This window comes from Saccopteryx leptura, chromosome 1, assembly GCF_036850995.1.
Source record: "Saccopteryx leptura isolate mSacLep1 chromosome 1, mSacLep1_pri_phased_curated, whole genome shotgun sequence".
In the NCBI taxonomy this organism is placed as follows: Eukaryota; Metazoa; Chordata; class Mammalia; order Chiroptera; family Emballonuridae; genus Saccopteryx; species Saccopteryx leptura.
In genome coordinates this window covers 260,301,992-260,420,926 of record NC_089503.1, presented here as the reverse complement: position 1 = coordinate 260,420,926, position 118,935 = coordinate 260,301,992, and the positions used below count along the sequence as shown (strand labels likewise).

The following is a 118,935-nucleotide window of genomic DNA, read 5'->3' as shown; positions in this document are numbered from 1 at the left end:
AATGAAAGAGGTGCCCCTTCCGGAAGTACTGTGAGGGACCCCGGATAAATTACCTCAGGGGGCTGCATGTGGCCCGCGGGCCGTAGTTTGGGGACCCCTGAGATAGAGCATTGGACTGGGATGCTGAGGACCCAGGTTTGAACCCCGAGATCTTGGCTTGAGCGCGGGGTTTCTGGCTTGATCACGGGATCATAGACATGAACCCAAGGTCGCTGGCTTCAGCAAGGGGTCACTTGCTCTGCTGGAGCCCCCCGGTGAAGGCACAAATGAGAAAGCAATCAATCACTGAACAACTAAGGTGCTGCAATAAAGAATTGATGCTTTTCATCTCTCCCTTCCTGTTTGTCCCTGTCTCTGTCACACAAAAAAGATGGAATGAAGAATAAATGAACTATTAGTCACTTCTTTAATATTTATAAAGTTCTACGTGGATAAGGGTTGACTTTGTTCATCACAGGGTCTTCCCCATGCAGAGAAGAATAACCACACACAGTAAAAGGTTGTCCAAGTTCAGCCACTGGTTTGAGCCTGAATCTCCTTAAATTCCAAGGTTCAGCTTCCTTTTTTGTAGAGTGTCTTGGAGAACCCCCTCACTTCCTTTCTGTCCCAAGATTCTGGGGCTCTACATACTTGAAGTCAGCTCACAGGGCTGGTTTGTTCCTGATCCTGCATGGTTCCTATTTTCCAGTATTCTTATCAGGACATGATAAGAGTTTCTTTTTTCTTCACAGCTTTTCTAGACTCTTGTGCACTGAAATGTTGGGATATGGAAAATAAATAATTAGGTCTGCCCTCTCCAGGAAGACACAGTTTAAAGGGGAATCCCAACAAGCCAACAGATGATTTCAATAAAATCAAAAGCCCACCTATCTAATCAGCCCAGGTGCCTCAGGAAGCAGACACAAAATGTGATCTGGACCACATTACCCCCAGACCCCAATAACATGGTAGCCAGGGTTTCAGACTCATTACTTAGCCCTTCTTTCACTATCATCCCCAAACCTTTCTCTCTCTTCTTCAGATGAAACCATCTTCATAGACTGCGTTGATTGTAACTAGGATTAAATTATTGTGTGATAATTTGTCTAATGGACACCATTTTTTTTTTTTTTTTTTGTAAAGGATGCTATGGGTGTCCTGCCCAGAACATTTTTCCTGGCTGGTGCACCCCTACCCCAGCTACTGCAAGTGTTGGCTACTAACAGCTCACAGCCACCCTTTGTGAATTGCTCTCTACCAATTACCTCATCAGGGAGGTTCTGCCCCACCCCCAAAAAAACACACCCCTAAGGAAGTCCATACCAAGGACTGAAAGGTATGGGGCACAAGAGGCCAGAACCCTTGCATCAAAATGGGACCACTCTAGTGGTTGTCAAGCTCCAGGGCTCCTCCCTTACCCAGATCAGAATGAGATATGACTCTACCTGAGCCCACTTCCTTGCTTGTCCTTCCCTAACTTGTCCAGTGTCCCTTACTCCCTCATACATTTTCCCCCAAATCACATGACCCTGAATCTAATCTCAGGCTCTGCTTCTAGAGAACTTAATTCAAGCCAAGGTAGAGAAGCTAGCTCTCTGAGGACAAGGACTCAGTCAGCTCAGCTTTGTTTGCTGTTGTATGCCCATGGACTGGCACAACAGGGAGCACACAGTAGGTGCTCAACAAATATTTTAAGGGCCGAATCATGAGCCCTTGTCACTACTTGGGAAAAACAAGAAAGAGTCCTATTGCTTATGTTTATTGGTTGAATGGATGACTAAAAGGATCATCACATTTTGTCAAAATCTCCCATTCCCAATCACCTCTGGCACATTTCTCCCATGACCCCTCCCAGATATGGTTATTATGACAAAGACTGACATTATTACATGCATATTACATTATTACAGGCAAGAACAGGAAGGAACCAGAACTCTTGCCCAAACTGCTGGATATGCAAACCAGTGCAGACACTTGGAAAGGCAGTTTGACAGTTTCTTCAAAAGTTCAATGTGGACCTCACCATGGGAGCCAGCCTTTCCCCTTTTTGGTGTTTCCCAGAGAAAAATGAAAGCAGACTTTGTATACAAATGCTCACAACAGCTTTATCTGTGATCCTCTCTAACTGGAAACAACCAGAACGTCCATCATCAGGAGAATGGATGAACACACAACAAAATACTTCTCATCAATGAAAAGCTGTGAACTACCAACACTTGCAACAACATGGATGTCCCTCCAAGGCATCACACTGACTGAAAGAAGCCAGACCCAAAAGGTTACATACTGTAAAATTCCATTTATAAGCTATTCCAGAAAGTGTAAACTATTGAATGTAAATGGACAAAATAACAGGTCAGAGGCTGTCTGGGGAGGGGCATGAGGCAAGGATGACAAGGGTAGGAGGGAGCATTTGGGGTAATGGCTGTGTTCACTATCTTGATAAAGGTGATGGTCTCACAGGTGTAGCTGTATGTCAAACACATTGAATTGTACATGTTAAATACATATGTGCAATTTTGAGTATGTTAATCACAACTCAATAACACAAATCCTTGTACACACATGTGCACAGCACTAGTCACAGTGGCCAGAAGGTGGAAACAATCCAGGTCCATCAGCTTGGATAATCTGGATATGGTCCATCCACACAATGGAATATTATTTAGTCATGAAAAGAGTTGATCACTGACACATACTTCAATATGGATGAACCTTGAAAACATGCTGAGTGAGAGAAGCCAGACACTAAAAACCACAGAGTGAGTGATTCCATTCATATAAAATATCCAGAACAGGCAAATCCATAGCAACCAAAAACAGATCAGAGGTTGCCAGGGGCTGGCAGAGGAGGAACCAATGGATACAAGGTTTCTGTTTGGGGCAATGAGAAACTTTGGAAGTAGATAATGGTGATGATTGCACATTTGGTGAATGTACTTAATGCCACTACATTTTACAGTTAAAATGGCAAATTTTGTTATATGTTACCAAAATTAGAGTTTAAAAAATAAAATTCAAATAAAGAGAAAAATGTAACTCATGGCTGTGTCCTAACCACATAGGATAGACTGTTGCTAGTTTGGCTTAACTAAAGCAGCAATTTTCAAATGCTGGTCTGTGGAAAACCCTGAACTAGAGCAGGACTAGATTCGTATCCTCACCCTGCCATCGGTTTGCTGTGTGACCTGTCTCAAATGTCTTGGCTTCTCTGTGCCATACCTATGAAATGGGATTCTATTTTTTTTTTATTTTTTTTTTAATTTATTCATTTTAGAGAGGAGAGGGAGAGACAGAGAGAGAGAGAGAGGAGAGAGAGCGAGAGAGAGAGAGAGAAGGGGGAGGAGCTGGAAGCATCAACTCCCATATGTGCCTTGACCAGGCAAGCCCAGGTTACGAACCCGGCAACCTCAGCATTTCCAAGTTGACGCTTTATCCACTGCGCCACCACAGGTCAGGCTCTGAAATGGGATTCTAATGGTCCCAACTATAACTCCATAGTGTGTTATATGAAGAGGTTAGTGCAGCACCTGGCCACTAGCCATCAAATGTCAGCTCTTTGAGAATGTTCAGTTTTCTTTGCTTTGTCTACATTTTAACCTTTCATTATTGAAATTTAAAAAAAAAACTAAACTAAAAAAAAATTTCAGACCACACAAAGTCCCTTCAGGCCTCTCAGGTGTATGTTTCTCTCAGTCCAGGTATAGCTCAACCAGTCCTAGGCCCATCCCACCTGGTGACTTAAGCCAGCTTAAATTCACCCACCAGTCCTGAATTCACCACCGTGCCCCATGAGCTGGCCCAGCCTCTCCTCAAGTTCCAGGCCAGCCTCCAAGTCCAGGAAAGTGTGCTACCACAGGGAAATTCCAGGACTTTAGGAAAAGGACATTTAGGATACTGCAGCTGCTTCCCCTCATCCAGCCACCAGCCTCTTTGAAACCCTCTCTGTCAGGATCTCAGCTCCTACAGATGTGGCCCTGTGACCCCGCCCTCGCTAAGAGGTAGCCAACCCTGCCAGACGGTGGACTAAACCCTGTCTGGGGCCCTCCCAGGAACAGTGAGCACTTGTGGGTTTCTGTGGGCCCCCCTTCTTCTGCCCCATTCTTGCTTCAAAGGAGCCCCTTGTGGGACATGGATATGTGGCCAAGGCCCTGGCGATGCTGGTGGGAAAAGAAAAACAGTCATGTTGTGTGTATTTTATTACCTCCTCTGCTCTCTGAATGGTCTTTTTGAAGGTGATGATGGGTTCACAGCAGGCCTTGGGTGGGGGATAGTGGGCAGCCAACTTGCTTCTAATTCAAGCACAGGTTGCTTTTTGGGAGGATGTGCTGAGGTGTCTGGAGAAATGGGTTATGGCCTGGCTTCAAAGCTCCAGCTCCCACAGAGACTCAAAGATGCTATTGAGGATGGTGAGGCCATCCAGGGTCTCCCGGAGGAAGATAGCCCCTGGGGACCCCCTTCATTCCTGTAACAGGCTGCATGCTAGCATATATTTTGGGTGGAATTTCACTGTGGCTATTTTAGAAGATGTTGGGATGGGAAACTAACTAACACCTCCCTGTGGGCCTAACCCCATATCTCTGTCCCCATTTTGCAGATAACTGTGTGGACTCTTATAGCAGGAAGATGGACAATAAGCAAAGTCATCAGAACTAGTAATTGGTGTAGTGTGTTCGAAGGTGATAAAGGGTCAAATGGAAAATGGACCACATCACACCCACTAGGATGGCCGTAATCCAAAATGGAAAATAACAAGTGTTGTCAAGAATATGGAGAAATCGAAACCCTTGTGCATTGCCAGTGGGAATGTAAAATGGTGCAGGCCGTTGTGGGGAAAAGTCTAGCAGTTCCTCAAAAAGTTAAATAGAGTGACCATGTGACCCAGAAATTCCACTTCTGACTATATATCCCAAAGAATTGAAAGCAGGCATTCAAAGAGATACTGTACATGCATATTCGTAGCAGCATTATTCATGATCATCAAAAGAAGCAAACAATTCAAATGCCCATCAACAAGTGAATGGATAAACAGAACATGGATAGGTTCTTCTATTTTCAATATTCTAAGGAACCTCTATATTATTTTCCATAGTGTCTGCCCCATTTTACAGTCCTACCAACAGTGCACAGGGTTCTTTTTTTTTTTTTTTTTACAGGGACAGAGAGAGAGTCAGACAGAGGGATAGATAGGGACAGACAGACAGGAACGAAGAGAGATGAGAAGCATCAATCATCAGTTTTTCATTGCGACACCCTAGTTGTTCATTGATTGCCTTCTCATATGCGCCTTGACTGAGCAACCCTCCCCCCCCCCTTGAGTCCACCACCTTGAGTCCAAGCTGGTGAGCTTTGCTCAAACCAGATGAGCCCGCACTCAAGCTGGTGCCCACGGGGTCTTGAACCTGGGCCCTTCCGCATCCCAGTCCGACGCTCTATCCACTGCGCCGCCACTTGGTCAGGCGCACAGGGTTCTAATAGCTCCACATTCTCATTAGCATTTGTTACTTTCTGTGGGGTTTTTTTTTTGTTTTTTGTTTTGTATTTTTCCGAAGCTGGAAACGGGGAGGCAGTCAGAGAGACTCCCGCATGTGCCCAACTGGGATCCACCCAGCACGCCCACCGGGGGCAATACTCTGCCCATCTGGGGCGTCGCTTTGTTGCAACCAGAGCCATTCTAGTGCCTGAGGCAGAGGCCACAGAGCCATCCTCAGCGCCTAGGCCAACCCTGCTCCAATGGAGCCCTGGCTGCAGGAGGGGAAGAGAGAGACAGCGAGGAGGGAGAGGGGGAGGGGTGGAGAAGCAGACAGGTGCTTCTCCTGTGTGCCCTGGCCGGGAATCGAACCCGGGACTCCTGCATGCCAGGCCAACGCTCCACCACTGAGCCAACCGGCCAGGGTCTTTCTGTGGTTTTTTTATAGTAGCCATCCTAATGGGTGTGAGATGATATCTCATTGTGGTTTTGATTTGCATTTTCCTGATGACTAGTCAAGTGGAGCAGCAAATAAAATTTTAGGATAAGCATATCTCAAGCATTATTTTAAATATACTTACCCTGAAAAATTATTTGTTGATTATTTGAATTCAAGTTCAGCTGTGTATCTTGTATTTTTGTTGATTTGTTTTTCTGTGTTGTTGTTGTTTTTACAGAGACAGAGAGTGAGTCAGAGAGAGGGACAGATACGGACATACAGGAAGGGAGAGAGGAGAAGTATCAATTCTTCATTATGGCACCTTAGTTTTTCATTGATTGCTTTCTCATATATGCCTTGGCCGGGGGTGAGGGACTTCAGCCAAGCTAGTGACTCCTTTCTCCAGCCAGCAAACTTGGGCTTCAAGCCAGCAACCTTGGGCTTCAAGCCAGCGACAATGGGGTCATATCTATGATCCCATGCTCAAGCCATTGACCCCGCGCTCAAGCTGGTGAGCCTGCGTTCAAGCCGGATGAGCCCGTGCTCAAGCCAGCAACCTTGGAGTTTCAAACCTGCGTCCCAGTTAATGCTCTATCCACTGTGCCACCACCTGGTCAGGCTGTTTTTACATTATGGTAAAATATACTAACAAAATATACCATTTTTAGGCCCTGGCCAGTTGGCTCAGTGGTAGAGCATCGGCCCCAGGGTATGGATATCCCAGGTTTGATTCCCAGTCAAGGCACACAGGAGAAGTGACCATCTGCTTCTCTACTCCTTCTCCCCCATCTCTCTCTCTCTTCTTCTCCCACAGCCATGGATCGATTGGTTCGAGCACATCAGCCCTGGGCATTGAGGATGGCTCCCTGGAGCCTAGACCTCAGACACTAAAAATAGCTTGGTGTGAGCATGGCCCCAGATGGGCAGAGCATCAGTCCTAGACTGGGATTGCCTGGCAGATCCCGGTCAGGGTGCATTCAGGAGTCTGTCTGTCTATCTGTCCTCCTCTCACTTGGAAAAGTAGAAAAAGAATTTACTATAGTAACCATTTTTAAGTGTACAAATTCATTGGTATCTTGTATATTCACAATGTTGTGCTACCACCACCTCTATCTAATTCCAGAACTTTTCCATCAGCCCCCCCAAAGAAAATAAGCATCTGTATTTTATCTGGTGATCTTAGCACTGTGGCAAAATGGTAAATTTATCTTCTTGTCCATCTCATGCAAACGTAAACTGTTTCTGATCCTTCTTTCTAATCAAAATAGAAAAGGATGCAGGAGCTAAACCAATGGCAACGTGCAACATCCCTGAGGTCTCAGTAACATGCTCTGGCCAGGCCTCCCTGTTCATCCACTAGCTGGATGGGGCATCCACTCCATCAAGCCTGCCACAGTCCATAATCATTCTCCAGGGCCCATCTGGTGTCTGCTTGGCTGATTAGAGAATTAAACAGAGAAGGCAGGGACCCCCTCCCTGCATCCTCTAGGTCTTTGATGGTGGCCTAGTCTCTGGAGATGGGATATTATTTCTGTTTTACTGCTTGGACTGGGGGTGAGGACAGTTTCAGAGGATTACTACGGACTTTCCCACTCTATGTTCCCCAGGCCAGTGACTCAATGGTGGGAGGAAGTTTCTCTGACTTCTAGGCATATTCATTTTCATCAGCTCCAATCTCACACTGCGGTTGGATGAGCTTCTCTACCATGAGCGGGACTTCCTCCAAGACTCCATTTACTACCTGACTCAGTACTCATCTGCAGGCAGCCATGATGACTCCTTGGTCTGCAGATATTGATGTCAGCCTATCCCATGTCTGTTAGTCCTTGAAATATATAGGCATCCACTTTGGTGGTGGACAGTCACTCAAACAAAAAACTGCAGGTCACTGTGGGGAGGGTCTGTCACAGTACAAACTCACCTGTTTTATTCCTCAGGCCTTTCAGCTGATTGGTGAGGTCTACCCTGATTACTTAGAATTACCTGGTTGTGTATGTTACCATGGCACTGTCTAAAATTCACCATCATGCTGTCTTATGATAATTGAAGGCTCTGGCTCTTTTTTTTTTTTTTTTTTTTTTTTTTTTTTTTTTTTTTTTACAGAGGCAGAGATAGACAAGGACAGACAGACAGGAACAGAGAGAGATGAGAAACATCAATCGTTAGTTTCTCGTTGTGCATTGCGACTTCTTAGTTCTTCGTTGATTGCTTTCTCATATGTGCCTTGACCGTGAGCCTTCAGCAGACCGAGTAACCCCTTGCTGGAGCCAGCGACCTTGGGTCCAAGCCAGTGAGCTTTTTGCTCAAACCTGCGCTCAAGCTGGCGACCTTGGGGTCTCAAACCTGGATCCTTCCGCATCCCAGTCCGACACTCTATCTACTGCACCACCGCCTGGTCAGGTGAAGGCTCTGGCTCTTGATGGTGAAGTGCCCACCCAGCCTCTAGTACTTAGGGCATCATGAACATTGATGAGCCCAGCTCTGTGACAGCCTACAAAGGAGGCCACTACTCTGCTTCCTCTTGGTGCTGGCACCTCTCTCTGAACACCTTGGGAAATGGTGTGTCCACTGGGACCTCCCATGGGACACGATTTTAGGAAAATTTTCACATTCACTCCATCATGTTTCTTACAGAATAGCTCACTTGGGCATTTTCACTTTGCTCAGTCTGGGCTAGGCTTCTAATTAGCTGCACTATCATTCCCTTAGGTCCTTGCCCAGATGTTAAATCACATGTTCTAAGAAAGTACTCCCCAATAGCTAAAACATAGAGCAATGTGGTAAGTGTTCATTGACAGATGAATGGATAACAAAATGTAGCATAAGCATACAATGAAATATTATTCATCCATAAAAAGTAAGGAAATTCTGCCTGACCAGGCAGTGGCGTAGTGGATAGAGCGTCGGACTGGGATGCGGAGGACCCAGGTTCGAGACCCTGAGGTTGCCAACTTAAGTGCGGGCTCATCTGGTTTGAGCAAAAGCTCACCAGCTTGGACCTAAGGTCGCTGGCTCGAGCAAGGGGTTACTCAGTCTGCTGAAGGCCCACGGTCAAAGCACATACGAGAAAGCAATCAATGAACAACTAAGGTGTTGCAACGTGCAACGAAAAACTAATAATTGATGCTTCTCATCTCTCCGTTCCTGTCTGTCTATCCCTCTCTCTGACTCTCTCTCTGTCTCTGTAAAAAAAAAAAAAAAAAAAAAAGGAAGGAAATTCTGACACATGCTACAGCATAGATGAACCTTAAGATCATTATACTAAGTGAACTGAGCCAAATACAATGGGACAAATACTGTGTGATTCCACTTGTATGAGTCAGCTAGAGCCATCAAATTCATAGAGACAGAAAGTAGAATTATGGTTGTCAAGGACTGGGGAAGGGGGATTGGAGTTAGTGCTTAATAGGGACAGAGTTTCAGTTTTGCAAGATGAAGGAGTTCTATAGATGGATGATGATGATGGCTGCACAACAGTGGAAATGTAATTAATACCACTGAACTGGACAGTTAGAAATGGTTAAGATGGTAAATTTTATGTTGTTTAACCACAATTTTTAATTCTTTCCATTGATTTGAGAGAGATTTGAGAAAGAGAGAGAGAAACATGGGAGAGAGAGAGAGAAGCATCAATTAATCATTCCTCTTAGTTGTTCCATGTAGTTGTTCATTCACTGATTGCTTCTTGTACATGCCCTAACCAGGGATTGAACCTGTGACCTCGGTGTGTTGGGTCAACACTTTATTCACTGAGCCACCCTGCCAGGGTTACCACAGTTTTTTTTTTAAGTGAAAGGAGGGGAGATAGTGAGATAGACTCCCGCATGTGCCCCAATCAGGATCTACCCGGCAATCTCCTCTGGGGCTGATGCTGGAATCAACCGAGCTATCCTCAGTGCCTGGGGCCGACGCTTGAGCCACTGGCTGTGAGAGGAGAAGAGAGAAGGTGGAGAAGGAGCGGAAAAGAAGCAGATGGTCACTTCTCATGTGTGCCCTTACCAGGGATCAAACTGAGGATGTCTGCATGCTGGACCAATGCTTTATCCACTAAGCCACTGGCTAGTGCCAATTTTTTAAAAAGAGCATAAAGGAAAACATAAAGCACATGACCACCAAATGGAGACTTCATTTAGAACCTGATTCTAAGACACCAACATGATAACTTTTGAAACAGCTGGGGAAATTATAGAATATGGATAACACATCATGGTTACATATGAAAATCCCTGTGGTTTTGGAGCTGTGTAAGTAGCAAAGAAATAGAGAAATGATTTGAGACCTTGGATTGCTTTAAAATATTTCAGCAAGTAAAGTAAAAAAATAAAAATAAACATTATGTTCAGTGAATGAAGCTAGACAGAACAGGCACATTCATAGGGACAGAAAGCAGATCAGTGGTTATTAGGGGATGAGGAGGGGAGATGGGAAGTGACTGCTAATGGGAACAGGATCTCCTTATGGGGTAATGGAAATGTTCTGGAACTAAATAGAGGTGCTGGTTGAACACCTTGGCAAATGTGCTACATGCCACTAAATGGTTTACTTTAAAGTGGTGAATTTCACCTCTGTTAAAAAAAAGAAAACCCACTTTGGAACTGTTCTTTGCCCCTGCACCTTCTTGGGCAAACTGTTGCCCTCCCTGGCCTCCATTTTCAGCCCTATGACACAGGGTAATGCAGAACCCCCACCCACCTAATATGAACCCCCACCTGAGGACAGGACTGGCCTCACTTATTCCCGCTATGTCCCCAGCACCTGGTACAGAGACCAGAGCATGGTGAGAGTTTAGCAGGTGTTTGTTGAGTGAATAAATGGTAAAAAATTCATTACCTCTAAGCTGTAGTCTGAGTCTCCATTTTTCCAGGAAATTTCTCTCCAGTCCGGAAATGGGGGTGAGGGGGACTTTGCTCAGCTAGAAAATCCCTGTTGAACTTGGGCCTCCAGGGAGGGCAGGCCAGAACCACACAGCTCTGCAGGAAGAACAGAGGTGTGGCAAGGCCTTTCCACTCTGCAGTCAGAATCCCGGCCCCAAACGTCTTAAAACAGCTCTGCTCAGACTGGAAACATTTTCCTTTATATGTTCCTGGAGACATTGGCAGAGCCTTTAAGGAAAATTCTAGGGGACTAAGGAGAGAGATCATTGGCATACGTTGAGGGCTGACAGGGGGTAGCCAGACCCCAAGGTTGGGGGTACCCTGCCATTCTGGGGGAGGCTAAGAGGCCCTGATAGGGTTAGGTGACCATCGGCAAATTATCTGGGTCTGGGAGCCTCCTGCAGATGGCAGATCTCCCTGAGCCCTGGAGTGGCAGGGATGGTGGATGGCCTTACTGTCTACTCCACAGGAATTTGTATAAAAGCTGTTTCAAGATATTCGCAGCCAGCATGAGCATGTTGACCCCACTGGCTGCTGAGGTCTGGGGGAGAGAGCCTCCTGGTGCCTGGCACAGGGCAATGGGGTATGGGTCTAATGTGCCCTCTGCTCACACACATATTATGGCTTCCCATTACCCTGGGATGGAGTCCAGACTTGATTGCCCTGTCTCCCACCACCTCCAGTTCCAGGAATGCTGCCTTGTTCTCCGTCACTTCCAGGCCTTTGCCCATGCTGATACCCCCATCTTGACCACCCTTTGTGGTCTCTGACCCAGCTGATTTTTATCCCTCCTTTAGTTAGAATTTAGAGGTTCTTCCTCCTGGCCCCCCATAACTGCCTGTGAGCCTCCCATCACAGCTCCAACTACCCTGTCATGTATTAAGGGCAAAGTTCTTGGTTATAAATCCTGGAGTGTTGCTGAGGGCACTCAGGGGACCTAGGAATAGATACATGTTTCTCAAATTTTGGCATTAGAGCTGGTATGTCCCCTGTCCCTGAGAAGAGACAACCCCACTTAGTATGTGCTGGGCATGATGGTATTCACGCAGGGATTAAAATACAATTTGCATGTGTATGAAAACACAAAGAAGATAATTTCAAAGCATAAAGAGTGTTTTTTGTTTGTTTGTTGAAAGAGAGAGACAGGAAGAAAGAGGGATGAGAAGCAGCAACTCATAGTTGCATCACTTTTTTTTTTTACAGAGACAGAGAGAGAGTCAGAAAGAGGAATAGACAGGGACAGATAGGAACGGAGAGATGAGAAGCATCAATCATTACTTTTTCATTGCGCATTGCAACACCTTAATTGTTCATTGATTGCCTTCTCATATGTGCCTTGACTGTGGGCCTTCAGCAGACCGAGTAACTCCTTGCTGGAGCCAGCAACCTTGGGCTCAAGCTGGTGAGCTTTTGCTCAAACCAGATGAGCCCTTGCTCAAGCTGGCGACCTTGGGGGTCTCGAACCTGGGTCCTCCGCATCCCAGTCCGACGCTCTATCCACTGCGCCACCGCCCGGTCAGGCTGCATCACTTTTTTTTTTTTTTTTAGTTCATTGATTGCTTCTCATATGTGCCTTGACCCGGAGCCTCAAGCTGAGCCAGTAACCTTTTACTCAAGCCAGCAACCTTGGGCTCAAGCCAGAGACCATGGGATCAGGTCGATTATCCCATGCTCAAACCAGCAACCCATGCTCAAGCGGGTGAGCATGTGCTCAAATTTGACGAGCCCGTGCTCAAGCTGGTGACCTTGGGGCTTTGAACCTGGGATCTCCCAGGTCAACATTCTATTCACTGCACCACCACCCAGTCAGGCAACATGAAGAGTGCTTGGAAGAAAGTTGGGTGAAGGCATTTTTGCTTAGGAGTTGGGGGAGGCCTCCTGAGTTGGTGTGATCTTTAAGCCAAGATCCAAGGGAAGTATCATGTAAATATGGGGGATGCACATTACATACGGAAAGGATGGTTCATGCAAAGGCCCTGGGGTAGGGAAAGGGTTTGGCTGTTGGAGGAGTAGTGAGGAGGCCAATATGGCTGGAGCAGAGTGAGTGAAGGAGGAAGAGACAGGCTGGGAAATAGGCTGACATCAGATCATATGGGGCTTTGCAGGTCATGAGAAAGAGATGGGTTTTATTTTTAAAGTAATAGGGAACAACATAGGATGTGTGAGCTGGAGAGTGAGCAATCTAATTTATAATTCTGAGTCTCCTATGGTTCTCATGGGGAATAGGCCAAGGCAGGGTCCAGGCTGGAGTAAGCAGGGCTAAGACCAGGGCAGGGAGCTGTTTGCACTTGTATATTTTGGAGGCTGAGGGAACAAGAGCCGCTAATGTACTCCCTGGTGGGCAGGAAGGAGTCTCAGATGCTATCCAATTCACAGGCCCAGCCCTGAGTGTATGGTGGACCGATTGCCTAAGACCGGAAGGCTTGGGGAGGTGACATCGGGGACCAAGAGCCTCACCTTGGCCGTGCACTAGTGTCTGGTTGGACCCATATGTCTGGGTCAGAATTTTTGTGCTTCAGATGGTACCATGGCCTTGGTGACAAGGAGTGGCCTTTGATGACCAGGCCTGGACAGTTTCCACCTGGGAGAGGCAGGCAGAGGGCATGGGCTACACCCTTGACCTCCAACCTTTGTACAAGCAGGCGGGGCCCACATTTTCCCCATAACAGGCCCTTTCACTTAGGCTGGAAACCAAGACCAAGTCTTAAAGTCCAGATGTGCAATTGGATGCAGCCCTGTGACCATGCGGTTTGGGGAGGCCCAGCATCCAGTGGGTCAGGCCTCTGGGGAGCCTTGCTGGCCAGGCCTGGTGGAGGGGGTGGGGAGGACAGCTTCAGCTTTGAGTCTCTGACTGCAAAGGTTAAAAAAATAACCACCAGTACTGAGGCCTCACCCTTCCCAGCATCAACCCCAGCACTGGGCACAAAAACAGGCCCTGGGATCCCAGCCAGTCCACAGCCTGTTCAGGAACAGGGGCAGGGGTCTGTAGTTGGATTCCAACATCTCTCTGGACTTAAGAGGTGACTCAGTTTCTCACCTGGAAAATGTGGCGTGGATCTGAAATTAAACACCCCAACTTGGAGCACCAGGAACAAGACTCCAGTGGTCCCAAATATTCCAGGCCAAGGGGTCAGGTCAACTGTCAAAATCAGGTAGGTTAAATTACTTTTAAATCTTCTGATCCCAGTTGCTAAGAAGAAGTAGTTCAAGTGTGGATTGAGAAGATGGAGACTGGAGCCAGGGACTGGCGGTGGGGTAAAGGGGGTTATTTAATGAGGATGGAGTCTCAGTTTTTTGAGATAAAGAGTTCTAGGGATGGGTGGTGGTGATGGTTGCACAATGTGAATGCACTTAATGCCACAGAACCACACACTTAAAAATTACTAAGATGGGCCCTGGCTGGTTGGCTCAGCGGTAGAGCGTCGGCCTGGCGTGCGGGGGACCCAGGTTCGATTCCCGGCCAGGGCACACAGGAGAAGCGCCCATTTGCTTCTCCACCCTCACCCCCTCCTTCCTCTCTGTCTCTCTCTTCCCCTCCCACAGCCAAGGCTCCATTGGAGCAAGGATGGCCCGGGCGCTAGGGATGGCTCCTTGGCCTCTGCCCCAGGCGCTAGAGTGGCTCTGGTCGCGGCAGAGCGACACCCCGGAGGGGCAGAGCATCGCCCAGCATCGCCCCCTGGTGGGCAGAGCGTCGCCCCTGGTGGGTGTGCCGGGTGGATCCCGGTCGGGCGCATGCGGGAGTCTGTCTGACTGTCTCTCCCCATTTCCAGCTTCAGAAAAATACAAAAAAAAAAAAAAAAAGTTACTAAGATGTTATATGTCTTCAACACAATAAAATATCATTTTAAAAAAGAGAGAAAAAGGTGGACATTGGAATCAGCTCTGTCCCTCATTTACTATGTGGCCCTGAGCAAATGTCTTGCTCTCTCTGGGCTTCTGTTTTCTCCCTGACTCCTTCCGACTCTCCTTCCCAGTTCTGGGTCATGGTTGTTGCTCTGATCTTGATGATTCATGCCACTCTGCATTTTCCTATTTCAACCCTTTGGGGCCTGAAGCAGGGCTGGGAGTAGCTTTGGAAGTAGTGATGGAGTGGGGAGTCCCCTCCCATTGGCTCCTCCTCTGCTACCCGCCAGCCATTTGGAAATAACAGGCTGGTGGCAGCAGCCGTTCCAGACCAAGCCTGTCTTCTTGGGATGTTCAAGGTTGCCTGATACCCTGGGAAGGTCAAGAGGCCAGCAAAGTAGGGAAGGGCCTCAGCTGGCTCTGTAGCTACCTTCAGCAGCTGTCTTCCAGGGAGACCTGTGCTGGAGCTAAGGCTGCCATCCTGCCCAAGAGCAGAGGGCAGCAAGAGGGGCCTCAAATGTAGCACTTGGAGATGGGGGCAGAGGATGGAGACTTGGCCCATTACCAGGGTCACCCCCATTAAAGCAGGTCAGACTCAAAATCCTCTGATCCAGAAAGCCCTTGAGACAGGAGTCTGTGATAAGGAACCTAAGTTTCACCATGTTTAGCATCTGGTGCTATCCAAGAGGGGCTGACCCTTCCTCCCTCAGGAAAGGCTGACTTAGCTTTGAGTCTCTGACTGCAAAGGTTAAAATATGATCATAATGCCCCTAGCCTGACCAATCAAAACCCCCCATTCCCACAGTGATTGGTTCTGGGAGGGTCATGGTTCCCTGAGCTGGACTAAAGAGAGTCAGCCTTGAGATCTCTATTAGGCCTATCAGGGGAAAGATGCTCTGTTTTCATTGGACCACGGGACTGGAGAAATGTAAGACTGGCCCATTTTTGCACCCCAAGTGGCAGGAAGAGAGCTGACAGGGAGATGCAGATCAGAACCAACAGGAGATACCACTTTATACCCACTAGGATGGCCATAATAAAAAACCTAAAAAACAAGTGTTGTGAAAGATATGAAGAAACTAGAACCCTGTGCACTGCTAGTTTGGGTGTCCAGCGGTGCAGTTGCTGTAGAAAAGTGTGGCATTCCTCAGAAAGTTAAAAATAGAGTTATATGATACAGCAACGTCACTTGCAGGTATAGAACCAAGAAAACTGAAAACAGTTGTTTAAACAAAAACTTGCACATGCATGTTAACAGCATTCATTATTCACAATAGCTAAAAGGCAGAAATAATTCAAGTGACCCTCAACTGGAATGGATAAACAAGATGTGGTCTATGCATACAATACAATGGAACACTATTCTGGCATAAAAAGAAATGAAGCACTGGTACACATTGCAACATGGATGAACCTTGAAGACATACTCAGTGAGAGAAGCTAGACGCAAAGGGATGCATGTTGTATGATTAAGTTTATATGAAACGTCCAGAAGAGGCAAATCAATAGAAACAGAAGTAGACTGGTGATTGCGGCTGGGTGAAGGTAGGGAATGGGGAGTAACTACTAATGGGAATGGGATTCCCTTTTGGAATATGAAAATATTCTGGAAAAAAAATATTCTGGAACTAGATAGAGGTTGCATGATCTCATGAATGTACTAAAAACTACTGAATTGTACACTTTAAAATTATTGAAGTGATAAATGTTACATCATGTGTATGTTACCACTTTTTTTTATTTTAAAGGAAGAAGACAATTGAGGGAATGACAGATCTTAAAGGAATCATTTGGATTTCGGAACCCAGCCATGCCTAAATGCAGCCCTGCCACGGGTAAGGCAGTGAGGGATGGGTTTCTCACCCTGTAACTTGGTTTCAGAGATCAGCCACATTTGTTCACTCCCATGTCCCCATCAGGATAAGAACAGTCCTCACTAAAGGTGCCAGGGCCTTGGAAGGATGAGAACACCATTCCCAGGCCCTCTGCTTTCCCATTTGTAAGATGGGAAGAGGGCAAGGTCCTTCCATGCCACCAATACCAGGTCCCAGTGTGTACTCACTATGATCATGTTTTGCTCCCAGAGCAGCCCAGTGAACAAGATGTTCTGAGTTCAGTGGAGGGAAGACAAGGCTGAGTCTCATGCCCTGGCATCCTTGCTGTGCCACGTCTGGAAGCAGATGGCTTGGGCTTCAGGAGGAGGAGGCTGAGGTCCCAAGAGGCAGCCTGGCTGGGTGCTGATGAGCTCATGCTTACCATCCAACAGACCGAGGTTTGAGTGCTGGCTCCAGCCCTCTGTGATCCTGGGCCAATGGCCTCTTCCTCTGGGCCTCAGTTTCTCCTTTCCAAAACAGACTGATTGTTTTGGACATCAGGTGTGGGGTCTTCTGGGAGACATTGCTGTCCCAGGAGAGCTCATTGATACATGGATGTGTCTGATGGAATCTGAGCTGGCCTGTGACTCCTGGTATGGGCAGAGGTGGGAGCTAAGCTGGTGTGAGGGCAGCTCTGTAGTCTACCCCTGCCCAGAGGGGATGTGCCAGGGTACAGTTTCCCCTCCATGCCATGTTGCTGTTGGCTTTTAAAGAAACATGGATGTAGAAGTAACTTGTTGATTCTTTTTCCATTTGTTGCTGAGCACTTGGTGTCCCGGCACGCCCGGTTGGAGCTTGGCATTGTTTCCCGGCACCCGGACAGCCTCACTTGGCACAAGGATTCACTGAGTAGTGGTTGGCTGGCTGCAGGAGTCAGTGATGGCATAGTCCTTCTCTCCCACAGTTTCCCCAGAGATGTGGAAGAAAGTGCTTTATAGCTCCTGTGGCCCTTTGGACAGCCAACAGGTGAGAATGTGGCTGAGAGAATGGTTCTGTTGAGGTCAGTTCTGAGACTCCATCCTGTGGCATCTCAAATGTGGGATGCCCCAGTGCCTTATCTCAGCCCTCCTGGTTCCTGTGGTTACCATCCTATAGTTCTGTGCTTCTGCTGACTGGCGGCCACATCACTCTGGGCCCAAGGCTCTCATAATGCCATACTTCATACTTCTTCTTCTTTTTTTTTTTTTTTGTAGCGAGAGAGACAGAGAGAGGGAGAGACACAAAGAGAAACAGATACAGAGAGGAAGAGAGAGAGATGAGAGGATCAATTCTTTGTTGCAGCACCTTAGTTGTTCATTGATTGCTTTCTCATATGTGCCTTGACCAGGGGCTCCAGCCAAGTCAGTGACCCCTTGCTCAAGCCAGCAACCTTTGGACTCAAGTCAGCAACCATGGGGTCACGTCTGTGATCCCATGCTCAAGCCAGCGACCCCGCGCTCAAGCTGGTGAGCCTGTGCTCAAGCCAGATGAACCTGTGCTCAAGTCAGAGACCTTGAGGTTTGAAACCTGGGTCCTCTGCATCCTAGGCTGATGCTCTATCCACTGTACCACTGCTTGGTCCGCCCCATCCTCCATCTTAATGGCTCTAGGATCCAACAATTCTGTGGCTTTAGCACTCTGTGGTCCTGCAGTCCTAGGATCCCACAGTTCTGTGGCTTTGGAACTCTGTGGTCCCATGGCTCCATAAACCCTTGATGTTATGACTGTCATTTCTTAGTTCTGTGGCTCCTTGTTTTGTGGTCTCATGGCTCTTGAATTCTGTGGAACCTTGGCTCTAGTAATTATTCATCCCAGTAAGAAACAGAGTCAGGAAGACTCAACAGTTGGATGCTTACCATGTGCTTCACTTTTATTCTTTTGTTGACTCCTCACAGTGACTTCTGGATGGGGTTGCCACATAGCCAGAGAGGCTCCTGTGGAGAGCCCACCTACCCATTTATCCACCAACCCTCCTATCCACTCACCCGTCCATTCATTAGCTCACCCATCGGTATGTCCATCCTTCCACCCACCCAGCCATTCCATCTATCCATCTGTCCATTCACCCATCCATCCATCCATTTGTCCATCCACTCATGTACCCACCCACCTATCCACTCATTCATCTATCCATCCACTCACACATCCATCTATTCACCCACTATCTAACCATTTTCACCCACTTGTATAATACATCCACCCATTATCCTTTCACTTATCTATCCATTTTTCCCCTGACCCATCCATCCATTTATCATCCATCCTTCCATACAATCATCCATCCATCACTCATTTATTCCATCATGTGTGCACGATGCTAGAGATATTGGGGAACAAGATGGTAGGGCTCATTTGACATAACCACATACCCTAAGTAACCCAGCAGTGCCACACAGTGCAGTCTAGCTGTGATGGAGGATGCTGAAAGCACTTTGGAGATCAGAAGAAAGCCACTAACCCAGCTGGAACGAGAAATAAGTCATGTTAAAGAGGATCGTGCACCAGGGAGCAGTCACAGCCCAAGTAAAGGGTCTGGAAGGCAGAAAGAGATGGGGCTAGAGAGGACTGTGGAGTCCAAACATGACTCACAGCTCACAGTTCTGTCCCTACACAGGGCTCCCATCCCTCCACCCTTCCCTGTGGTCCTACCTCCTTCCCCTCCAGTGCCCCTCTACTCCAGTTGCACCTGCCTCCTCATTGAACACATCAGGCACATCCCACCATGGGTTTTGCTTCTGCTGTACCTTCTGCTTGGTGTGCTCCTAGTTAGCCAGAACCATTCATCTGTTTGGGCCCTGGCATCAACATCCCCCCAGCAAAGGGGCTTCCTGTACCACTGGGCTTATTCCTCCAGCCCAGTCAGCCCTTCTTCTGTGTGGTGAGTGCAGCATGCAGCTAGTATGCACTTGCCAGCCTTTGAGACCACTCACCATAGAGCCGAGAGGCCAAGATCTCCTCCACCCTGCTCACTATGTGGGAAGGGGTCAATGTCCATCCAGTGAATGAAGTTATTTAATTTCATCCCACTGATCAATAATCACTTATTTGGGCCTGACCAGTGGTGGAGCAGTGGATAGAGTGTCAACCCGGGACAGTGAGGACCCAAGTTTCAAACCCCGAGGTCACTGGCTTGAATGTGGAATCATAGACATGACCCCATGGTCACTGGCTTGAGCTCAAGGTTGCTGGCTTGAGCAAGGAGTCACTGGTTTGGCAATCAATGAACAACTAAAGTGATGCAACTACAAGTTGATGTGTCTCATCTCTCTCCCTTCCTGCTGGTCTGTCTCTCATTCTGTCTTTCTCTGTTGCTATCTCTCTTGCTTAAAAAAATTACTTATTTGGTACCTATTGTGTGCCAGTCTTCCTAATTTGGGGTTGGGGCTCCTCCTCGCCTGGTAGCTCCCTCTTTTTTTTTTTTTTTTTTTTTGCATTTTTCTGAAGCTGGAAACAGGGAGAGACAGTCAGACTCCCGCATGCGCCCGACCGGGATCCACCCGGCACGCCCACCATGGGGCGATGCTCTGCCCACCAGGGGGCGATGCTCTGCCCATCCTGGGCATCGCCATGTTGCGACCAGAGCCACTCTAGCGCCTGAGGCAGAGGCCACAGAGCCATCCCCAGCGCCCGGGCCATTTTTGCTCCAATGGAGCCTTGGCTGCGGGAGGGGAAGAGAGAGACAGAGAGGAAGGCGCGGCGGAGGGGTGGAGAAGCAAATGGGCGCTTCTCCTGTGTGCCCTGGCCGGGAATCAAACCCGGGTCCTCCGCACGCTAGGCCGACGCTTTACCGCTGAGCCAACCGGCCAGGGCAGTAGCTCCCTCTTTGATGGGCCCATCTCCCAGCCACAACCCTTCCCACCAGGCAACTGATGGGTAAACACACTCCACCTTCAGCCTCCATCCATCCATCACTGAGCTGAACAAGGGCCTCCTGTTAATGTTAATGAGGGATTGGGGACGAAGAGAAGCTGGAGGAGGGGCATGAGGAGGAAGGTTCTGTATACCTATGCACCATCCCCAGAAAGATCCCCAGAAACCTGGGTGGGGGACTCTCTTCCTGCGCTCAGGCTACGTGCCCTCACGAGGAAGAGAGGGCGTGTGAGACTTATCTCTCTGAGCATCCAGTGCTCAAAGAGACAGAACAGACCTGTCTTGCTGAGCTTCAGTTAACCAGAACTGAGAGTGGGTATGTTACCAACTGAAGGCTCGTCACTTTCCACGGACTAATTCATTCAGCTCTCATGATGACCATAAGAAATGGGGCTCTTATGGCCTCCATGTTCACCTTGGTTTTGACTGCTACTGTTACTGTGCAAAAACCTTTAGGCATTTCCATTTTTCACTTCATCAGACAGGGAGAGGAACTGAGGGAGAGAACAGCAGTTCTGCAGTTAGCTCCGCAGATGGTCTCTCCCTGTAACACAGGCAGAGAGTTCTTTTATGAAAATTCTTATTAAATATAAGAGGAAAGGAGGGAATAGCAGGGTGGTCCTTTGTCCTGCCACATTTATCCCTGGAAAACCATGAAAATAACAGCTATGAAAAATTGTTCTTAGAAGTCAGTACCCATTGAAAGCTGCGTATTAAATTCCAGTGAAGTTCTTTTTCTCCTGAAGCAACTTTGCTTGCTTACCTTGAGAAATAAAAGTTTAGATTATAATAAACTTTTGAAAGTGGTCCTCCCCATCACCAAAAGAAAGAGAGAGAGAGAGAAATAGACAGAAAGAGAGAAAGAGGGCAAAATGAAGAAACTGAGACACAGAGAAGTTAAGCAACTTGCCTCAGGTCCCACAGCAGAGCTGGGATATAAAACTCAGGGCCTGAATGCCAGAAACCAAGATCTTCATGGTTGTTCCCTACTGCCTCCTACGATGACTAGTTCCTGTTCTCCTGGGGCTTCAAAAGGTAGGAGTGAGGAAGATAGAAAGGGAAAACCCACAAAAGTATTAATAGTTGGCAAGCTTTTGAGTGTTTGGTACTTACTAAATGAAATTGTTGCTACTATATTTATTGTTCTCTTCTTTATCATCACCTTTCAGGAAGCCTGGGATGGGATGGGGAGAGCTGGGGCAAATGAAGGGTGGGAGAGAAGGCAGGGCTTGCCGAAGGTCACAGAGTAAGACAGGGTGGGTCTATCAGGCTCCAATGCCCAAATGGTACTATATCCCCCTGCTCCCTGCCACTCGGTCCTTCTGGAGAGATGAATGCTTGTTCAGAGACAAGCTGGGTCAGGATTCTCCACTATGGCCTCCCTCTTAGCCCTGATGAATTTCCCAGACCCTGGGCCTGTGGCTGGGCCCGCCTAGGGCAGGGCTGCTGCCTTCCAGACATATTTTCCCTCTAGATTCACCAGGGGAGGAAGCTGGGCTAGCTGGGGGCACCCACATGTCTCCTGGATCAACAGGCTTCTGCCAGGAGAGGCCCTGGGGGCCCCATAACGCAGGCCCCAGCCTGGCCAAGATCCCGGAACTGCTGGTGTGGTGGGAAGGGGAGCTGGCTGGGGCACTGGCCAAAGGCTCAGGCCAGGAGGCCTCAGGCAGTGGAGGCTTCATAGCTAAAAAGGGGCCTGGGCCATCATTTCTTGTCTGGATTCTGTGGCCAAAGGCAGGGAGGGGTGTGTGAAGGCCTTAGGGGTCCTACTGTCCCCAGTTCTAATCCTGGCTGTGTGACCTTAAACTGTTTCATCTTCTTTCCCAGAAAAACGTGAATAAAATCTCTTTAAGGTGTAAATGACATACTGGTAATTCCTTTATTGTATAGGGAGACTGACACCAGAGCCACATGCTGCACAGAGGTTTGCTCATTCAATCCACTCAACAAGGATCAGCCTCATTTTACAGGTGAGGAAACTGAGGCACAGACCAGTCAAGCAACTTGGCTAGATCATATAGCAAGGCTATGCCCAGCTGAAGTTCCAACCTAGGCTGTGTGGTCCCCAAACAATGTCCTAAAGTACAAGGCTAGCAAGGGTTACTATTACCAAGAGCAATGATGTTGCATTATTTATAATGAACTATAACTGCTACATTAATGATAACAGGTGCTGTCACAGATCCCCAAACTCTCCAGCCTCTCTCTATACAGCTATTGGCCCTAGAGGAGCCTCCAGGCTGGGAGCTACAGAACTAAACACAATCCCCAAGGTCAGACTATTCCAATCTTCTCTGCCAGGAATATTCTGCTGCAGGTCCCAGGGGACCGTCACACAAGCAGCAGCCCCTGATCCCTGCCCCAAAAAAGAGCAGGGAGGGCTTCCTGAAGAAGGGACATCAGAGCCAGAACCAAAAGGACAGAGGAAAGTATGTGAATGGCAAGTTAACAGCAGGTACAAAGGTCTGGAAAGACAACCAGAATGAGAAGGAAGGAAACACTGCCTAGAAAGTGAATTTCTTGCCAGGAGGCAAGAGCAGGAAACCAGATGCCTATCTCAGGTCCTCTTTGTCTACAAACTGGAACATCCTCAGGGAAGCCTTGTTGTTCCCTCTGCCTGCAGTGCCCTTCCCCACTTCTCCCCATGGCCCAAACAAGGCCATGTGTGTCCAAGCCCCAGCCCCGTGCCAAGCCTGTGGCAGAGGCCTGGCTTCCATCTTCCATGTGCCTTTGTCCCAGCTGCATGAGGCATACGCATACCTGCTGGCCCTGCTGGAGCCATGGTTTTCCCAAGAAATTTAGCACTAGCCGGGAGTGGCCCCCAGGTGTGCCAGATGCCAAAGAAAACAGGAGGTGAGCTCATGGGCAGCAGACAAGGCGGGTGCTTCACTAGAAATGCCCGGGCTGGGGCCAGCTATTCCCATCCAGCCTCCCCTCCAAGCCCACCCCTCCTCGCTCACCCTCTGTGACTCCCCATTGCCCTCAGAAGACAGCCCAAGCCCCAAACCACTGGTATTGCTTCTCCTGAGCCCCAAGACCTTTCCACCCTGAGATCAGTCTGTCCATCAGGCTCATTTCTACCTCAGGCTTGGCATATGATGTTCCTCTATCTGGAATGCTTTTCTATAATCTCTTTGCCTAGTCATGTCCTCTTCATTTTCCTGCTCCTAGTTCACCATTCCCTTCTCCTCTGGGGAGCAAGCCCAGATTCCCCCTACCACAGGCTGGATCAGATACCTCTTTGGAGTTTCCCTATCACAGTCCTGGCCCCTTTGGATGATTATGTAGCTGCCTCTCACCAAACCTGGGCTCCCTGTGAGGGAGAGGCCAGGTCTGGCTTTTTCACCCTGTGTCCTTTGCATCTAGCACAGGACATGACACATAATAGGGGCTCAATGCAAACTTGTGGGACAAATGAATGTGCCGGAATTTCCCCACTTACAAGTTCCACATGCTTCCCTCTGTCAAAATAGTCTTTACCTTTTCCCTTTGCTGACCCAAGTCCTCCCTTTCCTTTAGGTTTCCTTGCCATCTCCTCTAGGAAGCCCTCGTTGATTTCTCTGCAGCCTCTTAGGAGAACGGATCTGGCTATGACTCTACCTGGATTAATCCCTCCCCTTGAAGTGGCCTTAGGCTAGCCACTTCTACAGTTTAGGCCTCAGTTTCCCAACTTTAGAATAGAGGCCATAAGTGTCTGGAGCATAGGGATAAGGATAGGGAGGGAGAGGGTTAACTCCTGAAAACTTAGCTGTTTTGTAGCTCAAGAGTGCGCCTGGGTTGAGAGGGATAATTTTCCTGATTAGCAGTAATTTTTATTTTTATTACAGGCTGTTTCCACAGCAGCTGGGACAGAGCTTGGAAGGTATGGTAAAGTCTCTACAAACAGAAGTTGGAGCTTTTAATTTGTGAACCTGTCTCCCCACCCCCAAGGAAATAAACACATGAACAGTCCATTGCAAAGACTAGGAAACTAGCCTGGGGGCCACTCCCGGCTAGTGCTAAATTTCTTGGGAAAACCATGGCTCCAGCAGGACCAGCAGGTATGCGTATGCCTCATGCAGCTGGACAAAGTATGCCTCCTGCAACTAAGGTGTCCCCACAAGCACTCACTGGTCAGAGAACCTCAGAGAGAGGAGACTAGAATTGATGGGGGGTGTTACCTACAATTCTCTTGGGTGGGGGGCCAGGAACATGCCTTCATGAACCTGGGTAGGTTCATGAAGAGACTGAGGTTCCCTGCTCTCATCTGAACCATCATTTTCCTATAATAACCATCTTCATTAATAATGATACTACCACCATTGTGCCAGGAAGACAGGCACAGACAGACCTCACTTGCTCCTTTTGAAGCAAGTGAGGAGGAAGTGGAGGGTCAGTCAGCCTGACCTACCGCAGGAAGGGAGGTGGAGGTGTGTGCTAACCTTTAGCTACTCTTTTTTTCCCCCCATTGATTTGAGAGAGAGAGAAGGGCAGGGGGAAGGGGAGGGAGAGAGAGAGAGAGAGAGAGAGAGAGAGAAGCATCAACTCATTTCACTTAGTTGTTCCATTTAGTTCTGTACTCATTGATTGCTTCTCCTATATGCTCTCACCTGGAGTGGAACCCGAGACTTCTGGCACGTTAGGTAGATGCTTTAACTACTGAACCACCCGGCCAGGACCTTTTTAGCCATTCTTGACTCTGTTTCCCCAAGTGTGAGTTGAAAGGAATGCCATGAAGATTACTGCATTCCCAGGCATGCTCCAAGCTTGGCATACAGCAAGCACTCAATAAATAAGTGAATGAGAGGGCTGGAAGGTGGTCCCACCTGACTCACTGCCCGAACAACCTCTGCACTGGCCCCCTGTAACTCAGTTTCTCCACCAAGTCCCGGTTCAACCATACTGGGTGGGGCCTTGAACGCAGAGGCCAGAGTCGGCTGTTTACCTTGCTGCTGGACGCTGGGCAGGGCAGTGGTGGGCAGTCCCTGTGGTTGGCTGTGCCGCCAAGATAAATAGGCCCCACCGGCCTCGTAGGCGGCAGAGAGGAACCCTCAGTCCAGCTCCTGATCACTGCCATGGCCATGGTTCTTTCGGCCGCCTGCGTTCTCCTGCTCTCCCTGGCTGCCCTTGGCGCGTCGGGTCAGGGCCAGATACAGCTGGGTAAGCAGCGCTCTTCCCCACGCTGTGCCCCGGATCCGCAAACTGGCAGGAGAACCTGCGGCTCCCTAGGGATCGGGACGGTTCGCCTGGGCGTGCAGGGTGGAGAAAGCAGGCAGCTAGTTGGAAGTTCAAGGAATCGGGTGGGTGTCCGGGTCCCTGCCGCTGCCGCGGCTTGAGGGAGTTCCATGCCCCATACCCCCACCAGCGCCCCCTATTGGCGCAGGTGCAAACCTGGGCCCACAGATGCTGCGAGAACTGCAGGAGACCAACGCGGCGCTGCGGGAAGTGCGGGAGCTGTTGCGGCAGCAGGTGCGGACCCGAGTGAAGGATACAGGGGTGCGGGGAAGAGGAAAGAGACCTGGAAGAGGGGGTTGTCCAGGAGGTAGGAGCTGAGTGGTGGTGGGGACGGGAGAAGGGGGTCCAGATAGTGGTGAACAGGGTCCTGGGTACGAGGATCAGGGAGGAGTTATGGAAAAGGAAGCGGGAAAGAGGAGATCCCAGGGATAGGGGGTTCTGCGGGAGAAGATAGGGGTCCGCGAGGGGGTAAGGGAGTCCCAAGGAAGGAGAGGGGCTGAGAGTGTAGAGAGTCCTGGGGGAGGGGATGGGGGGTGTGGAGAAGGGAAACCCAGGAAAGGAAAAGGATGGAGTCCTGCTGACCACACACCGTGCCCCCTGCACCGCAGGTCAAGGAGATCACGCTCCTGAAAAACACGGTGATGGAGTGTGACGCGTGCGGTGAGCGGACCTAAGGAGGCAGAGACCGGGCGGCGGGAGAGCAAGAAGGGTGGGAAGACAGAGACAGAAACCGAAAGCGAAGAAGAGACGGGGAGGAAAAGAGACGAGGAAGAGAATGAGGCTGACAGAGATGGAAAGATTGGATGAGGGGTGGGGAGAGACAAACAAGGAGGGGAGACAGAGAAGATGAGGACACACAAAAAAGAAGCAGAAGCCGTACGGGAATTACAGGGAGGTGGAGAGACAAGGAGGGAAAAACTGAAAACGCGACAGCATGGAGAGCAGAAGACTGGAGGACCTGCGTGCAGCGAGAGTGATCCGGGGTGGGGTCTTGGGTCTTGGTGGGCTCAGCTCCCTGCAGGGGCAGGGTGCCGGTAAGCTCCGCGGCTAGGCTTGGTGCTGACTGCCCAGCCCCTCCCCGCCCCGCCCCGCAGGGATGCAGCCTGTGCACACCCTCGGCGTCAGCGTGCGGCCCCTACCCCAGTGCGCGCCCAACTACTGCTTCCCAGGCGTGGCCTGTACCATGACCGCGAGCGGCGCGCGCTGCGGACCCTGCCCTGCAGGCTTCACAGGCAACGGCTCGCAGTGCATCGACATCAACGAGGTGTGCCCGCCCCCAACCACCCCAATGATACCCCAACTCTCCTCTGCCCCCACGACCTCCTCTTCAGCCGGTGGTGCTATCCCGGAGGATCCCCTCACCAGCTGGGGGCGGACGGCCAGACGACCTCCGCACCGCTGGGGGTCACCCACTCCAACCACGCCCATCACAACCAGGGACACCCACCCTAACAACCGCTTCCATTGCCAGTGACGCCTGCCCCGACGACTCCCCTACCGTCGGGAGTGGTCCGCCCCAACGACACACCTCACTTCCTTCCAAGGCTCGGCAGCCCCAACGACCTTTCCACCACCGTAGGGAGCCCTCCCCGGAGACCGCCCCCCAACGACGGCACGCACGCTTCTATGACCACTTCCCCCCTCCGCTCGGGACGCGCGCCCTCATAATTCTGTCCCACCTCCATGACCACCTAGCCCACCACGTCCCAAGAACAGTCCTTTCCAGGCGCGCCCCTCTCCTCGCCTAGTCCTACCTCGGTCCCCCTTAAGGCAAAGCCGTTTTGGCCCCTGGGATGATGGCCTCGCCCCTCGTGGCGCACACCCCTCCAAGTGCTCGCTGATAGCCCTTGGATTTTCTAACTTCAAGTCTAAGGAACCATAAGAAGCTGCTGTGGGGTGGGGTGAAGGCGTTCGGGGAGAAGAGCTCCACGCCCTCTCACACTTCATGGCCCTTTTCCTCCCAGTGTAACGCCCATCCCTGCTTCCCCCGGGTCCGCTGCATCAACACCAGCCCCGGCTTCCGCTGTGAAGCCTGCCCACCAGGGTACAGCGGCCCCACTCACGAGGGCGTGGGGTTGGCTTTAGCCAAGGCCAACAAGCAGGTGAGGACCTTGAGAAATGGCGCCAGAAATCGGGGGTGGGGGGGAGCGCATTTTGTTCAGTAAACTGGTTCTCCAGCCTGTGGCCTTTTCCCTGTCTTGCTCCGAGAGGTGGTGGGGACTGGGGTCTGGAGGGAATCACTGGGGAAGGGTGAGAGCATCAGGGATGGTCGGGGTTTGGGGTGGGACAGTGGGAGAGGTAGCATGCAGAAAAGACTGAGAATCAGGTCTGGGGGTGTCTGTGTGGGGGCGGTGACCTCTGCGCTCCCTTCCACCCAGGTTTGCACGGACATTAATGAGTGTGAGACTGGGCAGCATGATTGCGTCCCCAACTCCGTGTGCATCAACACCCGGGTAAGGCCCAGGAAGAGAGGAGAAGGATGGAGAGGAAGGGCTAGCAGTGAGGTGGGGTGTGAAGTGGCAGCGGCCGGGTGGCTGACCTCCCTGGGCCCGCATGCAGGGCTCCTTCCAGTGTGGCCAGTGCCAGCCGGGCTTCGTGGGCGACCAAGCTTCTGGCTGCCGTCAGCGCACACAGTCCTTCTGTCCCGATGGCACGCCCAGCACATGCCACGAGAAAGCCGACTGCGTTCTGGAGCGCGATGGCTCCCGGTCTTGTGTGGTGAGTGCAGATGCACGGGGAGGGGTATGGGGTAGGGAGGCGGAGATCCGTGACGCTGGAACATCCATTCACCCCGAACCCACAGTGTGCCATTGGCTGGGCTGGCAATGGGCTTTTTTGCGGCCAAGACACGGACCTGGACGGCTTCCCGGATGAGAAGCTGCGCTGCTCAGAGCGCCACTGCCGCAAGGTGTGTGGGGCCAAGGGACGTGGTCTAGTGAGGGGTGAGCCTTAGTGTACAGCTACTTGGCCAACCCCCCTCATGCCTGTCCTGCCCGCTCCTAGGACAACTGCGTGACTGTGCCCAACTCAGGGCAGGAGGATGTGGATCGTGATGGCATCGGAGACGCCTGTGACCCTGATGCAGACGGGGACAGGATCCTCAACGAAGAGGTAGGGCCAAGGCGCTGTCTAAGTGACCTGGGCTTTGATAAAGGGTGTGGCCTCAGAAGCTGAACTTCTGGATCTAGAAAGAACAAGGGGCTCCCTGCGGAGGAGGCGGGGCCTCAAAGTTGCACCCCTCTCCTTAACCAGTCCTGTCCCCTAGGACAACTGCCCACTAGTACGGAACCCAGACCAGCGCAATTCAGACGACGACAAGTGGGGAGACGCGTGCGATAACTGCCCAACCCAGAAGAACGAAGACCAAAAGGACACAGACCAGGATGGCCAAGGCGACGCCTGCGATGACGACATCGACCATGATCGTGAGTGCGGGAGAGGGACATATTGTGGTAGGCATCAAGGGTTGGGGTTTGGCCTGGGACTGGGCTGGGGAGCCGAGGGTTTGAGTTTACCTGGGGTGCCTGGGACTATGGACTGGACCACGCTTGGGGGAGCAGAAAAACATCTGCTTTGTCGGATGCTGCAGGGAAGAAAAGCAGAACAGAGCCTGGGGTTTAGGGCCCTGGAGGTGCCCTTTTTACACCTGAGATATAGAAGATCAGGGAGGTGCATTCACAGGTGAGGGGGAGCAGCTAAGCTGCCCCCTAGTGAGGGCCAGTCCCCTCTCTGACCATTCATGAAGTCTCTATGAGGCTGGGTCTGGGGCTTGAGTACTTGGTTTGACTTTGTAGTAACTGGAAGCTAGGGGAGGGTAGGACTCTGCCCCAGGCTTGCATTTGCTCTGCTGAAGTCTGGCCCTGCCTGATCTTGGGGTCCTGTCTTGTTTCTCTGCTTCCCATAGGGATAAAAAACACTGTGGACAACTGCCCCAGGATGTCCAACTCGGACCAGAAGGACAGTGATGGCGATGGTGTAGGGGATGTCTGTGATAACTGTCCCCAGAAGAGCAACCCAGACCAGGTAGGGCAGGTCAGACCCCAGCTGGGTTAGACCCATGGTGCGAACCCCAGCAGTGTTAACAAGACTGCTGTACATTCAAAGAAGTTGGAGGGGTGTTCCTTGGGATAAGGAGGACCTTTGCTCTGGACCTGGTGATGGGTTGGAGACTTCTGAGTTCCTTTGCACTGATTGTGGACCCCTGACTGCCCCCCCAGAGGGATGTGGACCACGACTTTGTGGGAGACGCTTGTGACAGTGACCAAGACCAGTAAGGAAGCTTTCTGCGGTGGGGTGAACTTAGGGTGGACAGACCCTAACCCACCCAGTGGGGATCTCATTGTCTCTCCATCAACCCATACACTTTAGGGATGGAGATGGGCACCAGGACTCACGGGACAACTGCCCCACAGTGCCCAACAGCACCCAGCAAGACTCAGACCGCGATGGACAGGGTGATGACTGTGACGAGGATGATGACGGCGACGGGGTCCCTGACATTAGGGACAACTGCCGCTTGGTGCCCAACCCAGGCCAGGAAGATTCAGATCGTAAGGCAGGGGGCAGAACCTGTGGTGGTGACAGGGCTTGTGGAGCCGCTGGGGTATGTTTTCCAGTGGGCTGGTGGGGCCAGTGGAAGGTGTGGGCGCTGCGGTAGCTGGGGTGGGTGAGGTTAGGAGGGCACCTGGCGCTAACCTCACTGCCCAAGGGTCTCTCACATCCTCTCAGGGGATGGTGTAGGTGACGTGTGCCAGGGCGACTTCGATGCTGACAAGGTGGTGGACAAGATAGATGTGTGTCCGGAGAATGCCGAGGTCACCCTCACTGATTTTCGGGCCTTCCAGACGGTGGTACTGGACCCAGAGGGCGATGCACAAATAGACCCCAACTGGGTGGTACTCAACCAGGTGGGGATAGGGACCAAGAGGAAAGTGGGGGTAGCTCAGGACCCCCACTAAGGGTCCTAACCTAGGGGCCAAAAGCTGAGGATCCTTCTTCCTTTGACCCCATTAGGGGATGGAGATCGTGCAAACAATGAACAGCGACCCTGGTCTGGCTGTGGGTGAGACATGAGGAGGGGAAAGGCTCTGCGGGGAGCTGCTCAGGGGCAGGGCCAGAGCGAGTCGGCTGAAGCAGGGTGGCTGAGGCAGGTTGAGGGCTCAGGGGGTATAGCTGTGTCTGGATTTAGGGATGGGGATGGGTGGGTCTACTGTGGGGGGTGGAATCTGGGCCCAGGGGTAAGCTGTATTCTGGAGGGAGTGTTTTAGGGACACTCAGGACCCCACTGGTCTCCTACCTCTCCAGGTTACACAGCTTTCAATGGCGTGGACTTTGAAGGCACATTCCATGTGAACACTGTCACAGACGATGACTATGCTGGCTTCATCTTTGGCTACCAGGACAGTTCGAGTTTCTATGTGGTCATGTGGAAGCAGATGGAGCAGACCTATTGGCAGGCCAACCCCTTCCGCGCAGTGGCTGAACCTGGTATCCAGCTAAAGGTGTGTGGAGGTGGGAGGTGGGTGATCTGACTTCTTGTTTCATGCCCTTTAGGAGGCCTTATACCCTTCCACAGACCCCCAAAGCCTTCACAGTCCCCCAGCATCATTCTATGGACCTCCGTCTTCCTACCCATTTCCAGCTGTCCTCTGGACTCCCACAGGCCCTCAAATCCTCACCCAGCACAATCATCTTGTGGGCCCTGAAACACTCTCACAGAGCCCTAAGCTTTCCCTCAGGTTCCAAATCCTCCTACAGATTCTCTAGACTGTGTTTCAGAAATTTCCCAAATTTAAACCCAGTTTATCCCATAGACACCCAAAAGTTTCTATAGGTCATTAAATCCTCCTGTAGAACCCCAAATCTTCCCAGACTCCAAACCCATCTACAGGCCACCAAACACTCTCATGAGACCCCAGATCACTGCTGCCCAGAGGGCGATGCACAAATAGACCCCAACTGGGTGGTCCTCACCCACCATGATCCACCTGTTAATCTCTACGTGGTGCCCCCAAAAGCTTCCTTTTGGTTTTCCCATCCAGGCTCCCCAGGGTCTCCATCATTCCTCCATGACCTGTAGCAACCTCCAGGCAGGGTTCTGAAGGCCTCCAGTGACCTGTGCATTCTCTGACCCTGTATCCCTGTCTCTGGGCATGTCAGGCCGTGAAGTCCTCCACAGGCCCAGGGGAGCAGCTGCGGAATGCGCTGTGGCACACGGGGGACACAGCGTCACAGGTGCGGCTGCTGTGGAAGGACCCCCGCAATGTGGGCTGGAAGGACAAGACGTCTTACCGCTGGTTCCTGCAGCACCGGCCCCAAGTGGGCTACATCAGGTGGGGACCCTGCTCCTACCAAGGGATTGAGTCCCTGCTCCACCTTGGCTCCTGGAAGGAGAGATATTTGGGGGCCTCAGTCCCCTTGTTTGTAAAGCAGGAACAATACAGGCAGCTAGAATTAATTGTGACTGGCCCTAGGGCAAGACACCCCTCCTAGGACCCAGCACACAGCAGGGCCTCAGCTAGAAGGTAGGGTTTCACCCATTCCCCATTTCTAAATCCCTGTTCTGTGCTGGAAGTCTAGGCACTCTTAGTTAGCACCTACTGTGCACAGGACCCCGGATATCCATTCTCTTGCACAGGGAAACTGAGGCACAGGTCAGGAACCCCCACCTGCTGAGTATGGGTGAGACAGGGGACCCATAGCCTCCACTTCGAGAGGGGAGGCCCATAGTCCAGGGCAGGATGCTGAAGCTCTGAGGGGCTTCACGGTCTCCTGCCTTACTGCCCCCTGCAGAGTGCGGTTCTACGAGGGCCCTAAGCTGGTGGCTGACAGCAATGTGGTCTTGGACACAACCATGCGGGGTGGCCGCCTGGGTGTCTTTTGCTTCTCCCAGGAGAACATCATCTGGGCCAACCTGCGCTACCGCTGCAATGGTGAGAGGGAGTAGGGGGAGGGGATGAGGAGGGCCTGCTGGGGAGTCTGCCCTGCTGGCTTCACCCTTTCTCACCCACTTGCCCTCTCTCCATCTGCAGACACCATCCCAGAAGACTATGAGACACAGCGGCTGCTGCAGGCCTAGGGACAGGTGGGCACCTGCTGTTGGATGACGGCCACCCTCAGGGCAGGGGCAGCCAGCCTGGGGGGGAGGGAAGAGGTCAGAGAGAACAAAATAAAAATCAAGTGTGTTTGGCAGGATGGTGGCTGTGGTCTGTGCCTTGGGACCTGGCCTTAGAGTGATACCTGTGGCTAATCCCTCACAACTGACCAGGAGTGCCCAGCCTTGACTCAGATCCCCCAGGCCCACTGTTGCAGCCTGCCCGCCCCTGGAATGTCTGTACCAGGAGCCTGGAAGATGAGCTGCTTCCCTTCCAGCACACAGGTCTAAGTAGCTGGCCAGGAGGGGGAGGTGGTAAGGAGTACACTTCTGCAGGTCCATATTCGTGTGTGTGTGTGTGTGTGTGTGTGTGTGTGTGTGTGTGTGTCCTGCCAGGTATAGATGTGACACTCATGTTTCATCCTTGGGGTGGAGAAAGGGGACAGGAAAAAAGGAGAGGAGACAGAGACGAAAACATTGGGTTTTTATTAGGTTTCATTACAAAGGATGCAAAGGTACAAAGACAAAAGCGTCCACTCCAGAGGACAGGCAGGGGCCGGCTGAATGCGCCCTGAGCCGCCCGCCCCAGCCCGCCATGGGTACCCACACGCACAGCCCATGGTATGTCCACAGCAGAGTGTACATGCTGGGGGGCAGAGCCAGCCTGGGGACAGAGGGGTATAGGTAGGGCAGGGCTCAGACTTATGGGTTTGCATATATTTTAAGTGCTGCCCAGCCCCTTGGGGGCAGTTCCCAGGGAAGGGTTACACATAGGGTGGGCAATGGACTTCAGTTGCCAAAGCCCTCTGTCCCAGGGCCTGGTGGGGAAGCCATGGCAGTATCCCCTTGTCCCAGTGAGCAAAAGGTCAGAAGTGACAGGCTAGGATGGGCTGAGCATCATTTGCCCCCAAATTCCAGAATCCTGTGAGACGGGCTGTTGGGGACAGGCCAGGAGGGTGAAAGGCAGAGGGAGCCATCTGCAGCCAGCATCATCCTGACATCCAACCCCTGCCCCTCACTCTGATTGGGAGGGGCCCTGAGGGTCACAAAGGTCTTGTTTCTCTCCCCATGCCCTCAGGAGTACCCACGCACCCGGCTGGGTGAAGGTCACCTTACCTCCCTCTCCTAGAGAGTGGCCAGTTGCCTGTGGCATGAGAAGGGTAATAGGAGGCCTGAGCCCCACTCAGCCAGCACCCCCTAAAGGAATGTCACAAGGGCCCCTAGTCACATACATACTGTGAGAAGCCCAAGAGGTAGGGGCCTGGGGTCCAAAGAGAACAGAGGCAGAAACAGACCCAGCTGGCCACTTACTCCAGGCAAGCCCCCAGGGTAGGCAAGGCACTGAGTCTTCCCCCAGCTCTGCAGGCCATGTGGGGAAGGCTCAGGTGGCCACAGGCCTCTCATCTGGAATGACACCTGCAGGAGTGATGTGCCAGGACCAGGGTGTCCAGTATCCTTGACCTTGTGGCTCCCATACCCCAGTCCTACACTGGGCCCCACAGCTTCATCAGAACCTAGGGGCTGCTTTGTCAGCTTCCTCAATGCCTCCAGACCTCACACACCCAGCCCATATGGAGGTGGGGTACTTCCTGTGGAAATACAGAAAGCTAAATCCGGTGGAAGGGGCCTTGGAAGGATGTTTGATTATGAACCAGTTCAGGAATCCTGGGGCCCTTTAGCAAAAGTCACTCATGGGCACTCATTAGGCCCAGGATGCCTAACAGATGGCGAGCCCGCATATTGGACACCTGCCCCTGCAGGAAGCATGAATGGACGTGAGATCCCTTGCCCTCCACGCAGGGTCTCATTTGACAGAGCCGACCTCACCCACTCCACTGTGACGCACAGGCCTCACAACGCACCACCCTACTCCGTGTCCTTCTAGGAGTTTGGCCAATGAAAATCAGGTCAAACACACTAACCATTCAGAACCTTCCTTTGCCCTGAAAACCAATGAACAGATAACAGCACAGAGAGGCAAAAAAGCCCAGCCCATGCAAAGGGGCGGGGGAGTGTGTTGCTGGGGAAAGGTCCAGAAGGACACACCCCTGCCCTCGATGGCTGGTCCCAAGGAGCCCTGTGAACCACAGTGGCAGGGCTGGACCCACTGCAATTAGGGCCCCTTCTGCTGTCGCTTGTTCCCATAAAGGAGCCTAGCCAGTTTTGGGATGCTGCTGGCTGTGGGTCCCCAAATTTTGCTGAGGGGTTGACCTGCCCCCTAAACTTTCTACTGAGGGTCCCAGGGCCCCCTGCCCCAAGAAGCTGGCACTCACCCTTCCTGCCCAGAAGTATCAAGGGGAGGGGGCTGCAGGACGCTCCAAACAGCACTGCCTGTCTTCCCCCTGTAAGGGCATGGAGGGGGGAGGTCAGCGTGGGCACCTGTGACAGGGGATGTGATCCTAACAAGACCCTGTCTTCTCCTCCAGTCAGCCCTGAGAACAACCCTCTTTTCTAGAGGACAGAGAAGTGCTGACCCTGGGCTCCACTCTCAGCCCACGAGCCACATGGGAGAACAAACTCATTACCCTGGGACTTGGAGGGCAAAGAGTAAACTGAGGCAGGTGGGAATAGGCTGGGCAGCTTGAGTTCCTGGGGTATAAAGATTTTGCACAGCTGAGGGGACTCAGCTAAAGCCAGGAATAGCGGGAGACAGGGGAACAGCCTGGCTGGCCTCTGAGCCCACATGGGCTCAGTATCTAGGCTTGAAGTCCAGGCTTGCCCCAAACTCGTGAGGAAAACATGGGTGGCAGGTCTATATACACAATACAGACCAAAGCCCGCGCCTCATGGCGCAGCTTGCCTGAAATCACAGTATTTTCACATCATATTTTCACATCACAAGTTAAAGAACTGATTCCCTTAGGCTGTCTTGCCTCAGAAAGCTTGGCAACTGAAGAATATTTAGTAGAGAAGTGATATTTAAGAAAAAAACAAAATTCCCTGTTACAGACCCTGGGAAGCCTCCCAAGACCCAGGAATACATGGGGATACATGGCCCCTGGCTCCTGGTGGGGCCCTTTCCAGGATGGCCTGCACCTACGCCTCTCACAGGCCAGGCCGTGTGTCAACAGTGTCACCTGTGCTCCAGGTCACGAGCCTTTTCTGTCTGGACAGATGGGAAGCGCAGGCTAACAAGGTTCCCTCGCTGGATCCCCAATGCCTTGTTTGAAAATTGCATCCAGGAGGGTTGCTTGTAATTTTATTAAGGCCATTTTTTAAAAAAGTTCTACATACAAGTCTAGTGGTAACCAAACTCTTCTATGTACATGTAGGTGTTTTTTTTAAGTCCCCCTCTCTGTCCCCTGTCCCTGCCATGGTAAAAGGACAGGCCCTGGACCTGGACAGATTGACACTGTGCTCCCTCACCCCAGACAAAGGTGGCAGAGCCAAGTGAACAAGGAGGTGGGTCTACTCCCATGTATGGCCACCCAGCTGCTTAGATATGTGCTAACAGCCTGGCCAAGGAGTGAGAGGGAAGGACAATTGCTAGAACAGCTCCCACAGACAAAGGTGAGGACTCCCAAGGCCCAGGCAAAAGGGTGGCTGCGACAGCACAAAGAAACATACCGAGCAGAAGTGTAAGCTCAATGGCAGGTAGAGGAGCAAGTAGAGATGCAACCTGGGGACTGAAATGGGAGTTCCTACTAAAGCAGCCAACAGAAGACAAAACCAGCCCACTGCTCTCTTGAAGGGCCTGGAGAGCAGAGGAATGGTCACCTCTGCCTGCCAAGGCACTTTGAGAAGCAAGCACCTAGAAACCCACCACTACAAGCACGCTGCTCTTTGCCTACAAACCCAGCTCTACCAGGAGGAGCTACAAAGAAGTGGCCAGAGGGGTGAATGTCAGCCAGTCCTCAGGGCGGGGGTAAGAGACAACGATGTCTGGGTGTCTGGGAGCAGAAGGGTGGCCATAGCTGCTGCCAGCCTCAGGGTCTGCGATGCACCAGCCCTGAGGACTGACAGGCATCTTCAGGAGGTCAGGCAGAGCCAGGTCTTCTCAAGACCCTTTAATAAGAGCAGTGGCTCCTTCCCAGAAGTCTGTTCATGTAGCCAGATCAGAGGCCCCTCCAACCACCCAAGATCCTGCTGAAGTCCCTGCCTGGCACAACCTGCCTCACTTGGCCAGGCAGCCACGCAACCCTTCTGCTTTGAGATAAGTTGAGGCAAAACTAATGAGGCCAGGGTTGCAGCTCAGATAGCAGACTGCTTTCAGTTAGCTTTTAAAAATGTGTAATGTAGGTCCTGACCAGACAGCATGTTGGTTAGAGTGTCGTTCTGAAGCACAGAGATTGCTTAGTTCGAACCCCAGTCAGGGCACATAAAGGAATAGATCAATGTTCCTTTTTCTCTCTTTCAAATCAATACAATAAACATTAAAAGAATAAGATCCTTGTCTTTTTAAAAAAAAAAGTGCAATGTAGAATTTCTGGAATAAAAAGATGCTCTCAGGCAAGTGATGGCTTGAAGGAGTCAGCTATTTGTCGATAGCCAAAATGAAAATACAAACCAAAAGAACCAACAAAGAAACCATCAACAATGCCCTGGCCACTTGCTTCCCATCATCTGTAAAGAACATTAACAGTGATCACAGCACAGAGAAGGAAAGATGAAAACAAGTTCTATATCCCTCCAGAAATGACACCTGACTCAACATGGGTTCCCTAGCAGGCCCTGTCATCCTGACGTGGGGTAGATGGCAAGGTGGAAGGGGATTGGGAAGACATAGCTACTGTGTTTACACCTTTGCATCCACCCTCCTGGGAAGGGCTCCAGCGTTCTGTGTGATCAGAAATATAAAAGACAGCAATCAAAATAGTGTTTATTTTGCGCTGGCTCTGCCCTTCTCTCTGGCGCCCTCTCCCTTTGGCGGGTGGGGCTGGCTCTCTAACCATGGCCTAGCAGTGGTCGGCAAACTTATTAGTCAACAGAGCCAAATATAACAGTGCAACGATTGAAATTTCTTTTGAGAGCCAAACTTTTTAAACTTAAACTATACAGGTAGGTACATTGTTATTAACCTAATTAGGGTACTCCTAAGCTAGCCTTTGAGCCACGCTCAAGGGGCCAAAGAGCCCCATGTGGCTCTTGAGCTGCAGTTTGCCGACAACTGGCCTAGAGCAATGTGGAGGAAGGAGACTGGGGATGAAGGAAGGCAGTGAGAGCTGGACAACAGTCGGAAATGCACGTCTGCCCACCACAGTGCGGACCAGACTCTGGCGCCCCCAGGCCTGTAGCCCTGCCCAACACGGTTTCTGCATCTTACAGCTGGGGTGGGAGGTGAATGAGTGCACGCAGGAGGAGTCCAAGGGGGCAACTCATGGCCTCCCAAAGGAGATGAACAGCTGAGCGGAGGATGGGGCAGGGTGCTTGGCGGCATTGCAAGCTCAGAATCACAAGCTTGGCCGTTTGCAGGGACAGTGTGTGCAGTCCCTGGGCTCAGGGAGACTCCACTGGGACCACTGACCGGTGGGGTGATGGAGCCAGGACTGGGCGGCGGAGTGCTGAGTGTGCACTCACAGACGGTCCATCCGGAAGGTGTCCTCAGTAGCTGGGTCAGCCAGGACCATGTCAGGGTCGTTGAGCATGTGCAGTCCATCCAGGGTCAGGGGGTCGATCTTGAGTTCATCCAGGGGGAACTGGCTGTCAGAGTCGAAGCTGACATCTCCAACCCCGGCCAGTGTGCTAGTCAGTTCTTTAGAGAGGCTGGGAGGGGACTCTCCTGTCACTGGAAATGGGGGTGGGGGGTGGTAGGGCACACAAAAGTCAGCTTAGTCCTGTTTCCCCACCCCATGCTCAAGGAAGAGGGTTTGGGCCACCCCAGGGGTACTTACTGGGGGGTCTGCCTTTCAGGGGACATTTTTAGCTGTGATGACTGGGGAAAGGTGCTACTGACATCATGTTGATGGAGACCAGGGCCGCTGCTCAACACTGCACAGTGCACGAATGACCCCACCCAGAGAAAGATTCAGCCCCAGACACCAGCAGGCAGTTTCCTCCTCATGTGTCAAGATATCAAGCTGGAGCATATACATCAAGGTCCCTCCCTGTGTCTTAGAGGAAGTCTAGTTCCTCCATAGAGACCCAGGTTCAAACTTGGACTCCCTCCTCTACTTGTGGGGAGTCCCTAAGCCTGTTTCCTCATCTGGAAACAAATATAGAAGTCCTCATCTTTCTAAACTGTTGGGGTCATCATGGCAGCCTGATCCTCCTCAGGCATCTGAGACACCCTCAGGGTGGGAAGTACTAAGTCGGCACTGGGATCCAGGCCTTGGAGGGGCTCTAGACATGGACTCATCCACCTTGGCAATATAAGTGGGGACTGCCAGGGATGCTCCCTCAATCACACAACAGCCCTGGCTTACAAGGGAACTTAAGTCATTTCTTCAATAAAACCCAGGACCTTTGGTAGGGAGGTAAGTGGGGCTGGAGAGGGCATCAGAGGTCTGGGCTCTGTGTTGCACGGAGCAGGACTTCCTCACATGCTCTGTGCTTGTCTCCAGGCACCTGTGCACTGTTTTTAGGCTGTTTGAGACACTTATTGCAGCATGTGCAAGCTGTTACATGTCTGTTGGCTGCATAGGAAGTACTCCGTTCACCATGCAGGGTTCACCCCCTGCCTTGGTTGCCTATGTTGCCAACACACTCAGCTAAAAAGAGTTTTAGGTGCCTGGATGGCAAGCAAGGGGTTGGGTGAGTGACTGGCTCTAATTCCTACTCTGAACATAGGGTGCTGCATGCCTCGTGTGGGGTTCCAGTGTAAGTTCCCCCAACTTATCTGCAGCCCAGCAGTGAATCAAGGTTAGGAAGGGATGTCTGGCCTCCTTGGTTCCACACCAAAGGCAGGAACACCTCAGACATGTCACAACTCACCCTGCAGGGCAGGGGGTTCTGTATCCTCTAGGCCTGAGACCTATGGCAGCTGCCAGTCTCTGCAGGGACAACAGGACTGAGACCCCTGCCCAGAACGCCACGTATAAGGTCTCACCTGTGAGAATAATGTTGGGGATACTGCTGTGGCTGGGATAGCCAAGCTGTTGTGTGTCTGGCAGGCTCCCATGGCTGCCCGTCAGGCCCATCATAGCCGCCTGCGAGTAGTTGAGTGTAGAACCAGGGCTATACAGACTGCTGGAACTGATGGCAGTCTCCAACATGTTGAACTGCTCCAGCTGGGAGAGGACACAGGGAGTGAGGCTAGCTGCTGAACACCAGCTGCTGTGGGCTCCACTGCTTGAGGCCATCAGGACCACCTCCTCTTGCCCAGTGCTATGCTCAGGTCCACCCTTGGGGGCCACCCACACAAGTCCCTCTGCCCTGGGGTATCACCCTATCCTAACCTACATGGGCCTGCCCATACACACACCCTTAGGGCTTCCTGGATGGATGAATTGGTAAATGGATGGACGGGTAAGTGACCAGCTCCAGGCAGAGGCAACCCCTCCTGTGCCCACAAGCCTGATCCTGGCCTCCACACAAAGCCAGATTGACCTCCCACAAACTTACATGCATGCCCCATGCCGAGTGCCACTGTGACAGCCACTGCCAATCCCTTCTGGTGTTCACTGACATACCAGCTAAACTCCAGGGGAGGCAAAGGCAGTCATGTGTTCCACTGCCTGGAGACAGGAAGGGCCAGGAGTGGACCACATGCCCAAGGGCACACAGGCTCCGGGAGAGCGTTTCCTGGGGGCGCTATGGCCCAGGCACCCGCTCACCTGGTGGGACAGAGCATTGGCCTGCCTGGCCGCCATCTGCTGCTCATAGTACGAGTCCCCAAACACGCTGCTCAGGGTGGAAGAGTGCTGTAGACAGAAGAAAGGCTTGCTGTCATCATTATACCCAAGACAAGGTGAGGGAAGGGGGCTGCTGTGGTGGGGGCCTCCCATAGGCCAACTGAGCCCACAGGGAGGTCTGAGACCTATTGGAGGATGTTCAAGACAAGGGAGACCAATGATAGCTATTCCAGGGCATCCAGGAGGCCCCCTTCTAAGCTGGCACCCCATCTCAAGATGACTACTTCTTTTCACTGCCTGCTCCTGTGGGACCCTGCATCTAGATATCTTCCAAAGTGCTACCCCCTTCTTCTCTCCTTGGGCTCAGGTGTGAGTGACCTCCTTTCTCTCAGACAGAAGACAAGGGAATGGGGGCGGAGCATGAGAAGGAAAGAGTGTTCAGGATGGGACCAGTACTTGGTGACCTTTGTCAGGCCCCTGGGGAGATATGGGACAGGCAGGCAGGCTACACACATGTAGACAGGACAGGTACAAACACAAGACAGGCACATGGAAAGCCCCTTACCACCTGTCAGTGTCTGGCTGCCCGCCCTAGAGACCTCCGGGACCACTGGCAGGCATGCAGCCCCATTCCTGCTTGTTTAAAACTGGCCAGGGAAGGATGGGGGGCTGCTCCTGGGAGAGGAGCAGGAGACCATGATCTCAGAGGCAGTGGAGACACCAGAAAGAGTTTGGAGTCCCTGCCCATTCTGGAGATACTCTCAGGGATGGTGGGATGGAGCCTGGCAGGATCTGGGAGGGAGGAGAGGGATGGCCAGCATGTGGCCAAGCTGTACCCAAAACACCAGGCCTGGAAAGATATGTCCCCAGCTGGGACGCCAAGCATCTCTTCAGCAGGACAGAGTGGCTCATGGAAGCTGTTGCACCATGGCCATTCCCAAGTGTCCCAAGTGATGAGTGCATCTGGCATGCATCCTTTCAAATGTCTCCAGAAACCAAAGGCCCTTGAACCTTCCCTCTGAACTCCCTGTTCTAGAAAAGTCCCCACATGCTCTGACAACAACCAAAGCCTGAGTTTCAGGCCTCTATCCCAGACTGAGGTTGGCCAAAACCCACTGGTTGCTCCAAGTAGCCAGTGGACTGAGAGCAGAAAGGTGCAGAGGGCTACCCAGTGGGCAGAGAGGCTCCTGCGGACGAATGTTCTATCAAAACACCAGATGTTAAAAATTACTAGCTTCAGGTTTAGAAAAAGGGGCTGAAGGTTTTGGCTGGTTTGCCCATGAAAGAGGTGGCAGGTTTGTTCTGGGGAATCTGTTCCTGTCCCTGTGGTCTTGGCCCCAGAGAGGCCCAGCATGCACCCCAGGGTATAGGTTCTCTTGTGAGGAGGCCACGAAGGTTTGCCAAAAAGGTCTGCTCAGAATTGAAAAGGGAAGGCACAGAGGTCACATTCCCAGATGCATAGGGCCAAGTACATCTGCTTGAGGCCAGGTGGCACCCCTGCTACCCTGTGTGTCCAAGAGAGATACTTCCTGGGCTGGGGAGGCATGGGCCTATGGGGCTGATGACTGTGTCCTGGAAGACCCAACATGCAGAGGGAAAGTCAGGTTCGCCCTCTGCCCAGCACTCTTTTCCTCTGAATAAGCCCCTTGCCCCTCTAAGCCGGTGTCTCTGGTTGGGGTCAGACAGTCTGAAGGCCCCCACCTCATACCTGAGTGAGCAGCCTGCCTCTCTAGCCAATACATGATGGATGGACAAACTGACACACTGATAGGGGCTTGACAAGACAGGAACATACTTTCTGCCTGGCACAAACCAGTTGGGTTCAGGCTAATCTCTCCTGAAAGAAATCTGCTTGACCTTTAACTTCCTGTCCTGCTTTGAATTAGAAGGTTGTTACTCAAGGACGGGCCCCAGACAGGGCTGCCCATCTGGGACAAGCCCCACCAGCTGCTTCCCCTACCAGGATCAGTTTCTCCAGTCTACTGTATCCCACAGCACCACATGATGAGACTACTTTCTGAGAGCCACAAGAGCTCAGAGCTGGTATGAATGGAACCCGAGTATGCAGACACCAGCTGAGCTCAGGCCTGTCCCAAGCTTATTTCCACCCTCACCTGCCTATGGAGCAAGATCCTGTACCTTGATGGTCTCAGTAGGATCTCTAGCAGCTGTGGGACCTCCTAGCTGCAGGAGAAAGCACCTGCAGAAAGCCCCCCCTCCTGTAGCAGATGGAGCCTCAAGTCCTCCCTGAGTGGGATGCCCACTGTCACAAAACACAGGACCAGGCTCAGGGTGCACGTCTGAGAGCTAGGGAGATAGGACAAAGGAGCCTGATGTCGTTCCTGCCAGATCTTGTCTGGATGGGCAACTCTGTTCCCTGTTCTGTGCAGGAAGGAGAATCCTATCTCCTCTCGGCTGAAAATGAGGCCTCAGGGCCTGGGGCTCTGCAGGGGTTCCTAGGGTTTCTCAGGTTAATGACATTTTGCAGACTTTGGGGCGTGGTCCTGGAGAGGCTCTACGACTAGAGTGAGACACTTCCGGCCCAGGTGTCAGCTCTTTGGGCACTACTTCTCCTCTGATGGAATGTGGCTATGGCCAAGCAGGTTCCACTGAGGAACCTGGACAGGGTGTATGCATGTTAGAGATCAGGGCCCAACTGTGCTGGGTGTGTTTGTGTGGGAAACCTTCATCTAACAGGTTTGGTCAAGCGCTGCTTATTGCCTAGGGCCTGAGGCTGGCCTCTGTCTCATCTGTGGGAGGTGGACAAGGTCCCAGCAGGCTGAAGTATTGTTCAGAGAAGCTTCCTGGGGAACACACCTTCCTATAGTGTACAGGGGAGGGGAGGAAGCTGAGGAGTCAGGGCTCCCACCACAGCTGGCTGTCACCTCAGTTGTGCCCCAAAACAAGGGGAGCACCCCACACTTTCAAAAGCCTCAAAGTGCCAGGCCTCAAGGCAGGCAAGCAGGTGGGGACATGTACATAGGCTGTTGGATGCATGTTTGAGCCACACTTGGGGCTGTCCCCAGCCACTGGACAAGGAGCCGGAGCATGGCTGAGATCATTAACAGGAGTGAGGAGCCCACTACCCCCAGCTGGAGTCCTGCAGAGACTAGAGAAGTAGTGGGAACAATGGACAGTGCCTTCTCCTCCCAGCCCCCGTGGAGTGGACAAGATGGGATGGAGAGAGGCATGAGGCACAGATGGGTACAAGGTGAGGCTGGAGCATGGGGTGGTAGCATTCCTTACTTGCGGGGAGCTCCCAGGGGAGAAGCCTTGATTGGAGACGGGTGAGGTGGGAGACTGGTTGGCTGGGGAGCCGGCACCAGTGCGGTACTGCTGCAGAGCTGGGGCCTGCAACGACAGACAGGTCAAGACATGGAGGCCCCAGCCCGACTCCTGGCTGGACCCCATAGGCCCCTACCCCCCCAGTGAGGTGAGGACCTGAGGCCAGAGCCTGGGGTCTCATGGGGACCTGCCTCCAAACCCAGCTCCCAGGAGTGGGGGCTATAGTCAGAGAACCTGGAACCCAGCTTCATAGAGTTGCCCTGGTGGGCTGAGGGGGAGGAAGAGAGGGATCTACTTCGATGCAGCAGGATTCAAAGCACCCATATCACATACATGTGCGCACAGTCATACACATGCACACTCACACATGCACAGGCAGGGAAGCCTGGACAGGCAGGTGCTGCCCTTTGCTCTTGACTCTGGATGGACCCCTGTGTTTGCACTGGCACATCCTGCCCACCTCCAGGCAGTGGCTCTGACAGTAGGGCTCCCAGCATCAAGCAGTCACTATCATTAGTGCAGCTTTGGACTGGCCTGATGGGATCATGCTCTCCAGAGACCTCGGAGAGGAGGCCACTTCCTTGTTCAAAGGTAGAGAACCCTAACTCTGTACCACAGATGAGACAGGCTGGGCCAGGATTTAGATCCCGCCTGACCTCTATGAACCTGCTGTTTACTGAAATCCAAATAGCTGGCCCAAACCCCATAAGTGCTGGGTCTCCCCATTCCCTCAGTGGCCTGCTCTGAGCAGTTTGTGATGAGGGTTGAGCCTGGGAGGAGCATGGGAGCTCAATTAACAGGGTATGGTGGCACCAGTGTGGTTACTTGGTGAAGACCAGGAAAATGTCCAGTCCAGAGAGACATTCTTCTTGCTTGGGAGAGCCTGCAGAAACTCTGGAGAAGGCTGCCTGTGCCCCAAGGGAGCTGGCAGTCCCTGCGCAGGTACTGGGCGATAGACTCTTTGATTTGGGATCCTGGTGAAGAGCTGTATGTGCACTTGGCCTGCAAGTCCATGCCCCCAGTATTAACCCAGCTCCACAGCCAGGACCCACTGAGGGAAGGTGGTGGGGAACAGGGTGCCCAGGCCGACCCCAGCATCAGAGCTAATCCTACACCTGCTGTGTTAATGGCAAAGGAAAGGGTTGAGCACTTTCCTCTGTGTGTGTGGGTGCCTGCCAAGGGGTTGGAGCAGCTTGGAAATGTGGGTCTCTACCATTAGGTCCCTGTCTGCACTCCCAGCTCAGGGGTGGGGGAGTGGAGGAGGGGGAGAGAGGGAGAAGGGTGGCTGTTCTTTGCAAAACACATGATGTTCTGAAGGCATTTATCCTGTGGCTGGCAGCTGAGGGTTAAGTGTGGAGGGCTCACTGTGCTCCAAACATCGGTCTCTGTTTCTCTAGATGTGGTCAAAGGCAGCAATGACAACTTGTTTCCTGCCAGGGTAACCAGTGTCAAATTCTGAACAATCAGAAAGGTTTGGGATTGAAGAGGAAAAAACCTAGTACTTGTTACTTTAAGCCCAGCCCAGGAAGGATGTCCCATGGTCTGAGCTGCAGCTCTCCCACCCCAACCCAGGAAAGGTCTCAGGAGCTATAGCCTCCCGGTATCACTCTATATTGAGCTGCAGCCACTGGCCCAAGCAGGGAGGTCCCAGGGTCTGAGCTGAAGCCCCTGGCACAGGCACTGTGCTGTATCCCTTCCTCCCCTCCAAGTTCACCAATCTGGCTCCCAGATGCCTGTTCCCCAGGCCCTCAATGCTGTGTTCTCCCTGCCTCTAGGGAAGCTCCTTTATGGACAGGAGGGGTGGGAGTAGATGTATCAAGAGCCATGGGGGACAGCTTGGCAGCCAGACACGGGTAGTCTTATTTTGGGTGAAGTTTGGGGCACTGACCCCCACTTGTGCCTGAGTTTTCCCATATGTACACAGAGTGACAATGTCGGCCTGAGAATTCCAGATAGAAATTCCACTGGGCATTCAATCCCCAGCAGTATCTGCTTTAGTCCCAAACCCTGGCAAGTTAGACTCCAAGTGGAACCTCAAGGCAGCTGTAGGCGTAACTGGACACCCAACTGTCACTGGGCCCTGGGCACCCAATGGAGCCTCCCACAGCCCAGGCTCTTCCTATATGACCCCACAGCTAGGCTCTGAGGACCCTGTCCCGGGCTTACCGAGGCAATGTCGATCCCCATCGGTGGCTGGCCTGGGTTATCTGGAGGGGACTGTGAGAGAGAGGACAGTACCGTGACCATGAGTGGGGGCAGCTGGGGCCTCTGCGTCAGGCTGGCACTTAGCATCAGGGGGCTGCCTGGGGGGAGGCCAACAGGCACCTGCGGAGGCGGCGGGGGTGGCTGCTGCTGGGATACAGGTGGCGGGGGAGGCGGGGGCTGTGGCTGTGGTGGAGTCGACTGCTGCGAGCCCCCCTGGGTGAAGAAGGCATAGGGCAGCTGCTGCTCCAGAGACAGGGTGTCCATGGCTACGGCCTGTGGGAAGGGGAGAGTATCAGGCTCAGGCATTAGCAGTGGGTGCCGGGCCACAAGCACCTGGTCCCCAGGGGGCACCTATGGCCTGATAAACTGAGCAATGACGTGATAGATGAACAAAGGTATGTCCACACCCTGGACCCAGGCCTGGTAGCAGGCCTATGGGGGCCTGGTCCAGCACTACAAAGGGTCAGGCTGCAATTGGACAGGAGCTGGTTATCTAATCCAACCAGCCTTTCTTTCACCCTCATCACACACCCAGAGGTGGGCATAACCTTCTGTAGTCACTTCAGGAGCTGAAGTTTCCCCACTGCAGGTATCACACTCTGGTAGCCTAAAGGCTAGCCAGCCCCTGGGGGAGGGGAGGGGATCCCACCACCAACCTATAGCCTGGCCCACCTGGGGAGGTTAGAGAGGGTATGGGTGATGAAGGCACTGGTGTAGCCACTTGGTGATGACCAGCTCAAGCCTTTTCAGAGTTGGAAAGAGGAAAATAAGCAGAGGAAGTTTTCAAGTCATGAGTCTGTGCGGAGATTCCCTGGGACAGGCGGGACTCCTGCCCTGTGATGGAGGCAGTACATGCCAAGAGCTTAGCAAATGCTTAATCTCTAATAAGCAGTTAGGTAGTTAGTAATCAAAAAGTACTTTCCACAAAAGGAAAGCAAAGCTAAGAGACTGGGAGTGGAGAGAAGAGGCAGGGGTCACAGATGGAGTGATGACACAGCTGCCAGAAGCAACCATGGCTCTGTCTGGATCTTGAGCTGAACAAGACCATTGCACAAGCAGACAAGGAGGGGAACCAGGCCCAGAATGGCATCGAAATGTGTGAAAGAAGGATTTAATTTTGGTGTAAGTGGATGATGCCATTGAGGTTATGTTAAAAAAAAAAAAAAAAGCAAAAATGTTATGTCAGAGATTTTTAAAAAATATACAAAATGTACAAATTCCTAGAAACATACAAACTACCAAAACTGACACAAGAAGAAACAGAAAATCAATAGACCTTTATCAAGTAAGGATATTGAATTAGTAATCAAAACCTCCCAGTGAAATAAAAAAGCTTGGATCTGGATGGTTTCACTCATGAATTCTACCAAACATTTAAAGGATTAACACCAATGCTTCTCAAACTCTTCCAAAAACAGAGGAGAATGTTTCCCAACTTGTTCTATGAGCCTCAAATAACTAAGTAAACAAAAGAAGAATCAAATTATTGAAATCAGATACAAAAGTGGAAAGGAACATTACTACTAACTTTTCAGAAACAAAAGGATTATGAGTACTATGAACAATCATACAACAGCTCACTGCATGACCTAGATGAAATGGACCAATTCCTTGACACACACAACAATAAAAGCAGATGAAGCAAAAATTTCAGTAAACTGAGGAAAAAATAAAATTTTATTTTGGAAAATTTCAACTAGGTCCTAAATAAGAGAAAATGCCATAATGAAGTATGTCCCACTTACACGGCAAGAGCTAAAGCCAGACCTGCCTATGATAGCACAGGGGACTCCACGCCACTGACTAATGCATTTAGCTATGTGTTTGAAAAGTTGACAAAAAGCCAAAAATGCTGGGCTGTTTCTATGACCCCTCTGGAAGGAGCAGGAGGTCTCTCAGAGAGGCAGAGCTGGGCTGCACCCCAATCCCACTGTGCCCTCGCACCTGAGTGATGGGTGACAATGAGGAGAGGGTGGGTGACACCTGCTGGGCCTGCTGCCGCCGTGCCTCCGAGCTCAGGGACAGTGGGCTGACACCAGCTGGACGGTGTTGTGGTGAGGAGCCTGGAGTACTCAACCCTGGAAGGAAGGGAAGGTGGACATGACTCCAGATTCCAAAAGGTCACTCATATACCCATGATCACTGCTCAATCGTTCAAACAGAAGCCAGTGGGCATGTCCTGTTTGCCATACCCAGGGTACCACCTCCTGATATCCTGACCTTGGGGCCTGCAGCTCTCTCTGGTCTCTATTCTCCTTCCAGAATCCTGATGACCAACACTCTCCATACTGATCCCACCATCCCTTCAGGAGGAGGGTGTCCTGCAGGCCCTGCCAGGCAGTACTTCCTTGCCTCTGGATTGCCACGTGATTAGCCCCTAGATAGACATGTAACCAGATTGGTCCAGTAAGAGCTTGCCTTGGGACTTTTTGGGGGGGAGAAAAGAGGGAAAAGAGGAGGAAGGGAAAAAGTGGGTGTGCTCCAAAGGAGAGGCAGGAAGGGTGGGAGAAGGGGAGGGAGGAAGGGAGCTCATGTAAGAATCCTGCCTTGGGCCCTGGCCGGTTGGCTCAGTGGTAGAGCGTCGGCCTGGCGTGCAGAAGTCCTGGGTTCGATTCCCGGCCAGGGCACACAGGAGAAACGCCCATCTGCTTCTCCACCCCTCCCCCTCTCCTTCCTCTCTATCTCTCTCTTCCCCTCCTGCAGCCAAGGCTCCATTGGAGCAAAGATGGCCCTGGCGCTGGGGATGGCTCCTTGGTCTCTGCCCCAGGCGCTAGAGTGGCTCTGGTCACAACAGAGGCAGAGCGTCACCCCCTGGTGGGCGTGCCGGGTGGATCCAGGTCGGGTGCATGCGGGAGTCTGTCTGTCTCTCCCCGTTTCCAGCTTCAGAAAAATACAAAAAAAAAAAAAAAGAATCCTGCCTTGGGACTTTTGAGAAAACTCCATGAAGAGAAGCTGCAGCTGTGTGGGGATGGGCATCCTGTGGCTGGAAGTGGAAGGATTAGCTGAAGAATGGTGGGAGAGGCAGCACCTGAGCCCTGGATGCAGCCACACTGGCACTTCCTCTCTTTGGGAGACAATCAATCCTTTTTTCCTAAACTGGCTTGGGTTTTGGTTAGCCTCAAGCAAGTCACTTCTCCCTGAAATCATATTGCCTCTTTTTTTATTTTATTTTATTTATTTTTTACAGAGACAGAGAGTGAGTCAGAGAGAGGGATAGACAGGGACAGACAGAAAGGAACGGAGAGATGAGAAGCATCAATCATTAGTTTTTCATTGTGCGTTGCAACACCTTAGTTCAGGGGTCCCCAAACTTTTTTCACAGGGGGCCAGTTCACTGTGCCTCAGACCGTTGGAGGGCCAGACTATAAAAAAAACTATGAACAAATCCCTATGCACACTGCACATATCTTATTATTATTATTTTTTTTTTCATTTTTCTGAAGCTGGAAACAGGGAGAGACAGTCAGACAGACTCCCGCATGCGCCCGACCGGGATCCACCCGGCACGCCCACCAGGGGCGACGCTCTGCCCACCAGGGGGCGATGCTCTGCCCATCCTGGGCGTCGCCATGTTGCGACCAGAGCCACTCTAGCGCCTGAGGCAGAGGCCACAGAGCCATCCCCAGTGCCCGGGCCATCTTTGCTCCAATGGAGCCTTGGCTGCAGGAGGGGAAGAGAGAGAGAGGAAAGCGCAGCGGAGGGGTGGAGAAACAAATGGGCGCATCTCCTGTGTGCCCTGGCCGGGAATCGAACCCGGGTCCTCCACACGCTAGGCCGACGCTCTGCCACTGAGCCAACCGGCCAGGGCACATATCTTATTTTAAAGTAAAAAGACAAAACTGAAATAAATACAATATTTAAAATAAAGAACAAGTAAATTTAAATCAACAAACTGACCAGTATTTCAATGGGAACTATGCTCCTCTCACTGACCACCAATGAAAGAGGTGCCCCTTCCAGAAGTGCGGCGGGGGCCGGATAAATGGCCTCAGGGGGCTGCATGTGGCCCGTGGGCCGTAGTTTGGGGACCCCTGCCTTAGTTGTTCATTGATTGCTTCCTCATATGTGCCTTGACCGCGGGCCTTCAGCAGACCGAGTAACCCCTTGCTGGAGCCAGCGACCTTGGGTTCAAGCTGGTGGGCTTTTGCTCAAACCAGATGAGCCCGCGCTCAAGCTGGCAACCTCAGGGTCTCGAACCCGGGTCCTCTGCATCCCAGTCCAACGCTCTACCCACTGCGCCACCGCCTGGTCAGGCTCATATTGCCTCTTGACCCTCATTCCCTCGTCACCCTCAGATGCACATGTCTCTTTCTGTTAATTGCTGCTTCAGCCAGATCTCCTCTCAGCTTTGGACCTGTGTAACTGGCAGTCCCCCACCCCACCATTTCACTTCTACGTCCTCCTCCCTCCATCTTTGTATCCTCTATGCTGGAGTGTTACCCTGCTGGGATGCCCAACCTAGAAACTTACTCTTTTGTCTTCTTCCAAAACCCTAATTTCTTTTAGTTTTTCCATTGATTGAGAGAAAGAAAGGAAGGGAGAGAGAAGGAGAGAGAGACAGAGAAGGGAAAGGAGAAAGAGATGTGGAGGGAAGGGAGGGAGGGAAAGGGAGGGAGAGACAGAGAGAGGCATCAACACATTGTTCCACCTAGTTATTCCATTTAGTCTTGTACTCATTGACTGCTTCTCATACACGCCCTGACTGGGGATCAATCCCGTGACTTTGGTGTGCTGGGACAATGCTTTATTCACTAAGCCACCCATCGAGGACCCAAAAACATCATTACTGATGGAATTCCTTCCAGGAACTTCACATTGCCTCTTCCCTCACTTTGGCCCCCTTCCCGAACAATCCGATCTCTGGATACATCTGTTGTGAAGGAGTTGAGTGAGGTCAAGTTCAATATGGCAGCAGTGGGACCTGTCCAGTTATCCTGGGGCACCGTGCCAGGGAGGCAACAAGCCCCTTGATGCCAGGGGGACTCTGGGGGCCTGGCCTGATCCCCTAGATTCTGTTTCTTTGTCCTTGAGATGGGAGATGATACCAGTCGCCCTTGCCAGTTAACTGTGAAGCTCTAATGAGGTTATGAGCAAGCTCTGGTGAGTCTGGCCCACAGTCAAGGCCAGTGAAGAGACCTAATTCACTCAGGGAAGCCAGGCCCTCCTGCCAAGGGCACCAGATCAACCTTGTTTCAGCAGGTAAGATGACAGGCTCATTCATGGGCCAGTGGGAATGCACCTAGTGCACACTGAGAGAGATGACAAGCAGCCTTCTCTTTGCCCAAGGCAGCTGCTTGCTCTATCATCCATGTGAGATGAGACTGGTCACACCTATACTTCCCTTTGGATGGCCTGGCAGCTCCTCTTGGCTGAGCACTGTGGTGGTGGTGGTGGGGGGGGGGGTGGCGCCATTGACTGCTCCCAAGGCAGGCCATAGGGATTCAATTTCTGCACAGCCCTTGGGCCCCAGAATCAGGCTGCTATGGACACAGCGATGTCAAAGGATGCACGGTCAAGAGGCCTGGGCAGGAGTCCAGGAGATACCTGCTCACAGCCCATTTGGACTGGGTACCTTGGGCCATTCCCTCATCTTCTCTAGGTGTCTACTACTTCACAGGTCTAGCAGGCTGAGGAGCACGTGACATCTAGAGAGCAGATGTCAGGATTCAATAAGCAGCAGAGTCAGATGTAAGGAGTGAGAGGATCAGTGGGGCAACAGGGACAAGTGGGCCTGTGGCAAACTGGAGCCCTCTAGCACACCTTGAGGCATAGGACCTTGACCCATTGTTCCTAGGCCTTCCAATTCAAGAGAAGCCAAAAATCCAGATTTTTACATGCACTCTCCTGATGTTTAAGTGTCTGTTCACAGCATCACGCACACAGCTGTGGGCTAGACAAAATACACCACTGGGCTGAATTTGGCACTTGGGCTGCCAGTCTCTAATGTCTGCCCTGAATACAAAGGTGTTTTTGAATCCTCTACTGGATTTCAGAGTGAGCTCCTGGCCTCCCATGGGGACTAGGAGGGAGGACGAATGCCTTGCTGTTGAATTCCTTTTGGCAACCTGGATCACCTTTGGGGAAAGGAGTAAGGCCAGCTGGAAGGAAAGTCTAGGCAGGCAAGGAGAACTGCCAGGGGAGGACGGGCCAGGTGGCAGGGGCCTGTCTCAAAGCACGTAAGCCCTGAGTGTGGGAGTGACTGGGTGCAGAGCAGTACCTGGAAGGATTCAGGCCTGTTGTCTTTCCAGGTCCCAGGAGTCAGGGAAAGGACTTCAGCAAATGTGGAATGGGACAAGAGGGGCTACTGTTTCCCTAGTGGAGAGGCCTCTTCCTCCTCTCAAGCTCATGTTCTGACTGGCGGGTGAGCTGGGGTGGGGGGCCGCAATCTCCACGTGTGCTAGAGGCCAAGGCTTGGCTTGATTTAAAATGCACCAAGAAAGTGAAGCTCCTGCCAGATGAGCCAGTGGAGCGGCAGGTTCGAAAACAACCCAACACATGTCAAACATCACTGGCAGATACTGGAGCCAGATGGCTGGGGTCACACTCCCCTGGAGTCTCCTCCCACCCGCCCCTGACTCAGGGTCTGCAGCTTTCACACATGCTTATTTCCCTGTGCTTGTTTAGACTCTGTTCAGGCTGTAAATGCACAGCTCCAGGAGGGTGCTGGCGGGCTGCCAAGGACCCTTGGATAGAAGAGGTGGTCCTCTGTAGGGACCACCTCTTCATGATGCTCTGCACATGATCTTAGTAAAAAAGGCCGAGAAGCAATTGAGGGGGTAATGTTCTGGAGCCACAGCCACAAGTGGGGAAAAATGGGGCCAGTAAAAGACAGTGTCAGTACCAGCCGGGGAAAGGGGAGACAGTTGCCTCAGAGCCAACCTTCCAATTTCTTTTGCACAGGCCAATGCTTGTGCTGCTGCCTACTGGTCTCTAGAGGCCATGCGTCTTGGGCTTCTCTGAATCTGCTCATTTGTCTTTTTTGGGCCTTCCTTGGGGCACACCAAGCTGCCACCCTTAGCTCTGTGGCTAAGAATGGGTGGGCACAGGGCCAGGCATGTGGAAAAAAGAACTCACCTTCAACATCATCAGGGCAGAGTCTCACTCCTCTCTTCACTGACTGGCCTGAATCCCCTCATCTAAAAATCTAAGAACATGGTACTGTCCTCAACACACCTCACCTTCCCAGGCCCTGTGGGCACCAGGTCCAGGAATGACTCTCCTCCATACTCTGTATCAACCCAGCTCTCAGGCCAGCCAATTTACCCTGGAAAACTCTGCAGTGTCTGGCGGGACCCTGCCTTGACTCAGGTGCTATCTTGTCCTTTGACAGCCTGTTCTCCCTGGGCATTCAGAGGGACTGTGGAAAATCTAAGTTTGAGTGAGAGTGTGATTCTCTCAGAAAACACTGCATGGTACTACCCACCACACTCAGGGTGATGAACAGATGAATGCTGGCTATTCTGTGGCCCCTGGGCAGGTGGGAGGGAACATGATATAGTACTCTCACAGACCACCAAGTCCTGATACCTGTGGACTCACAGAGGGGTCCCTTGGCCCCTCCTGCCTATCCCAGCACAGAGGCTACTGGGGGCCACCCTGTCTCCTCCCTGAATGCAAACCCACATACTCCACAGTCAACTGGGTGCACAGATCATAGTGGGGTCGCAGGAGAGTTGAGTTGCCCAGATGACAGGCAAGAACACAGTAACTCAGGGTGAGTACAGAAAAGCAAGGCTATGTGAGAGGTCAGGTGGAGGATGTGGGTAGAAACCAGCCTCATTGAGGGGAGGAGATGTGAGCAGAGATGGGGCTGGTGAGGGGCCCCCTTCTGCCTGGAGAAAGAGGAGGACCATGTGGGAGGCAAAGCACATGCAAAGGCACCAAGGTGAGCTCATTGGCTATAGAAGAGAGGTGGAAGATATGGGGTTATACAAGGTTCTGAGAAGAGGAGGGCCTTGAGCTAACAATTGTTCTGGGTGGAGAAGAGACTGGGACTGGGAAGAGGGGGGTACAGGTGGAGACTGTGCAGGGTGAGGAGAATCTGAGTTGGGCTATGTCCTGATAATGGAGCTAACAAGACATGCCAATGAGTCAGGTTGGGCAAGAGGTCACAGGAATTGAGGAAGATACCTCCAGGTTCCTGACCTGTGTCATTGCCCCTAGGAGGAACGGGGTTGGGTGTTGCCAGGAGATATTGAGATTAGCAAGGACCCCAAGGGTTGTCCCTGAAGACATGCTCAGGGAGAAATGAGTATGGAGCCTTGGTAGGGGGTCAGGCTGGAGCATCCCAGGCAGGTATCCCTAAAGCCTGGCCCACTGCACTCTCTAAAGCCCCAAGCACCCCTCAGAACCACTGTCCCATCCCTGGGAGCACCATGAGTCTTCCCATCACCAAGCCTCTACCCCAGCTGTGCCCTCTGCCTAAACACTATTCCCCTTGGGGCAGCCTGATAATATCAAGCCCCCATGCTGGGCTCTGCTTCCAACATATGACCAGCATTTTGGAAATGACCCTGCTCAGTCACCACAAACACACACACACACACACACACACACACACACACTCTCTCTCTCTCTCTCTCTGCTCCCATCCTATGCCCAGCATTTGAAAGTGACCCTGCTCAGTCACTATACACACACACATTCATCCCCCATCCCATGCTAGACAGTGAGCTCTGGAGGGGAAGAAAGTGTCCTCACTCGCCTGGTCTTACCCTGGCCAGTGCCTCCAATGCCCAGGTGCGTCAGGTTGGCAGTAAGGTTGCCGGTGCTGCTGGAACTGCTGAGCATGGGGAAGGTGGGCTCCTCAGGGTCCAGTGGGGTTGGGAGCGGGGAGGGGAAGTGGATGTTGGTCAGGTCAGGCAGGGAACCCCCAGTGTTGTGGGTGGCAGGGATCAGGGCTGTAGTGTTTTCCTGGTCAGCAGATGGAAAGATGCTGGGAAAAGGCCAGACATAAGGAGGTTGAACTCTTAAGACTGCAACTGCTGGTTCTCCCCCAGAAGCTGTGGCAGCAGCGGGAGAGGGCTTGCAAACAAACAAACAAACAAAACAAAACAAAACAAAACAAAAAAAACTAGCAAGCACAAAATGGTATCTTTCAATTAGATGCTGCCATGATTGAGAAACAATAACCAGCCCGAACCTCCAACTGGGACATTAGGAAGCAGCCTACCCTGCAAGGACAGGGGATGGGGTGAGGATCCTCCAGCTGCCTGGGGACAGGGTGTGTCTAAGGGTTGGGAGTATCCCCTAGGGTGAGTCTTGCTCCACACCCCCATCCCTCTAGTCTCAACTTGCAGCCTGGTGAGCAGTTCGGACTTGGGGAAGGAGGAGGTCATCAGAGCAGCCCCTGGTGGCCGTAGGCAAGCAGGGCAGGTCCCACTGTGACTTACTTGATTCCAGGGACCTCGCAGGACTTGGGCCTGGACCCTGTCTGAAAGAGAAGATAGCAGAGGCTGAGCAGCCTCCTTGCAGCATGGCTGATCTCCCTAAGAAAGCCAAGTGACACTCAGGGAGAAGCAAGCTTATGGGGTCCCAGAGAGTCCCACAGATGGAGTAACCCCGTGGGATGGTAATGAGGGGGCTGCCCCAGACATGTCCAGGCGCAAAACCGAGTTAAGTAGAGAGGGTCTCTCTGTGCCCCCTCCCCCGGCTTAACTGTCTGCCTAATAAGGTGGCACAGTCCAGGGCTGATGTGATGCCTCGACAGAGCAGGTGTCCAAGGAATCGTGCTGCCTGCTTTTTATACCTCAGCCCTCAAGGCTGAGTCACAGTTGTCTGCCACCAGCTCGGCAGCATCCCTGCTGGAAAACTGGATGTCCAAGGCTAATCCTGCACACATGCCTGGATCAGGGTGGGCAGGAGGGGTGGCCACCAGGGCAGGGGCTGCCTCTGCTCAGCATCTATCTGAACACCCCTAGAAGGGACAGCATATGTGACTTAGCTTGGATTAGTTGCCCTAAACACAAAGAGGCTGCCACTCTGCCCCTAGCTGACCCACCTTCCCATGGTGCTCAGAGTTGTGATTCCCATGGGGATCCCAGTACTCCACTTCTTCAGGAATGGGACTCTGGCCATCCTGCAGGCTGGCCTAGCTTGGGAGAAGGAGATCCAGGGAAACCTCATCAACAGTAAGACTGATTTTTCCTCTGTGAGCTAGGGACCTTTATTGCCACTGGAGATCTGCAGGCTCCAGGCCAGGCCCCTAGACTCTTGTTCAAGGGCAAAGCAGGGAACTCTCTTCCTATGGTGGCAGACATGATGAGACAAAGCCTGTGTGTTGACAGGGGCTCCACTGTGTCACGCTCACTAATTCCTGTCTGCCTCTGGGGCCCTCAGGTAGACACTCCAGCTGATGTGCTCTTTGGGGAGTATTAGACAAGAACGTGGACCCACTGGGGAGGGCTGGGCCAGCCCACACACATACCCAATGAGGGGGGAATGCCTGACTGGCAGTGACTGGGGTGCCGGAGGAGGGCATGTGACCATCAGGCTTTGAGCCTCTGCAGGGAACTGAGTGGAAGCGGTTTCTACTTGGCCATGGGCTCCTTAATTCTGGAAATAAATATTCACTTCATTCCAGATTTTTGCAAAGCACCTTGACAATGATTTTATAAAGAATCCTTCCAAAAACATTCTACATAAACAGTATTAAGAATTCACCCATTGAAAAGAAAAAAAGGAAAAGAATACATCCACTGTCCCCAACCCACCCCAAACAAATCTAATGAAATCTCTGACACCCTCACAGAGCATGTGTCATTTCAAACAGTAGTTAAAAGCAGTCCTGCCAGGATGCCGGGCTCTGCTGTCCTCTTCTCACTCCCAGGATGCCAGGGTGCTTCCCCAACACTTTCATTTTCTCTTTCTTTATGGTAGCACCACACTCGGATGCAGGGAGGGAACCTGATGTCTTTGTGTCATCTTTGTGCAGGGACCATGCTAATCCCTGTATAACCCAATTTTAGTGTATGTGCTGTGGAAACAACCACGGGTTTTATTTCATTCTTTATGCGCTCTTCAACAGTGTTAACAGGCCTCCATGTGTGTTAAATCGGCTGACATGAGTAGTCAAATCTGAGTGAGGGTTTTACTTCAGAAAGAATGAAGCTCCCCCCTACAGTGTTGTTTCATCATCTTTGCGTGGCTATGTTTTAAAAAAAGACCAGGAAAGAAACCACTCCTGAAAGCCCATGGGTTCTTACCTTCTTGGTATCCCATGCTTGCTTGAAAAGGTTCTTGTTTGTCTCTGGCGTGGTCTCCTCCATTCCTGGAACTGTTAGTAGTAAGACTGGAGTGGGGTGTAGAGAGAAGGAGAGTCAGAAAACACATCTTGCTGCAGCTACCTGGTGGTACCAGCAGGGCACTGCCCTTACATACAGTCATGACCATGACAGCAGTGTAAGCACTCCAACAGTGACTTCTGGGGATTGTACTAAAGTACGAAAAGGGTTTCACTTTTAAAAAACCAACCTAAAAATAAAGTCAAAGTCATGTGACTTAAACTCTAGAGCTAAAGACATGCATCGATTCAGCCTCCTGGTGGAACTAACTTGGACTTCAAGAGCTCTTGGGCTACAGAGAATAGCTGAGAACTTCCTGCCTCCTGTGAGTGGCCACGGCCCTGTGGACACCTGTCTCTCCCTCTTGGGCCATCAGCACAGTGTAACCTCACTCAATGTCAGCTGGGTTGGGGGAATCCACCATGGTAGCTGTGGCCCCATGAGTTAGTCACAATGCCAGCCAACTGTAGAGAAAGGGAGGAGGGGAGGAGGGAATGAGGGGAAGAGGAGAGGAGGAGAAGAGAGAGGAAAGAGGGGAGGAGAGGGGGAGGAGGAGAGGAAGAAAAGAAGGGAGAAGGAGGGAGGAGGGGAGGGGAGGGAAGGTCTGAGAGACTGGATGGGCATCATTCGAGGCCATGGAACCAACTGTGCTCAAAGACTCCTTTCTTTGGATCCTTTGGTAACAGTAAGATTAAACATTTTCTTGATGAGACCCAATTTCCTCATGCCTGTTAAGAGGTTCAGTTTTTCACTGGGAATAGAGCTGTAATAAACAGAGCCAGATGCGTCAACTCTTTCTTAAACACTGAAAGGGCCAAGCTGGGGATGGGAGGACAGCCACGCTAACCCCTCACCATATCACTGTATGGGCCCCTCTTAGAGGAATGGGGACAGGTGACATTTCTCCCTTCCACCCACCCCAAGGCCAACTAGACTCTGAGCTGCCAGGGGTTCCAGGCTTGCAGCTCCCTTCCACAATCACCAAGAGTCCCGCCTCCCCCAAAAGCCCACATTCTTGGAGACCCACCAGGGAGATGGCCACCTCAGAACTTCCCCTCAGCTAGGGAACAGAAGAGAAGTGCTAGGTACTGTGCCCTCATCACCTCTGAACATTTAGAATCCTGGTTTTTATTAGAGACAGTTCCTTCTGCAATCTCGTCTTCCCTGCCTTATGAGTTAGGGTCCCAGGAAGATGGGAGTGCAAAGACAGCCCACCTTGAAGAGGTAAAGTTCTGGTGGACAATCCGTCAATAGAATCTCCTTGGTGTTTACAAGCTTGCACACTGAACTGGTAACAAAAAACTGAGCATTTAGTCCTTAACTGTACATGATTAATTCTCGGTTTCAGTGTCTTGGGGCAGTCAGACCCCTATGGGGTTTCCTGGGGCTGGCTCACAGCATCATGCTCCCCTCTATGGATGACACTACCCCAGTTTTTAAATTGGCTTCTGGAAGGTCCCAAGGATGTTGCCTGTGCCCAGCTCCGAGGACTGGGGTCTGGGCACAGATCTGCTAGCTGCAGGTTATGCACATGGTCCAGTTGGAGAGGTTCTGGGGAAGAGCTGGTAAAGAACCAGCCTCTTTCCCACCCACCAAGGCCAGGATGAACCCAGGGGCTGTGGACCAGGAGGGTTCTGAGAAGCAGAGCCAGGATATGGTCCAGTGTGAAGCCCTGGATCAAGCTACACCTGAAGTTGAACACCTTGCTCTGGCCTACTGGGTCATGAGCTGTTAACTGCTTGTTCTGCTTAAGCTTGCAGCCCACTACATTTTAAAGAAACTGCAAGGTCCCCAGATGGCGAGGCCATGCTGAACCCATGAAGAGAAGGCAACAGGTGTTTGCAGGAGCTATTTTCTCTGCCTAGAAAACTCTTATAAATTCTTCAAAATCCAACTCAAATAGCGCCATCTCTAACGTTTCCCTGAGCCCTTCCCCTAGTCCCACAGCATTCACTGTCTTCCTTTGCAGGTCTGACCATGAGCTTTGACCTCTGGAAGCATAGGAGCTACTATTGGACTTGCCTGACCTAAGGAAAGATGCCCAAGTGCTTGGCCCATACCTCTTTTCTGGTGTGCGTCCTGGGACCCGCCTGTAAAGGGCTCTGGTTGGGTGGGCGTCATTGTGCTCTGGTGCAGGGCAGAGTCAGAATTGGTCCTGGGAGAAGAGAGACAACAGTGAGACCAAGGGTGACATAGGGGCAGTCCTGGCCCCATTTGGTCCAGGACACACCCGATGGGATAGGGTGGCAGTTGTAGGTCATTTTTGTGGGCTGTTGCACCTAAGTACTGTTCTCAAAAGAACCACAGGAGTGACCATGACCATGGTTTTGGTCTGCAAAGCCTGTTTGCAGCAAAGATGTCCCTCTGTCCTAACCCGCCCCTGCCCCATCCCATCCTCCCCACCCCCCATCTCCCATGAACTTCTCAGCTTTAGAGAAAGGATGGAGCCTTCCTGCTGAAACCCTCCAGAGAGGGGGCCCAATGGTTCCACAGTGGCCAAATCTTGTGGGTATGGGCCCATCACTGGATTCTCTTTGGTGACAACCACCAATGGCTAATCCCACCCTCTGGGATGCTCAGTTACAAACCAGGTATGATGGACAAGAAGAGGAGGCAGTGACATAAGGTTTAGAGAAAGCCTCAGAAAGAATGCAGCCCCTGGGAGGGAAGGGGTTGGGTATGAAGGAATAATAGCATGGGGGGCGGGGGTAGAATCTTGTTTCAATTAGCCCAAATGCTGCCAGGAGCTCTATCCTCTGCCCCAGGGACACAATCATCAAATCTGCCCCCAGCTACAGGTGCCTGGATAGAGGGATTCTAAAACAGCCATCAGCTGCCCAGGATACTAGGGGTGCCCAAGGGGAACTGGGTAGACATGCAAAGGACAGTCCATGAGCATGGCAGGCAATTCAAGGATGAGAATAAGCGCTGCTTGCACCCAATGGGGATGTCCCAGACACTGAGAGTGATGTGGAGGAAACTTAAGGGAGAAGAACATGTTACAAAGGATCAGGCCTGTCGCTGACCCCAGGGCCAGCTGAGCAGTGAAGAACCAGTCGGGATCCTAGCCACACCCCACAGCTACATGTCTTTGAGCGAGTATTCTGACCTCTCTAGGCTCAATTTCCTTGTGTCTATATTCCACAATGCTATGGCTTTTTTTTTTTTTTTTTGCATTTTTCCGTAGCTGGAAACAGGGAGGCAGTCAGACAGACTCCCACATGTGCCCGACTGGGATCCACCCAGCACGCCCACCAGGGGGCGATGCTCTGCCCATCTGGGGCGTCACTCTGTTGTATCCAGAGCCACCCTAGCGCCTGAGGCAGAGGCCCCAGAGCCATCCTCAGCGCCCGGGCCATCTTTGCTCCAATGGAGCCTCAGCTGCAGGAGGGGAAGAGAGAGGAAGGAGAGGGGGAGGGGTGGAGAAGTAGATGGGTGCTTCTCCTGTGCCCTGGCCAGGAATCGAACCCGGGACTCCCGCACGCCAGGCCGACGCTCTACCACTGAGCCAACCGGCCAGGGCCAATGCTATGGCTTTTTAAAATTGATTTTGAGAGAGAGAGGAATGGAGAGAGACAAAAACACAGAGAGAAATATCAATTTGTTGCTTCACCATTCATTAATTGATTTCTTTTATATGTCCTGAGGAACAAACCTGCAACTTCAGCATAACAGGATGATATTCTAATCAACTGATCTACCTGGACAGGGCCTGCTCTCTGAGTTTTATACCAGTTAATGTATGTGACAGTCGAACATGGCCCAATATATAAGTGCTTGTTGAGAATTTAATTGCATTATTTAATTAAATATTGTATTATATACATATATATTTTTAAGTTTGCTTACTTTTAGTTGTTTTTTTTCTGAAATCACATATACAAATACACATTTTCTGTGTGTGGTAAGGGATGTATAACATAAAATTTACCATTTTAACCACTTTTTTTTTCTTATTTTCCAAATGAGAGGAGGGGAGATAGAGAGACAGACTCCCGCCTGTGCCCCGACTGGGATCCACTCGGCAACCCGTCTGAGGCCATGCTCTGCCCATCTGGGACCATGCTCACAACTGAAATATTTTTAGCGCCTGAAGCGGAGGCTCCACAGAGCCATCCTCAGCACTGGGACAGAACCAATCAAGCCATGGCTGCAAGAGAGGGGGAGAGAGAGAGAGAGAGAGAGAGAAGAAAGAAGGGTGGAGAAGCAGATGGTGACTTTCCCTGTGTGCCTTGACCGGGAATCGAACCTGGAACATGCACATGCCAAGCTGATGCTCTACCACTTAGCCAACTGGCTAGGGAACCATTTTAACCATTTTTGAGTGTATGCTTCAGTGGCATAATGTATATGGTACATAACCATCACACACACACACACACAGACACATATATATATTTTTTTACAGAGACAGAGAGAGAGTCAGAGAGAGGGATAGACAGGGACAGACAGACAGGAATGTAGAGATGAGAAGCATCAATCATCAGTTTTTTGTTGCGCATTGTGACACCTTAGTTGTTCATTGATTGCTTTCTCGTATGTGCCTTGACCGTGGGCCTTCAGCAGACGGAGTAACCCCTTGCTCGAGCCAGCAACCTTGGGTCCAAGCTGGTGAGCTTTTGCTCAAACCAGATGAGCCTGCGCTCAAGCTGGCGACCTCAGGGTCTCAAACCTGGGTCCTTGGCATCCCAGTCTGACGCTCTATCCACTGTGCCACCGCCTGGTCAGGCAACCATCACCTATATTATTGAACATATTTATATTAGTATTTTACACCTTTCTATATGATGGTATTATGAGTGTTTTTATTTTAATAAGTGTACCTTCTCTAGGTACATTTATTCTCCTAATATTCTAGTAATAAATGTATAATACTGTTATAACTGCATTTTCATGACATTTATCATGTGGGAAACCATAGCACTAAATGAAAAATAAAGCCAGCCACAACACTGAATAGTCAATATAGTCCCAACTTTGCTTAAAAAAGGAAAATAGAACGGATTTCTAAAAACTAGATGCTTCTTCATTTTGTTGTTTTAAAGTGAGTACATAATTGATTTTCCAAACACATCTAGGATGAAAGTTTGGTTTTGTTTCCAACCAGAGGACTGAGGCTGGCTTTGGGTCACTGACCTTCTCCAGCTGGTGTCCGAGGGTGGCGAGAGGTACACAGTACCATAAGGACAGCTGTCCGCTTGAATGTGAGTTAAGGGGACAGCACTGTTGACTCAGATCCCACCCTAGCCCCAAAAACCCAGTGGCCAGGCTAATAGAGCCTGCAAACAGCTGGGGCCGCAGGGTGGGGAGGGGGGGCCCTTTCCTTCCTGGCTGTGAGTGGCCCCGGGGGCGGCCCCATCCACCTAGCACTCAGCACTCACCCCCTGCAAGTGCACGTGTGGGCTGCACCCCTTCCAAGAGGGGCCTCAGCCATGAAAACCAGGGCCCACAGGGACAGCAGGGAGTCTTGTTCAGATGACCCAGGTCATGACTCTTAATTCTGGGCTGATGGGCGGATCCCGGGGCCCGAGGGCTCTGTCTGGAGCCCAGCTGGTTGGGCTCCCCCAGCTACGGAAATGAAAACCAGGAAAGAACAGGCTTCTCTGTTCTAGGAAGCAGGAGTTCCCAGAGCTGCACTCAGACTCTGGGGGGTGGGGCTGGTTGGCTGAGCTCCAAGGGATGGCTGAGTTGGGGGGGGGGGGGACTCCTGATGATCTTTGCTTGGCAGAGCTGCAGACAGAAGTTTCATGTCTTCAGATGGAGTCTCCCTTGGATCCATCTGGGTCTGGTTCGGACCCCCTCAGCCCCACTGCCTTGGTTGGTCTGTCCTCCATGTGGCCCTGGGAGGGGTCCATTAACATGGCCTTGATGTGTGGTCACCCTGCTCACAGCCTTCCTGGGCCCCACTGCAGCTGGGTATCCAAGTGCAGTGTGGTTCAGTATCACCTTCCCCAACTCTCACCTCAGGCTGCATGCTCCAGTGGCCACCTATGCATTCTTGTTCCCTGTGTTCCTCAGTCCCCACCTAGCCAAAGGTTCATCAGCTTGCTTCACTGCCTCCTCCAGGAAGTACACTGGGACAGCACCAATCCATCCCCAGAGCTGGTAGCTCAATTAGTTAGACGAGCTCAAGGTCCTGCAGTCACCAACAGGGCCCAGCCCCCCAATCCAAGTCCTCTGGGGAAAGGATATCTGCCGTCCATGTTTGTCCACCGACAGGGGCCGGCGGTGTGGGGAGCCAAGCCGGCCGCGCTCCCGGTATACTCTGTCCACAAGCCCATGGTGCCGGGTAGTCCGGCTGGTGTCCAGGCCAGAGGACTGGAAGGGTGTCTGGGGGAGGGGAAGGGGCCGGCAAGGGGAGGAGAGAAGGAGACGGAAAAAAAAAACGAGAGAAACCCAAAACGGTTATCAGCTGTGGCCTGCCCCTAGGATCTTACCTCAGGGTCCCCCATTCCCAAGATACTGTTGGCCAGCATGAGGCAACCAGGACAGGTTTCCCCGTGACCAGCTCCCAACCTCCAAGCACTGCGTGGTTAGGGGCAAGCCAGGGGTCCTGGGCACCGCGGCGATGGGCATGCAGTGCAGCCGGCATGCACGGGCCAGGCAGAGTGGCACAAGCTCAGATCCAGTGCTGGCCACGGTGCCAGGGGTGCAGATGGCCTGAGCAGTACCCCACCCCCACCCTGCCCTCAGCCTCACCAGGTGCAGACAGGCCTCTGCCTTCTCTCTGGGGCCTGGCTGGCCTCCTATTCCCACCTACGTCATCCCTGGAGGGGCTGCCAAGAGACAGCCTGGGGCTTCTAGCCGAGGATGTTGAGGGGCCCACATGGCCAAGTGCTGGCTCCCTGGAGGCTCCTTGTTGAGCCTGTTTTTGACTGAAACTCAGCCCCAAGCACTCTCCCTGACCATATTTTGGCAATACCATGAGCCAAATACAGGCACTTTCTGGGGCCCTGGACTACTACTTGGTAGGATAGGGCTTTCTTCTAGCACCTGGGGCAGGCATGAGGCCCTTGGCCAGGCCCTGCTCCCTCTCCCAGCTTCATGCCCTGGGGCCCTCAGGAGCATGCTCTCTGCCATCTCTAGCACCATGGGGCTTCTTGCCATCTGACTGTGGTGTAAGACTGGCAACTTTAGCTAGCTCTCAATACAGCCTGTCCCCTTGCCTAGCCAGCTGGTCCTTGGGCCCTCCTATCTTCTCTGGGAAGTGGGGTTAAAAGTGACTTCCTTCTTCCATGGTGGAATCTGCTCTTCCCCATGTATCCAAATACCTCACACCTGGAATTCAGGGCTGACTGCTCTCCCAATATCCAGGACTTCTGTCTCTTTCTGACCCAGCAAGGATCCTGCCAGCGTGGGAGATGGCTATGACTAAGAGAGGGAGGGAACCTCACCATCCAGCAGGGACACCAGAGGGCAGGGGCTGCTCACTTCCTCTGAGATGCATGGAAAGTGGAGGGAAAACTGAGGTGGCTGAAGCAGAGCCAGAGGCAGAGAGAAGCTCAGCTTGGCCATAGCCTAGCTCACCAGACCATGTTTAGGATTGTGCACACACATGTGCATGTGTCATGGGAACCATGCAGCACTGGAGTGCATGCTCAAAATCTTGGGTGGGGTCTTTCCATGTGCCCACACACACTTCCCCAGACATGGGGGTGCAGAGCAGATCAGTTTCTGTTTGGCAGACAGAACACTTCCCACCAGGCCAGGAGGGCAGCCACGCTGGGGACATCAATAGCCTCAGCCCAGGGGCTCATTTACCAGAGAGACAGGAGTCGCTGCCAGTGTATCCCCCAGAAATTCGTTGGGCTGGAAATGCAAAGAACCAAGACTCTGAGATGCTCTGCCTCACCTGGTCCTCTGGGACCCCAACAGGCCCCTGTATCCATAGCCCTAAAGGCTCCATGCTGGCCCAGGCAGGGCAAGCTCAGGATGCCCAGAGACAATCTCCCCTAGGGAGGAGGAGGGAGAACCCCAACTCGGGAGTGCCCTGACGAAGGGGTCAGCTTTTGGTCATCTCAACAGCCCCAGACATCTTTTCCAATGAGGAGGCTGTTCGAGGAGAGCCGTGCCTCAGGGAGCCAGAGCTGAGTTGGGCAGATCCCAAGCCAGCCTGGGGGATCCATTCCAGTGTCAGTATCATGGTAACAGTAGGAACTGATAAGTTACTTGGGTGGAGACTAAGTGCCCTGAGGTTCCATCTGACCTATCAGCATATGGATAGATGTGGCTATTTCTGGGGCCCCATTTCAGCAATGGGATGGAAGTGTGGCAGTCCATGGACCTGTCCCTGCAGAGCAGACAGCATGGTGGGAATAGCCCAGCTCTCAGCCCCAGCTCCCCGGCCCACCTTGCCTCCACTCCCACCTGCAGACCACCATGGTCATGAGCAGCCCTGGAAAAGAGGCTGGCACTGTGCCCAGTGGTGAGCCTTATCTCCCTTTAGTTATGATAAGGATGTGCATGGCAGCCCTGTGGCCTGCGGGAGCCATGCTATGTGGGTCTCTGCCAAGAAACATTTGCAGACAAGTGGGGTCAGGCCTTGGGGCCTCCTTCTGAGAACCGCTGGGCTTGCGGATTAGTGAGGCTGATGGAGCCAAGCCCCAGAGGCCCTAAGCAGTTCCCGCTGCTGCGCAGCCGGCCAACAGGTGTAGTGGCTGCTGAAATACTTGAGGCCAGACTGAGGCCTTGCTGCAGGGTCTACTGATAATGACAGGGTACTGGCCAGGAGGGATCTGGTTGAAGTATGACCAGGTCATCCCAGGGACAGGAAAGGAGTAGGCGGGTGTGGGGTGGGAGAGCTGTGGCAATTGCCTGTTGACCTCAGTTGTTCAAAGCAGCCATCATGCATACCCACTTGCCCAGAGTGAACGTGCCCCAGGCAGGAAGCCAGGGAAAGCTTCCCTAGAGAGGCAATGGGGGAAAGGGGTGGGGGTATTCACCTGAAAGGGCAGATCCACCGTGCCGCTCCCAATCTGGTTCACATTGGGCAGGGACCCGCCATAGTACTGGCCACGGCTCGGGCCCAGCTGCAGGTACTGTGACTTCTGGAGCTGGAGCTGTAAGAGAGAAACCAGCAGCTGCAGTGGGGGCTGCAAGGCCCTCCCTAGCACACCATTAAAACACCACCCTATCCCCAAGGGCCTGAAAAGAACCCAAGTGGTGAGGTCAGTGGTACCAGTAACCGAAGGTGTAGGATCCCATGATTCAAATTCTCGAAGGAGCCAGATGTCTTTTTACCCAAATGGCAGAATCATAAACCCAGGTAACCAAAGAGGTCGTCCCCAGGACTCTCTGAATGTAGGGGAACTTTTTTTTGCTGGCTGATAGGCAGTTTTGTAAATGAGCAAAAGTATAGAGTAGGCCTGGAGCCTGCAGCCCAAGGAAAAGGCCCCTCACCCACCCAGGGGAGCCATTTCTTATCATGGCCAAGGCTTCGTTACTGGGCACAGGCCAGAGGCTGCAAATTGACGACCAGTCACAAGAGAAATCTTCTTTCCAATAGCCGGAATCACGGGCCGACTCAGTGGCTTTCAAAGTGCAGGATGTGGATTCCTCCAGCAGCACACCCAGGAGTAACAGGTCTGCCAGACCCTACCTGAGTTCAAGGGTCCTGCCCAAGGCCTCAAGCTCCTGCCTGTCCCTCTGCTTAACTGGGGCTAGGCCCAGTAGTTGGCTCTCATCTGGGCTGGCCAGATCCCTGCACAGTCCTCACTGCCCATCACTCAACTGGGGACTCCTCCTACCTCAGAACCAGGGATCCGGGCCTCCATAACCAGCAACAGCTGCCTGGGATCTGGCCTGGCATCTGCCTGTTCTCTCTCAAGCAGCTGATTCCACTTTTTGGGAACAACAGCTGATACCCTGACCTGGGCATCCCCACCTGTAGCCCATCACACCGCTGTGGGAGGCGGGCATCATGAACAAGGGCTGGGCATGCAGGAAGGGGTGCTGTCGCTTTCCAGACTGTGGTGGTTGCTAGGACTCTATACACAAGGCTCTTGCGGTTCCTCACAAAGTTTGTGGCAGCCTCCACCAGCTGGCCACCTATACCACCCACTCCCTAATCATGGCCCAGCTTCCTGGGGGGCTTTGGGCACTGTAGAAAGTGAAGCCCAGAAACTAGCCACCCAGAAGAGCACCTCATGCAGGTAAACAGCTGTTTCCTGCAAGCTGTGTGGAGCTGAAAGAGAGCCTGACCTTGTTCTGTTCCTATGCAGGTGATTCTCAGGGTCTGCAGGGCCCAGACCAGAGTTTGTCTCTGACATCAACACCCCACTGTGACCCTCTGTAATACCAGTGGCTAAGGCCAGGCAGGTCCACATTGGATTCGGGCAGACAGTAGAGGAAGTGTGGAGCCAGAAAGCATTAGGGCCATTACTGTTTATTAGAGTCCACGGCAGGGGAACACACAGGCAGGGGAAAACTGCTTCTCACGGCAGCAGGCACACGAACAGCAAAATGACCCCTCACAGTGGCAGGCAGGCAATCCACCCACCTGAGGGCAAGGACCCGTAGCCTTACATAGACTATACACATGTGGCACTGTCATGTGCTCATACACTAATCAGGCAAAGTACAAGCAAGCAAGCCTAACACAGCTGTTTTGCCAAAAAGCCACCCCTTTAGGGTTACATGCCTCACAATCTACATGACAGGTATCTTCTGTGATGGTCCCTGTGTGAGGAGTGAGGCACATTATATCACAGAAACAGTACAGAGTACAGCAACAGAATTACAAAGGCACAAACTATACCAAAAATGACAATAATTACAAAGATGCCCTTTACAATGTCTCCCTGAGCACTCTGCCCAGGGAGTTAACTGAAGGCCTACCTCTAACCCCCTACCGCACAGTAGGTGGGAGGGCCTGTACAGTCCAGGGCCATGTCTATTGAAAAAAGTGTCCTTAGTGCGTTTCTGCAACTGGATGTGAACAGCTTCCCAGTGCAGGAGGGCCTCCACAGGTGCCGTGGTCTCGCCATCGAGGTCTCCTGGTAGTACTGTCCACAAGCAGCATGTCCAACCAACAAGGGAGCCAGTGTCCCCCTCTTGTCGAAGTCCCTGCTTCAAGAGTCCATTATACCACTCGATGATCAGTCCGTGATAGCGCAGCTGTCTATACAAATCACCCAAGGTGAAAGTCCATTACAGGCAACTAGCCATATAGCTCTTTGATTTTGTGCTGCCTCCACACACACCCCCTCAAATCTGCCACTGTCTGTGTAACCACATTGATGGGCTGCTCCACACAGGGGCTCAAGATAGCCACTAGTGACCTAAAAAGAGCTGACAGAGTGCTGCAGAGAATAAGGTGCCTCATCGCTGTATTGGGTTTCTGCCTGAATTTCATCCCTAACTCCATCAACTCTGGATACAGGGCCAGACCACAGAGTGCTCAACTACTTGGGGAGGGGGTTGTGCCTGCCCCCGAGGCACTCTTGGCTGCTGGGTTTTTACTTTCTGGGTGACCACTAGCTGGACTCTGAGTCTGCTGACGGCTGTTTCAGCTTGAACCTCCTCTTCTGAGAAGGAGTTGGAGTCACCTGCTCCTGCCAACTCAGAGCCACTCTGCTGCATGAATACAGCTCCCTCTTCAATGTCTGCTTCAGCTCTTGAAGCTGCTGGCTCTTGAAATGAAGCTGGAACTCAAGCTCTTGATCCCAAAGTTGTTTCTCTAACAACTCACTGTCAACGGTCAGCTACTAGGGCAAACTGCAGCTCGTGAACCCTTAATTCCTTCTCCAGTGCTGGTTCCAGTTCCAGGCTCTGCTGGTGCTCAGCCTGCATTTCACACTGGCGCTCTTGAAAGGCCTCCTTCCCTAGCAACTGTTGCAGTTCAAGCTGCACTTAGTCTGCAGCTCATCCTGGAGCTTTTGACCTTAGGCGGCCTCTTGTACAGAGTTTTCAGTTTCTCCTCCCAGGGCTGTAAGAAACACCCAGGCCACAGCCCCTAACAGGATAGTCACAGGGAACAGCCACTCCTCTATATCACCCTTCGACAGTGTCCGTGGCTCCATACCCGATCTGATCTGAATCCTGCCAACTACACCAGATGTAATGCTGGTAGCAGAGGCCAGGCAGGTCCACAATGGATTCAGGCAGACGGTAGAGGAACTGCAGAGCCAGAAAGCATTGGGCCATTACCATTTATTATAGTCTTGCAACAGCAGGCAAGTACACAGGCAGGGGAAAACTGCTTCTCAGGGCAGCAAGTGCACGAACAGCAAAATGGTCCCTCACAGTGGCAGGCAAGCAATCCACAATCCACCCTGAGGGCAAACATCTGTAGCCTTACATAGACTATACATTTGGCACTGCCACATGCTCATGCACTAATCAGGCAAAGTAAAAGTAAGCAAGCCTAACATAGCTGTTTTCCCAACACCCTCCCCACAGTCATGAGGGACAACACCTGTGCCAGGGCCCTGACCAGCACCTGGGCACAGGTGACCTCAGATCAGAGACTCACCCCATGTCCTCCTTTTGTGGCATGAGCCACATGACAGGAGCCTGCCCTGCTTCTCTCAAGAACCTTCTGGCCCGCAGTTTCCCCTTCCAATTTCCTCACCTCAGTCCTGCGTCCCTTTATTTCCAGGCAGGGCCCTTTTCCCCTGACCCCACCAACTCCCCTGCAAGAGTCACCCTCAGTCCTACCTTGCTGAGAGAATCCCACAGGTAGGGGGTCACCTGGCAAAGTGCACATCCCCAGCTTCTGTCAGTGCCCATGCCCTTGCTGGGAACATCCCCCATCCTGGCAGCATCCACAGGGCTAGGCAAAATGGGGACCAAAAGGGTGGGAACAGGGGCCAGTGGCCCTGGGAAGGTGTGATGTGATGGATGCAGTCACTTCTCTAGAGCACTCCCAGTCCTCACCTACCACCCCCTCACACTGACAAGATGATGCTGTGACACACACCCCTGCCAGCCCATCCCAGGCTTCATTCTTTTTTTTTTTTTTTTTTTTTGTATTTTTCTGAAGTTGGAAACCATGAGGCAGTCAGACAGACTCCCGCATGCGCCCGACCGGGATCCACCCGGCATGCCCACCAAAGGGCGATGCTCTGCCCATCTGGGGCATCACTCTGTTGCAACCAGAGCCATTCTAGTGCCTGAGGCAGTGGCCACAGAGCCATCCTCAGCGCCCGGGCCATCTTTGCTCCAATGGAGCCTTGGCTGAGGGAGGGGAAGAGAGACAGAGAGGAAGGAGAGGGGGAGGGGTGGAGAAGCAAATGGGCGCTTCTCCTGTGTGCCCTGGCCAGGGATCGAACTCGGGACTCCCGCACGCCAGGCCGATGCTCTACCACTGAGCCAACCGGCCAGGGCCATCAGGCCTCACTCTTTAAACAGGCCAACCTTGTTCAAGCCCATCAGTAATCTCCATGGTAAAAGGTGGGCATTCTAATGAGATTAAGGGGAGCCAGTGTGCTAAAGGCTGAGCTCTGTCCTTCAAAGCCTGGTTGGGTCAGGGAGAAGTGCGCTCTGAGCGGGCCTCCATTACCCTCTCATGAAGGCTTCAGTCTGGCCATTTGCTCTCCACAATGACCAGGCTCCACCAACTAAAACGGTTGCTGCCTTGAGGCCTTTGTACTGGTGCTGCCTCCTACAAGAGGCTCCTCCCACTGGGCTAACCTGACACGGAGTATCTCACACCCACAGGGTTACTTCCTCCACAGCTCATTGTCCAAAACTACCCAACTGAGGTCTGTGTCTCCTCCCATCAGATTGTTAGCCCCATAAGGTCCATAACACAATGGAAGAGCTCAGAATACAAGGGAAACAAGTGACAACAGGTGACATGTGAGCGCAGGAAAGATGAACACACTCAGGATCCCAGGCAAGAACCATTGTTTTTCCTATATTTACATAAGACCCTTACCCCCAACCTCGAGGACACTGAGGTCCAAGGAAGAAGGGATGGCTATCCTAGTACAGAGGCAGCATGTGCCCCTGTCTGGGGCCCAACCTGAGACCCACCCACAAGAGGGAAGCAAAGAGCGCACACTGTCCCCTTCCCAGCTCAAGCACATGTTTCCAGGACCAAGCGCTAACTGGGACCCAGGGGGATTGGCATTCCCTGGCCCAAATCACTTTTGGGGGTGTCCTTGGGAGGGAGAGACTGCGCTTCAACAGGTTCTCCAAGTGTTCCAGCAGCCATAAGGACACATGCAGGGAGCCCCTGAGCCCCTGAAAGAATCCGAGTCTTATAGAGTCACCAGTGGGTTTTCCAGGGCCACCGTTCCCTAACAGCCATGTGCATTCAGTTTGTCTGGCTGGGTCCCTCCAGGTTCCTTCCCAGGCTTGGCTGTAGGAGACCCCCAGCTTCAGCTTGGGCAGCAGGTGCTGAGTTTGAGGAGGACAGACTGCCCCTCCTGGGCTCCATTCCCTACACAGCTCAGTTAAGGTGATATGTGCACAGCTGTGGACATCTCACTGAAGCCACAGAGGACAGCAATGAACAGCCTGGGCAATCATTCTAGGGGGAGGAGGGCCAAGGGCCAGGCCACCAGCCCTAACTTGGGACTCCCCAGCCTCCATGCTGTGGCTGCAGGAGACCCCAGTGACCACTCATGCCATATGTCCACAGGCCATGCTGTCTCTCTTCATGATCACCTTTACCACTCTGGAAAGGACTGGAAACCTGCGCTCTGGGGGGATGGCTGTGCCTGCAGGTGTTCGACCAGAAAGGCCCAAGACAGCGTTTCTCTCTTTGTAAACTTTATTGAAGCCAAATTCCCATAACATAAAACAAACTATTTTAATTTTTTTTTTTTTTTTTTTTTTTTTTTTTTTTTTTGTATTTTTCTGAAGCTGAAAACGGGGAGAGACAGTCAGACAGACTCCCACATGCGCCCGACCGGGATCCACCCGGCACGCCCACCAGGGGGCGGTGCTCTGCCCCTCTGGGGCGTCGCTCTATTGCTACCAGAGCCACTCTAGTGCCTGGGGCAGAGGCCGAGGAGCCATCCCCAGCGCCCGGGCCATCTTTGCTCCAGTGGAGCCTTGGCTGTGGGAGGGGAAGAGAGAGACAGAGAGGAAGGAGAGGGGGAGGGGTGGAGAAGCAGATGGGCGCTTCTCTTGTGTGTCCTGGCCAGGAATCGAACCCGGGACTTCTGCACGCCAGGCCGATGCTCTACCACTGAGCCAACCGGCCAGGGCCAAACTATTTTAACATGTACAAATTCAATGGCATCTAATACATTCACAATGTTGTACAACCATGACCTCTATTTAGTTCCAGAACATTTCTGTCACCCTAAAAGAAAACCCCAACCCCATTAGCAATCACTCCCCCTTCCCCCAACAACCACTAAGCTACCTTTTTATAGGGCATGCTAGAGACAGAGACAGAAAAGACAGGCAGGCAGGGAGAGATGAAAAGCATCAACTCGTAGTTGCGTTACTTTTAGTTGTCGTTGATTGCTTCTCATACGTGTCTTGACCAGGAGGTTCCAGCCGAGCTAGTGACCTTTGGGCTCAAGCCAGCGACCATGGGATCATGTTTATAATCCCACAATCAAGCCAGCAACTCCACGCTCCAGCTAGTGACCTCAGGGTTTCAAACCTAGGTCCTCAGAGTCCCAGGTTGATGCTCTATCCACTGTGCTACCACCAGTCAGGCCACTAAGCTATTTTCTGGATGTGGATTTGTCTATTCTGAATATGTCATATAAGTGGAATTATAAATTATGTGGCCTTCTGTGTCTGGCTTCTCTTAGTCGGCATGTCTTCCAGGTTCATCTCCATGTTATAGTGTGTGTCGGTGCTTCACTCCTTTTTATGGGCAAATAATGTTCCACTTTGTCGATGGACCACATTGCTGTGGACATGGCTATACAAGTATCTGTTTGGGTCGCTATTCAAATCTATACAGGTCACATGGTAACTCTGTAATTTTTTTTTTTGAGGAACAGCCATACTGTTTTCCACAGTGGCTACAACATTTTTACATTCCCACCAGCAGTGCACAAGGGTCCCAATTTCTCCACATCCTCACCTATACTTGGTTTTTATTGTTCTGACAGTAGCCATCCTGTTGTGTTTGATGTGATATCTCATTGTAGGTTTGATTTGTATTTTTCTGGTGTCTAGAGATGTTCATCACCTTTTCATGGCTTGTTAGCCAATTGTACACCATCTTTGGAGAAAAATGTCTGTCAAATCCTTTGCCCATTTTAAAACTGGGTTTGTCTTTTTCATGTTGAGTCATAAGAATTCTTTATATATCCAGATTAATCCCTTATCAGCTATCTGGTTTGCAAATATTTTCTCCTGATCCATGAGTTTTTACTATGATAGTCTTTTTTTTTTTTTTTTTTGTATTTTTCTGAAGCTGGAAATGGGGAGAGACAGTCAGACAGACTCCAGCATGCGCCCGACTGGGATCCACCTGGCACGCCCACCAGGGGTGATGTTCTGCCCCTCCGGGGCATCACTCTGCCGCAACCAGAGCCACTCTAGAGCCTGGGGCAGAGGCCAAGGAGCCATCCCCAGTGCCCGGGCCATCTTTGCTCCAATGGAGCCTTGGCTGCAGGAGGGGAAGAGAGAGACAGAGAGGAAGGAGAGGGGGAGGGGTGGAGAAGCAGATGGGCGCCTCTCCTATGTGCCCTGGCCGGGAATCGAACCTGGGTCCCCCGCACGCCAGGCCGACGCTCTACCGCTGAGCCAACTGGCCAGGGCTTTATGATAGTCTTTTGATGCAAGAAATTTTTAATGGTGATAGAGTCCAATTAATCTATTTTTATTTTGTTGTTTGTGCCTTTAGTGTCTTATCTAAATATCCATTGCCTAATCCAAGGCCAGGAAGAGTTACATCTATGCTTCCTCTAGGAGTTTTATAGATACAGCTCTACATTTAGGTATTTGACCTATTTTGAGTTAATTCTTATCAATGTTGTTGCTGCCCAGGTCCCACCTCACAGCCAACCCCCCCCCCCCCCCGAAGCGTGCTTGGGACACTGGAGTTTAACATCACACATCTGTTGAGTGAGAGAGGGAATAATGAATGAATGGGGGAATGAATGAAAGCACACAGGCTTGTGGCAGAGTGAGGATTCCAGGCTGAGTCACCCAGCCCCCTGGCTGAGAGAGAAACTCCCCAGCTGCCTCCTCATTCATTCCCAAAGTGTAAATACAGAACCAGATACACAAACACCAGGCGTCTTGGAATGCCTTTAATCAAGCTCTGTGGTTGCTGCCAAGTTCCCGACCCTGGCTGAATCAGAGGGTCCACTGGGAGCATGTTCTGTTTCCCTGTTGGTGCGGTTGTTGAGTGCAGGCCTTCCAGCTGGTATGTGTGAAGGGTCCCTCGGGGTCTGAGCTCAGCACAGCTGGCTCATGGGGGCTTCTGCCCCAGATGAGACCCCAGTCCCACCAGTCAGCCAGGAGATCACCTTGAGTGGGGCTGTGCAGCAGCCTTCAAGAGGTGGACCTGGCTTCAGCTACATTTTATAAGCAGGGAAACTAAGACACGGAGGGACAACAGGCCCTGAGGCTGCCCACTGACAGGATGGGCCTCGGTCACAATCCAAGTTCATTTCCTAGCAAACTCAACTTCCTGCAAGGCCCTTCCTCTGCCTCAAGGTCCACACATACCCCCCCCACACACACACACACACTACCACCCTTTCCTAGAACTTTCCATGGAGCTCCTTCTCATCACCTGGGTTTCAGCTCATACACCTCCTCAGGAAGCCCTTCCTGATCCCTACTTACAAAATAACCCTCTTTCTTTGTTACAGCAGCCTGAGCAGCTCAAACAACAGAAACTTATTTCTCATGGTTCTAGAGGATGGGAGCCCGAGACCACGATGCTGATGGGGTTCTAGTGAGGGCCCTCTTACTGGGTTGCAGATGGCCACCTCCTTGCCATGTCCTCATGTGGTGTTTCCTTGGGGGTGTGTGAGGAGGACTCTCTTTTCTTTCTCTTCTCACTAGGGCACCAGTCATACTGATTGGAACCCCACCCTCATGACCTCATTTCACCTTAAAAGTCACCTCCTCGAAAGTCCATCTCCACATATAGTCACACTTGGAATTAGGGCTTCTACATTTGAATGTGAGGCATCCACTCAAGGATATGTTGCCTCCTTTGTCTGTCCAGTAGGCCAAGGGGCCCTCATGGCTGTGGTCCTCCCAGCGTGCCTCTAGGATCAGCACCCACCCCAGAAAGTGACCATCCACAGCTTAGGTCAGAGTCACCCTACAACCAACCAGGACCAGGGACCCCAGGACTCTCCCAGCAAGAGCCTCCAGGGTGCAGAGTGACCTGTGGGAAGGAGCCTTCTTGTGCCTGGCCCAGGAGAGCCCAAGACTCAGTAAGGTAAGATGGTGCACTCCTCCAGGACTGCTAGGCAGCAGGGAGGAAAGGAAAATCATGGGCAGTATTTCCAAAATCAGTTCCCCAAATGTAAAGTGACACACTAGCTCACTGGGGTCACAGGCCAGGAAATGGGTGGGTGCACCTGGAGAACATCACAGGTGGCTGCAAGGCTGTGGGATGGAGCTGGAACAACAGGCGAAGCAGCTCAGCCCCTATTAGGCTGACCAATGACCCCAATATTCATGCCAATTTGGACACTTAGAATGTGACCTTGTTTGAAAATGAATTTTTTGCAGATATAATTAGTTAAGGCTCTTGAGACAGGTCATACTGGATTTAGGGAGGTCCCTAAACCCAGTAGCTGGTGTCCTTATAAAAAGAGAATAGAAACAGACAGGGATAGAAGCCAAAATCAAGCCACAAGGCTAAGGAACCCCAAGGGTTGCTGGCAGCCCCCAGGAGCAAGGCTTAGGACAAACTTTACTTTAGGGCCCCCAGAAGGATCCAACCCTGCCCACACCCTGATCTCAGACTTCTAGTCTCTAGAACTATGAGGGACTAAATTTGTTGTTTTAAGTCCCTGAGTCTGGATAGTTGGGGGGAGCTAACAACAGGAATCCTTAAGCTGACACTCCAGGATAAAGAATGAGCTAGTAAGGATCCAGGCAGAAGTGGAGGCACAGGAAGAAGGAGGTAGTTCAAGGCCAGGCCAGCTCTGATAGGCAGTCACTGCAGAGTAGTGGGGAGGACAATGCTGATGCCCAGACCAGGACAGTATGGGGTCTGGCCAGAGAACCAGGGGCTAGTGACCCTGGAGTGGATTTGCCAGGTTGGGGGTCTCGGCACACTGGGAGCTGCCAAGGGCCGGTCCCTAAGGCATATCTCCCTGGAAGCTCCTGGGGATAACCTCTATAACTCTATTCCAACCCCACCATAAAGTCCTGGGTACACTGGGTGAAGCAACAGAGATGTGGGACCTTACTGGGCATGTAGCTCAGCCTGGCTGCACACATCCCTCTGGCCTGCTTCTGGTCATCACATCCCCAAGCCTAGAGTGGGATGCTGTGAGCAGTATGACTCTCCCCACCCCCTTTTACACATACTGACTACAGGGACACAGCACATCACCATCAGGCCTGCAAATGGTTACACAGCAGAGGTTCCCACCTCTGCCCTATATAAGCCCTGGCTGGTCTGCGAGAGGTGTGAGGGGCCCTGCATGAGAAGCAGGTAGTTATGCTTTGCAGGTTCCACATGCAGCTTGAAGGCAAATTCCAGAGACACCAGCAAAGCCATATGGAAGAGTGGGTTACCTTCTGCCATAATCTGGTGGAAACTGCATTGCCAGGAAACTTTTTACATTTCAGGCTATCTGAAGCTATCTGCTACCCCTGGTTCCATGTTATTATGTTCTTAAGAGAGGAGGCTGCTGCCCTGCATTGCACAAGATGTCCAGCACTTGAACGCCAATCTCACCCCATTTATCTAAGTGCGTAGCTCCCGCAGCATGGTTGAACACTGCTAGCCAGTGTCCCCTGAATCAGGTGGCTGACCCCAGCACACATTGCAACCCCCTTTGAATAGCCAAGAGCATCCAGTTTCTCCTGAAACCTCCAGAAGCTCTCCAGGTCTCCTCAGGGGCTGCTGGCCCTGGCACAGTCAGAGGCTCTGGGGAGGCCACAGAACTGGGATGCTATCTGCCAGAAGAGCTTCCAAGAATGAGACAAACAGAATTGAGTAAACTTCTAAAGATGATCAGGCCTGAAGAAGAGACTTGGAGCTGCTCATTTATATTATAACTACATTTTCATGTTACTTGGCTTCTGGAGCTGATAAGATCAGATCTCTGATATTTTTAAGTCCAAACCCCGTGGACACTGCAGCTCACAATTCATTCTCTGCAGCTAATTAAGCTGAAGAAGGCTGGGAATAAAGTCTGGAACAAGGTTAATAAAGTCCCTTGTCTAGTAAAATAAGAGAGCGAGAAAGAGAAAGAGAGAAAGACAGACTGTCCCTAGCCAGTTAGCTCAGTCTGTTGGAACGTCATCCTAAAACACCAAGGTTGCAGGTTCTACCCCTGGTCAGCGCACATATGGAAAGCGACTAGTGAACGTACAACTAAGTGGAACAACAAATGAATGCTCCTCTCTCTCTTTCTCCTCTCCCTTCCTCTGTCTCCCTAAAATCAATCAATTTTAAAAAAGAGAGAGAGAGAGACAGAGACGGGTCAGGACAGTGTACACTCCCAACCCCTGGGCAGCATCTCAGGTAACAGGGCACTGAAGGAGAGGTGCTTCTTCAGGATCTGAGGGTACCCTGACACTGGAGCCCCTCTCTGTCTACCCTGCACTCTTTGGCACTGTGTAAGTGTCATGGGACTGCCAGAACAAATTACCATAAACCAGGGGGCTTAAAACAACAGGAGATTTATTCTGTCACAGCTCTGGATGGTAGAAGTCTGAGACAGGGCTAGGCAAAGCTGGCTCCTTCTGGAGTATCTGCCAGAGAGTCTGTCCCAGGCCTCTCTCCTGGCTTCTGGTGCCTACCGGCAGTCCATGCCGTTCCTGGGCTTACAGACACATCACTCCCATCTCCGTCTGTTTTCACTTGGCCTTCTCCCTATGTGTGTTTTGTCTTCTTATAAGGATACCAGTCACTGGATTTAGGGCCCACTCTCCTGCAGGATGACCTCATGTTGACTTGAAGAGATCTGCAAAACCCTATTTCCAAAGTTCCCATTCATAGGTACTGGTTGGACATGAATTTGAGGGCGCACTCTTCAATCCATCACAGTCACCCAAACCTACGTCACCTCAAATTCCACACTAAGAACCATCCAGCAGTGGCAATGCCCCAGACTTTTCCTGTGGCCCTGGGCCCCCACAGGCAGTGCTCTCCCCTCCCTGTTTCCTCTACTATCACTGGGGGCTGAGGGGTGAAACCATACCAGCACATGGATGCCAGTACACATCAGCCTTAGCAGAAATGACCAGAACCCTGACAGGCAGGTGGCCCAAAGTGTCCTCAAAGCCATCTGGCGGCATTCATTGGGAGCCTGAATGTGTTCCTGCCCTCTGACCTGATAATCCCACTTCTGAGAAACTCTCCTAAGGGAGATGTCCAAAACAAAGATTTATGCGAAAAGATGTTCCTGCAAATCATCAGTCAGCAGAACACGGAGCTGGAACCACTGCAGGATCAGCCCAGGGCAGGGCCTCCACTTCAGGAAGAGTAAGGACACTGCCCAAAGGGTGGGAGGTGGATGGAGGAAAGCCCCTCTCCACCTGCTGCAGTGATTTTTGCACTGTCTTCAAGATTGGTCCGAGAGGGGAAAGGTATAAATCCCAGGATAGGGCCAGCCTGCCCCCTTTCTAGGGACGTCCCCAAGCAGGGACTGATACAGGAGTGTGCAGGGAACAGGGTGGCTAGCAGGAGAGGAATTCTTTGGAACATAGGAAAGGCCTTGACAAACCATATTACTGGAGTGAGCAAGCCTCCTGAGCTCAGGGCTGGGACTGAACACCCTGGTTTGTCCTCTCCAGGACAGAGACCAATGGGAACCCAAAAATGGGCCAATGTGATGATCCAGACAGCAAGGGATTCTGTGAGGATGGGGGCTCCCTGGTAGCCATAGAGAGGGACCCCATGCTAGAAAGAGCTAAGGAAAGAGAGGGAGGGCTTGAAATGCAGAGGCCCTACTGCAGCGGTTCTCAAATATGTATTTTCCGATGGCTTTAGGCGACCCCTGTGTTTTGGTTGTTCAACCCCCGCCGGGGTCGTGACCCACAGGTTGAGAACCGCTGCCCTACGGAGATCAGAGGTCTGAGAGGGGCATCCCCAGCTCTAGGTGGGCCCCCAGGAAAGGAGCAGGAGGGACAGGATGGGTGTATCTACGTTTGTTACACATGGGGAGAGGAAACTCCAAAACTTGTCATTTCTCTGCCTTGACTAAACACACCCTTCGGTGTACACACGTGGCTTTGGGAGCATAGAAACATATATCTCTACTTGTGTCTGAGAGTAAAGATACTTTGCAGTTTAATTTTATATCTCATCACAATTGGATATAGAAACCACCAGCCAGAATCCCATTCATGGGAAATGGGGGGACTGCCTTCCAGCAATGGGCCCCTCGATCTAGGCAGGTACCCATATGCTGACACAGTTGCCGTGAGATGTCCCAGCCTCCCTCGGCCCAGCCACCTTGAAAATGGTAGGCCAAGTTTCTGACAGGTGGTTGACCTGCCTGGGGATGTGGAGTCCCAGATGTGGCAAGAAGGCTGACCTTTCTCACGCCAAGGGATCAGCATCCACTGGCCTCTGGGATGCTGGGCACCACAGGGTGATATTTAGCAGCTGCCTTGTGCTAATGCCAAACAAGCAATTTTTGACCACAGCATCCACAGGCTGACACCTAGCCTTGCTCAGGTTCTGTATTGAAACCATCTCCCACCAGCGGCTCCTTCAATGATGCCCCTAACCCAGGATGGCAGGGGCTCTGGGAAGACGGGACAAAAGCAAGATGCCCTCATTATCATGGGCCCAAAATAGCTTTTATGCTCCATTTTTTAGACAGAGTTATGTAAAAACCCTAAAAGCCATTTTGTGGTTGGGGAAGGCTGCCTGGCCCACTTCTTAAATGCTTCATGGTCCTGCCCTGAGCCCCAAAAGATCCTACTGGAGCCCTGGGCAGTACCTGCTGCAGGCCTGGGGAAGGGGCAGATGGGCCTTCGGGCTGCCTTGCTGCCCTTAGACCACATTCTCAACCTGGTGAAGTAGGTCCCACATAAACTGTGTGTAGTCCAGTGGACATTTTCCTGGACAGGCCTCTCTGTGGAGGAACTGTCCCCAGCTTGGGGAAGAGAAAGCAAGGACAAGGACCCAGGGAAGGTGAATATTATAGGTCTGTGGAGATAAGACAAATGGTGGCATGGGTGGCTGGGGAGGTAGACACTGAGGGGAGACCACTAGGAGGTCAGGTCAGAGAGCTGGCTGGGGTGGCTGGAGGGGGACCTGAGTGTTGCACCAGGAAGGCGAGGGGCAGGCAGGGGAGTAGTACTGCAGACTCTCTGTAGGTCCTCCCTTTCCCTCAACCCATCATTGTTTCCTTAAACAAGTCCCAGTAGCTTGATCTCCAGGACCCTGGTCTCAGCCTGTGTCATCTCACACAGAAGCCCTTATAACCTCTTCCACAAACCCCTATCCGAAGCCTTCTCTGCACACTTCTGCCAGAAGCTCTTTCCTCTCCTTTTCTTTTGTTTTTTTTTACAAGTTAAAGTAATTTTCTTTTCTTTTTTAATATTTTTCCAAAGTTGGAAACTGGGGGAGGCAGTCAGACAGACTCCCGCATGTGCCTGACCGGATCCACCCAGCATGCCCAGCAGGGGGAGATGCTCTGCCCATCTGGGGGGTTGCTCTGTTGCAACCAGAGTCATTCTAGCGCCTGAGGCAGAGGCCATGGAGCCATCCCCAGCGTCCGAGGCAAACTTTGCTTCAATGGAGCCCCGGCTGCGGGAGGGGAAGAGAGAGACAGAGAGGAAGGAGAGGAGGAGGGGTGGAGAAGCAGATGGGTGCTTCTCCTGTGTGCCCTGGCCAGGAATCGAACCCGGGACTCTCGCACGCCAGGCCGACGCTCTACCACTGAGCCAACCGGCCAGGGCTAATCCTCTCCTTTTCTTAAGTTCAACTTGTGTCACACTCCTATTTGAAACATCAGGAGGTTGATGGTTCCTGAACAAGTTAAGCACAGAGTTACCACAGGATGTATTATGTCCACTTCTCAGTACAAAGCCCATGTAATCAAGACCTCTGTCTACACCAGGGGTCTCAAAACTTGCGGCCCGCTGAACAATTTTGTGCGGCTCGCAGACTAATCCACGAAGTTCAAAATATTTTGGATAAAATTAAGTAAGCCTAGGGGCCTACTTGTATTTTTCATTTCTCTAGCATCCTAGCTAGATATTAGCTTAGTTAACAGCAGTTGTGATGCGAACTACAGTTTCTGGTCGTTTTGTGACACTAAGTACACTGCATGTACGATTGTGCTTGTTGTGCTGATTTTTTTTTGTTTTCAACTGCAGTGAGAAAAGTGTTGCGTAACAGTTGCCTTTTGTAGACCTAGTGCGGCCCGCCGAACGGCTGTGATCTTGCTCTGCGGCCCACATACTGAGTTGAGTTTGAGACCCCTGGTCTACCCAACACTTGCACACATGTGTTTATAGGAGCCAAAAAAGTAGAAATAACCCAAATGTCCACTGATGAAGGATAAACAAGGTGGTCTATCTAAACAATGGAACATTACTCTGCCATAAAAAGGATTGAAGCTTTGACATACACTACAATGTGCATGAACCTTGACAACATGATGCTCACAAAAGAAGCCAGACACAAAAGGCCACGTGGTATATGATTTCCTGATATGAAATGCCCAGAACAGGTAAATCCACAGAGACAGGAAGCAAATTAGTGGTTGCCAAGGGCTAGGGAAGGGGAGATAGGGAGTGACTGATCATGGGGACAGGGTCTTCTTTGGGGTGGAAGGGAATGTTCTGGAACTAGATACAGTTGATGGTTCACAACACTATGTATATGCAAAATGCCACTGAAAGGTGTATTTTAAAATTATAAATTTTATATTTGGTAAATTTTACCACAGTAAAATAAACTCTAAAGAAATGAAAATCATCCCCAAGGTTTTAACTGAGGGACAAATATACATCAGTGTGGAAGGGAATGGCGGTTGGGGCCCAGAGCATCCCTTGCTGAGCTCCCAATGGGGGACAACAGTGCGAGTGGGGGATAGTCGCCAAGGACAGTGTCCCTGTCCTCAGAGTAGTGTTCTCTAACTGGAAGCCATCATAGCCCCACAATTATATGAAGAACATGAACTGCTGATCAGAGACCATCGGCCACATGGCTTTTCGGCCATTGCACATACTCTCTAGAGGCCGCCTGGGATGGGTGGACCTGCCTGGCACCCATCCTAGGAGTGGTGTGGCCACCTGTCTGGTGAAACTCAGAGGGCTTGGGGTTCACAGGCCCACGTCAGAGCCTGCAACCTGGCAGGTAGGAATATGGCAGCCGTAGCTGTGGCCTTTTTAAGGATTGACAGCATTTAAAAAAAAAAAGTGAACTAGTAGCCAACTTTAAAATTTGGGGGTTGCCCTGGCCGGTTGGCTCAGCGGTAGAGCGTCGGCCTAGCGTGCGGAGGACCCGGGTTCGATTCCCGGCCAGGGCACATAGGAGAAGCGCCCATTTGCTTCTCCACCCCTCCGCCGCGCTTTCCTCTCTGTCTCTCTCTTCCCCTCCCGCAGCCAAGGCTCCATTGGAGCAAAGATGGCCCGGGCGCTGGGCATGGCTCTGTGGCCTCTGCCTCAGGCGCTAGAGTGGCTCTGGTCGCAATATGGCGACGCCCAGGATGGGCAGAGCATCGCCCCCTGGGGGGCAGAGCACCGCCCCTGGTGGGCGTGCCGGGTAGATCCCGGTCGGGCGCATGCGGGAGTCTGTCTGACTGTCTCTCCCTGTTTCCAGCTTCAGAAAAATGAAAAAAAAAAAAAACAAAAAAACAAAAAAAACAAAAAAAAATTTGGGGGTTTATTTGTATTTTTAAAATCAACTTAAAAGTCAGAACTGTTGGCTTCTGAAACACTAGAAGTGCCAACAACTTAGGGCCTGGATTCCTGGCTGGCAATTTTTTATCATCTAGAACAGGACCATGGCTCCCCTGCCTCCCAGGCATGGGGGCAGCATGGGCCCCACACCTGTCAAGCCTGAGTGCAGGCTCTGATAGGGTCAGCACAGCCTGATATCATCACCCAGCTGGATGCAGACCGAGGGCCACCAAGCCCAGCTAGCTCATCCCTGCTGCTCCTAGCTCTGGATCAGCAGCTGTGTGGCCTGACCCAAGACGCAGAGGGAGAAAGCCCCAACCCTACCCTAGAAGCAGGTCGACTGAGACAGGAAGGTGAAGGCTGCATATGGGCCAAGTGAGGCCCAGAATGCAGGTCTCATCCTAAGCCAAAAGCCCAAAGAAACCCACTGCTGCACGTCCAGCATTTAACCTTTAGAGGACCCAGTGAGAGTAGATGCCCCAACACCAAGAGGCCTGGGAAGCCTTGAAGAGGGGACAGTGGCAAAGTCAGAGGGGTCAGCAGCCAGGCCAGGTGGGCACAAGCTTTCTCAAGAGCTGAGGGCCCCAGGGGGTGGGGGCAGGGGCAGGATGCAGCCAATACTATACCCCCACCCAGTCCCTAATTGAGGGAATAGCTCAACACAGCCCAGAAGTCCAGCCAATCACACTGGATCTTGTCTCTGCCCTTTAGTAGTCCCAGAAAATCTTGTGTGTCTGGCTCAGCCAGCCAGTCCCCTCCAGGAAGGGTACATCCACAGGGCATTGCCCAAGGTTAGCAGGACAGGAGGCCTGGGCAGGTACCTAGAGACAAAGGGAGCCAGTTTACCAAGGGTGCTGGAAAGGAGGCAGTAGGGGAAGCCAACAGGCCCATGCTGGCTGGGATGAGCTCTGCCAGTTCATGTGCTCACCCACAGCATAAACAGGTCCAGGCACCAGGTGCTCCAGGCACCAGATCAGGCAGTGAAGAAAAGGCGGCAGAGAATTTCTGAGTGAGGCCATGCAGAAAATAAGCAGGAAATGGGGTGGTGAGGGAGGCCAAGGAGGCAACATTGGAGCTGGGAAGAGCAGTCCAGGTGAGAGGCCCATCGAAAGCGAAGACCCTGGGGTCAGAGTGAGTGTGCTGGGGGGAGTACCTATATGGAAGAAGATAAGGGGTCAAGGCCAGGCTGCCCACCTGTAAGTGAGATGAAGAAAGAGGAGGGCTCAGAGCCTCTCAGGACCTCACTGTGAATGTGATGAGAAGCCACTAGAAGAATTTAAGCCAAAGTCACCTGAGCCATCTTCCCTTGCAGGGTCCCCCATGCTGGGAGGAGCTAGAAGGAGAGGCCAGTGGTGGGAAGGCAATGGGGGAGTGAAGAACCCATCCACGGCTGGTGGGGATGAGACCCCTGAACCCAGTGTACTCTAGGGTGGGGGCTGATGAGACATCTTGGAGAGCTGAGTTACTATCCAGGTGCAAGTAAGACCACCCAAGGCAATGTGACCTAGAGACTCACCTGTCCCAGGGACTGTGCGCACTTAGATCACATGTATCCATGGGTATATTCACAACTTCCCATGGGGTCCCAGGAAGGTATCAACAAGTTCACCAGCTCACCCCAAATCCCATCCACAACTTCACATGGACATAGCCCCTGGCTGGCCCCCAGACCCATTCTGTCTGTCCCTCTCTCACCCCCATGTACGCACTGGACATCTTTCCTCCCAATGTCTCCCTCCTTCCAATCCAGTCCCTTCCTGGATGATAATGAAAGGTGCAGCAGCTGTCCTTAGCTTCCCGTCCTCCTCACCCCCCACCCCAAGCTCACCCCCTTCCCCTGCACCATAGGCTGGGACCCCCTGCAGGCTTCTCACCACTACCTTCAGGAAGACATCCAACATACCTGCAGAAACACAAGGCCAAGACAAAGCCTCCCAGGATCCTGTCCCCTTGGGTACCACCTTCTCATGTGCATCACCCCCATGCCAAATCTTTGCAGCTCCTCTGTCGTCCTCCACCAGGTACACCTTTTCCCATCCTCCTGGGTATACATCACTGAAGGCAGCACTGGGCTCAATGTGCCCCCCATTCCCCACCAGCACCTGCTGCTCCAGAAGCAGCTGCAGCCCCTATACTTCCGAGCGCCATGAAGGCTCAGAACAGGCACTAGTCAGATGTGTGTCAACTGGGACACCTCTCTAGCCTGGCACTCATGGCTGTTCTTACAAGGGGGCCTGCTTCCTCCACACCCCCGGCTCCTCCCCCAGCCTCTGCCCTGGAGTTGAGCTCCCTCAAACATGGCTCTCTGTGCTTCTCATGGTCCCTCCTCTAGGCAGGCCCTGAAGGCCAAGTCAGCCATTAATCCCCAAGTGCCACTGGCTACCCTCAGAACTCTCTGTGATACACTCAGGACCCTCCTCCATCCAGCAGCCCCCACTAGGTTCTCATCCTCCTGAATCCTCCTCCCCACAACCCTGCTCCTCCTGGCCCTAGCAGACCTTCCCTAAGTTGTAGCCAGAAACCCAGGGGTAGCTATATTCTTCCCTCGAGCCTCTCCACTGTAGCTGGCCTGGCTGTCACCTCTTCATTACAGCTCCTGAGCCCCCAGGTTCCTTGCCTCCCATGTCCAGTCTCCTTGCTCCCTTGACCAATAATTTCTCAAGCTCTTCCTAAATTCAAAGCCAATCTGGGTCGCCCCTTCCCTAACCCCACAACCAGCTCTTCAGGATCACATCTAAGCTCCCCAGCTAGGCTCTCAGGGGCCCATAGAAATCTGGCTTCCATTCCCATTCCCGTCCCCTCTCACCACCTGTCCCCCACCCAGATTCACCTTGTACCACATTCAAGCCCCAGACAATCCCCCACCAGGCCTCTGTGTCTTCATACCCACTGTTCCTCTCCTCCCAAAGACCCTTCCCCTCTATCTCCCTCTTGGCCCATCACAGAGGTCTTCTCCAGGCTCGGGCTTGGCCCCACCTTCCCACAGCCTCCTCTCTCCTCTAAGTCAGTAGTTCTACAGGACAATCAATCAGCAGACACAACTTCTTCTACGGACCACCAACTGTGTACAGGTCCAGTCCTCATGCACCGACACAGTTAACCCCAAAATGACCAGGCTAGTAATGTGCTTGCCCAGGATCACACAGCTGGGAGGAAGAGAGCAGTACTTCATAGTGTTAAGATGGCAACATGACCCAAAGCTATCTACAGTCAATGCAATCCCTATCAAAATCCCAACAATTTTTTTTTTGCAGAAATATAAAAATCCACCATAAAATTTATATGGGACCTCAAGGGGCCCTGAATAGCCAAGACAATCTATAAAAAGAACAAAGTTGGAGGACTCATGTTTCCTGATTTCTAAACTTACTACAAAGCTACAGGAATCAAGACACTGTGGTATTGGCATAAAGATAGACATACAGACCAATGGAATAGAATAGAGAGCCCAGAAATAAACCCTTGTGTATATGATCAAATGATTTTTGACAAGGGTGCCAAAACCATTCAACAGGGAAAGAACAGCCTTTTCAACAAATGATGCTGGGAAAACTGGATCTCCACATGAAAAGACTAAAGTTGGACCAATACCTTATACAAAAATTAACTCAACATGAATAAAAGACCTAAAGCTAAAAGTATAACTAAAACTGTAAAAGCTAAAACTATAAAACTCAGAAGAAAACAGAGGAAAAGCTTTATAACATGAGATTTGGCAATGACTTGTTGGCACCAAAAGCATAGTCAACAAAGGAAAAAATATGTAAACTGGACTTTGTCAAAATTAAAAACATTTGTGTATCAAAGGACACAAATCAACAAAGTGAAAAAGCCCCATTCCCATGTAACGTAAAAAATATCTGCAAATCTTCTATCTGATAAGGGATTAATATTCAGAATATATATGGAACTATTAAAACTCAATTACAGGCCCTGGCTGGTTGGCTCAGTGGTACAGTGTCGGCCTGGCATGTGGATGTCCCAGGTTCAATTCCTAATCAGGGTACACAGGAGAAGCGGCCATCTGCTTCTCCACCCTTCCCCTCCCCTTTCTTTCTCTCTCTCTCTGTTCCTTTCCTGCATCCATGGCTCAAGTGGTTTGAGTACATTGGTCAGGGCTCCATGGAGCCTCTGCCTCAGGTAAGGTACTAAAAGTAGTTCAGTTGAGAGCATGGCCCCAGACGGGGGTTGCCAGGTGGATCCCGGTACAGGTCACGCAGAGGAGTGTCTGTCTCCACTCCTCTCACTTAGAAAAGGAAAAAAAACTCAACTACAAAAATAAACACTTCAATACAAAAATGGGCAAAGGACATGAACAAACATTGCTCCAAAGAAGACTTACAAACAGCCAATGAACACATGAAAAGATGCTCAATATCAGTCATCACTAGGAAAATGCAAATCAAAACCATGAGATATCACCTCTAGGATGATAATAATTTTTAAAAAAATAACAAAACCATAAAATAACAATTGTTGACAAGGAGGTGAAGTAATTGGAACCCTTGAACACTATGGGTAAGAATGCAGCTATATAAAAAACAGTATGGAGGTTCCTTGAAAAATTAAACATAGAAGTACCAGCAATCCCACTCCTGGGTATATATATACCAAGAAAAAAATAAAAGCAGAGATTCAAAAAGATATTTGTACAGATGGTCCCCAACTTACGATTTTTCAAGTTTATATGATGGTGTAAAAGCAATACAATAATAAATTACATAAGATGTTTAACACTTCATTATAAATAGGCTTTGTGTTAGATGATTTTGCCCAACTGTAGGCTAATGTAAGTGTACTGAGCACATTTTAGGCCAGGCCTAAAATGTTCAGTAGGTTAGGTGTATTAAATGCATTTTTACTTCAGTTATTTTCAACTTACAATGGGTTTATCAGAACTTAACCCAATCATTAAGTCAAGGAGCATCTTTATCTATTCGTACACCCATGTTCACAGCAGCATTATTCACAACAACCAAAAGGCAGAAGCAAATCAAGTGTCCACTGAAAGTGAATAAACAAAATGTGATACATACATGCAATGGAATATTATTCAGCCTTAAAAAGGAAGGAAATTCTGACACCTGCTACAACATAAATGAACCTTGAGGACATTATGCTTGTATAATAAGGCAGACACAAAAAAACAAATACTGCATGATTCTACTTATATGAAGTCCCTAAAGGAGTTAGATCCATAGAGACACAAGAATGTGAGTGCCACGGGATGGGGGAGGGAAAATGGGGAGTTAGTGTTTAATGGGGACAGTTTCAATTTTGCAAGATGAAAAGTTCTGGTGATAGCCTGACCAGGTGGTGGCGCAGTGGATAGAGCGTCAGACTGGGATGCGGAAGGACCCAGGTTCAAGACCCCGAGGTCGCCAGCTTGAGCGCGGGCTCATCTGGTTTGAGCAAAGCTCACCAGCTTGAACCCAAGGTCACTGGCTCCAGCAAGGGGTTACTTGGTCTGCTGAAGGCCCGCGGTCAAGGCACATATGAGAAAGCAGTCAATGAACAACTAAGGTGTTGCAATGCACAATGAGAAACTGATGATTGATGCTTCTCATCTCTCCGTTCCTGTCTGTCTGTTCCTGTCTATCCGTCTCTCTGACTCTCTCTCTGTCCTTGTAAAAAAAAAAAAAAAGGTTCTGGTGATAGAACACACACACAAAAAAAGAAATGGCTAAGATGGTAAATTTCGTTATGTATATTTTACCAAAACTCTATTTTATTATTATTTTTTTTTACAGAGACAGAGAGAGGGACGAATAGGGAAAGACAGATAGGAAGGGAGAGAGATGAGAAGCATCAGTTCCTCATTGTGGCACCTTAGTTGTTCATTGATTGCTTTCTCATATGTGCCTTGACCAGGGGGCTACAGCAGAGTGAGTGACCCCTTGCTCAAGCCAGCGACCATGGGGTTATGTCTATGATCCCCCTCAAGCCTGCGACCCTGCACTCAAGCTGGTGAGCCCATGCTCAAGTCGGCGATCTCAGGATTTTGAACCTGGGTCCTCCACATTCTAATCTGACATTCTACCCACTGCATCACCGCCTGGCCAGGCATTAACCACAATTTTAAAAAGGAAAAATATTAAAAGAAAATGAGCACTTCACTTGTGTGGGATTCCTGCCCAAAACACATCACCTTAAGCCCAATCACACACACAAAAATATCAAACAGCCCTGGCTGGTTAGCTCAATCAGTTAGTGTCATACCAAAACAGCAAGGTTGTCAGTTCCACCCCAGTTAGGGAACATACAAGAAGCAACCGATGAATACACAATCGTGTCTATAGCAATATCATCCGAATGCTTCTCTCTCTTGCCTTCCCTTCCTTCCTATGTTTCTCCAAAATAAAAAATAAGTAAAAAAAAATAAAAATAATTGAAATTGAAAAAGAAAACATCAGATAAACCACACCCTGAGTGACAGTCTACAAAATACTGTGCAGTTCTCTTCAAGAGGCTGAAGGTTAGGGACAACACAGAAATCTTAAGCAATGATCATGATCAGGGGGATTATGACACAACAGCTAAACACAAAGTGGGAGCCTGGAGGGGATCCTAGGTCAGAGACAAGTCACCACAGGACATCCGAGGAAATGCAAATGTAGTCTGGAGTCAAGCTAATAGAACTGTGATTATGCTGATGTCCTGGTTGGATGAGCACACCCTAGTCACGTAAGATGTTCAGTCAGGGGCTACAGGAACAGTCTGTGCTGTCTTTACATCTTTTCACTAAATCTAAAATTATCTGAAAAGAAAAGGTGAAAATAAATTAATATACTCCCCTTCCCCAAAAGGACACTCACAGTAGTGTCGTGGCATCTGTCACATGTCAAGCCATGACACGTGGGTGTACTGGGTAAGACACTGTTCTCAGGCTGCCCAATGGGCACCCTGATGCTGGCCAGGTATAGGGCTAAGCACCTTGGGAGGGCACATCGTCTAATCTGAACAATGCAAAAAAGGAAAACTAAGAAACAAGAGTCAGGGGAAAGCTGGCAAAGGTAGGGCCTGAATCACAGTGAGAAGCCACTTGGCCAGGTTCTGAGGGGGCCACAGGGCAGGCTCTTGGACACAAGTCCAGCAGGCCTTCCTTAAGGACCCACTCCCACATTTGCTGAGCTAGCGGCAGAAATTAGCAGCTACTTGCCACTTAGGGCATGAAGGAGGCTGCTGGGCCCATAAATCACTCCTGAGGCTGTGCATTGATTCTATGACAATTTAATGAACTGCTCCTGTCCTATTTATTTCTTTTTTTTTCTTTTTTAATTTTATATAGAGACAGAGAGAGAGTCAGAGAGAAGGATAGATAGGGACAGACAGACAGGAACGAAGAGAGATGAGAAGCATCAGTCATCAGTTTTTCATTATGACACCTTAGTTGTTCATTGATTGCTTTCTCATATGTGCCTTGACTGGCGAGCTACAGCAGACCGAGTAACCCCTTGCTCGAGCCAGCGACCTTGGGTCCAAGCTGGTGAGCTTTGCTTAAACCAGATGAGCCTGCATTCAAGCTGGCGACCTCGGGGTCTCGAACCTGGGTCCTCCGCATCCAAGTCCGACAATCTATCCACTGCGCCACGGCCTGGTCAGGCTCCTGTCCTAATTATAGCTATCAAAGCCCACCTGCCTGGAAGGACAGAAGAACAGAGATAGTACAATGCTCATAGGTGTGAAAAAACCCATACAAGAGGGTCTCAGAGGTCTGTCTTTTCAATCACCTGAGAAACAATGAAATTGACCTCAACATGAGAGACGCTCTTTAGCCAGGAGGGCATGGACACAGTGGCCACTCTGAACCTCTCACAGGGTGGAAAACTCACATATCTTTGCAGGGTGCACTTTGTTTCCCTGTGTCCCCAGCCCAAAGACTGGTAGCCTTGGGCACTCTGCCTCCCAGAGACTTCCAGATGGGAGTGACCAACTAACATGCACCCACCCATCTCCATGCCCAGGTGAGCTGTGTCAGATGCACAGAGGAAACGGAAGTGTTTGGGGTTTTCTGTTTTCAATTTTCATGAGTTTTGAGACATAAATTATTCTTTTTATTAAACAAACAAACAAAAAGGCATGACAGAACATTTCCCTGCAACCCCAGCAGGTAGGGAGGACCGCCTGCATGCACTCTCTGGATCTCCTTCCCTCATCAGGGAGCTCCAGGCACTGGGCACTCAGGAGACCACTGGGCTCCAAGGCTGTATCTAGAAATGCTGTGCTCAGACACTTGACAGCTGATGAGGAAGAAAGTCTGTCATGCAGACTCAACCTTCTAGACAGAAGACCATGCTCTGGATTTGGGTGAAACCCCAGTGACCAGGGGGGCATCAGGATGGGACCTCGGAGAAGGACGAATTTCACATAAGGAATTAAGGCTTGAAGTCTCCTCTCTGCTTCAGAAAAGCCTTTCCTGAAGGGGCCACCAGAACACAAATTTGAAGCCATTTAATATAAACCTCCTTATTCACGCCCCTCGGGATTTCTGATTTCAGGTGAAAGAACTACCAAGTCAGCAAGTCCTGGTCTATACCAAGTCTGAGTTCCACCCTTTCCCAGGGGACACATTCCCCAATACCCTCTCAGGTGCCTGAAACCCCCTCCTTTCTCTCTCCAGGCCTGTTCCTATATGGTGGCTGAAGAAACCTTTGCTAAACCTGCATCTCATGTCAGGCCCTTCTCCTAACCTTACGGGAGCATGCCCCCTATCCCAGAACCCAGCCCATGAATAATTACCCACTGAGCTCAGCCAGCCCCCGCTCCTACCTCCATGGCTCATCCTTGTCCCCTGGGGCTCAGCCCAAATGTCAACTCCCCCAAAGGGCCCCTACCCCATTTCCCTCTCTCAGAGCTATGACCTCAGGGCCATGCCAGGGATCAGCTGGCCACTGGCATGGTTTCCTCTGAGGGTATGGCTCCATCTGACTTGATCTGCAGGGCTTCCCCAGGGCCCAACACAACGATGGGTGGTCAATAAAGTGGCTTATCCACCCAAACACCAGCCTCTTCAGGACACCTCATGGGGGACCTCATCAGAAAACCCAGTGTTTCTCACATTCTCCCCAGGGCACTCGGGGCCACTGCCCCTATCTAGCCTAGCCCAGCCCATTCTGTAACACACTGAGCATAGTCAACACAATCTCCAAATTGTCCAGCAAAACTTGAACTCCACGAAGCCCACCATGCTACACACCTGATCCCATGCCCCTTAGAACCTGGTTCATTCTCCCAGATGGAGAAGAGGACTCCATGCCACACTCCCAGTGCTTGAAGGGGTCCCCAAACTTTTCACACAGGGGGCCAGTTCACTGTTCCTCAGACCGTTGGAGGGCCACCACATACAGTGCTCCTCTCACGGACCACCAATAAAAGAGGTGCCCCGTCTGGAAGTGTAGCGGGGGGCCGGATAAATGGCCTCAGGGGGCCGCAGTTTGGGGACGCCTGGTAAGGGGTCAGCTTGACAGTGTGGGGAGATCTAGGAGATTCCAGAGTGAACAGGAGACAGGCATGCCCTCAGGGAGGTCACCATCCAGTGTCTACTTAGCACCTGCTGAATGCCCACTATGCACCTGCTCACTGTCTGCTGAGTACACCCTGTGTGCTTGCTATAGACCTGCTGGATGTTTGCCGACTACCTATGTGTGCTTGCTGTGTGTCTACCAAGTACCTGCTATGTACCTGCTGAATACACGTACACTTGCTAAGCATCTGCCAAGAGCCTGCTGAATGCCTGCCATATGCCCACCCAGTGCCCACTGAGCACTGCCTGTCATGTATTAGCAGTGCACATGCCTCCAAAAATCTCAGCAGCAAGCACACAGTGAGAGCATCTGTGTGCCTTGGGCCCCATTTTGGATGCACTATACAGGTTAACCCATCTAAGTGTCACCCCAGTATAATGAGGTGGAGACCACTGTGACTTGTTTCATGGAGACAAGCAAATCCTGGAAGGGATGTCTGGGTTTAAACTTACCCAGGAAGAAGCAAGGATAAGTTTGCCATGTGACCCTGCCAGGCACCAGGTGCTATGGAATCTGCTGTGCCCATCTGAGAACCCTGAAGAGGAAGCCCTGGCCATACTTCATTTCCATTTGGCAATGGAATGTCCAAATAATAAATATTGACTCACTCCATGTCCTTGGACCATGAGGCATTTGGTGCCTTCCTTGTTTGTGAATCTGGACCCCCCTCCAGCTGATGGCACTATAGCCATGTCCTGCCAGGGCAGGGTACCCACCTAGGGTCTAGCTGGACGTGGTGGCAGTATGGAGGGAAAAGAGGGGAAGACACCTTGGCCAGAAACAAGGGGCTGCTCCACCCTACAAGCTCCAAGATGAGGTAGGACTTTTCCACCCCTGCTCCTTTCTCTCTGGGTCCCCCATCGCAGCCAGGGAGCCCCACCTTGCCTTCCTTCCTCTCACCTCTCAATAAATGCTGTCATTATTATCCCCTAAATGCCCAAATCAGCCTTCCCTCTGTCCTCACTGTGGGCCACTCCAAGCTGCTGTGCCCACCCCTGTACCTGGCTGCTTGCATGCATGAAACAAACATGATGCATATCTGGTTTGTAAAACACCAAGGACAGGCCTGACCTGTGGTGGCGCAGTGGATAAAGCGTCAACCTGAAAATGCTGAGGTCCCCGGTTTGAAACCCTGGACTTGCCTGGTCAAGGCACATATGGGAGTTGATGCTTCCAGCTCCTCCCCCTTCTCTCTCTCTGTCTCTCTCTCCTCTCTCTCCCTCTCTCTCTCCTCTCTAAAAATGAATAAATAAAATAAAATAAAATAAAAACACCAAGGACAACCTCCAAGGTCCTCAATAAGTGCTATGAACTGAATCTCAGCATATGCCATGGTGCTCCATGGCTGTGTTAAGAAATACAGAGGTGCCTGACCTGTGGTGGTACAGTGGATAAAGTGTTGACCTGGAACACTGAGGTCACCGATTCGAAACCCTGGGCTTGCCTGGTCGAGGCACATATGGGAGTTGATGCTTCCTGCTCCTTCCCCCTTTCTCTCTCTCTCTCTCTCTCTCTCTCTCTCTCTCTCTCTCTCTCTCCTGTTTCTCTATAAATGAATAAATTTAAAAAAATTTAAAAAAAAAAAAGAAATACAGAGGCACAGGTTCAGACACAGGTTCAAACCTCCAAACCCAGTAAACCATGGAGACTTTCACACCTCAGTCTTTCATCTAAGCAAAGGGGGAAGCAAAGGATCTTCCCCTGGGACACTGCAACAACCCACTGGGTACATGGCATGTGGGATCTAGCACCTCTAGTCCCTCATGTTGCCCATCTCTCTGGGACCCTCCAAGGTTCCTCATCACCCACAGGCTGGGCCTGGCCCAGAGCCCTCCACCACCCAACCACTTCCCTCTTAGAGCTCTGCCCACACAGCCTGTGCTCCTTGAACTGTTTCTCCATGCACAGGGTTCTGGCAGCCTGGAAGACTCTGCCCCACTCTGACCAGCAGGCAAATTCTCAGAGTAGTACGGACAGAACACATACGGCCACTGGGTTAGTACAGCCTGGGTCCAACTCCAGCTGTCCTACCTCTACCACTCTCTGGGCCTCGGTCATCCCCTCTATAAACCAAGGAGGATGCCAGCTTCTGGGGATATTGTCACATGTCTCATGAAATCGGGGGCTCCCACCTACCTCTCTGTACATGCATAATCCCAGCACATAGACAGGCACACAACAGGACTACTACAAAACAGCCAGCTCATTTTCTGGGGTAGGCCCGTCCCGGACACTGCACAGTGGTGAGCTGTATCCCTTGTCACCACCCTCACACCCAACACATGACAACCCAAAATATCCCCAGATGTTTACAAGTGCTCCCAGAGACAGAATCAGCAGGAAGCACTCATTTGTGATGCTCCCCCAGGACTGTACTCACACCAGTACTCTCCAGGCAGGCCAGACCCCACCCTGACCTCTGAATGGCATTTCCCAGAGGGTCCTGTTTGGAAAAAAAAAAATCCCTGGCCCTGACCAGCTAGCTCAGTCGGTTAGAGCGTTGTCCCGAAACATGAAGAAGGTTGCAGGTTTGATCCCTGGTCAGGGCACATATAGGAAGTGACCAATGAATGCACAACTAAATAGAATAACAAAATGAATGCCTCTCTCTCTTTCTCTCCCTTCCCCTTTCTGTCTCTCTAGAATCAATCAACAAAATTTTTTAAAAATAATTTAAAAAAATTAAAAACTCCCAGCACCAAAGACTAAATCCCAGGCAATGAGGCTGTCACCTCCTCTCACTGGAGCAGCACTGAAGTCCCAAGCCCTGAGCCAAAATCAGAAAACCCCCTGCACAGAAAGCAGCAGAGAAAAGTCAACACGGCCTTTCTCAATGCCCAGGATGGGCTGGCAGTGTAACCTAATTAACCCGACTAGGACCAGAAGGCTTACTGCAAGGACAAGAGTCACTTGGTACTGTACCCCCAGCCAGCCTTGGGGAAAGTGACAGCAAATACCCTCTCTGGTTATATGGGCCAACAATGACCACTGTGCCACCAACTGAGGGCAAGACAGCCTGCTCACGCCATGACTGAAGCTGATCCTCTTCCTCCTGGCATAGTCCTGGTGACCCCAGTGCCCAGGCCTCCAGGCAAGGCCTGCATGACAGAGTCCTCAGACTCCCACTTGGAATTCAGGCCCCTACATACCAGACCTGAAGAAGCAGAATCTTGGGGGAACTCATTCTTCAGCTACCAGATGGTTGATAGGCCCCTAAAAGTAGGAGAACCGACTCCCATGATCCTCCCAATCTTCCATGATGCTCTAGGTCAGCAGGTCTCAAACTGCAAGTGAGATCCATTGGCCAGGTGTGTCAAACTCGTTCTGTAAAGGGCCAGATGATAAAAAATTTTGCCTCTCCAGGCTACATGGTCTGTCACAATGGCTCAACTCTGCCATACATCAGGCATAAACAAATGGGCATGGCTGTGTTCTAATAAAACTTTACTTTCAGCCCTGGCCGAGTTGCTCAGTGGATAAAGCATCAACCTGGCACACTGAGGTCATGGGTTCGACCCCTGCTCAGGACACATTCAAGAAGCAATCAACGAGTGTATAACTAAATGGAACAACTAAGTGGAACAATAAATTGATGCTTTCTCTCTTTCGCTCTCTCTGCTCTCTCTTCTCCTCCCCGCCCCATCTCTGTCTCTCAAATCAATGGGAAGAAAGAAAAAAACAACTTTGCCTAACCTGTGGATAAAGCGTTGACCTGGAATGCTGAGGTCGCCAGTTCAAACCCTGAGCTTGCCCAGCCAAGGCACATATAAGAAGCAACTATTACAAGCTGATGCTTCCTGCAACTCCCCCCCTCCTCTCTCTTCTCTCTCTAAAATTAAAAACAAAAAGCAAAAAACCTTTTTTTTTTTACAAGAAAAGGCCTAAGCGGCCTAAGCAGGCTCTGCAAACCGCAGAAGGTTCTAGTTTGTGCTTTTATTTTTTTGAACCCTTTTTATTTATTGATTTTAGCAAGAAAGGGAGGGAGAGAGAGAAACAGGAACATGGATCCATTCCTGTATGTGCCCTGACCAGGGATCGAACTGGCAATCTCTGTGCTTTGGGCTGATGCTTCAACCAATGGAGTTCTTCAGCCAAGGCTAGTTTGTGCTTTTAATTCTTTGTTCTCAACCCATCATGTGTGCTCACCCTGGGGCTGAACACCAGCTTTGTCTCTTCCCAGCTGGGGCCTCAGAGATCCATATGTATAAAGAGGGGGGGGGGGTGAATGAACTATAAGAGCAGAGGCTGAGTGAAAGCCACATGGTGCCAGGCAGGGAGCAGGAACTAAGGATAGAGGGCAAACTGTATCCCTCACTGTAGAATTACAACCCCAAACCCTCAACCCACATCCCCACCACACCCTGCCATGTTCTTGGTCAGTTCCTGACAAGCCCCAGGGCTCTGGCTCCTGCTGTTGTCCCCTCTGATTTGTTCACCATCACTGCTGGACCCAGTGTGGAGTGAGGTCCCTAGTTCTTAACGGTGGCTGAATAAAGGGCCCCTCTAGGCCTCAATGGGTAACATAGTACATACAACCTGTGAGTCAGCCAGAGAAGGACATATGGGCACACCTGCAAACAGACCCCAGGCCTACCGTCTAAAGATGATTTCTACAAGTTACCTGGACTCTGCATGCTCTGTCTCAGCCTGGGGGAGAGTATCTTAGCCTTGCTATCACAGATGATCACCAACCAGGTAAAACAACAGAAACTTATTTTCTCACAGCTCTGGAGGCCAGATGTCCAAAATACTTTTTGTCTCTAAAGGTATTGGTAGGGTCACACTTCCTCTGCAGGCTCTGGGGGAGGATCTTTCCTTGTCTCTTCCAGCTTCTGGGACTCTAGGCATACTTGGCTCATGGCTGCATTACCCCAGTTTCTGCCATCATCGTTATATGACCTTTTCCCCATGTGTCTGTGTCCTTTCCTCTTTTCTTTTTTTCTTCTTTTTTCTTTTTTTCTCCTCTTTTCATAAGGTTGCCAGTCACTGAATTTAAGACCACCCTAAATCCTGGATGATCACATCTCAAGATCATTACCCTAATTTCACCTGCAGATTTCTTTTCCAAATAACGCCACAGTCACAGGTTGTGGGGGTCAGGGCACGGGCAAATCTTTTTAGGGGTCAGGGTGTAAATCACACAACCAGGAAAGCACTGAGGCTGCTGGGGCTTTCTGGGGGAGAGGAAAGCTTCCCACCCTCTCAGCAGAGCAGCTCACAGAGTCCTACGTGTGTGCATGTGTGAAGGCTACAGATGGTACCAGACACTTGGAATACCCGGCACAGAGGCAAACAGTGCCAAAGCCAGGACTGGGGCCAGGACCAGGGGCGGCCTCCACACTCAGCTCACCCGAGCCACCACTGCGCTTCCTCCAGCCTCTGCAGAGCTATCCCCATCAAAGGGTAAGGCCAGAACACCCTCTTTCTTCAGTGCAGCCAGAGCTGCAGCCAGGTCAAGCCACATGGACTGCTTTGTGTGCAGGGTTTTTCTGGCCCTAGGGCTGCTCTCAGGGACGCTCAGAGCCTCCTGAGTCCTAAACCCCTGGCAAGAGGGCAGCATGCCCCACATGCAATCCACCCACACATCTCAGCAGCTCTGATGCTGAAATATCACCAAAATCCACCGATCCTGCTCAAGATACCCTTCTAATCCCCAACCTAGATGCTGCAATGCCTCTCACTGTCTGCTGCGTTCCCCTCTCACCTCCTTGCCAGTTCAGCTCACACCCATCTTTGTAGGACAGAAAGCGCCCTCAAATGTTTCAATGGAGAGTTACCATATGACCCAGCAACTCCACTCCTTGATGTATACCTAAGAGAAGACCTGCATCCACACAGGCACTTGGACATCAATGTCTGTGACAACACTATTCACAACAGCCAAAAGGTGGAAACAATACACATGTCCATCAACTGATACAGGATAAACAAAATGTCGTCCATCCACACAATGAAATATTACTCAGACATAAAAAGGACTGAAGCCTCAAAAACATCATGCCAAGTAAAAGAAGCCAGACACAAAAGCCCACATAGTATATGATTCCATTGATATGAAATGTTCAGAACAGGCAAAATCTATACACAAAAAGCAAATTAATGGAAAAGCAAATTAATGGTTGCCAGTAGCTGGGATAGTGAGGAGTGACTGTAAATGGGGATGTGGTTTCGCCTGACCAGGCAGTGGTGCAGTGGATAAAGTGTTGGACTGGGAAGTGGAAGACCCACATTAGAAACCCCAAGGTCACCGGTTTGAGCATGAGCTCATCCAGCTCGAGCATGGGCTCATCAGCTTGAGCAAGGGGTCGCTGGCTTGAGTATGGGATCATAGACATGACCCCATGATTGCTGGCTTGAGCCCAAAGGTCGCTGGCTTGAAGCCCAAGGTCACTGGCTTGAGCCCAAGGTTGCTGGCTTGGGCAAGGGGTCACTCACTCTGCTGTAGCCCCCAGGTCAAGGCACATATGAAACAGCAATCACTGAACAACTAAGGAGCTGCAATAAAGAACTGATATGGGCCCTGGCCAATTGGCTCAGCAGTAGAGTGTCGGCCCAGCTTGTGGAAGTCCTGGGTTCAATTCCTGGTCAGGGCACACAGAAGAAGCGCCCATCTGCTTCTCCACCCTTCCTCCTCTCCTTCCTCTCTGTCTCTCTCTTCCCCTCCCGCAGCCAAGGCTCATTGGAGCAAAGTAGGCCCGGGCACTGAAGACGGCTCCATGGCCTCTGCCTCAGGCGCTAGAATGGCTCCAGCCTTAAAGGAGTAATGCCCCAGATGGGCAGAGCATCATCCCCTGGGAGGCATGCTGGGTGGATCCTGGTCGGGCGCATGCAGGAGTCTGTCTGACTGCTTCCCTGCTTCTAACTTCAGAAAAATACAAAAAAAAACCCTGATGCTTCTCATCTCTCTCCGTTCCTGTCTGTCCCTATCTGTCCCTCTCTCTGACTCTCTCTCTCTGTCTCTGTCAAAAATAAATGAGGATATGGTTTCCTTTTGGGGTGATACAAATGTTCTGGAATTAGACAGAAGTAATGGTTGCACTACATAGCAAATGTGCTAAAAACCACTGAATGGTATTTTTTTTTTTTAAACTTTTATTTATTTTTTTATTTTTTACAGAGACAGAGAGTGAGTCATAGAGAGGGATAGACAGGGACAGACAGACAGGAACGGAGAGAGATGAGAAGCATCAATCATTAGTTTTTCACTGCGCGTTGCAACACCCTAGCTGTTCATTGATTGCCCTCTCATATGTGCCTTGACCGCGGGCCTTCAGCAGACTGAGCAACCCCTTGCTTGAGCCAGTGACCCTGGGTCCAAGCTGGTGAGCTTTACTCAAACCAGATGAGTCTGCACTCAAGCTGGCGACCTCGGGGTCTCGAACCTGGGTCCTTCCTCATCCCAGTCCGACGCTCTATCCACTGTGCCACCTCCTGGTCAGGCTGAATGGTATATTTTTAACTGGGAGATCAAATGTATTGGGAATTACATCTCAATACAGCTGTTACAAAAATATGCACTGGCTCAGGCTTCTTACTATCACAAACATTGCTCCCTTAGGTGGAATATAGGGTTCCCAAGGCCCAGGTGCTCCTTGGGCAGGCTGACGGCTTTTCTTGTACCTTGGACCAGGATAGACAAGTTTGTTCCAAGCCAATCTGGTCATTGCCCGTGGCAAATGCATTTCTGCAGTGCCTAGTGAGGGTGAGTGAACTCACTCAATGCAGGCTCTCCTCTTGTTCTCACTCTGTGGCTGCAGCCCTCCCTCACTGCCTCCCTCTGCAGTACACACCAGGGTTTCACTTGCACATGCTGACACCTCTCCCACCCTCTCTCCACAAGCCAGCCTCTCGGTTCTTTGATCTGTCCTCAGCTTTGCCAAACCCTTCCACCTCAGAACCCTGTGCCTGCTTGTCTCATACCTGGGGTGCTCCTGCCCAGCATGTGGGGCTCTGTCTCACTGTCCAGGTGTTAGTTCCCCACCCACCAGTCAGGCCACATCACCGTTTCTTCTCTCTGAAAGCCTGTGCTCTCAAAGAGATTCTTTCCTGTTCCCCCTAAAACCACGCCTGTTCCTCAAAAGCATGGCCCTCGCATGCTCTATGCTGCATTGTGCATCCAACATAATCCCTGGGACATGCTAGACAATCAAAAATGTCATGTGGAATAAACACACTACCCCAACTTTGTAGACCAGGATTCAAATAGTTAGAAAATCACACAGCAGGGTACCACAGCCCCTTTTTGCATACTACGCAAAAAGTAGTATGCAAAGGCTGAGGATGGTAAAAGAACACTCATACACCCACCTCTCTGCCCTGCAACATACAATCAGTCTCCCTGAAATAACACCCTATCCCTCATCCAACCTGGCCCTTGCGTCCCTGCTCCCCAGGAACGTGATAGCATTCATTTGCGCATCACACTGAATGTCTATTGACTGGCTTTTCATGCGTGAAGTCCATTACCACCGAGGACCATGAGCAGACACACAGAAACATAAATGGCCCTGCTCACCCCAGGAGTAGGCAAGCTGTCCTAAAGAATTCATGGGAGAGGAGCAGCTACCAACAGGGCCATGCCCATCTGGTAGTATGTGCAGGTGAAACTGTGGTGTGTATTGCAGAGGGCTGCAGCCACAGAGTGAGAACAAGAAGGGAGTCTGCATTGAGTGGGTTCACTCACACGCACTACACACTGCAGACATGCATTTGCCACAGGCAGTGGCAAACAGGCTGGGAACAAACTTGTCCATCCTGGTCCCAGGTGCAAGAAAAGCCATCAGCCGGCCTATGGGGCACAGCCATGAAAGTAGGGGCAGAGCTTTGAACTCTATCTGTCCAGGTGCAAAGGTTGCACCTCTGCCCACTCAGCAGTCCTTCCAAACTGAAGGTTTCTAGGCCTTGGCACTGCTGACACCTGGGGCCAGATCACTCACTCTCTGTGATGTGTGCCATCTGTGCATCATGGGCTGGTAAACAGCATTCCTCTTCTCTACCACCAGCTGCTAGTAGAACCCCCTCCCCCTGTCAAGACAACCAAAAATGTCTCAGTCAGTGAATATGCTCCCTGAGGGGGCCGAATTGCCCCCAGTAGAGAACAGGCTCTGTCTCTAAAATCCAGTGTAAGCTCACCTCTGCCCGGAGACTGTGCCCATCCCACCTCCCAAATCCTGAAGTAAAGGAAGGCAACAGAGAGGGGAAGGAGATGGAAAATGGTTATCAGAGCTGAGAGAAATGTTGATTCTGTATCTTAAAAATATTTTCTAAATTCATCAATGGATGAATGGATAAACACAATGTGGCCTGACCAGGCGGTGGCACAGTGGATAGAGCGTTGAACTGGGATGCCGAGGACCCAGGTTCGACACCCCAAGGTCGCCAGCTTGAGTGCGGGCTCATCTGGTTTGAGCAAAAGCTCACCAGCTTGGACGCAAGGTCGCTGGCTCAAGCAAGAGGTTACTCGGTCTGCTGAAGGCCCATGGTCAAGGCACATATGAGAAAGCAATCAATGAACAACTAAGGTGTCGCAACGTGCAACGAAAAACTAATGATTGATGCTTCTCATCTCTCCATTCCTGTCTGTCTGTCCCTGTCTATCCCTCTCTCTGACTCTCTCTCTGTCTCTGTAAAAAAAATAAATAAAATAAATAGTGGAAAAAATAAAAAGGCTTTAAAAAAAAACCCACAATGTGGTCCATCCATACAATGGAATATTATTTAGCCATAAAAAAGAATGAGGTTTTCTGATTCATGTTATAATATGAATGAACCTTAAAATATCAGGCTGAGTAAAAGAAAGTAGTCATAAAAGGCCACATAGTTTTTGATCCCATTTATATGAAATGTCCAGAATAGGTAAATTTATAGGGACAAAAAACAGATTGGTGGTTGCCAGGAGCTGGGGGAAGGAGGAATGGGGACTGACTGCTCATCAGTACAAGGTTTCTTTTAGAGGAATGAAAATGCTTCAGGCCTGACCTGTGGTGGCACAGTCAATTAAGTGTCGCCCTAGAACACTGAGGTCATGGGTTCAAAACCCTGGCTTGCCTGGTCAAGGCATATATGGGAGTTGATGCTTCCTGCTCCTCCCCTCCCTTATCTCCTCTCTCTCTCTCTAAACATGAATAAAATCTAAAAAAATTTTTTTAAATGCTTCAAAACTGGACAGTGGTGATGGTTGCACAACTCTGTAAATATACTAAAAACCACTTTAAACAAGTAAATTATATCTCAAAGCTGTTAAAAAAGTCTTTTCAACAATAATCCATTTCCAATTCCAAGACAGAAACATGACCTCCAATCGTGAAGACAGTCATGAACTTCACACAACCCACTTCTTGTCATACTACATCCATCTGACATCTACAGTGCGCTAACACACACTACGTGCTAGAGACAAGATGATATGGATACTCCTGCCCTCAGAAGCCCTGACCTATGGGGTCACTCCAGTTGCTCACTTTCATTTGTTTTCTCATTTCACCAACCATTTCTTCCTCCATATCCTAAGTGAAAACATGAGCTGCTGGAGCAGGGACAGGCAGCACCTGGTTGACAGCACCCAACAAGTATGTGTCAAATAAATGCACGGGAATAAAGACATACATAAGGTCACGATCTTACAGGAAAGTAAGCAACTAATTAGAAAATAACATGATCTGAAAATTCCACCTGAGGAATCAGACTGAGGCTGAAGTCACAAAAATAGGTCCGCCTGGGATGATCAAATCAGTGGCCAAATCCCAAAACCAGCAGTGTGGGTGCCAAAGCCATTCTGAAGCCCCAAGGTGCAGGAACACAGCAGACATTACTGACACCTGTGCAAACTGTGCTTGCCTCCTGGTCAACGAGGGACGGCTTGTTAGACATACTTCAGAAAGGACCTAAGTTCGAGGAGCTCAGAACTTTGCTATAGTCACATGGCCAGAGACCTGAGAAAAGCCAGGCCACCAGTCCCTGCCCCAACCAAGGTCATGCTCTTGGGCCCACAGTGGCTTCCCAGGTGAGGTTAGGTAACCAGGCTTGCCTCTGTATACCAAACCCACCCAGTCACCAGAGGAAACCTGTCCCTTCACCCTGTTCCTAAGGGGCCATCTGTGGGTAGCTGTTCCTTGTCCTAGTGGGAGGAACATCACCTGGTCCCCACCACATAGGCTGCAGGGGAAGAGGAAGCTATCTTCACTCCAAACTCCAGGACTGAGTACATCTTCCTTCCTGACCCTCCCTCAGGTCCCCACAAGGGAGGGCAACTGACCTTGCCCTCAGGTGTCCCAAAGGTCTATTCCACTTCAGGCCTGCAAGAGGGAGGCATGTGTCCTTCTGTCAACACTCAGGGAATAAGACACAGGCACCAACAATGTAAAGACACCTGTCCTTTCAAGTAGCAATGATGCGGGGTCACTTGTCCCCTCAGGTAGCAATGATGTGTGAGCACCTATCCCCTGTCCCCAGGTACCAGTGATGCTTTCAAGCAACGCCTAATTCACACACCTCAGTGTCATACTGTCTCCCCTAAGTAGCAGTAACACAGGGACACCTGTTCCTCTCAGGTAGCAATGATGTAAAAACACCTGTCACTGTTAGGTTAGTGATGTAGTGACACCTGTTCCCTCCAGATAGTAATGATATATAGGTCCCTGCCCCTTCAGGTAACAATGATGTGAGGGCACGTGTCCTACTACCGTAGGCAGCAATGATGTTGGGACACCTGTCCCCTATTAGGTAACAATGATGTTCGCACCTGTTCCCTCCAGGTAGTAACGACATGGAAGCCCCTGCCCCTCCAGGTAGCGATGATGTGGGGGCACCTATTTCCCCTCAGGTACAGATGATGTGGGGTACCAATACCGCCCATGACATCGGTGAAGTGGGGACACCTGTCCCCTGCGGCCAAGCCAAGCCCCGCCCCGCCCGCCGCGCGCCCCCGCCCCGTGCACGCGCTGGACACGCTCCTTCTCCTCCCTCTCGGCCCTGAGGGGTCGGCGCGGCAGCCCCCTCACCCGCGCGGCCCGCGTCAGGCTCAGGTCCTTCATGACCTCCTCGAAGGCCGCCGTCTCCTCTGCCTGCTTCTGGTTGTGTAGCGCGATCTTCTCGCTGAATTTCCGCGGATTGTTCGAAGTCGCCATCTTCTCGCTGCCGTCGCCGCCACCGCCTCCTCCTCCTCCTCCTCCTCCTCCTCCTCCACCTCCTCCTCCTCTTCAACCTCCTCACCCCCCCACTCGGCAGTACCACCGCGCAGGCGCTGGCCAGGCCCGCGGGCGGCGGGCGTTGCGCAGGCGCAGCGGCGGTCAGGAGAGCGACGCAGGCGCAGGGGAGAGACACACGGCACGGGGTGACTGCGCATGCGCTTGCTGTACCAACGGTTTCGGGGGCCCACGGGGAAAGCGAATGAAAATTGGCAGCGGGTGGAAATTCTTTGCGAGTGGACAGCGGCTGCTGACTGTTGAGCACAATGAGGTCGAGCGATGCATCCTCCAACAAGGAGACAGCCAGACCCAAACTCTTGCAATTTACAAGGATGCGGCCAACCCAAGGATAGGGAGCATCCTGAGGTTGTGCCTGGGCTGGGCTAGTTCAGCTTTTTTGTTTGTTTTTTGGTTTTTGACAGAGTCAGAGAGGGACAGATAGGGACAGACAGGAAGGGAGATAGATGAGAAGTCGTTGGGGCATCTTAGTTGTTCAATGATTGCTTTCTCATATGTGCCTTGACGGGGTGGGGACTGCAGCAGAGCGAGTGACCCCTTGCTCAAGCCAGCGACCTTGGGCTCAAGCCAGCGACCATGGGGTCATGTCTGTGACCCCATGCTCAAGCTGGTAAACCCGTGCTCAAGCCGGATGAGCCTGTGCTCAAGCCCTGCAATTGGAACATGGGCCCTTCCCTACCAATCCACGCTCTATCCACTGCACCACTGCCTGGTCAGGTTAGTTCAGCTTTGATACCAGTGTGGGACGTGTCCTACCCCGTCTGGGTAGCAATGATGTTGGGACACCTGTCCCCCATTAGGTAACAATGATGTTCGCACCTGTTTCCTCCAGGAGTGATGCAAATTAGCAGTTATAAAAATAGCCTGACCTGTGGTTGCTGAGGATAGAGCATCAACCTGGAGCGCTGAGGTCTCTGGTTCAAAACTCTGGGGCTTGGCCCTGGCCGGTTGGCTCAGTGGTAGAGTGTCGGCCTGGCATGCAGGAGTCCTGGGTTCGATTCCCGGCCAGGGCACACAGGAGAGGCGCCCATCTGCTTCTCCACCCCTCCCCCTCTCCTTCCTCTCTGTCTCTCTCTTCCCCTCCTGCAGCCAAGGCTCCATTGGAGCAAAGTTGGCCCGGGTGCTGAGGATGGCTCTGTGGCCTCTGCCTCAGGCGCTAGAATGGCTCTGGTTGCAACTTAGCGATGCCCCAGATGGGCAGAGCATCGCCCCCTGGTGGGCATGCAGAGTGGATCCCAGTCGGGCACATGCGGGAGCCTGTCTGACTGCCTCCCCGTTTCCAACTTCAGAAAAAAAAAATACAAAAAAACCCCCAACAACAACAACAAAAAACCCTGGGGCTTGCCTGGTCAAGGCACATACGAGAAGCAATCAATGAACAACTAAAGTGAAGCAACTACAATCTTGCTCTCTCTTTCTCTCCTCCCTCACTCCCTCTCTAAAATCAATAAACAAAAATCTTTTAAAAATATACCAGGGGGATGTAAAAGTACAGCTTAGGGAATAGAGTCAATAATATTGTAATAACTGGTGTGAACCCTTCATAAGGCATATAAATGTATAATCACTATGTTGTACACCTTAAATTAACATAATATTGTATGTCAACTGTAACTGGAAAATAATTTTAAGGATTTTATTCATTTTAGAGAAGAGAGAAAAGGGGGGAGGGGGGAATGGGAAGCATCAACTTGTAGTTGCTTTCGTATGTGCCTTGGCCAGGCAAATCCAGAGTTTCAAAACAGCAGCCTCAGGGTTCCAGGTCAATGCTCCATCCACTGTGCCACCAGTCAGGTCAAGTGAAAAATAATTTAAAATAAAAGTGTAAAAATTCAGTGATGGGCTGGCAGGAGAGTGATGTTAGGCAGGGAGGTTTCCACCACCACCGCCATCAGGGAAGTTGAGGGACATTTGAGCTGAGGCATGGCCCTTGTGAGCAGCCCAGCCCAAAACCTGGCATCATCCTTGATACCTTTCTTTGCCTATCACTTCACATTGTATCACTTCCTATTCTCTGGATCCTAAGCTCAAAGAACCAGAACTAGAGAGTTTCAGCCCTCTTTGTTAATTTCTCCAGTCCAGTCTTGCTCAAGGATCCTGGGTTTGCCATGGGGTGCTAAAGGAAGGATCCAGAAATCTCACCCAGACCCAGCAGTGAATGGGATAGTAGAGTGTCCCAGATAATGGAAGGATGACCCAGGGAAGCAAAAGGGGTTCTATCTAACACCCAGCTGTCCCTTTCTAGGCAGAGGGACCCCAACCACCAATAGCAAAGTTTTATATTCAGGACACCTTAGGGACTCTGGAGCATGGGCAGGGAGAAGGCAGTAGGGGCAGCCAGGGGGATGTATGGCAGCTGTAATTGCACAAACTATACACTGTTTACTAGGTCCAGGGATGGCTGAGGGGAATTAGCAGTGAAGATCAAAGGGGGACAGCTTTTCTGAATATGCTTTTAGTCCCACTTTCTAACCATCTAATGAACTGTCCATGTTAAATATATACATACATAGATTTTAATTTGGAGTGTCCTGGGCACTGTCACTGCTCCATTTTATCCTTCTTGTTCATATGGGGTTTTTGTGGTTGTTGGCTTTTGTTTTTTGGTATTGTTTTGTTTTAGAGAGAGAAAAACATCAATTTGTTGTTCCACTTACTTATGCATTCATTGGTTGATTCTTGTATGTGCCCTGACCAGAGATCAAACCTGCAACCTTTGCATGTCAGTTCAATGCTCTAACCCAGTGGTCCCCAACCCCCAGGCCGCGGACCAGTTCGGTCCGTGGGCCACTTGGTACCGGTCCACAGAGAAAGAATAAATAACTTACATTATTTCCATTTTATTTATATTTAAGTCTGAACGATGTTTTATTTTTAAAAAATGACCAGATTCCCTCTGTTACATTCGTTTAAGACTCACTCTTGATGCTTGTCTCGGTCACGTGATACATTTATCCATCCCACCCAAAAGGCCGGTCTGTGAAAATATTTTCTAACATTAAACCAGTCCGTGGCCCCAAAAAGGTTGGGGACCACTGCTAACCAACCAAGCTATCAGGCCAGGATTCATGTGGTTTTGAAAACTTTCATGGATATTAGCATTTTTGCCCAACAAACATCCACCTCCCTTTTGAGTATCAACAACCAATTGCCCTGCAGGGAACACTCATTCCAACTTTCAGTCTATGAGATGTGGATGAAGCTGGTCTCACTAATTCTCTTTCCTCACAAACACCTCAAGTTGGAAGGCACGGACAATCAGCAGAGCCCATTGCTGTGACCATCACAGTTGGTTCAGGGGAGATGTGTGACCCAGTTTGCCCCATGAAATGCAATTCTGAGATTTTTGCTTGAACCATGGGAAAACACCCTCTTTGCTTGGGTGGCTAATTTGAAGGACAACACAAGCCTCCAGTGCTAGAGGTCACTACTTGAAGAGAGATTTAATGGACTCAGAAAGTGAACCCACACAGAGGAAAACAGGCAAAGGGAGAGAAACAGACAGAGTTCCAGGATCCAACCATACCTGAAGATAGAACCTTTTCAGTTATGTCAGACAATATTTTCTTCTTTTTCTTGCTAAAGTTGATTTAAAGTCCTGGTCAGTTAGCTCAGTCAGTAAAGACTGTCGCCCTGGACTGACCAGGCGGTGGTGCAGTGGATAGAGCATTGGACTGGGATGTGGAAGGACCCAGGTTCGAGACCCCGAGGTCGCCAGCTTGAGCGCGGGCTCATCTGGCTTGAGCAAAAAGCTCACCAGCTTGGACCCAAGGTTGCTGGCTCCAGCAAGGGGTTACTTGGTCTGCTGAAGGCCCACGGTCAAGGCACATATGAGAAAGCAATCAATGAACAACTAAGAAGTCACAACGCGCAACGAAAAACTAATGATTGATGCTTCTCATCTCTCCATTCCTGTCTGTCTATCCCTCTCTCTGACTCTCTGTCTCTAAAAAATAAAAATAAAAAAAACAAAAAGACTGTCGCCCTGAAACGACAAGGTTATGGGTTCTAACCCCAGCCAGGGACACACAGGAAGCAACCAATGAATACACAACTGGGTGGAACAACAAGTGAATGCTTTATTCCCCCCTTTCCCCCTCTCTAAAATACATACATATATACATACATACATAAAACAAGCCCCAGCCAGATAGCTCAGTTGGTTGGAGCACTGTCCCAAAACAGAGGTTGTCAGTTCAATCCCCAGTCAGGGCACATACAGGAACAGCTTGATGTTCCTGTCTCTTTCTCTCCCTGCCTCTCTCTAAAGAAAAATAGAAATTAATTTAAAGTCCACATTTTGTCCTTGACATTAACTCAAACTGAAGCTTCTGGGAATCAGGTGCAGGGCTGGACATTCTACATAAATGCTTCTCATTCCTGCCACCATCCTGTGAGATTAGGGAGGAAATAGGAACAAAGATGGCAGTTGCCTATAGCAAGTTAAGCACCAGAGTCAGAACTAGAATTCAGGCCAGGCCTGACAGCTCAGCTTCCTTCTCTGCACTGGGTTTTGTAAGGTTTAAATGATATTAACACAAGTCAAGTGCCTGGCTCATAGTACTCAAACAATGCTGGTTACCATGATCACTTCCATATGCCTGCATTACGCTGGTATCTAGGCACAGAAAGAGGAGAAAAGATTTGGGAGTGGCAGAGGATATCAGGGCACAAAAAGGAGCTATGCCCGCATGGCAGAGATGAGGTACCACTATCAGTACTACCCCTATTCACCCCCATTCATGCCTCACTCCCAACAGTAACAAGATCCATCCTAAACCCTGGTGATGAATTAGAGGAAGCCATGAGCCTACTCATTGCACAATGGCTGGACCTTGACCCAAGCCTTTCTCCTGCTCCACTGACCCTTAGTACTGAGTAGGGCAAGGCTAAGGCATCTGTTAACCCAGGAAGAAAAGGATGTTTTCTCTAAGCTGCTGCCACCCAGTGTGGCCTGGGTGGGGCTCCCAGGAGCAGCCCGTGGCCTAAGCTGGGGTGGATCTCATGGTCCCCATTGCACTTAGGAAAAATCTACTCTTCCTCCTAGTAGCCCACAAGGTACTCACCCCTCTCTGTGGCCCTTCACTGCAGCCACTCTGGCTTCCTTACTCTTCTACCTCCAGATGTTTGCACATACTGCTGCCTTTTCCCAGACTGCTCTCCCCCCAGATCCTTTCATGGCTGGCACCTTCTTATCTTTCAGGCTTCTTCTCTGAGAAACCCTCCCCAAGGGCCCTAACTGAAGTATGCCACTATGTGTGTCCCATGACCAGGGAACATCTCACTCTCTGAAGGCAGCTGTTTCCAGAGTGCTGTCTGTTCCCCTGTAGACTGAGCTGAAATCAAAAACAGAAAATATATTCACCCTTCCCAAATACTACAGGGTAAGAGTTCTCTGTGTGATGCAGAAAAGACACAGACACATCCAGTTCCCTACTCTTAAGCTTTCTCTATTCCTTGAAGGCTCTGAGCACTTTAGGTCTCATATACTTCTACGTTCATTCTGTTCTCCTGGGGCCCCAGAGCTAACACAAGACTAGGCACAGAGGGGTAATTAGGAAGTGTTTGTTAAATTAATCATTTTCTGCCTGGGGAAACTCCTATTCATCATCCCTCCTTCAGAAAGCCCATCCTGACGCCTAGGGAGAGCTGTGTTTCTTACTCTAGACATCCCCAGCCCTGGGTCCTTCAGCCAGTCCTGACCCAAAGGTGCTGGGGATGTCTCAATCGTTGAATAGCTTAACTTTAGTTATAGGGCACATCCAAGTGTAAGCTAAGAGGTGGCTATTTCCTGCTGCCTCCAGGATTTAATCTTCTCTCATCTGTTCCATAGATCTGCCTGACTTCACTTGTTCCTTGTCAGTTTCCTCAGCATCATCTCCCACCATCCCCCCCCCCTTTTTTTATTGAGAGAGAGAGAGGCAGGAAGAGATAGGAACATCAGGCTACTCCTGGATGTGCCCAGATCGGGAAATCGAACTGGTCAACTCTGCACTCCAGGATGATGCTCCAGAGCAGCTGTTTTCAACCTGTGGGTTGCGACCCCAGCGGGGTCGCCTAAAGCCATCGGAAAATACATAATGCATATCAGGTGTTTACATTCCGAATCATAACTGTAGCAAAATTACAGTTATGAAGTAGCCATCAAAATTATTTTTTGGTTTGGGGTCACCGCAACATGAGGAACTGTATTGCAGGGTCACGGCATTAGAAAGGTTGAGAACCACTGCTCCAGAGCTATCCAGCCAGGGCTTAACTTTTATTGATTTTTAGAGAGACAGAGAGAGGAAGGGAGAGAGAGGGGAGAGGAAAGGGAAGCATTTGTTACCCTCAGTTGTGCCTCTTTTAGTTGTTTCCCGTGTGTGCCCTGACTGGGGACCAACCTTGCAACCTTAGTTTCAGGACAACACTTTTTTTTTTTTTTTAAGTGAGAGGAGGGGAGATAGACTGGGATCTACCTGGCAAGTCCATCTAGGACCAAAGCTCTAATCAACCAAGCTATTGTTAGTGCCTGAGGCTGATGTGCTTAAAGCAACCGACCTAGCAATCCTCAGTGCCGAGGGCCAACGCTGGAACCAGTCAAGCCACTGGCTGTAGAAGGGGAAGAGGGAGAGAAGGGGGAAAGGGAGAGGGAAAGAAGTAGATGGTCACATCTCTTGTGTGCCCTGACTGGGAATTGAACCCAGGATGTCCTTACGTCGGGCCAGTGCTCTATCTACTAAGCCACTGCCCAGGGCCCAGGACAATGCTCTTAACCAACTGAGCTAACTGGCCAGGCCCAGGGCCACCCTTCCCTTTTTCATGTCCTCCACTCCAGCCTTGCTGCATCCTGCCTCAGGTCCTTTGCTCAAGTTGTCTAACATCTAAAATGCTCTTTCCCCCACATCCAGGCTATAACATTCCTCAACATAAAGGCTCTAAATACAAGCTAAATGAAAACCTAAACTGCTGAGCACTTCTGCGTTGTCCAGCCCTTGCTGATTCTCCAGCTATGTGTCAATGGGAAAGTGACTTCTCTCTGAGCCTCGCAGTCCTCCCATGTTAAATGTGAACAGTGGCAATCCTCATAGCAGGTTCGTGGGAAGAATAAATAGATAATGCAAGTAAAGCACTTAGCTTAGTGCCTGCTTCCTTGCCAGCATTCAATAACTGTTAGGGGAAGCAAACCCTATCTCAAGATGTAAGTTTTCATGCCTTACTTTTCTGCATTGCCTTATATGGAATCTTAGTCCTTCTGGGGCACCCACATTGCATGGAAGTAAATATGGGCCATTGGAGCGGAGAGGCAAGAGGAAAGCCATCCAGGGCCTGCCTTTGACTTCCAAACCAGGCTTCATAAGACAGTTTTGAAAGGCAAAGCCAGATCCAGGTTTAATTATGATGTAAAAGGGGAGCCCAAGGCAATAGGAGCCAAGAATGCCAGACACAGTACTGACTCCTTACAACTGAACAGGAAGAGGTTAGATGAGGACACAGGTCCCTGGGTCCCCCACCCCAAGTTGAGTATGGGGTAGAGGCTGAGACAGGGTAGGACTGCCAAGAAGAGTAGCAAGAGGTTAAAGCTGATGGGAGGAGGGACCCAGAGGTATGGCTATAGGGACCAGGCAGAGCAAGAGTCCAGTTCCTCCCCTGCAACCACCATACAGGGGAGACATCCAATGACAACACAATGTCAATACTTGGCTGAGCTTCAGCTGAATTCCCCCATGCAGACCCCTTCCACGCTGTCCAAAAGCCCAGGACATTTACAGTCCCAACCTACATGACAAAAGAGGATTCTCAACCTTCAGGAGTATGGCCTTTCTTTTGATGGCCCAGCATCTGAATCCCTTTCTGTAATGGTGGTGGCCGAGGCCAGACAGGTCCACATTGAATCTGGGCAGACGGCAGATGGTAGAAAAATTGTGGAGCCAGAAAGGGTTGGGCCATTCCGTTTAATAAAGTCTCACAATGGCAGACAAGCACAGAGGCAGGGGAAATCACCTTTCAGGAAAACAAACAGCAAAATGGCCCCTCACAGTGGCAAGCAGGCAATGTGCATCCGCAATCCCCCTGAGCGCAAGCATAGCATTATATAGGCCAGACACGCATGGCACTGCCACGTGCTCATGCACTCATCAAGCAAAGGGCTTGCAGCCAGTAAACCAGCGAGCAAGCCTATCACAGCTGCCCCACATTCCACCCCTTTAGGGTTGCTCACTTCACAATCTATATGACAGGAAACAAAGACTACAGCAACAGCAAAAGTTACACAGTAATTACAATAATTACAAAGGTGTCCTTCACAATGTCTCCCTGAGCACTTTGCCCAGGATGTCACCTAGAGACCCACCTCTCACTCCCTACCCCATGGCCTGTAGGTAGGAGGGTCTGTATAGTCCAGGGCTGTGTCCATGGAAACTGTAAAGTGTCCTTGGTGCACCTCTGCAATTGGATGAGAACTAGTAAAGGAGGACCTCCACAGGTGCTGCGGCCCCACCCCCACCCCATCAGGGTCTCTCATAGTACTGTTCACAAGTGATGTGTCCATCTATCAAGGGAGCCATTGTCCTTCTCTGGTTGCAGTCCAAGAGTCAGTCCACGATAGACAGCCCAGCTCTCTGTGCAAATCACCAAAGTAAAGGTCCATTACAGGCAACTAGCCATACAGCTCTTTGTTAACGGACTTCAGCACCTTTCCATAGTGTGCTGTTGCCACAAGCCCCATCGAAACCCCTCAACAAGCTCACAGGGCCTGGCAGGATCAAACACATTCAAGGCCTGTGTCACCTTAACAGTTCTCTTAGCTGCTGCTGCTGCTGTAAAAAAAAAAAAAAAGCACCTATTACTTTCTAATGCCGATACCTGCGCTGCACATTAGAAAGGGACCAGTGGATTGCCAATTTCACATGGGGCCTCTGGCCCCCGCCCATCTGTCAGATGGGTCCCTCGCCCTTCCCCCTGTTCAAACTGGGACAATGGGTCTTGGGGATCCTTTAACCTGAACGCCAGCCATTTTCCTGGCAGATGTTGGGGCTACCTGCTTCCCCTGCCTTTTCAGCGGCTGGAACCTCTGTTCTGACTCAAGCTGCCACCAAAGCTTCAACAAGACTTTATTAGGCTTGCCATCTAATTTCTCTCTATCTGCCCCAGCTGCAATCAAATCTACTCATATCTGTGTTTGGGTAACTTTCACAGACCCATTTCTCTTGTTGGGTGTGAGAGGGAGAAGCACAGGCAGCAGCCCTCACAACCTTACGGTCCACCTCTGTTTCAGAGAGCATGATGCCACCCATCCTGATGTCCCGCAGCCGCACCAAGCAGGCTGCCAGGGGACTCAGTGGGTTTCTGCCTGAATTTCACCCCCAGCTCCATCAGCTCTGCCTGGGTGTAGGGCCAGACCACAGAGTGCTCCACTACCTGGGGAAGAGGCTGTGGCTGCCCCTGAGGAACTCTTGGCTGCTGGGTCTTTACCTTCTTGGCGACCACCGGCCAGGTTCCAAGTTTGTGGACAGCAGCTGCAGCCTGAGCCTCCGCCTCAGAAGAGTTGGAAACACCTGCTCCCACCGACTCAGAGCCACTCCTCTGGCAGGAATACAACTCTGTCTTCTGTGCCTGCTTTGGCTCCTGTGGCTGCCGGCTCTCAGCCTGAAGCAGACTCTCGAGCTTCTGAACTCACAGTTGTTTCTCCAACAACCATAACTGCCAACGTTCAGCTTCCAGGGCAAACTGCAACTTGTGAACCTGTAACTCTTTGTCCAGAGACCTTTCCAGTTCCAGGCGCCGTTGGCACTCAGCCCACACCTCACACTGCAGCTCTCAGACCCGGTCGACCTCCCTCTCCAGCACTCGTTCCTGTCCACACCGTCATTGGCGCTCAGTATGGAGCTCATCCTGGAGCTTTCGACCTTGTTAAGCTTCTTGTACAGAAATCTTGGTTTCTTCTCACAGGGTTGTAGAAAAACACCCAGCCCATGGTCCCCAACAGGAGAGCTACTGGGAACCACTCCTCTATGCCACCCCTCAAGGGTGTTGGTGGCTCCATACCAATCTGCTCCGAACCCTGCCCACTATGCCAGATGTAATGCTGGTGGCCAAGGCCAGGCAGGTCCACATTGGATTCAGGCAGGTGGTAGAAAAACTGTGGAGCCGGAAGGGGTTGGGCCATCCCATTTAATAGTCTCACAATGGCAGACAAGCACACAGACAGAAGAAACCGCCTTTCAAGCAAACAAACAGCAAAATGGCCCCTCACAGTGGCAGGCAGGCAATCCACGCATCCGCAATCCCCTAAGTGCAAGCACCCATAGCCTTATATAGGCCATACACGCATGGTGCTATCATGTGCTCACACACTAATCAGGTAAAGGGCTTGTAGCCAGTAAACCAGCGAGCAAGCCTAACACAGCTACCCCACACCATTTAAGCCTGGGGAATACCCAACATGGAAGTCAACCCCCACATTGACAATTGAAGCCCCAGAGTCAACAGTGTGATGGATCAAACTCTGGGCTTCAGTTCCCCATCCATTCCTGTGTCCAGCCCTTGTAAGAAGGTTATTTCCCAGCCCTAATTTGGGGCTTGGCCATTTCATTTGCTTTGGCCAATGGCATATGGGCAGAAGCATCAGCATACAAAATCTGATCTGGACCTTAGGAGGCCTCTCATAACTCCACTTGTTCTCTGCCATCATTGTGGGAAGAGAACTTTATGTTGGTTGGCTGCTGGTCTGAGGATGAAGACAAGTAGGGCTGAGCACCTCCTCACCTCCCCCACACACTGCTACTCCATAGCCTTATACCTTGAAGCAGAGCTAACTAGCTGAGGGCATCATAGAACAGACACCCCCAGCTAAGTCACAGATACATGAAAGACACCCATTTATTTTTGCATGACATTGAGACAGATGTTTGTTACACAGTGGCAGCAGCTGACTAGCACACTGACATACTCACTTTCCCTGGGACCCAGTCAGCTAGGTTGGCACAGGACACGGGCTAGGCCAGTAGGATGTTTCCACTCAGGAACAAGTGATGCAAAGAAACAGCATCAGGGCAGGGGCATCCAGTTTCCAAAGGCAGCTATAGTTGAGTGCCAACGGCAGATGGCATTGCCAGTTGAGATATCTGGATTCTGTGGTGGTGGCAGAAGTAACCTCACCATTCAGTCCCTTGACCTGATTTCAGCCAATCACGCAGCTGCCTTCCCACCTTAATTCTTACTGTTTTCTGAGCCTGGTTTTCCAGGCATCCTGCCATTTCCATGAGCAGCCCAATAGCCCTCTATCTTTTGCTATTGAAATTGGTCAGGTCAGCTTCTGTTTGCAAATAAAAACTCTGACTTACATAAGATGTAGAAACCCCAGCATGTTTCCTTTATATTACAATTTTTAAGTGTTTGGGTTGCATACATCAGAGTAGCTGACCACTAATATCTTAAGATACTAAATACCTTAAACAGCACAGACATTGTGATTTCTCATAAAAAGGAGTCTGGAGGTCAGAGGTTCCAGGGTGGGACTGGTGGCCTCATGATTTAAGGGATCTAGGGGGCGGCATCTCTGTGCCTCTCTTAACTTGCTCCTCATGGCCACAAGATGGCTGCAGAAGCTGCTGGCATCATGTCCTCATAGGAAGCATTAAGAAATGGAAGGGAGCCGGCAATAAGGTCGCTCCCATGACCAGAAACCCTCTACCTTAGACCATCCTTTAAAGCCTGCTGGCCAGAGCTGGGAAATTTGCCCAGACTGAAAACAACCCCTGCAAAAGGCATTACCAAGAAAAGCTAAGCCAAATCCTAAGTTAACCCCACTCGAGGCTGGGCACAATATTGGTGCCAATTCAGGGCTCTGTGGGTGAGGAGGGAGAAATGGCTGCCGGGATGGCAACAGCAGGGTCAGCCACAAGAATTAAGCTGGGGTCTTGTTGTGGGGGAAGCACAGCCACATGGACCACCTGCTCCTGGGGTCTGTGGATGGAGCTTACAGACGCTAGAGTGAATGAGGCTCTGCTCCCACCTCCCCACCCAGAACCTCTCATTTGTGCAGCTAACATTCCTGGCTATGCATCCTGGGACACATGGTCAGGTGCCCCTAATAAAACCCGTGCGCAGAGACTCCACCATGAGAAGCAAAATCTCCAGGGCCCGTGAGAACAGAGGAGCTGTAGCTGCATTCCAGGACACAAAGCCAGGGGCAGATTTCCAACTGGCCAGGTCTGGGGCAGATTCCCACCTCACACAGCTCCCTTGAGGCCCCTTTGGCCCTTGCTTGCTGCGAGGCCCTAGAAGTCACACTTGGCCTCCCTCTCACGGGCCTGCATCCCACTGTCCCGGGAGACAGCGTTTTCCCATAGCCCCAGCCCAGGTGCAGAGGGAGGCTCCGGCAGCCGAGTCCAGGGCGGCGGTGGGGAAGCAGGCCATCTGGAAGAAGACAGGCTTTCCCCAGGCTCGATCCCCACACACTGTGGATGCTGCCCTGGGTAAAGGTGGAGGAAAGTGATAAGGTGACGGGGTGTAGACCCCGTCAAGGTGCCACACAGAACTGGTTAGGCTAACCCAGGGGCATGTGCACAAGCTATTTGTTCAACTGTGTATGATCAAGCATGTGTGTGCAGGTATGCCTGAGTGTGAGCATGTGTGTGTGTGCAAGCCTCTGTGTGTATGTGTACACATGTTCTGCCTTTTACCGAAGGACACAAATGTTCACAAAGTAGTTTCAAGCCAGTTTCTGCTAAATTAAAAACAGCTTTTTCGTGTTTAAAGTTTACAATACGAAAAATAATTTTCCTTTCTTCCGGGAGGGTGGGTGGAGGAGGGGTAGGGGGCCCCCAAGAACATTCCATGAACCAGCCCAGACGGTTACACACAATCGACTGGTTAGATACGATAGCGCCCCCTCCACCCTGTACCGGCACCTCTGCCAGCTCATTGGGGACAAGATGTTCTGAGGTGTGAGCTGATCTGGGGGGAACTTGCAGCTGGCAAAAGCTTCTCACTGCCCCCCTGAAGGGGCCGTGCCTCCAGCGGAAAAGGGTTCTCTTGGGGGAGCTCAGGTTAGGGCAGTGAGAAGAGGCTAAAATGTTCTGGTAAGTCCCCATGGTCCACTGCTTTCATTTCAATGCCTGTGGCAGCGTGGGCTCCTTCCTGGTTCCCAACCAAGTTCCTTTTTCAGCACTGCCTTCCCTCTCAGCCTCACCCTAGGGGCCCCATGGCTGCTGGATGGGAGCACCAGGCCTGTGGTATGTTTGAGGGCACCTGAAAGTCTCCCTTCTCAGAATGCTGTATGTGAACAGCAGGCATTCTCTACTGATGTGCAGCCCTGTTCACAGTAAGGCTGCCACAGAAGAGGGTGCTGGGGGCAACTCATGGAGCCTCTATGGAAACAAGATTTCTTGCTTTCTTTAGATCTGCCCTTCTTCTTCTGCATGGCAGCCTTTAAGGAGAGGGGCTCCACGGCCACCCAATCTTGCACCCCAGAACTGAACAGATAGAGACCGAACCTGCTAGGGCTGGTGGCAGGTAGCCAGAACACCAGGCACATGGAACAGCCTAGAGTTGCTGGAAGCTGCTGGGTTTTCCCTCTGTCTTTCCAGCACCCAGTGGAAGTCCAGGTCCCACTTCCTGCTCCTCTGCAAGGATGGGAAAGGGCCAGATGAAAGAGGGGCCCCCAAAAGCACAGAGGACAAGAAGAATCTGTGACCTTTCAGGCTCCACAAGCTTGGTGCTAGGGCCGCTCCATCTTTTCAGCATAACATTTTTATTAAATACAAGGAAAATATTAGGAGATGATGTCTGCTAAGGTATGAGGTTAATTCTTTACACAGCGAATGGGTCACAGAAACATGACATCAATCGTGTGTCAGCAGCAGAAGAGACACTTTAAGTTGCTCCAAGGGTACAAATCCCAACTTTAAGACAGTGGTGCTGGCCTCTTAAAAAAACAAAACAAGGCCCTGGCTGGTTGGCTCAGCGGTAGAGCGTCGGCCTGGCGTGCGGGGGACCTGGGTTCAATTCCCGGCCAGGGCACATAGGAGAGGCGTCCATTTGCTTCTCCACCCCCACCCCCTCCTTCCTCTCTGTCTCTCTCTTCCCCTCCCGCAGCCGGGGCTCCATTGGAGCAGGGATGGCTCCTTGGCCTCTGCCCCAGGCGCTGGAGTGGCT

At 51.2% G+C, this 118,935-nt stretch overlaps 2 protein-coding genes across 8 annotated transcripts; one reads left to right on the top strand and one right to left on the bottom strand.

Moving 5' to 3' along the window:
• Nucleotides 1-25,289: 25,289 nt before the first annotated feature.
• COMP (cartilage oligomeric matrix protein) lies at nucleotides 25,290-32,727 on the top strand. Of its 2 annotated transcripts, none has more exons than XM_066350336.1 (19): nucleotides 25,290-25,467; nucleotides 25,691-25,776; nucleotides 26,151-26,202; nucleotides 26,637-26,806; nucleotides 27,507-27,644; nucleotides 27,921-27,995; nucleotides 28,102-28,260; nucleotides 28,346-28,450; nucleotides 28,546-28,653; nucleotides 28,808-28,967; nucleotides 29,447-29,565; nucleotides 29,760-29,812; nucleotides 29,911-30,092; nucleotides 30,271-30,449; nucleotides 30,556-30,604; nucleotides 30,847-31,043; nucleotides 31,702-31,874; nucleotides 32,335-32,474; nucleotides 32,574-32,727. In XM_066350336.1, the coding sequence occupies exons 1-19, from the start codon at nucleotides 25,383-25,385 to the stop codon at nucleotides 32,618-32,620; spliced, it is 2,277 nt and encodes a 758-aa protein (XP_066206433.1). In that variant the 5' UTR covers nucleotides 25,290-25,382; the 3' UTR covers nucleotides 32,621-32,727. The 2 variants fall into 2 exon arrangements, with proteins under 2 accessions (XP_066206433.1, XP_066206423.1); XM_066350326.1 differs by having other exon boundaries at nucleotides 25,673-25,776.
• Nucleotides 32,728-33,098: 371 nt separating this feature from the next.
• On the bottom strand, nucleotides 33,099-104,769 carry CRTC1 (CREB regulated transcription coactivator 1). 6 transcript variants are annotated; one of them, XM_066350358.1, is made up of 17 exons: nucleotides 104,593-104,769; nucleotides 66,080-66,196; nucleotides 63,330-63,467; nucleotides 62,274-62,335; nucleotides 59,198-59,292; nucleotides 57,060-57,145; nucleotides 55,248-55,288; nucleotides 54,570-54,790; nucleotides 47,800-47,933; nucleotides 45,976-46,128; nucleotides 45,817-45,867; nucleotides 43,612-43,716; nucleotides 40,348-40,434; nucleotides 39,621-39,801; nucleotides 38,153-38,360; nucleotides 34,909-34,977; nucleotides 33,099-34,051 (listed from the first exon to the last, which is right to left on the bottom strand). In XM_066350358.1, exons 1-17 carry the CDS (start codon nucleotides 104,716-104,718, stop codon nucleotides 34,036-34,038), a joined length of 1,890 nt encoding a protein of 629 aa, XP_066206455.1. In that variant the 5' UTR covers nucleotides 104,719-104,769; the 3' UTR covers nucleotides 33,099-34,035. The 6 variants fall into 6 exon arrangements, 5 of the variants coding, with proteins under 5 accessions (XP_066206455.1, XP_066206458.1, XP_066206453.1 ...); XR_010747169.1 differs by having other exon boundaries at nucleotides 38,100-38,360; nucleotides 45,817-46,128; XM_066350361.1 differs by lacking the exon at nucleotides 45,976-46,128.
• Nucleotides 104,770-118,935: the final 14,166 nt, after the last annotated feature.

What these genes read in the sequence shown, in the direction of transcription:
- CRTC1 (XM_066350356.1), bottom strand. Translation starts at nt 104,718, where the DNA reads ATGGCGACTTCGAACAATCCGCGGAAATTCAGCGAGAAGATCGCGCTA. An exon ending in TGGACAAACATGGACGGCAG is followed by an intron (nt 62,336 to 63,329) that starts ATATCCTTTCCC and finishes ACTCACATTCAA; the next exon opens with GCGGACAGCTGTCCTTATGG. An exon ending in AAGCATGGGATACCAAGAAG is followed by an intron (nt 55,289 to 57,059) that starts GTAAGAACCCAT and finishes CTTCTCTTTCAG; the next exon opens with ACAGGGTCCAGGCCCAAGTC.
- COMP (XM_066350326.1), top strand. Translation starts at nt 25,383, where the DNA reads ATGGCCATGGTTCTTTCGGCCGCCTGCGTTCTCCTGCTCTCCCTGGCT. An exon ending in AGTGCATCGACATCAACGAG is followed by an intron (nt 26,807 to 27,506) that starts GTGTGCCCGCCC and finishes TTTTCCTCCCAG; the next exon opens with TGTAACGCCCATCCCTGCTT. An exon ending in AGGCCAGGAAGATTCAGATC is followed by an intron (nt 30,093 to 30,270) that starts GTAAGGCAGGGG and finishes ACATCCTCTCAG; the next exon opens with GGGATGGTGTAGGTGACGTG.